This window comes from Lissotriton vulgaris, chromosome 2_1, assembly GCF_964263255.1.
Source record: "Lissotriton vulgaris chromosome 2_1, aLisVul1.2, whole genome shotgun sequence".
NCBI lineage: Eukaryota > Metazoa > Chordata > Amphibia > Caudata > Salamandridae > Lissotriton > Lissotriton vulgaris.
Genome location: NC_141687.1, coordinates 83,847,392 through 83,991,570, shown reverse-complemented (window position 1 = coordinate 83,991,570; position 144,179 = coordinate 83,847,392). Strand labels below are relative to the sequence as shown.

General features: G+C 47.1%; 1 protein-coding gene across 1 annotated transcript; it reads left to right on the top strand.

Moving 5' to 3' along the window:
* Positions 1-42,788: 42,788 nt before the first annotated feature.
* TMEM169 (transmembrane protein 169) lies at positions 42,789-118,323 on the top strand. The gene is made up of 3 exons (XM_086954494.1): positions 42,789-42,932; positions 84,436-84,848; positions 115,301-118,323. Exons 2-3 carry the CDS (start codon positions 84,554-84,556, stop codon positions 115,921-115,923), a joined length of 918 nt encoding a protein of 305 aa, XP_086810620.1. The 5' UTR covers positions 42,789-42,932; positions 84,436-84,553; the 3' UTR covers positions 115,924-118,323.
* Positions 118,324-144,179: the final 25,856 nt, after the last annotated feature.

The following is a 144,179-nucleotide window of genomic DNA, read 5'->3' as shown; positions in this document are numbered from 1 at the left end:
AAATAGCATGTGGATAAAAGGGTACTAGTCCCGCGACTGCTCTGTCACTTCTCCAGTCTCCCGATAGTCACTCCCCACTCCTTTTTCCAAGAGCTAAATATTCTCTTATGCACCTTAATTTGGGGCAATGGGCGTAGATGAGTAGCCTTGACCAAAAGGCAGCTGCCTGTGCACCAGAGAGTCCTTGGAGCCCCATAATTCGAGGCATACTTCCTAGCGGCCCAGAGTCAGTGGATTTTGCAATTGACAACAGGACACTCATTAGGGGAGACAAACACAGACACTGGACCAATATCAATCCCAGCGATTAGATGTATGCTAATGTCAGGATCCAGACCAATAGCAACCTAACCCATTGTTGGCGACAGTGGCACGCAACTGCATGCAACATATTCACCAAATGTCTGTGAGACTCTGCTTTATACCACATTGCTACCATTAGCACGTCTCCCCCGAGATTGTGAGCACTATACTGCATGAGCCCTCCAAATCTGGACAGACCATTCACTAAAGGAGATAGGATAAATGTTTGCAGATGGTCACCTGCTCTCTATTGATGTGCTACCACAAGAGATTGACCTCCCCATTGGCCAGGTCCTCCTTTATAGTCAACTGGTGGCAGACTTCTGCCAAACCTGGCAAATATTAGACAGGGAACCTGCAACTCGTTGGGTCCTCCCTGCTATTCTGCAAATGGGCTCCAGATACCATATAGTGAGGTGGCTCTCCAGGGCCATTCGAGATCTCAAAGCGGTGTCACTCACCCCTCTGCGGGAATAATGGGAAGAGGGGCTCCAGAGGCTACTTCATGACAAAGAGTGGGAACAAGCGTTAGAATACCCAAAGAATCAATATAGCCCTAGGCTTAACATTAGGTCCCCCAGTTCCACCCTGCAAATGAAATGGAAACCTATGTGCCCTCTGGAGCTCTATTTTCCACTTCCAGTGCTTGAGTTCGGGGAAGGCTTCTGAAAATAAATCAATAACAAACTGTCGTACGTCTTTGTCTTCTCTCCCTTCCGGAATCCCCAAAATACGTAAATTGTTCCTTCTGGAACGATTCTCCAAATCTATAAGTGGAGGGATGGAGGGATGTTATTGTCGCCTTTTGCTGAACAATCTCATCCTCAATCACGGAAATCCTTGCTTCCGCTTCCCCAATCCTTGTAGACATCTCTGTACAAGTTTTTGCCACTTGACGCACTGTATTTTGTAATTTGCGACCAGCACCCTGAGTACGAAGTCCCTCCGCCTTAGTCTCCTGCCATTATAACTTGATATATGGTACTGAGAGTGATCTCTCCTTCTACCCTGACACCAGTGCCATCATTTTCTCTGGGTTTCTCAGTATTATTGCCAGAGCCTCCATCGATTTCCCCAACCTGTGAGGAAAATGAATAGTCCCAAACTTGTGACCCAGCTTTGTCAGATGCTTCCTTCGATGCAGTTTTGGAAAGATCCCTTAATTTGCAAACAGTTCCTTTGACAATAGATGTATCCAAACTCATTTCCTCATCATCCTGCTGGACATAGCTGGTATCACTCTTGTCATCTGCCCAATCTCCTCCTACACTCTCATTCTCAGATGAGTTATAGGGTTCTGACATTAAATAGAACTTTCCCCCTGAGTTTCCTGAGTCAAGATCTTTAATTAAATATTTATCAGAGCTCTCCAGATTACCCATATCTCTCGTATCTGGTAATTTCTTGCGACAGTGTCCTTGGTTCTGGCTATCTATACTAAATTTTGTATGTTCATAAATCCAGGCATCCCCCTGAGAGTAAACGGGGAGCATTTCTGCTACCGGTATGGGCTGGGTCTGATTAAATGATTCATGTATCTCAAATGTTTCAGCCACCTCATTTGTTCTACTCACATTGTTATTACCCCCATGGGGCATTTCTTTCTGAGATGGGGTAGCTTGCTGAATGGTAGCCGCCTGTATACCAACGTCATTGCTCTGCACCTCATCCCCTATATCTCCTGAGACAAGCAATCTGGCGCCTTCTTCATTTACTATTAAAACTGCTGGCCCCCTTTGCGTTAAAGTTTTTTGTTTCAATTTCTGCTCTGATATTGCATTTGATACTTTGTTGCTGATTGGTATAATTACCGGAGTCCCCGGTGAAAAAGTGATGTCTGGGCTCTTACCTTTGCCCTGCTGTTTCTTGAAGATCCCGGGAACCATGAGCGATTTATGACCAGTGCTGTTTCCTTTCTGAGCGGATCCAGTAGAAGAGCCTGTTTTCTCAAGGCGGGCTCCAACCATGCCACCACGCCCAACAGTCTTGCTTCCATTTCGAGAGGGGAGGACGGGAGAAGTTGGAACTGCAGATGCAGCTGCCCGGGTCTTAGCGCCCTTACCGGCGTTCTTCGGGCCATTGTGATGCAAGCTGCCTGCCAGGAACGTCTCCACTGATAGCACACTCTAAAGCGCCACAGATATCGAATGGACCAATGCTGTCCGCCGCGATCAACCCGCGATGAATCCTCAAATAGACGGTGTCGCCACATCCACAACATGCCCCAGAAGGTATCACATATTAATCCACGGGAGGGTTAAACAGGGGGGGGAGTTCCACAGAGGAGCATCCACAGCCTGCTCACTCGATCACAACCGCCATCTTGCCAATTTTCTGCTTCGGGGATCTTTATACGATTTAGCAAGGCCTGACAGGAAGAGAGGAGGGAAGGGCTGTAAATTTTTTGTTCGCCCTGATTTCTGTCAGGCCACGGTTTAAAAGAGATGGCATTTGCGCCAAATGATTCCACTTTTTCAAGCGAAGGGTGCACAGGCCTTCCTTCTCAATCCTTCTATGCTAAAAATCGTGTATAAAGACAGAACACATTTGTTTGTTTCTGAAATAGTAGCGCAGGAATTTTTTAGCACAATATAGAGTGATTTTAGTCAAATATCCAGTAATTAAGAGAACACTGCATTCTTCAGCAATGTGGGTGTCCCCATTCTAATGGCGGTATCGCCCTATTGTGGGTTTGTTTTTCTTTTCTTTTTTTCCTCTGGTTTGGGGGTGGGAGGAGTGTACCTAATCCTCTCTCCATCACTAGAGGACTAACCTAGTCCTTAATGCCTCATTTGGGTGGGGGTTGGGGTGGGCGGGCAAGGGAGGAGGATGAGGATGAGGGAGGGGGCAAGGGAAGGCACGTTTGTGATATGGGGTTTGCTTGGCATCAAGGTTATGGTACTTATCATCATGATAAGAATAATGTTTTTTGTATTTCTGACACAGAGGTAAGGGTGTGGCCAGAGTAAACAAGAAAAGGTCGATTTAAATGTACAACAATGATCAATACATTTTCTGTTTCTTCATGGAATATATGTGGCCTAAATGATAAAAGGAAAAGGGGGGTAATGGCTCAAATTCTAACAACAATGCGGGTGGATCTACTCCGTGTACAAGAAACACATATTGTATGGAACAATAGAAAGCGGTTAACCGCATGCGCGCTAGCGGGTTTTCCCGCTGCGCGCTGAAAATTCGAAAATCGCGCGTTACGTGACAAAGCCAGCTCGTCATGCGCGGAGTGCAGGTAACGCCCATTACGAGCTGGCTTTGTCACCAGCATTGAAGGGGTTAAATGATCTGTGTATGGAGATACTCGGCTGTACTAGGCAGAGCTCGACCCCTAGAGGTGTGGCGATTTTAGGTTTAAAGCATTTTTATTAAGACAAAGGAATACGGGGATGGGGAGCAGGAGGGTAGGGTTACATACAATACAATACAAGAAAAAAGCGCAGTATCAGGAGCGTTGTTGAGGAACAGTTCGTCAGCCCAGAGGAGAAGCATTGGTAGATGAAAAGATAAAAAGCAACTTATATCTCCATTCCGAGCATGTCCAGCACCCCAAATCTGAGCAGAGAAAGCAATGAAAGTAACCCAGAAAAGCACAACCCAACCCCTCCCAGAACCCCTGCCCCAAGAAAAAGGAACAACTCCCCAACTCCCCCCAACCCCCCGTCCAATGGCCCACTACCAATATTACCCGCCCCAAAGCCGCACCCCCCTCCACCCAGAACCCGCCCCCCACTTATCCTATTCTGCCGGAGTAACCGGCGGCGTCAGCCTCAGAAGCCTGAGGTACCTCGGGCAGGTGAGCTCCCTGAACTCGGTGGTAAGTAGCGCAAGGAAGGGTTGCCACAGCTCATCAAATTGGTCTATCTCCCCCGCCACCGTGAGCGACAACTTCTCCATTCCCAACACGTGCCAGAGTCTATGTAACCAACCCGTAATGGAAGGGACAGTAGTGGTGCGCCAATGGATAAGGATATTCTGGACCGCAGACCCCAGTGCGATTGCGATCTGCCTGCCCCTGCGAGACTTCAGTGGGTACATCAGGCCATTGGGGAGGCCCAGTAAGACATACGCCGGGAAGCGTGGGAGCTCGATTTCAAAGTGCTTATCCACCTCATCCAGAACCTCCCTCCAATAGGCGGCCAGCAAGGGACAATCCCAAAGAATGTGTGAGAGGGTCCCCACCTGTCCGCAACCTCTCCAGCACCCCCTGTCAGTGTGCCTATGCATCTCACACAGTCTCTCTGGAGTGTAGTACCAGTACGTGGACACCTTGGTAAACGTCTCAGTAAGGCCGGTATGGTACGCAGAGTGTCGTGCCCGATGTGCAATCTGGTCCCATTCCTTGTGGCTAAGTGTTCTACCCAGCTCCCTGTGCCATCGTTCCCTCCCCGGGTTATAATAGTGGAACGGCGGGGGTTGTAGATGCTTGTAAAGATCAGAAATCAATTTAGCATCGGAGGTGCGGGTCACCAGCCACTGCTCATACGGTGTAATTTGACGATCGGAGGTGTCCCGCACCTGGGGCTGGAGGGCCCAATGCCGGACCTGCATGTAACGCAGCCTATCTAACTCCGTCAGGCCGAATTCTTGCCGCAGCTGCTGAAAGGGAACCACGCCGTCGGGCCCATAGACCTGGAAGAGCGCCCTACAGCCCGCCGTCCTCCAATGGGAAAAAGCGCCCGGCTCCATCCCTGGGGAGAAGTCGGGATTCCCCACTATGGGTGTAAACGGTGAAGGAAAAGTGGTAAGGCCCGTGCCTCGCAGACTGCATCCCACACCCTCAAGGGGACCCGTGTAACGAAAGAAGCGTACAGGTTGGGGGGTCGATGAGCACGGCGTAAGAATGGGACCTCCTGTAAGGTGCGGCCTGCCACCGCTTGGTCTTGAAAAAGCCAGTGTTTGTCGGACTCCCACCTGCTCCACTCTACAAGGTATCTTAGCTGCGCCGCCTAAAAGTACTTACGGAGGTCCGGGATACCGAGGCCCCCTGCTTCCGGGGCAAGCGTGGAGAGGACCCTCTTCATCCGCGGCTTGCGGCCTTGCCAGACAAAGCGGGAGATGTCGGCCTGCGTTTGTCGAATCCAGCCCACTGGAGGCTGGAGAGGCAGGGCACGAAAAAGATATAATATCTGAGGCAAGACCGTCATCTTAACAGCCGCGATCCTTCCCAGCCAGGACAGCAGGCTCTTACCCCAGCGGCCAAGCTCCTCCCTAATCTTCTTACTAAGAGAAGTGTAATTGGCCGCCACCATCGCTGGCAACGTAGGTGCCAGTAGGATCCCTAGGTATGGTACCAGGGACGAGGACCACTGCATAGGGAAGAGTCGCTGAAGGTCCCTCCTGGTGTCCGTAGCCAGAGACACATCTAGAGCCACCGATTTGCTCACGTTCATTTTAAAGCCGGCCACACGTGCAAAGGCATCCAACTCTTGGATGCAGGCGGGCAAGGACCTCCTAGGGTCGTCTAGGGTCAGCAGGACATCGTCAGCATAGAGGCTGACAGTGTGAACATACTGGCCCATCCTGATCCCAACAGCATCCGGGTTGTGGCGGATCCTTTGGACGAACGGCTTCATGTAGAGAGCGAACAGGAGTGGAGAGAGGGGGCAGCCCTGCCTCGTGCCGCGCGGGATCGCAAAACCACGGGAGCTGCACCCGTTGACCCGCACAGATGCCGAGGGATACTTATAGCAGTTGAAGACCATAGTGCGGAATTTATCACCAATTCCCAGTTTTCTGAGGACTAGCTCGAGATACGGCCAATGAACCCTGTCAAAGGCCTTCTCCGCATCAACCGCTAGCAACATCCGCTCCCCGGGGATCCGCGAGGCCTTCTCTAAAACGTGCGTCACCCGCTTGGTATTGTCGATCGTCTGCCTGCCGGGCACAAAACCAGCCTGGTCCGCCTCAACCAAACCGGGGAGGTGTAGGGCCAGCCTGGACGCCAGAATCCCCGTGTATAGCTTAAGGTCGACATTTAGGAGCGAGATAGGCCTATACGAGCCGCATAAAGCCCGGTCTTTCCCGGGTTTCGGGATCACCGATACCGTCGCCCTCAGGAGATCCGGTGGGATAGCTCCCGGGTCGGCGAAGGAATTAAATAGTTGAGTTAAGACAGGGGCCACAACCGGGCAAAAGGTCTTATAGAACAGGGACGTGTATCCGTCCGGGCCCGGGGCCTTCCCGTGCTTCAACCGAGCTATAGCGGAAATCACCTCCTCAACGCGAATATCCCGCTCCAGATATTCCGCCTGAGCGGGGTCCATCGCCGGAAGGGGCACCGACTCCAAATAGTCCTCGGCGTCCCGCGGCGAGGAGGGCTCCGCAGCGTACAGCGCCTCGTAGAAACTGCAGAAAGTTTCCGCCACCTCCGCGTCACCGGAAACGGCCACTCCGTCTGTACTCACAAGTTCCTTCACGACGTTACGCTGTTGCGCGACCCGAAGCCGGTGTGCCAGGAGTTTGCCGCACCTGTCCCCCCCAGTGTAGTAGGCATGTTTCAAGCGCAAGGCGGCGTATTCCGCTCTATCCAGGTCCAGCGCCGACAGGAGCTTCCTAGCTGCCTTCAGCTGCCTCCAAACCCTCGGAGCACCGGTACGGCGGTGGACCTGCTCAAGCTCCCGAACCTGAACAGTCAGTTCATCCCTCTTCCGTTGCCGCTCTCTATTTTCCGCCGAGGAGATGGAGATGAACTCCCCCCGAAGAACCGCCTTCAATGCAGCCCACTGTGTCGCTAGGGAAGTGTCGGTATTGCTATTGTGTGTCTGATAATCCTGTATGACCTCAATACGTTTCACCACCGTCTTCTTGTGTAAAAGGGTGTCCCTAAGGCGCCACACCCCCCGAGAGGGGGAGGCCACCGGCCATGCAAACGCGCCAGTAACTGGCGCATGGTCAGACAGTGTTAGGACCCCAATGTCCGCCGTCGTAGCGGCGGCACGCATCGGCCCACTAACTAGGAGATAATCCAACCGCGCGTAGGTTCGGTGCGCATTCGAAAAGTAGGAGTAGTCCCTATCGGTGGGGTGCATGGAGCGCCAAAGATCGTGTAGGTCCATGTCCGCAATTCGGGCCTTCACAGCCTGGGAAAGTTCTCCAGTCTGCAGAAACCGCTGAGCCGACCTATCCAGCACTGAATCAAAGACTATATTAAGGTCCCCCCCTAGAATAACATGTCGATCGGGAGAGGCAGTGACATCCACCAGTACCGAGTCCAAGAAACGTTCCTGGTGGTCATTCGGGCTATAGACGGAGCCAACCGTAAACGCTATGCCTCCCAGGCGGAGGCGATAAGCCAAAAGCCTCCCCTTCTGCTCAGCATATTTATATAGTACCTCCCCCCTAAAGGAGCTCGCTATGAGAATGGCGACCCCCGCGGTTTTGGTCGCCGCAGAAGAGAAAAACTGGGTGGGGAACTTAGCAGAGCGCAATCTGTGGCAGTCACGGGACAACAAGTGGGTCTCCTGCAAAAGGCATATGTCAGCCTGCGTCCCCTCAAGTAGAGACAAAATCGCCCTGCGCTTGACAGGATTATTCAGTCCCTTAACATTAAGGGTCACTACCTTCAGGGACGACATGTCTCCCAGGGACCAGGAACGCTATGCTGCGGGCAAGGAACCAGAGGGCGGGGGGGGCGCGGGGCGGCTGCGCAGGACAGGCCAGAGCAGGCCAGGCGTGGGCATGGACAGCATCGGACGGGACTTCCCCAACTTCAGAACAACACCGAACCCCACCCCAAACACACCCATGGCAACTAGCCAAATGCAAACTCAAACAACCCATTGTCTCAGTCAAGCCCCAAAACGGGCAAGTCCGTAGAAAGTAGAAAAGTGGACGTCCAGCCACTCACCTCGACCCGCTCCCTCCCATCCCCCCCAGCCCCGAACCTGGCATCGAAGAGGCTATGTTCATCTCCCCCCGGAGTGAGTCTAGGCCGTCAAGGCCACCCCGTTGGAGTCGGCCAAGTCCCTGGCCGCCGCCCTCAAGGCACCGGCCATGTCCGCCCTGATAGTTGGGGAATCAGGACGCCCAGCGCTCGCTGTCGATCGTCGCCTCGCTGATCTCCGTCGGCCCCTTCTCTCTGATGTGTGGCTCCGTCCTCATCTGTAGCCGTGAGCCCCAGGACACCACAGATGTCTTGCAAGGAGCGTAGTTGATGCAGCACTCCGTTCCAGCGGAAGATCAAGCGAAAGGGATGCCCCCAGGAGTACAGCGTCTCCTGTTCACGCAAGAAGTCGGTAGCAATCCTGAAGGACCTGCGTTTCTGCAGTGTGATGGCGGACAGGTCCTGGTAGAGCGCAACAGGCCGCTCCCGGAAAGTCAGTGGCTGTTTCCTACGGGCTTCAGACATGATGCGCTCCTTCAGCGGGAAGTCGGGCAGGAAAGCTAGGATGTCCGGCGGGGGCGCCGATGACTGGCGCTGTCGACCAACTCTGTGAGCTGTATCAATGCGGATAGGGAAGTCCGCGGCCTCCCCCAGGATCTCCCGGAACAAGTCCTGCAGATAGCCCACCAGATCAGTCCCTTCGTCTGCAGATGGCACGCCACGCACTCGAATGTTATTCCTCCTGGACCTGTTCTCAAGGTCCTCGGAGTGGGCCTGGAGCTCAACGCACTGCTCTCGGAGACGAAGAACGTCTTGTTGTAAGTGGACAATCTCATCGTCCCGGCGTTGGGCTGCCGTCTCCACCGTCTCAACCCGTTCACCGAGGCCCTCCACTTCTCTGCGGACCTCTCGGACCTCGCTAGCCACTTCCCGCTTCAGCGTCTGGAAGTCCTCTTTGAGGGAATTGAACAGCTCTTCCATGAAGGATCTCGTGACCGGGGGTTCTCCCCCAGACGCGTCCGCCGAGGCCCGGGAAGACCCCGGCGACGGCTGTGCTCTGTCCCGTAGCTGCTGGGCCCTGCCAAGCATATCCGGCAGGGTGCGATCCCCCTTCCTCGAACCACCTCTTCCAGTCATTTCAAGCGTTCAACTGAAAAGTGGGCACAGGCCCAACCGCTCCGAGGAATGCCCAACCACCAGCAAGCACTCGATGTGGGGAGCTCCCGTCAGGTCCGGGGGGCAGACAAAATGGCGGGTCAGTCCGGGCACCACCAGCCATGGGCGCCCCGTCGGGACGGCAGCTAGAATCTATACTAGGGGGCCTCAGCCAATACACTCCACAGGGAAATAGCCGTGCAGAAGCGGAGGGCGCAGAAATCCGCCGTCAAGGGGCTCCGTGGAAGGCCAACGACACCGACCCCTCGGGGACAAAATGGCAGCTGGGTGGGGCCAAGCAGATCGCCCGAGCCCGGCGACACCACCGGGGCACCCCAGAAACCAGGCAATCCGATAAGTTCCACAGCCGAGGCTGCACTGTTATTTAGAAAAGTCGGCAGATCCGTCCCTGGTCCCAAGCCGATCGCCCTCCAATCCCGGGACCGGGTCCCTCGCAAGCAGGGTGCCACCACCTCAAGTCCGAGCGCCAAAGCGCGCACATCCAAAGTCCTCTGCGTAGCGGGTCCTCTAGCCTGTAGCTCTCCTTCGGCTCCGTCAAGTGCCGGGACGGCCTCCGCCTAGATCGCCAACTTTCAGCACTAGGCCCAGCCGGGGCGCTCTGTCGTCCCTCGATCTTCGATCGGTTTTTTGAGACGCTTCCACCGGAGCGATTAGGGTCAAAGCGACATCACTGCGTGCCCCAGGTACTCCGCCACACTCCTCTCATCCGCTGAGCCTCAGCGGGGGGAGAAAAGCTGAAGAAAAGGGCTCGAGCCTAGTCGGGCTGGAGGAGCTGCGGGAGGAAGCGTCCGCTCACCCCGCCATCTTGGCCACGCCCCGGTGTGGCTATTTTGAAGAGATATGGCTTGGGGTTCTGCAAACGAGTAAAGGAGGATGTCTGGGGGCGCTGGGTAATTGTTGAATTATTGATTCATGGTTCTCCAATGACAATATGCTTAATATATGGTCCAAATCTGGATGATCCAGAGATGATGTACTTTTTAAGTATCGAATTAGTGGCATGGCCATCTCCCTTACTCCTTTGTGGAGATTTTAATCTTGATTTGGAGGGAGGATTTGATATTGTTAGTGATCAGCTATATGAGGTGAAAAAACTAAAGTTTTTAAAGCCACTAGAGGGTTAGTTAAAGAATTTGGATTGGTGGATGTATGGTATGCTAATGGTAATGGTGCCCTGGGGAGAATTTTTATTCTGCTCCCATAGAAAACATGTGCGCCTGGATTATTTTTTTATAATAGCTGAAAAAGTAGCAAGCGCTAAGATTGAGATGAAACCTAAAATCCTCTCAGATCACAATCTGGTCGTATTAGAATTGGATCTTAGTTCTAGACCTTTGCTAAAGGCATGGACATTTCAGCGTAAACTCATATTGGATCCTATATACTGTGAACATATGTCTAAGTGGATTGAGGATTTTTTTTTAAATAATCGTGATACCTCTTCAGACTCTATTGTCTGGGATACATTTAAGGCACGGGTCCGGGGGAAAACCTTATATTATTCTATTTCTAAGCAGCGCAACATTTGGGGAGAAATTCAGCATGGGATGAATAAGCTAAGGTTATTAGAGATAGAATTTATGGGGGCTGTAGTTAGAAATCAAAATATGTAAAAAAATTAAAAGACATAGCAGTTCAAAAAATGAAAATACATCAGTACTTTGCTGTTAAATTGGCCACAAAAATCGCTACACACAGATCCGAAATTTATGAAGCAGGTGAAAATTCTGGTAGGATCCTATCAAAAAGATTACATCAGAAGGAAATTGCAAATAGGATTAATCGTATTCAGGATCATCTTGGTCAGGTACAAGATACCCCAGGGGAAGTGCTCAATGTGTTTCACAAATTTGCTCTCAAATTATATTCAGATGACGAAATGATAGAGTCAGAAGACAAAATGAAGGAGTTTAGTTTGGATATGGAAATCAAAAAGCTTACACAAGATCAAAATGAGGAGCTAGCAGCATCTATAACCTGGGAAGAAGTGGAAGGGACAATGTCACTAGCAGCAGGTAAAGCTGTGGGTCCAGACGGTATCCCTCTTGAATTTTATAGGACCTTTTGTCAAGATTTAAGACCAGAACTTATGATGCTATTTTTGGCCGCTCAAGGGGGAATCACGCCAGAGTCATGGCGAAAAACCACTATTGTTATTTTTTTAAAGAAGGATAAGACCGATATACTTCCATCATCATATAGACCAATCTCACTAATTAACTTATAGCAAGATTTATTCTAAAATTATCGCTCAGCGTTTAGAATTAGTTATTTCTGCTTTAGTCTCTAACTTACAGCATGGGTTTATCCCAGGAAGGGGGGCGTGGCTTGAGCGCCGAGGGTAATGGCGGCGTGAGCCCGGAGCTCCGCGCCTCTTCCCCACAAGAATCCTGCTACAGGGGCTGTGGAGCCCGCGTGTGCCCCGGCGCCGACTGATGGCCCGGCGGTGACTGCTCGGGAGAGATTGGGGCAGCCGGCAGCGTCGCAGACCCGTGAACGGCCGCCGATCTCGGCGGCCTCTGGAGCGGCGGAGAGGAAGGCGCCGAGCAAGATGGCGACCGCGGCGATGCCTTGGGAGGCGGCGGACTGCCAGGAGAGCGCACTGCCGGCAGGCGAAGTGGAGGCGCGATCGCCGGCAGCGACTGACCCCACACGGCGAGGATAGCTCCCCGGCGACCGGCTGTGGTGTGCGGAACCATCGGATGTGGGCGGGGCGGACGAGGACTCACACCGGCCCCTTGCCGTGCACTCGAGAACCGGAGCCCGACCCGGCCCCAGGCACCGACCGACCCAGCAGGTGAGCGGGGGGCCGCCCAGAGACTAGTGGGGACCGGTGTACGTGACAGCGCATCCTGGGCCCCCCTCGCCCTCGCAGCGGCGGCACGCACAGCCTGTGGGGACGTGCGGGAGAGCCCCACGAGGCGGAGAGGAGCCTTTGGCGTCCGGCCCACCAGGCCGCCTCAGGGGGGAAGTGAACGGAACCCAGCAGCTCCCAGAGGCCGGACAACACGTAGGGCCGCCCAGTGAGGAGACTAGTGGGATCCGGAGCACGCGACAGCGCATCCAGGGCCCCCCTCGCCCCCGCAGCAGCGGCACACACATCCTGTGGGGACGAACGGAAGGGCCCCACGAGGCGGAGAAGGCCTTTGGCGTCCGGCCCACCAAGCCGTCTCAGGGGGGGAAGTGACCGGCACCCCACAGCTCCCAGGGCCGGACAGCACGGAGGAAGCACTCACTGAGGCGCAGGGGAAGGACAGCGAGGCCCCGAGGCGCTCAGGGGAGGTCCACGAGACGTGGAGAGCGAGAGCGACGAGCCGTCACCGGAGCAATCAGGGGTGATCCACGAGACGAGGAAAGCGTGAGCGACGGACTGACCACGATGGGGAAGCCGAGGACCAAGGCGGAGGAGGCGGCGACATCGAACGCAGCGGAGGGGGGCCCCGCGGAGCAGACAGATCTGCAGCGGCTGCAAGACCGAATACTGGACGCCATTACGGCCACCAGGGATGCGCTCCATAACGACATAGCGCAGGTGGCGTCGGGGCTGGGCCTACTCCGGGCGGATCATGACAAACTGAAAGACAGGGTTAAAGAGGCTGAGGTGGTGCTCGGGGGCATGGCGCCGGCCCACAAGGCGATGGAGAGCAAGCTGACGGAGGCCTTGGACCGCATAAGCACCCTAGAGAGGCGGGCGGAGGACGCCGAAAATAGAAATCGGCGCAGCAACATACGGGTCGTAGGAGTGCCGGAGACGGAGGGGACAGGTGATATGATTGCCTACATGGAGGAATGGCTGAAGACAGTGGTGGCGCCGGAAGGTCTTTCGCCGTTCTTCACGCTGGAGCGGGCCCATAGGGTCCCCTCAGGGCCACCCAAGCCCGGGCTCCCACCCAGACCGATCATAGCTAAGTTGCTACACCACAAGGACAGAGATCTGCTCCTGCGGAGGGCTCGTGAGGATGGCCCCTTCCAAATCGCAAACAGTAGAGTCACACTCTTTCCAGACTTCACCTTCGATACGCAGAAACATCGAGCCTCCTTCCTCACGATCAAAAGGGAATTGCGGACCGAAGGGATTCCCTACTCCTTGCTTTTCCCGACCAGGCTGCGAGTAGTAGTGGACGACAAGGCGATCTTCTTCGCGACTTCGGCGGAAGCTTGGGACTGGTGGGAGACCTACAAGGCCGGGACTGACGGCGCCAGGGTGAGAGAAGAGCGAGAGAAAGAGCGGGAACGTTCACCCAAGAGGCTACGAAAATCGAAGAGACTCTGGAAACGGGGTCGTGGGCAGATGGGCCCATCGGCCTCTCAAACTGAGGCGGAACGACAGGCGGCGCTGCTAGAGGTGGGGAAGCTCGCCCGGGCAGAAGGTCCCGGATCTAGAGGGGCCACAGACTCGGACACGCATGTATCGGCCTCTGGATCGGAGTCGGACTTGTCGGGGATGCACCGCACGGAGGGGCCGCTGGTGACACCGCAGACGGCGGACGAGATCCTCAACATATGAACTACTGTCGTTGTGGAATGGGTAATGTTTGCAGATACGGGGGGGGGGAGCGCTGCCTCCGCACATGGTAGGGGGCCGGGGCACATGGCGGAGCTCAGGGCACAAGGACCATGAGGAATTGGGGAGGGAGTGTGGAGATGGGCGGCGCAGCCTCCCTCTGGACGAGGCCGTGGTCCGTAGGCCCTTAAGGCACCCACAGCTACGGCTGTGTAGCTGAGACCTGGGTCATCAGGTGCGGGAGTTTGGATGGGATCTGGTATTTCGGTATTGGGGCCTGTTCTGGGGGAGGGGGGGGGATCCACAGTTGGGGATTGTTTGCATTTTTCTTTCTTTTCTTTGTTAGTGTTGACCCTGGGTACGCCATGGGCAGGACTGTTGGGGAATGTTGTTTCTTGCAGAGGGGGCACCATCACCGCCAACGGGCAAGACCTGGAGGGGGGGTTTCGACCAGATCACTGGGATAATGGCTAATGTAAATGGTTTGACGTGTATTACCTGGAATGTCCGGGGCCTGCACACTATGCAACGCAGACACAAAGTGCATGCCTATTTGGTACGGAGGGGGGTACACATAGCGCTGCTGCAGGAGACGCATCTCACAAAGCGGGAGGGGGAGGCCCTACACAAGAGATGGCGGGGACAGGTTTACCACACCACCTATTCGGCCTATGCGCGAGGGGTGCTCATATGGATTAGGGCAGGCACGCCTTTTCATCTCACACGACAATGGGTTGACCAGGAAGGGAGATATGTGGTGGTGGAGGGAAAGCTCGAAGGCAGGGATGTAGTACTGGCTAGCATCTATGCCCCAAACACGGACCAATTAGCTTTCCTAGCTTCACTATCGGGGACGCTGGCCCACTCCCTTGCGGGCCCGGTCCTGCTGGGGGGTGACTTTAACTCCATTGCCGACCCTTTGCTGGACAGGTCTCACCCCCCCCTTCGTGACTCCCCGGTTCACAGGCTCTCCAGGGGTAGGAGGGATTGGCAGGAGAGCTGGGGACTCGTAGACATTTGGAGAGGGCAACACCCGACTGATCGGGATTACTCATTCTTCTCAGGCCTCCATGACTTGCATGTCCGTTTGGACACCATACTTTGCTCCCGGGAAGTGCTACCAAGCGTCACGGGATCGGAGTACCTGTCGAGGACAATATCGGACCACAACCCGCTCCTGGTCCGACTGGCGTGGGTGGCGGGAAAACCCAGGGTTCCGCTCTGGAAACTGCGGCCTGAGACACTGGAGGACCCCCTCTTCGGGGAGGCCCTAGCGGAAGGCGTGACCTCGTACTTCGTGGAGAATGTAGGGACAGCAACATCAAGGGCAACGGAGTGGGATGCCTTCAAGGTAGTGGTGAGGGGTATCTGTATCAGAGATTATGTGGGAGTGCGGAGGGTACTGTTGAGCGATTTGGCGAAGGCGGATGCTGGACTGAGGGAGGCGGAGAGGAGGCGGCCTGGCCGGCCGGAACTGCAGGAATCTCTCTGTTTGGCCAGAGAGGCGGTGGCCATCGAGGTGGAGAGGCTGCGGGCCTTTGATTATAAGCGCTATGTGCTACGTTCCCACGTCGAGGGCGATAAGGTGGGCACCCTCCTGGCGTGGCTCTCGAACCCCTCCAGGCGGTGCGCTCCCATACTCCAGCTGCGAGATATGATGGGCGTGGTACAGCAAACCCAACTAGGCATAGTCAACGTTTTCCAGACATATTACGAGGACCTGTATAAGAGTGCCCCGGGAGACAGGGCGGGCCTAGTGGGCCCCTTCCTGGCTGATTTGCCCCTAGCCCGGATAGAGGATGAGCAGGCGAAGGACTTGGGGGCAGACATTGACGTGGGGGAGATACGGTCAGCGGTAAGGCGCATGGCGAGGAACAAATCACCGGGGATAGACGGACTCCCCATAGAATTCTATAACAGATATCTAGACATACTGGCTCCGCGACTCCTGATTGTATATAAGGAGGCCAAGGCGACGGGTCGGCTTCCGCAGTCGATGAGGGAGGCATTAGTGGTCCCGCTGCTGAAGCCCGGCAGAGAGAGTGACAACCCTGCGTCGTATAGACCGCTCTCTATGCTCACCGCAGACTATAAAATCCTGAGTTCCATTCTAGCGGCGAGACTCCTGCCTCACATGGCGGGGCTTGTGCATGACGACCAAAACGGTTTCATACCGAAACGTAACACCACGGCTAATATCAGACGGCTTATCCGTATTATGGACGGGCTGACCGAGGGGACGGGAACGGAGCTGGTCTTATCGGTCGATATCGAAAAGGCCTTCGACAGCCTCGAGTGGGACTACCTCTACGCTGTCATGGAGCGTTTCGGCCTAGGAGCTGGCTATATCCACTGGACTAAGGTCCTTTACGCGGAAGCAATTGCGAGAGTAAGAGTAGGGCCGGCGGTATCCCTCCGATACCCGGTGGAGCGGGGCACTCGACAGGGCTGTTCCCTATCACCACTCCTTTTTGCGCTAGCTATTGAGCCGCTAGCGGCTGCGGCCCGAACGGGACGGCACACCCGCGGAGTACGGACCCGTGATGGACACCATTTCATCTCGCTATATGCAGATGACCTGTTACTATTCCTCTGCGACGGCGGTGATGACCTGCGGAGGGCGGAAGCTCTACTTGAGGGCTTCGGAAAGATGTCAGGCCTGAGGGTCAACTGGCCCAAGACAAGCTTGTTCCCGCTGCTGGAGGGCGCCGCCCAGCCGCAACACCAATCGGAGGCGACTTGGAACCCTACCTGCATGAAATACCTGGGGGTCCACATCTACCATAAGCCGGAAGACCTACTTGAGGGCAACCTAGGACGATGTGTGCGCGGACTGAAGGGCTGTATGTCCTTCTGGTCCACACTACCAATATCGGTAGCGGGCCGGATTTCCCTGCTAAAGATGGTAGTCCTGCCGAGATTACTATACTATTTTAGGACGCTCCCAATCTGGATACCGGGCTCCTTCTTCAAGCTCCTTAAATCTCAGATCACATCGTTTATTTGGGGAGCTGGACGATGCAGAGTAGCGCTGGCCACGCTTACTCGCCCGAAAGACGAGGGGGGTTTAGCGGTACCAGACTTTGAGCTCTATTACCTAGCGGCCCAATTACAGGTCTTCACGCAGGAGGTAGCGAGGGTATTTCGGGGCCCCGAGGACGAAAGTTCACGGGGAACGCCCAGGCACGTCCTGGCGTACATAACCCTCCAGCAGCGGCTGGACAATCGGGACTTGTCGCTGGAACAGCGCACGTACCGGCAATGCTGGAACCGGACCCAGAGGAGAGCGGGTACCCAACGCCCTTACGCGCCTGAGATACCACTGGCCATGCTGACGGCACTGCCACACGGTGGCGACTGGTCGAGCCTGCAGGAATGGGAGGAAGCGGGGTTGCAGGTAGTTGGGGACCTCTTTGAAAGTGGGGTACTGCTCCCGTTCCAGGAGTTGATGGACCGCTTCGGTATCCCGAGAGGGGGATTTCTGCTGCACGCAGCGGTTACCAGGGCGATGCACACCCATTGGGGCACGGGGCTTGGGGAACCCGAGACGGCAGCGGCGTGCCAGTACACCATGATGGCGGCGGGCACGATTAAGGCAGTCACATGCTTGTACAGTCGAATGATTAGGGAGAATATCCCTCCTCTCACATCCCTGAAAACCAAATGGGAGGCGGATCTGAATAGGGACATTCCAGACACGACCTGGGCACAACTCGTCCGCAGGGCTCGCAACAGCACAAGGAACGCCAGGTTCCAGCTGATCCACTACTATGTATTGCACATGGCGTACATGACCCCAGGTAGGATCAGGCGGTATTTCGGCGATGACACAGCAACCTGCCCCCGGTGCCCGGAGGAGGGGGCTGGGTTAGTACACATGCTATGGGCGTGCCCGGCCCTACGGGACTTTTGGCAGGAAGTGGGGGAGGTACTGAATGAGGTGACTGAACGATCGATAGAGTACGGACCGGCAGAATGTCTTTTGCACTGGTTTCCCCATACCCCCAAAAATAAGCTCACGAGTAAGTTCATCGACATGGGGCTGATGGTAGCTAAGAGGGAAATCACCAAGAATTGGAAGGCGAGGACGGGGCCTACTCCACGGAGGTGGCGGCTGGAGTTTCTGAAATGGGCCACGGCTGATAGCACACATAGATACCAACTTGCGCGCAGGACCCCTAACCAGACAGCGGCTGACACTGCGACCGCATGGGAAGTAATGGTGCAGGCACTCAGGGACAGCGAGGCTGACGCAGAGGAGGAGATGCCCGGGGTGGGGGGCACGGAGGAAGCGAGTTGAGGCCCCAGGTACGGCGGGAACAGGGAGAGCATGAAGCTAGCAACCCAGTGATAGTATTAGCAGGGTCTCAGGCGGGTGATGGAATGCGGGGTGGGATGGGGGGGGGGAGTTCATGGTTTAGCGCAGGGGAGGGGAGTTGGGGACTAGCGCGTAGTTTGGTAGGAATGTAAAAGTAGGCACACACTTAATCCGGACACTAACCACTCCTCTATATGAAACGTCGGGCATGGACGGGCAGAGACTTTGACGCCGCCCGACCCCCGGGTTGTGGGCCGGACGGCTGTGTACTGATTGAAGGAATGTACTATATATCTGCTGATATTTATGGTGCTACTGCAATATGTGTATTGGCCTGTACAGGTGTGTCTACAATAAAAATTATTTAAAAAAAAAAAAAAATGGGTTTATCCCAGGAAGAGACACTGCAGATCACGTGAGGCGTGTAATATCTATCCCTAGGCGTAGTGGGCGAAGTGGGGCTACGCGAAGCACCACGAAGTGGGGGGGAATCTACGCGCACCCACACACTTTGCGTAGCCCCATTACGCGCCGCCCGCCTCCCTCCCACCCTCTTCGAAATGCCCTTAATATCATTTTAAAACATTCTAAAACTAGAAAACTACTTACCTGCAATGCGGCGTCACGGGGCTCCCTCTTCCTGGTATCTTGCCGACTTTTTCCTCAGAAATGCGCATGCGGGGATGCCCGGGCATGCGCATTTCTATATTAAGGGCATTTAGAAGAGGGCAGAAGGGAGGTGGGTGACAGGCAACTTCGCTCCTCCATGGCGTGTGCGTAGTGTTGCCTACTACGCCTACTTTGCGAATCGCGAAGTAGGCAACACTACGCACACTCCGTGGAAGGAGCAGAGTACTATGCCCACCCCTATATCCCTCCTTGACTGGGCCCAAGCAACCAAGTCTGCATTGGGGGTGATCCTGTTGGATGCAGAGAAGGCCTGCAACAGGGTTTCCTGGCCATGCATGTGGGAGGTGCTGCGATTGAAGGGATTTTGCCCCCATTTTTGTCAAGCAGTTAAGACACTTTGGTGCAGATTTACAATAACTGGCGCATCCCAGCATATCACTACTACACAGCTTCCACAACAAGGTAGAAGACTCTCCGGTGCACAGCGTTCAAGTGACTAAAAAGTCTAAATGTCTGTTAACAGTTTTCTTTTGCTTTAATCCAAAAACTCATTAGGTTCATGAGTACTTGATGTATGATATAGACATATTCCAACAATAAGTCATGCATTTCGGGCTGAAGACTAGCCCTTCCTCAGGGAAATGCTCTACAAAATAAAAAAAACTAAAAACCTGGCTGTTCACTAAACTCTGATTAGGTGGCCCTCTGTAGCTTCAGGTTAGGATGGTTTTGAACCTGGTAGCCCCCTCCCGTGATTACTTGTACTCTCAGTGCCGGGACACCCCCGTCGGGGGTAGCCGCGCGCTTTATAAGCTTCTTAAATAATAATAATAATAATAATAATCTGTCACTAGATGGTGTACCAAAATGCCAGGTTTCACAGTAACAACAGTGTTATGGAAGAACATATGCCATCATGTTAAGAACACAACCGCGTGTGCAAACTTAGAATACAAGTAAATCATTTGTGAATAATCGGTGAGGAGATGAGTAAATACCGCAAGAAGTGAAACTGTTAAAAGACACCAAAGTGTGGTGCAGTAATCATAACACGCCACCAAAATCAACAACTCATGCGGTTAGAGAAATGTAAAGAATAATGAACCGCGTGCCCCACGAACGTGAAATAAATGTGAGACTTACTCACGGAGACGAAATCATCCGAGTTACATTCAGGTTACAAGAACCTGAAAAAACATAAACGCGCGTTAAACTCCAAACTCCAGGATAAACCTAGATCAAGGCTCCAGTTCAGCAGTCCCTCATGCAGGTACTTACAGTTTAGACGCTGTGAGTTTTTCCCGGTAAGAAAACATGTTTGGACGGGGAGAACGCCCGTGTTAGTCAGTGTTATTTAAAAGAACGCGCTACGTGCGTGCTAAAAATAGACAAAGGACTATGAACCGAAAAGGAAAGTGTGAGCGCCATGTTAGAAGGGTGAAATCAAACAAAAGAACAGAGTGTAACATGGAGTAGGGAAAAACGAATAGAGCAAAGATAGACATTAAATAGCCACAATCGATAAAAATGAAAAGATGACACGCATAGTAATCAATGACATAATGCACATGATAATAATGGGAAAGGTGTCCCACTCATTAAATCAACAAAGGAGAATGAAGATCAGTTTATAGGTAACACAGGAATTCCATCCTGTCATTTAATCAGTGCGGCTGCAGCGTCGCCAAGTAGCGGATCCAAAAGTTCTCTCGATTTCAGTAATGTGTTTTTGTTGTTGTGTGTGATTTTGACTTGCTCCAATATGAGATATTTCAATTGGGCTACTGTGTGCTTTTGTTCAAGGAAGTGAGCAGCTACTGTAGATTTTAAGTTCCCAGTTCTTATGTTGCTTTTGTGTTCCAGTAACCGCACTCGTATTCTTCTCTCAGTGTGGCCAACATAACACTTCCCGCAAGGACATTTCAACATATATATGACATTGGAAGAATTACATGTGGCGTTGACTCACAGTTTGATTGGGTTGCCCTTCATGGGGTGATTGGTGACATTCCCTTGTATACAATTGTTGCAATTGCTACAGTTGTAGCAAGGTCTGAGGCCTTTGAAAGTTTCAGGTTGGTGTTGCTCTCTTGGTTTGGTTAGCATTTCCTTTAAGTTGCATCCCCTGGTATATGCAAACAGTGGAGGTTGAGTGAAGGCTCCCTGAAAATCAGGCTCTAGGCTGAGTAGGGACCAATGTTTACTGATGATGTTCCTGAATTGATTACTGATGACAGTATATTTAGAGACCACCACCATCCGGGAGTTTTCAATTTTGGGTTTGACTTGTAAGAGGTCTTCTCTTCTTATGTTTGTGCAATGGGCTAAAGCCTTATCCAGTGTCTGTTGTGGATACCCACATGCTTTGAACCTCTCCAACATGTTGGACATTTCTGTCTTACACATGTTGTCATCTGATACAATGCGTTTGACACGCAACAATTGTGAGAAAGGTACATTTTCTTTCAACCCAGGTTGATGAAAGCTCTGGTAATGTAAGATTGAGTTACGGTCAGTGGGCTTACGAAACATCGTTGTGGTTTTTTTTCCAGCGTGTCTCTCAATTTTCACATCTAGAAAGTGTATACATTGTCTATCAAGATTCCAGGTGAACTGTATTCGGTCATTGACCTCATTCCATGTTCTTAAGAAATCACTTAAGGCATTCTCAGTTCCTGCCCATAAGATAAAAATGTCATCGATGAATCTCAGGTAGAGTTTCCCAAAAGCTTGCCACACTGGTTGGTTCAAAATGTGTGATTCCTCAAAAGATTTCATAAATATATTTGCGTACGATGGCGCAGCGCAATTTCCCATGGCCATTCCGCATAGTTGGTGAAACCATTTCTCAAACACCGTAAAGTAACTGTGATATAAGGTAAATATCATCAGTTCCATCAATAGTACTTGCAAGTCTATATCAAGACTAGAATTTGAAAGTTTGTGTTCAACAGCTGTTATCCCTAGGTCATGTGGTATCGAAGTGTACAATGAACAAATGTCCACTGTGCACAATACCAGTTCCTGGTTCTCCAGCAAATCAGTAACTTGTTTCAATTTGACCAAGAAGTCCGTGGTGTCTCGAACGTGTTATCTGGTGTCTAAGACAAATGGCTGGAGATATCTATCCAAAAACTTGCCAATCGTTTCGTGGATGCTCCCTTTGGTTGAGACAATTGGTCTCATCGGGTGCTTGTGCACCTTGGGCACCATATATAGAATCGGTAATTTGGGATTGTTAGGTGTCAGGTAACGTCTTACTCGATCAGTGATGGTTCCATTATCAAACGCCTGGTTGATGATTTTAATCAGGATAGAGACGAATTCATTGGTGGGGTCTGTTTGTAAAGACGAGTAGGTGTTGATATCCATCGTGTGCATGTGCACTTGTTCCTCATAATAAGAGGCGTCCATGATGACAAGGGCGCCCCCCTTATCCGCAGTTTGACAAACTATGGAGGGATTGTTGGCGATCCTTTGCAGAATGTTTTTCTCCTTTTTTTGTGAGATTCTCATGTTTAATGGTAGATTGAAAGGGCAATGTGGCAATGTCTCTTTTAACCAAGTTTTCGAACATGTCAATGATCTTGTGGCTCACAGGTTCCGGGAAGGTACTGTGGGGACGAAGTCCTCGTAACATATCATCCTCTAGCATGGGTGTAGTCACTACATTTTGGAAATAGTGACGTAGACGGATGTTACGAATTAGCTTAAAGGCACTGACCTCCAGTTCCAAGGTGTTGGTGCAGGTAGTGGGTACAAAGAATTGGCCTTTCTGCAAAGTGCGTGTTTCCTCCTCATTCAACTGTGTAGAGGAAATATTGATTACTAAGTTTTCTTGCCCCATTATTTCCGACGGTTGCCTTTTTTGACTTTCGGTGGCTCTTTTTCTACCCCTGCGGGTTTTTCCCCGCCTGGGTCGGTGGTTTGCTCTGGGCTTTGCTTTAAAAAATGAACCGCAGCATTAGATGTGCTGGGTTGTTGTTGTTCAGCACGAGAAGACGGTCTCGTGGATGATTGTGCTCTGTAGTCACCATCAGACGAGGACGTTTCGTTTTCTGAATATGGGTTGTAGGGACGATTGGGGCGTCGGCGGGCGTACACTTCTGCCCAAGTGTACACCTCGCCGAGCTTATAATCGATGGTGCCCCTCTTAAACTTTCGGAATTTGCGTTCCTGTGTCTCACATGTGTGTTTTTCCAATTGGGCATTGACATCTTCCTACATTTTGGCCAGTTCGGGACCTTCCATGGCATTGTTCATCTCCGTACGTACGCACTTGAGTTCCTGGGATAGATCTTCGAGTGTTTTGAAAAGTTCCTCAATGATGAGGAGAATCAAGTCAAGTGAGCATTTGTTGAGGATCGCGAACCATCGCTCAACAAACCTCATGTTGTTTTTACACAATAAAGGTTTGAGGGGTACCCGTAGGCCCCTGGGGATCCGCTGGGCTCGGTGATACCGCACGAGTGTGCTGGCGTGCAGTTTCTGATTTGATTCCTTTTTTAGTAGGTAGAGCAATTGTTTGATGTTACTCTCCACACTGCGTGTGTTGGCAGAGGAAATGACTTCCTCCTGGATCATTCCATAGATTTTATCAGTGTCACCAGCCGTGAAGGCGAAAGTGTCAGCTTTGCGTTCGGTCATGTTGAATACCAAATCATAATTCATTTTGTTCAAGGTAGCGTGCCAAGTCCTATGGTCAGAAAATAGTGAAATGACAAAAAGTGAGGGGGAGGACTTGCACAGCTGGGTAAATCCCAAAGGTAACCAGTTCTAACGGTATATCAGCAGGGATGCTCCAGTTATTGTGCGCTACGGCTCCGCCACCATGGATGCGCCACATTTACAATGTGGCGCACCATGGGGCCAAAACAGCACTGATGCGTGACGCATCTGTGCCGTAAAGGCGGCGCATTGCTGGAGTTGAGTCGCAAGTGCGACGCAGCTCCAGCAATGCTCTGGGGGGCCCTATCTTTCCAATGCTGAGTCAATCCTTACGCCTGCTTCAAGCAGGAGCAGGGTTTTGATGCAGCATGGGCTCAAAAGTGACTGAATTAAATCGTGTAGATTTGTACTTTTAGGAGGCGTTCCTGCACCAGAAGCCCCCACCCCTGCGCAAGGAACGCCTGCTTCTGGTGCAGGGCTCTACAACGTGATGCATCTCCCAGATGCGTCACGTTGTGAATACCCCCCAGCATGGCGCATCTTTTGCGCCACCGCTGCATCATTATTATTATTATTTATTTTTGTAAAGCGCGATAGTCACCCGGAGGTATCCCAGCGCTGAAGAACCCTGAATTCACCAGGTCAAACGGAGCCAGAGACTAAGAAGGGCAAGGAACGAAGGGGGAAACTGAAGCAGCAAGAGGGGAGGGGGGGGTACAGAATTAGGGAAAAAGATGAGTTTTTAACAGTTTCCTGAAGCGCAGGTATTGGGGTTCAAGACGTAGGTTACGGGGGAGTGCGTTCCAAAGGCGGGAGGCTTGAACCGAGAAACGTCTTCCTCCTGCTCGGGTTTTTCTGAATCTAGGGATGTTCGTAAAGTTTTCTGCATTGGAGCGGAGGGGCCTAGAGTTCCTGTAGGGAGTGACCATTTTATTGAGAACAGGAGGGCCTTGGTTCTGCAGTGTTTTGTGGACGAGACATAAGGCTTTAAATTTGACTCTCTCCCTTATGGGGAGCCAATGGAGGAGTTTAAGAGCGGGCTTGGCAGATGATCTGGCCGGGGTGTTGGTGATGATCCGGGCGGCCGCATTCTGAATAATCTGTAGTTTAGTAAGGGTCGCTTCGGGAGCACCCAGATAAATCACATTACTATAGTCCAGTCTCGATATTATGAGACCTTGGACTAAAAGTTTTTGGGATTTAGGGGGGAGAAGAGGCAGGACTTTCCTCAGAGATTTTAAGAGGCCGAAGCAAGTCCCTGCCACCTTCTTGGCTTGTGAGGTGAAGGAGAGATCGGAATCGATCCACACCCCCAGGCTTTTCACCTCTTTCTTAGGGTCAGGGGGCGGGCCCAGACAGGCTGGCCAGCAGTCCAGGGGAAGTGAGGCTCCTTTCGGGCCCAGTATAAGGACCTCGGTTTTTGTCCCGTTGAGTTTTAGGGCTGATCTGTTCATCCAGTGATGGACCTGGGTAAGGCAGTTGAGCAGATCAGCTTTCTGTTGCTTGGGGTGGGACAGGGACACCACTAGTTGAGTGTCGTCGGCGTAGCTGACGACGCTCACTCCGAAAGGGATGATAACCTCCTCCAATGTGGACATATAGATATTAAATAAAGTGGGGCTCAGGGAGGAGCCCTGAGGAACACCACATTGGAGGGGCATTTCGGAGGAGCGGGCGTTCTTTTCCCAGATCTGGTACGAGCGTTGGGCCAAGAAAGATGAGAGCCAGGATAAGGCTGTTCCTTTCACTCCCACCCTAGCCAGTCTTTCGATAAGAAGTTGATGGTCAACTGTATCGAACGCTGCACTGAGGTCGAGGAGGATCACTGCCACTGATCCTCCCCCATCCAATAGTGCTCTTGCCTCCTCTACAGCAGCCAGAAGGGCGATATCCGTGCCCTGTCCAGGTCGAAAACCTGTCTGGGAGCTTTTTAATTTATTATTGGTCTCCAGGAACTGAGAGAGTCTCCTATTGACCAATTTTTCTGCGACCTTGCTTACTCCCGGCAGAAGGGAGATGGGTCGGTAGTTAGCCAGATTCTCGGGGTCCAGCGTAGGTTTCTTCAGCAGGGCTTTTACCACCGCCTTCTTCCAGCTTGGGGGTACAGCTCCTTGTTGGAGAGAGGTATTAATCAAGTGGGTCAGGGAAGGGATGATAGTGGGGGCTACCTCTTTAAGGATACAGATAGGAGCAGGGTCACTAGGGGAGCCGCTCTTCATAGAGTTGAGCACATTTGATACCTCATCCATCGTGACCTGGCCCCATGTGGACAGGTAGGTGGAGGTGTGTGGGCAAAGGATGTTTTCCTCGGGGCTGGAGGGGGGGATGGTTTCCAGAATAAGTCTGATTTTATCGTGGAAGAAATTGGCCAGTTCCTGGCATTTCTTCAGATCGGCTTCAGGGTCGGCAAAGGGTCTTATTCCTTGTCCTTGGGGTTTAGACAGCTCTTTAAGGATGGCGTAAGCTTCCTTACTGGAGCAACCTGCATTCTCTATTCTCTCCTGAAAAAACATGCTTTTGGTTTTATGAATAGTAGTTTTATAAGTCAGGAGAGAAGTAGAGTAGAGGATTTTGTTAGTTGCTGTTTTGTCGCGCCTCCATGCGCGTTCGGTTTTTTTACACTCTTGCCGCAGAGTTTTAAGCTCAGGAGTGTACCATAAAGCAGGTGGTATTCTTTTAGGTTGTTTAAGGGTGGTAGTTATCGGGAGCAACGTATCCAGTGAGGAAGTGATCCAGTCGCTGAACTGTTTGTCAGCTATATTGGGATCAAATGAGAGCGCAGGAGTGGACTCTGCAAGAGAGGCGGCCCAGGTCTCCGGAGATAGTTTGCGCCATTGTCGGTCGGTGACTTGGGTTTTTGGGATCGAGTAAGTGAGAGTGGAGATTTCCCAAAAAAAGGGTACCAAAAAGTGGTCCGTCCATGGTAAGGACAGCGGTGGGTCAGAGGTCATTGTTGCTATGTTGGTGAGGATCGGGTCTAATAGGTGGCCTTTATCATGAGTAGGCTCATTATTCACTAGACGGATGTCTAGAGATGTTAGATCGTTCCTGATGTCCGATGCTGCTCGGTCCATGGGGTCCAGAAAATGGACGTTCAGGTCACCTAGTATGAGGAAATTGGGGGCCGAAGAAGCTAGTTGTGAACTGGTTTCGACAATAGCGTTGGTGAAATTACCCGGGGCTCCTGGTGGGCGGTAGATTAGAAGTCCTGCCAGGGTAAGGGCTGGGGCGACTTGGATGGAGAATTGGCCGCTCTCACAGTCCTCAATACCAGCGTTGGTTATGCGGCAGGTAAATTGTTCCCTGTGGATAATGGCTATCCCGCCTCCTCTCCCTCTTGGTCTATTAAGAGTTTGACAGATGTACCCGGTGGGGAGGGCCGTGACAACATCTGAATCGGTATTGTCAGAGAGCCATGTTTCCGTTATGAACAGAAGGTCAAGCTCCTGGTTCTGAATCAGGAGGTTCATTTCGGTAGCATGTTTGGGGAGGGAGCGGCAATTAAGAAGTCCTAGTTTCAGAGCAGAAATGGGTGGTTTGGAGGTGGGAATCAGAGTGCATTGTGAACAAGTCGAGAAAGCCTTACCTGCAGTAAGCGAGTGGTGGCAGGCTAGGGTATTCTTAGGTCGTAGGTTGTATAAGGTGTCCGCTGTATACGTTACTCGATCCTGAGGGGTGCCAGGCATAGTGACGGGGCCTAGGGCCTTCTGGGCCCGGACGGGCCCAGACGGGCTTGCCTTTGGCGCGCTGACGGCGCGCCCGCTGCGCCCGTCCGCTGCGCGTCCGGTAGTTGCACATCCTATATGTACGAGAAAAAGGGGTGGGTGGGCGTGGCCTAAAGTGGGCGTGGCCTCTCTCCCTCGCCGAGAATGGCGGCAGGGAAGTTTGTTGGTCGCTTAGCGTTGCAGCGAAGGAGTCGCTGTTTTGGTGACTCAAAGCCCGCTTCAGGAGGAGAACGGGTGAGTGAAGTGAGATTAAAAAAAATACAGAGTATTTTCGGCGCTTTTGTGACACAGATACAATTTTTTTAAAAATGAGGGTTTCTTCTCCCGGCTTCCGCCTCAGGAGCTTTCAAGATTCTAAGCGAGTTGCGCTGAAGGCAGCGTTTAAGTACCAGGGGTGGCGGGTGGGCGTGGCCTAAAGTGGGCGTGGCCTCTCTCCCTCGCCGAGAATGGCGGCAGGGAAGTTTGTTGGTCGCTTAGCGTTGCAGCGAAGGAGTCGCTGTTTTGGTGACTCAAAGCCCGCTTCAGGAGGAGAACGGGTGAGTGAAGTGAGATTACAAAAGATCACAAAAGTGATGCAACGGCGGCGTAAAAGAGGCGCAAGGGGCTTGTAAATCTGCCCTAGAATATTTGCCCGGAAGTCACTATACGAATTTCCAGACAGTAGTCAGCTTCATTTAATATCAGCAGGGGCACAAGGCAAGGGTGCCGGTGCTCCTCTCTTTTATTTGCATTATATATTGATTTTTTTTGGGATAAACTTAACCAGCATACAGACATAAAACCAGTCCAATTTCGGCAGTTGAGGTATAGAGCGCTAGCCTATGCCGACGACATAGTTGTTATTACAAGGGATATTGTCACTGCGCTTCCCGCAATTAAGACTTTGGCTAGCCAGTTCGGGTGTTTGTCCGGCTATAAATTAAATATAGAAAAAACTCAAATACTTTATTCGGGTGCTGATCCTCCGGCAAATATTCCAATATTTCCAGAAGCCACATATATGGGAATTAAAATTACAGCGTCTATTGGAAATATTCCGGAATTGAATATCAACCCTGTAATGGAGAAGGTGAATGCAACACTGGAGAGGTTGGACCATCTTCACCTATCCCTTCACGGGAGATGTAATGTATTAAAAATGCTGGTTTTACCGAAATGTTTATATATGTTCAGAACAATCCCCCTAAAGTTCTCTGTGTCCTCTTTTAGTAAATTAGCGAGGATTTGCTCTAGATTTTTATGGGGTACCGTAGACTGAGAAGGGCATTCAAGAAGATGGTGCTACCAAGATATTGTGCGGGCTGGGGTATTCCACATTTTATGTTATATTATTGGGCTGCAATGATGTAATATATCAGCTCCTTGGTAGTCGGGGATGGGGCCAAACCCGAGCCATGTCACAGACCATCAATATATGAATTTGGGTTGGGGGACGAAACCAATGAGTACTTAGTTAAGGTAATTAAACCTAGTTATTTTAAAAACAAAATGTAAGATAATTAAGGCAGCGTATGCAGTCTGGAAACAAGTCAAACGTGAGATACAGATTCCAAATCTAAACACCTACACCCCATTTCCAGCTCCTAGGCTCCTACCTATAATTTGCTTGCATTTTTCTCTCTGAAAATAATTGGGATGAAGCTGATGAAGGTTTTATAATCATATACGCAGGTTTTTTTTAAAAATATTACTAAGGCAGCGCCTCTAATAAAATATTCCTAGTTACCCTTCTTTGCCCCTGAATATGTTTTAGTACCCTCTCAAACTTTTTTACTCCACTTAAAGTGCTAGATAGATTCATGTAGGCCCCATTGCTAAAGTGTTTCTGCGCTTGAAGAATATTTGCATGCACTTCCATTTCTACCCATGTCATATGTGCCAACATACCTGTCTCAGCAGGATGACTCATGATTTGTTAAACCACATACAACTTTATTTTTGCTGTCCCCTCCGTAAAATTGTCTTCAAATCAATGCAAGTAAACTAAATTCCTCTGAATTTTTTTTTTAATGTCCCTCTTTCTTGCTTCCAAATGTTGGCCTTATGCCGTGTATGGTGTTTTACTTTCCTAAGCTCAAGGAGAGAGCAGGCCTGTCTGTAAATGTGTGTATACTGAAATAAATGTGTTCTGGAAGTACCTATGGTTCAAGTACAAATGTCAATATTTAATTATACTTAGTGTGTTTAATAGACAGGACAACTGTACTTTCCTGATAACTTGCATTGGTGTAAAATGCGTTTGGAAAAAAATGAAACTATTAATGAGTCTAACGAAATAAATCAGGCATATTCCGCTTACTTTGGAAGCGTTGGAACGTGGGGATCCAGTGAAATATGGAGGTCATCACCCTCAACACGCCATCAATTAAGCACTAAGTTTACAGCTTTAGGCATGTCACTTACAAATCATCAACATCATGCATTTAAGTCTAATTAGATTTAACTGAGCCAACAGACCCTTCAACATTAAATGCAATAAAGTGTTTGGTGCACGGCTCCAGTGGCTAAGTTTGATGGCTCTCCAGATAGCCACGGTGCACAGTTTGGGAACCACTGCCCTAATGGGTGAGTGGTCGTAGTTTACAAGAACATGACTGATTGAATGTTTTAAAGTGATATTTATTGTTTTCAACAAAAAAAGTACATTCAGTACTTTAGATCATCAATTATTATTTCCCACAGAAAGAACAAATCACCACCTCATTGAACACTACGTAACACATTTTTGCACCTTGGCATCATATTGTAGCATGAAGGTACTCATTATTTCTAGTTGGGAATTCCTCTGGTCATTGTAGTAAGTCTTGTTCAAAGGTGTGCCAGTCTATTAAACCATCTGCCAACTTGTGTCTGTACAGGATGTATATATGTGTATGTATCCCGTCTGCCATGGCCCATCCAAGGGTGTCTCCGGGCAGTCCTTTATTTTAGGTGCCAGATCATACAGCCCAGGTATTCTTACCATTGTCAATAATTCAACAAGCTGTGCAGAGTTACCCTTAGTTATAGATGAGAATATTCCCTGCAGGCCACCCTCTAGCCCCCAATGTCAGACTTTTATTATGATGGTATCTCTCTGCCCCTAATGTTGTATGTTCTGCCATGGTGTTTCTTAACCCCTTCCATGCTGGTGACGTAAGCAGGTGTTTCTAGAGGGCCATAGCGCGACAACTGTGAGGAAATATAAATTTTATGGTCCAGTAATGTTCCCTAACGTGTACCCCACCGTCTCCATGTACCAGCTTAAAGTGCATGTAACTTCCCTCCTGTGCCAGCTATGACAACGCAAATACATTTGCGTCCAACGTTAACATGTCCTCTTTCAGACCCACCCTGAATGGGTTGAATGTTCCGTTCCTAAGTATGCCATGCCAACGTCTTTTTGTGGTGTACTTTACACGTTTTTCAGCTCTGGCGAAGTAGGCCCTGAATTCTGCCATCAAGCCTTTTCCTGCTTTCTGACTCTGAAAGCCTCAGCCTAGGCTGCCTCTGTACCCGTGACCTCTGCCTTACTCCCTGTGCGGCTAACGGCGCTTAGCTCAGCCTGCTGCCTGCCAAGACTGAATTCAACCTTCGAATTATCTGTTCCGCTCCTCGAAAATGCATTCCTACCTACTAGTTTAAGTAAACATCTCCCCAGCTGCAGAGCAAAGGGCCCGGCCTCACTGTCTCCGTGCAAGTAATTCATAGCTCCGTTACCATGGTAGGCCCATGCCCCCTCGCATCTCATGCAGACACTTAGACGCTTATACACGCACTCACAGTCAGTATAGAATAGCCTCTGCCCAAGAGACCTTTCCCTCTAGATAATATGGTTCCCAAACATCAGATATCAGATATGATATAGGTACGAGTTGATCTGACATGCCAGACTTCTGTCTCTTTCCGCTAGCGTAAATGTCAAGCCCCTGCACCCTCCAGTTCCACGTCAATCACACGTCATGCAGCTGCGCGTGCATCCAGGGCTCAGATTTCTGCTGACATTGCAAGATTCTGCTAAGTACCCACCTACTCGTGACACTTACCTGTGACGTTTCTAGCACACACCTCTATGTTCACGCCCAGTTCACGCCTCCTGATTACGTATTGCTAACACGTGTATGCTTTTATCTTGTTTCTCTCAGCTGTTACGCCTACTGTATTGGTATTCATTCTATGATTAAAGTATAAAAGTTATGTCTTGTCAATAAAGTATGCTCTATCCCTTCCTGCACCCCAGTGGTGGCAGGAACCCGATATCCGATCTGGTACCATGACCATTCCTTTTTAAGGAATAAAACCCCTAAGAACTCTAACACCACGGACTCTGCCTCTTTCTTTCCGATTGAGTTATTTTTGTTTAAGTACTTACCTGCATAGAAATTAAGACGGTAAATCAAATATTTACCACAATATTTTGGCGCCCGAATAGGGACCCTCCCCCACCCCACGCGCCGGTTGGTGCGTTGCAAGCTTTGCCCCCTGCCATCAGTCAAGACGGAACTACGCGTGCCCGCAGGATTTCCTGTATCTCCCTCTGGCCCACGGAGGTGACGGAGACTGCGATCAGCACCCAGACGAGGCGGTGAGGAGTGCGGAGGATCCCGACCAGAGCCTAGCCGAAAGAAGCAAGGTCCGAGGTGTCAAGAGGCCCACCAGTTTCCGAAGTATCCACGTGTCGAGTCGAGTCGAGTCCAGTCCGGTCCAGTCCAGTCGAGTTTTCCGAGGCCTTCCGATTCCGTGCTTCCCGGTGAGTACCATTGCTGGGACGTATCTAGACGGGTGCATTATTATGTATCCGGTAAAGACGGGTTTGGGTACACAAACACGGTCTGCACTGTTTTAGACAGTGTATCTGTACTGTTTAGCAGTATATCAGTTATTCAAGTTCTTGCACTGTCCTCGACAGTGTATCTGTGCTGTTTAGCAGTACATCCAGTATCTAGGGTAGAGATCTATGTTCAAAATGTCTTTCATGTGATTAATGTCGTGGTATGAGTGACTGTTTGATGTACATTATTGTGTTTTTGTGTAACTAGCTGTATTCAGAAGTAAGTAACAAATATCGAGTATCCAGTATTAAGCAACAAGATGCCGTTCTTCAATAAACTAAGACAGATAGGAACTAGGAAAGGGATGCTAGAGGAAGAAATTCCTATCCCCCCTAGGGACACGCCCGGAAATTTCATGTACCATAAGCATGGCATAGACGCCATATTGTATCTAGATTTATGGGCCGATTATACTAAGCACCTAGAAGAAAGACACAGATGGCCCGTTACAGGAACGTGGGATGCTGAGTGCATCCTGAGAGTAGAAGAAGCACTATGGAAAAAGAAAGCCAGACAATCTCAGAAAGACGCCATAGAATTTTGGCGTAAAGAATCACACAAACGCGCTGAAAAAGCGCTCCGTAGAGAAGATAGACATAGAGAAGAGTCAGATAGAGCCCGAGAAAACGAATTAGTTACTGAAGGGATCCGAGTAAAATCAGAACAAGTAGACCGCGCGCGAAACAATCTTGTAAATGGCATGTACTTAGTGGCCGAGGGTTCGCCTGAAGCCACTTCAGAAATACCAAAAAATCCGCTGTCACCATTGGTTCCAACTAAAGTAAATCACAGGACTACTAAGGACATATTTCTGAATTCCTATCTAGATGATGTAGCACCCGCTTACACCAATCCACGTGCCCACGTCCCGCCTACTGACGGTGACGGAAATGGCAACCCGCCTCCAGACCATATCCCGCCATTACCGCAACAAGGTTCCCCCGTCCGACAGCCTGTTCCTCCACCTCCACCACTTCCCGCACCTAAAATTAATATACCAAATCCGTTTTTACCTGATCCTATTAAGAGACAAGTTCAAGTACACATACAGACTCCACAGAAGGACAATGCTCAAGCCTCTGGCTCAGGAGGTGCGACAGGGGGTCTCCAGACCCCGCCAGCAACACACAGATTACACCTTAGGGACATGCAGAAGCACCCTATACTCCAATCACCCCGTCTCGACATACTCAAAGAACAACTTCCAGTCTGCAGATACGATCCAGTACCCGGCAAGGACGATAGAATGTTGATAGCATCACTACGCTTGCGACAAGCTACAGATTACCTAGTGTTATTCTCAGGGATGACTGACCACCTAGATAGAATATATCATTTTGTCCAGACTGGGGAAAATCCCGACAGTATTAAGGAGGCCCTGGCACACCAGAAAGTTGACACTCAAGCATATATATTACGTTTTTTCATAAATTGCTTAATAAGAGAACGAGACAGGCCTGAGACAGACCAGGATGAAATGGAAGCACTAACCAAGTGGGGTCAAAATATATCCGAAGGAAAACATTATAAAGTGAATTGTATAGCCAGTATGTACAAGAAAATAAGAAAAACAGTAATAGAAATACACGAAAAAGAAAAAGAAAATGCCTCCGAGGAGGAGGAGGAGGAAGGACCTGAAGAACAAGAAACGACTACAGATACGATAGCGTATGTAGGTAAAGGAACTTACCTTAGGAAAGGCATTCGTCCAGAAAGCAAGAGAGTTTTTCTCTCTGGCATATCAAAACCAAATTCTCCTGAATATCTGTTTCAAGACACTGATAAAATGCTTCGAGAACGAATGGGGTACCATGTACTCAATTCTATGGATGAACAAGAACTAGCCCGGTCAGCAGTACTATGGGCTGACAATCCTAATATATACAATGATGACACAGTAGCGCAGACATTTCTGAACCTATCCCCAGAGGAGCAGAAATTAGCAGGTGTATATATGATTCAGCACCTCCTCACGTTATACAGAAATAAACATTCTGATCCAGGTCCCTTACACGATACATTAGAAGCACTACTCATGGATAGATGGAGAGGCCTAAGCACTAAGTTAATACAAATAATTCTAGAACAACGGCACAGATACAACACTTTCTTAGGCCCACAATATGTTTCCGCTTCGCCCCCAGAAAGAAAAATGTATCATATGGAACGTCTTGAAAGGCAGAACCCATTACGAGAAGTACATCCAGTTATGGGCACCGATAATACCCTGAAACGTGTGTATGTATACACACCTCTGACCAAGTTAGAACTATTGGAGATGAAGAAACTAATACCTTGTCATGATAAAGACCCGGCAGGTTTTCACCGAGAACTTAAAGACATGTTACTGATGGGGGATTACACATATACTGATGTTATGAAATTATTAAAGGTATTGCTGCCTACCGGCATTTACGAGAAACTAAAGGAAAGAGAATGGGAGGTGGGAGACAAAAAGATTATATGGACAGAAATAGAAGACGAGGAAAAACTTCGTACTCCAGGGCAAGGCCTTGGGGAGAAAACTAAAGCATTACCAGGTTTAATAGTACAGGTCTTGCCAAGATTAGTGACCACTAAAAAGGAAGACTGGGACGCAATCTCAGCCTGTAAACAGAAACACGATGAAGATACCAGTGACTTCTATTCAAGATTCGAGAAATGTTTCATTATTAATAGTGGCCTAAAACCAGGTAGCGAGTCGTACCCCCATCTTTTTGTATCGAAGTTAGTAGAGAATTCCCTGACAGCAGTTAAGAACCGTGTATATAAGGTTGAGAGTACATGGCAAGCAAATACGCCATCCCAAATGTTACAGATGTTACAATACCACCAGAACAGAATCAGAGAAGAACAGGATCATGAACAGAGACGCATGAAAGACACGAAAATGAAAATGTTAGTGGCCCAGTCGGTTCCAGCCGACGGCCAGAGAAAGGGTACGACCCAGACAGGTAATGCCACAGCTCCCGTTAAAGGGACATGCAACTATTGTAAGCAGCCAGGTCACTACGTACATGAATGCCCAGTCCTGAAACACAATATAGCAACCGGTAAAACTAAAGAAAGACCGCATCCGCCTAGACAAGACCAGGGCCAGCAACAGACTTCACAGAATGCACAACCTATGCATGCTTCATCACATACAGGACAAACTGCAGCGGTATCACAGCCACAGCCACAGCCACAGCCCATTGCCGCGACACAGCAAGTTTCACGACAGATGTGCCAGTATGCCCAATCTGATTATCCCGATTATCAACGATACACATGAAACAGCCTAGAGAGGGAGGTTGGCTTGCCTCTTATTGAGGTTCCTGTAGATCAAGAGGGTCCTTATGTACACAGTCAAGTATTGGGAAAAGACAGAAAGTTTTTAATTGACACAGGGGCAAGCCACACAACAATTAGCCATGATGAAGTCCCAGGGGCACCCCTCTCAGGCTCACAGAATGTTTCCCTTGGTTTTTCAGGACAGCCTATTGTAAATGAGGTATCGAAACCCGTCCCCCTGGCTGTGGGTCCATTATCACGTGTTACAGACTTGTTACTTACGAAATCATGCCCAGAAAATCTGTTAGGTATTAAAACATTGAAGGCTCTAGGAGCTGTGATATGTTGTTCTCCGGAAGGAGTTAGACTTTTCTTGCGTGACTTTAAGGGTCACTATGTATTACGAGAGTTTGATGTCAGATTGAAAAATGTACCGAAACACCTGTGGGCTCAAGGCCCAACCGATGTAGGCTGTATGCACATTACACCATACCGTGTTACACTTAAACAAGGAGTTGTTTTACCGAGAATAAGACAATACAAGTTACCACCCGATGCTGTAGTGGCTTTACTGGAAATCATTGAAGAGCTCATTGCCCAAGGAGTGGTCGTAGAGACCGACTCCAATATCTGTAATTCCCCTATCATTCCGATTCTTAAACGTACTGACCGCAATGCACCGCCAGTATATCGGCTGGTGATTGATTTACGAGAATTGAATAAATGCATTGTTCCACAGTACCCTGTGGTTCCCGACATCTCATCCCTATTGACTGCTATTGATTCAGAAGCAACGTTCTTTACTGTAATTGACCTCAAGAACGCCTTCTTCAGTGTGCCCATTGATCCAGAGAGCCAATACCTCTTCGGATTCAGTTTAAATGGACGAAGTTTCAAATTTTCACGCGCACCTCAAGGATTCACAGAAAGCCCCAGCATCTATAGTCAAGCACTGAAAAGACAACTTGATTGTATCCAAATGCCAGTTAACACTGCTTTACTGCAGTACGTCGATGATCTGCTGATCACCCCACGAAGTGAACCCGAATGTGAACAAGCATCACTGACAGTTTTACATTTTCTGGCCGACAAGGGACACAAGGTGTCTCCTTCGAAGCTACAATTCTGTGTTCAGCAAGTTGTGTACTTGGGTCACTTGCTGTCCAAAGTGGGGAGACAGCTCACACCTGACCGTATCCAGTTAATTGTAAATATGCCACAACCCCAGACACAAAAGGAAGTGCGGGCCTTTATAGGCCTCACCTCGTACTGCAGACAATGGATTCCTCAGTATGCATTTCTAGCTAAACCACTCATTCAGTTGACAACACAGGAGGCAGCGACTTCGACTGTCCTTCCTTGGACTCAGGAACATACACAGGCCTTTGAGGAATTAAAGAAAGCTTTATGTCAAGCACCAGTTTTAGCAACACCATGTTACAGCAAACCTTTTACACTTTTTGTCACAGAACGTGATGGTACAGCGTTGTCTGTCCTCACTCAAGATCAAGCAGGTTCACATAAGCCTTGCGCTTATTTTTCAAGTACATTGGATTCAGTAGCCCAGGCACTCCCTGCGTGCTTAAAGTCAGTAGCAGCAACAGCCCTAGCAATCAGACAGAGCGATTCAATTGTCTTAGGACATCAATTAACAGTACAAGTTCCACATTCGGTAGAGGTTCTTTTAAATCGAACCCAGACTCAACACTTGACTATAGCACGACTGACAGGTTATGAATTGACGCTATTCCAGCCACACATAGAAATCAGACGCTGCAGCATTCTGAATCCCGCAACATTGTTACCTTCGATTATGACTAATTCAGCCCCGCATGATTGTATAGAGATTATTAATGCAGTAACAAAGCCCCGACGAGACTTAACAGATGTTCCATTGACAAATCCAGACCTGACACTTTATGTGGATGGTTCATGTATGAGAACAAACACAGGTGAATTAGTGGCCGCATATGCAGTGACCACCGAAACTGAAATTAAAGAAACATATCGTATTGATACACTGTCCGCTCAAGCAGCAGAGCTCATCGCTCTGACCCGAGCCTGTATATTAGCCAAGAACAGAAATGTTAACATATACACAGACTCTCGGTATGCTTTCGGAGTCGTACACGACTTCGGAGTGTTATGGCAAGAACGAGGTTTTTTGACCTCTCACGGTGCCAAGATCCAACACGGTCCTCTCATTCAAGCACTGTTAGATGCAATACATCTGCCTTCAGGTATATCCATCATGAAATGTAAAGCACATACTAAAGTTACAGATTCCGTTTCCCAGGGTAACGACCTGGCAGACCAAACAGCAAAACATACAGCATTGACTCACACCCAGACAACTGATGTGACAAAGACAATAGTGCCGACACAGTGTATGACAGTTAGGGATCCCACACTAGATGTAATCGATATTCAGACACATGCTACGCCAGATGAAATAAAGAAATGGACTGAACTAGGAGGGATCCAGACAGATCAGGGATGGATGACGAAGGGAAAATCTACATGGTTTCTCCCCGACTCTATGGTTCAAGTCATAATAAATACAGCACATAGTCCAGCACATCTAGGAGAAAAAGCTATGTTAGACAGTTTACAGAATCTCTGGTACAACAAACACTTACGAGCAGCAGCAAAACAGAAAGTGCGTACTTGCATGATCTGTTGTCAGTTCAATCCAGGTAAAAGCGTCCCTGTAGAGCAAGGTGGATTCCATCCTCCCGATCACCCTTTTGAAGTCCTCCAGATGGATTATATCCAGATGGACCGTTGTCGAGGATTCAAGTACGTCCTCGTAGTTGTTTGTGCACTTTCCCGTTGGACCGAAGCATATCCAGTCCCAGATTACACTGCTCCGACCACTGCCAGGCAGCTGGTTCGAGAATTCTTCCCCCGGTACGGCTTGCCTCGTGTCGTGTACTCAGATAACGGACAGCCATTCTCATCCGAACTCATGAAACAGGTTTCCCTTCTGCTAGGATATCAGTGGAGATTCCATTGCGTCCGACATCCCGAAGCCGCTGGCCTTGTAGAGAGGCATAACCAGACACTGAAAGCACGCCTCGCTAAAATATGTAAGGAGAAAGGGGTCGACTGGATAGTCGCCCTGCCAGTTGCACTGTTCTATATGAGAATGGTCCCCCATTCGAGATCAGGACTATCCCCGTATGAAGTGGTCTTTGGACGACCACCGAATATGTGGGGGACGCCCATGCCTAAGAAAATAACCGATGTTGATTGTAACATGCTGACAGATTACCTTGCCTCATTGATGTCTGCACTCCAATCATGTCGTTCACAGGTTGCTGCAGCCTTTCCCGATGTCCGTCCTGGAGATACGGTGGTAATTCGCAACTTCGACAGGAAAAGCCCGCTGGAGCCCCGCTGGAAGGAGCCGAAGATCGTCCTTCTTACCACGAGGACCGCAATCAAAGTGGAAGGCCGAAAGGGGTGGATCCACACGAGTCATATTAAAAAATGTAATGAACTGTTGCCAGAAACTGACTCGTCCACCCCCTCAAAGGACTGCCTCGATACTAAAGACTTCAAAGTTCCGAAAAGAGAGAAAACTCCCCAAGAGGAGTATCGAACAAAACTCCGATCTAGCAAGTCAGACAGTTTAATTGTTTAAGTCCTCCCCTAGGTGAATCGGTTAAATAGTTTCTGACATGTATCCCCTAGATCGAGATAGAGAGAGAGAGAGACAACTCAAGAAACGTACATATTGTAAATCACTCCGCAGTCACTGTATAGTGACATTATTGATTATGTTTTTTCTAAGCCTTCTGATTATTGTTGCTAGTATATTGCTTCCCATATACTACCCTATCTTCAAGCGTGAACAATCTGCTTACAATGTCACTGCCGAACATTCTTTTAGTGAATTACCTCCGCATGAACTATCTTACAGACTTGCGCTGCGCAACAATACATTCATTAGTATGTTACATCACTCCCATCAGACTAATAATGCTACAAACTGTTGGATATGTGGCCGACTCCCTCCCTATCAGAAATACAAGGGAGTTCTGCCTCTCTTTCCGTACCCGTTCACTCACAATGGCTCATGAGGAGCATGGTTTAGAATAATTAATTCCTTAGATCCTGATATTGCTGTTTTCAAAGGAAACTGGGTTTGGGGAAACTTGAACTTAGTTCTGCTTAACGCTTGTTATCCTGACAAAAAGGGACTCCCCATTAGAATAGGAACTGATCTAGAAAATGAAGTATATGGATTAGGTAATTATACAATTAACATTATGATTCTTACTGTCGAATCCGAAGCCGCACCAGTGCTCCCTGCTATGTCAGTATTACCAGTCACTGGTGATTTATGTGTCAGAAAGAAGGGTTCAGTACACTTAGGTCATAGCACATGTACTACTGTGGTCGAATTCAGTGATCAAGGCAAATCTTCCTTTAGAGCTACTCGACATTCTTACTTTGTTTGTGACCATACCGCATACATACGCTTACCTCTAGATTGGGATGGTACCTGTTACATTGCATTCCTTCTGCCACCTGTTTTTCTAGCCCCTCCTGATTATCACAGAAATTCAAATCTAGTAAAGAATAGACTCCGAAGAGATCTCCCGATTGTCGACTATACTGAAACGGCATGGGAGCAATACACAGATTTCAATAAAGGATTCTTTTTCTTCACAGGCCCCGTCCAAAATAGTAAACTAATACGCAGATTAACTAGAACACTCGAAGCAGTAGTGAATGAAACTGCCTCCGCTCTAGGCAACTTAACAGAGGAGCAATCTGCCATGCGGGTTGTTGTTCTCCAAAATCGTCTTGTTATTGACGTCATCCTAGCAGATAGAGGCGGAGCTTGTAAGGTCATCGGGTCAAGTTGCTGTGTTTTCATTCCAGAAAACGCGCCAACGGTATACCAAGCTATTACACGTCTTCATAAAATTGCAAGTTTAATACATCAGAATCCAGGCACCTGGACTTGGTCCGGTTGGTTCTGGACAACGTTGACCGCTTGGGGATGGAAGATCCTATCTTTCCTAGGCATTGCCCTTGTCATAGTATTCAGTTGCTGCCTGTGCCTACAGTGTGGGCCAGCGATTTGTGGTCTGTGCGCCACATCGTGCATTGCACATTCCAGTTTTCACTCAAAACGCGAAAAGAAGAAAGAAGAGCAAATGATGTTACAAGAACAGACTGATCGATTCATGAGGATCGATATATCATGAAGGGTCCGTAGGGAACAAGGAGGGAATGAGGAAATATAAATTTTATGGTCCAGTAATGTTCCCTAACGTGTACCCCACCGTCTCCATGTACCAGCTTAAAGTGCATGTAACTTCCCTCCTGTGCCAGCTATGACGACGCAAATACATTTGCGTCCAACGTTAACATGTCCTCTTTCAGACCCACCCTGAATGGGTTGAATGTTCCGTTCCTAAGTATGCCATGCCAACGTCTTTTTGTGGTGTACTTTACACGTTTTTCAGCTCTGGCGAAGTAGGCCCTGAATTCTGCCATCAAGCCTTTTCCTGCCTTCTGACTCTGAAAGCCTCAGCCTAGGCTGCCTCTGTACCCGTGACCTCTGCCTTACTCCCTGTGCGGCTAACGGCGCTTAGCTCAGCCTGCTGCCTGCCAAGACTGAATTCAACCTTCGAATTATCTGTTCCGCTCCTCGAAAATGCATTCCTACCTACTAGTTTAAGTAAACATCTCCCCAGCTGCAGAGCAAAGGGCCCGGCCTCACTGTCTCCGTGCAAGTAATTCATAGCTCCGTTACCATGGTAGGCCCATGCCCCCTCGCATCTCATGCAGACACTTAGACGCTTATACACGCACTCACAGTCAGTATAGAATAGCCTCTGCCCAAGAGACCTTTCCCTCTAGATAATATGGTTCCCAAACATCAGATATCAGATATGATATAGGTACGAGTTGATCTGACATGCCAGACTTCTGTCTCTTTCCGCTAGCGTAAATGTCAAGTCCCCTGCACCCTCCAGTTCCACGTCAATCACACGTCATGCAGCTGCGCGCGCATCCAGGCCTCAGATTTCTGCTGACATTGCAAGATTCTGCTAAGTACCCACCTACTCGTGACACTTACCTGTGACGTTTCTAGCACACACCTCTATGTTCACGCCCAGTTCACGCCTCCTGATTACGTATTGCTAACATGTGTATGCTTTTATCTTGTTTCTCTCAGCTGTTACGCCTACTGTATTGGTATTCATTCTATGATTAAAGTATAAAAGTTATGTCTTGTCAATAAAGTATGCTCTATCCCTTCCTGCACCCCAGTGGTGGCAGGAACCCGATATCCGATCTGGTACCATGACCATTCCTTTTTAAGGAATAAAACCCCTAAGAACTCTAACACCACGGACTCTGCCTCTTTCTTTCCGATTGAGTTATTTTTGTTTAAGTACTTACCTGCATAGAAATTAAGACGGTAAATCAAATATTTACCACAACTCGGTAAAATAAAAACTGAAGACCTTCTGAAACATAACTAGGAAACCCAGAATAAAAGCCTCACGCCTTTTAACACATACCTGGTGCGTGGATAGTCTTGTGTATTGCTAAGTGCAATATTGTGTTTTACACAAACTATTTTACTATGAGAATTAGTAGGAACAATATTGATAAAACGGGGTCCCTTTGATTCTACAGAGACAGACTAGCGAGAGAATGTGGTGCATAGTTTGCTTTTTCTTGCCGCATACTTTTATAAACCCTTCTGCATAAATTAGTTTTCTTATGTCCTGATTTTAGTTCACTTTTATTTTATTTTATAATAGTTTCATCTGACTTTGGATGTCTTTTTATCTGATGTAATATTTATTACCTTTATTTATTTTTTTTTACTATATTATCGATGTATATTTGGTTTTATGAATATTGTACATGTGGGCAGCAAAACCCCCGCTGATGGTGGTCTTGGGGTTAGGGCGTATGCTCATGTCTACAGTTTTTAGTTGATAGAGTCAGCACTTTATAAAAAGCTCTTGTCATGGATGGCCAGTGGGCTTGAGCGTGTGCATACTCTTCCCAGCTTTACATACTGCTCATATATTGCACATGCACTTTAATGAAGTTATTGGATTTAGGCTGATCGAAACATCGATTTCCTTTATGTTATACCTACGTGTTGCAGGTGCAGTGTCGTGAGGAGTATGGATTTGCTTTTATTGTTTTCATTTTTAATTGAATGAAATGTATTGTGCTGCATATATACTTTTATGGTCATATTGACCGAAATAAAGTTTCTGGAATGATGAGGACATTTGCATTTCACCTGTATAATTCACCTTGTCTTTTTCGGCTCGTGATAGGTCTGATTCTAAAGTGCGCCTGTCTGGAAGGAGACCCCAGGAATGTGCGCTTCTTCAGGCGCTTGATCAGCGCTGCCCCTCGCAGCGCTATCGGGCATCGAGGGCGGATCCGGCCCAGCCCTGTGCAGCGGGGAGCCTCGCTCTGAGCCGGGGCAGTGACGTCACGCCAGAGCCCTCTATCTCCGGGCGAGGGGCGGGGCCGTCCCGGGCTGGCTCTTTGTGCCGGAGATGAGCAGCCGAGCCGGGCAGGCAGGGATGGAGCCGGCGGCCGGAGGCGGCGGCCGCAGCCCGGGCAGGCAGGGCGCAGCAGCGGCGGCTCCCCACGGGCTCTAGCGCCCACCGATGGGCGTTACCTGCAGGTAGGCGCTGTGCATTCCAGGCAATATCCTATCCTCTTGATGCATCCTGTGCATTATTGACAGGTCAGGTGAAAATCCCCGATTGTCGCTCAAAGTGTGATCTTTAAAGGATAACGCGGGGCGTGGGAGCCGATTGTGCAAGTTTGCAGCGGGTTTTTATTTTTTGGGTCAATTCCTCTTTTTACATCTGGAATGTCCTTGATTAAAACCCGGCTGCGTCCGAAGCAGGCAGCGGCGAGGGAGGGATGCTGGTGGCTGGACGGGAGCCAGGCTGGGATATTTCCCAGCCGCGCTGCCTGGGAAATAGATTATTTTTGTTGTGTTTCCGGAAGCCGGTGATTTACTGCCTGCACGTTTGCATGTGTAATACAGCGATGGAGGTCTTATTCTCAGGCGAGGGGTAGATGCAATACTAAAAATATTCATTATAGAAAATGGAAAAAAATACAATTTCTCTGTCTTTTTTTGCCACCTATAACGTTTGTCGCAGTGGTGTTGCCAGTGTCTCATTCTGTTTGTTGCCCCCCCCCCCCATGCAGCCATCAGATGTCTCCTTTGATGGCTGAGCCTGGGGGCAGAATGCCTCTGTGAATGGTGAATGGTCATGCTTTGCGGCTATATTAATCAGGACCGCTCTGTCTTACACAGACCCACCCAGCAGCTGCCAGTAACAGGAAGGGGTCTTTTTTCGTACACACCCACCCACCCCCTCCGCTTCCTCCCTCCTGCTCTCCCCATGGCCTCGTCTATTTCTGGAGCCATTCTTCCCACTTTGAAGCAAGCTTGGATGCCTTCTGGATTCCCTGCAAGATGTGGCAGGCTTTGAAAAGAAGCCCTCGTTCTTCCATGTTATTTAGTGTGAAGTATACAAATTTCATTTTAATGGTGATTTTTTAAATTCCAATAGATACTGATTTTTCCGCTCTAAAGACTGTTATTCACCATACAGTAGAACATTTGTCTACCAATGATATTGCCCACTTAAAACTGGTACTCATTTCATCGCCTTCTGAATGATGAGAGGCGGAGCTACACTGCCGGGATTCGAAAGCGCAGCATTGAACGTGTAAATCACCAAGTTATTTTACGTGTTCATGGTTTTCAGATAAACCATGTGTAGGCACAGAATTTGAACAGTTGAATAGCTTCAAATGGAGAACTACCTGACATACAAGCAGGATTGTTGGGTCCTCTAATTCTCAAGAGTCTGGCTTTAGCGCCTGGAAACCCTCACGTGCGATTAGCTGCGCTCTACAAAGTCACATAACATAACATTTTGCTTCTCCTTGCTTCTTACAATTGCAATAATGTGCCGTAGTATTTCTGTAGCACTAACAGCACATACAAGCAATGTAAATTATACGTTTTCTAATATTTTAGCTGTGTTTGACTCATTTTATCAACATTTGAAGAATGAAACTCTTGGATTAGCTGAGGTTTAGAGCTATGTTTGGCTTTCAGATTGGACAGTTCGATTCATTAGGCGGTTGGCTCACTACGCTTTCTAGCGTATAATGTCATTTTGTGCTTTATGTAATGATGTGCCCTTATACTCTAAAGTAACGATAACGTACATTTGTACCCTATGTAATGATCCATTTCTAGTGCCCAACACTGACAAGCTGCATGGCTGTCTTCCTTCATTGTTTCCCTTGTATGGGCCTTGTTTCTGGTTAATCGTCACCTTCCACAAAGCCCTATTTTAATCGTAAGTCATTGGTAATAAACTTGACAACAAGTGCACAAGCTATCCCATTGACCTTTTACCTGTGAAGGAAAAAGGTCACATTAGTACAGTAAATAACTACATTTACTCCACCTATCTTCATCCGCCTTCTCCTCTCCCCTGTCACCGACCGGTTCCTGGGCATGGGGAAAATAGGACAATTAACATGTTAGTGGCCCCACTGGGGACACGATAAGGGCAGGGGGACCCCTTGGGTCCACAGCTGTCGTCACCTACTTTGTTGCCTGAACCTTCCAGGCCCCCGTGTGAGGGTACAAAGGAGACCACTTTGAGTCCTCAGGTTTCGTTGTCGCTGCCTTCATCTGATCCATCTAGTGCTGCGTAGTCACGCAGGAGGTTGTGGATCATCTTATGGCACGCCAGGGTCTCCCTCTTCCCTACTACCAGACGGTTTCTGGTAAACAGAAGAATATCTTTAAAACAACACTGGAGCCTTCAGCAGTTCTGGAGATCGCTCAGTGTGTGTGTCCCTGGGAACAAACGATACATCACAGATGCAGTGATGCAGAGCGTAGGTATCCAGTACCTAAGCTCTGTGCCTAGGGCTTTCAGCAGGTCCTGGGCGTACGTGCACTCCCAGAAGAGATGGTATGTCGCCTCATCCGTGGTGCACCCTCTCGGGCAGGACTTGTATCTGTTAAGTCCTCTTGCATGCATGAAGGCTCTCACTGGAAGTGCTCCTTGGATGAACATCCAGGCAATAGATTTGTGCTGGTTGGTCAGGCTCTTGGATGCAACGTTTCCACACATGTGGTCCACTGTGGCAGAGGGAAGGATGCAGATCGGTTCTCTGATGTCCTTTGCTCTTATCTGGCATTGGGCAAGCTTCGGGGTCCTAGTAGCGGGGGCGGCAGCCTCAAGCCCGAACTCTTTCACAAACTTCTCCACTTCCTTGTAGAACCACGGGGTCTCCCAGTTGTACGGGACGGTGCTCACCCACTCTGCCCATCCAAGGTGCCTCCACGTTGGCAACAGGAAGAATCATGCCATCAGAAAGCCGACGTGGCTCTCATCTTCGGTTCTCACGCAGTGGCTCATGAAGATTTCTCTCAGGATGGTGGCTAAGTCTGGTACTTCTTTGCCTCCCTTGTCGTGGATCTTGAACATCACCGCCCTCTTCACTATGTCCATCTTCGAGCTCCAGGTGAAGTACAAGATCATTCCCGGGATGGCCTTGGCCATGCAGTACTGCAAAGGCCACACTTGGGCGACGTACTGGAGCCCTGGCAGGGTCTCGTTCCGCAGGACCAATGACATCCCTCCGGTAGTCAGCTTCCGTAGGCTCCAGAGTCCCAGCTTCTGCCTAGTCTTCGCCAGCCTCTCTTCCCATGTCTTCTCTGCTGCACGTACTCCGCCGAACCAGACTCAACGGATCTTTAGGAAGTCCTGCTTGATGGGTAATGTCAATTGGTCTCGGGTGGAGGTTCAGTGTCCGAAGAGTAGGGTTTCTGACCTGGTGCCTATGATCTTTGCTCCCGACGCTTTTCCAAACTCTTGAGAAAGTCATGGTACTGATCAATAGGACTGACGAAACACGTGTCGGCTGTTTTTTGTCAACCCTACTTTTATAACGGATCTTCAAATAAAGAAAATGATAATATGAACTCTTTGCTCTTCTGTCCTGTCCGAATGTGAACATCACACAATATCTATAGCTTGACTGTCGTTTAATTACAGTGTGACCAATCAGTCATTTATTCTTATTTGTGCTTTAGGATTGTGCTCTTTGACCCCTCTTTCTGTAGCTATATAATTGCCAATCTCTGATTGGCAGTAGTCTCTCCTGGTAGTGAGTGACAGTGATCTATGTAGCACTCCGTCCTAAAATTTAAGATCCTATTACAAATCCAGTACAATTGTCTATTTGAAAATAATTTGTGTATGTGCGGTTTTTTTCCATTTTGGAAGCACCACTACCGATCTCCTTTGTTGCCTTTCCAAACTCTATACAAGTCCTCTCCAGTTCTCTCACGAATGGTCCGTCCGCGCAGAAGACTAAGACGTCGTCCATGTAGAGGGAGCACTTCACTTCGCGCTTTCCGGTGTCTTCCTGGGGCTGTCCCTCCTCTGATGTTCCTGTTCTGTCTGATGCATTCGGCGGGGAGCTCAATCACGCAGATGAACAGAAGAATGGAGAGCGGACAGCCTTGCCTGAAGCCTGACAGGATGGGGAAGTTGTCGGTTTTCCAGTTGTTACCCAACGCTGCGCTAGAGATATCTCTATACATTGTGGTCATCATGTCACAGAAGTCTCCCAGCCCCACTGCTCTGCTGCATGACTGTCACTACACTAGCAGCATTGCAAATCTCTATACTCCAATGCCTGTGACTTAATTTAACGGTGTAGTATGTATTTAATTAACACCGCTAACGTAGGGTTGAACATTGCTCATGGACATGCTCTTTAAGACCCTTACATGTCGAAGCCACTCCAGTGGGCGATATAGGAGGATTTGTTAGAATCTGCTGACATCAGCAACTAATCATTTCTATAGTGAAAGGGTTCATGGGATGCAATGCATATTAATGCCCAAGACACCGGCCGGAGGTTCTAAAAGCCTCGAAGGGCCGGCCTATGTCGGCAAGAGCAGAGGTTGCACTTGAAGCCTGATCATGGGATAAGGAGCCCTTTACGGCAGTATTTTGATGAATCGTTGCCCTAAATTTGAGGTAGAATGTAAACTCTGCTTGCTTAGTAGAGCCACATTAATTAAAATAATATAGAGTTAAAACACACCCTTCGGGCGCAGGTACTTTTACCATTCACTCTGCCACATCACATTGCATTTTGTGGATTTTGGAAGAGTCCCTGGCAATTTCGTTCTGTTCTGTTCCTGTGCCTACGTGCACCTCAAAATTGAGCTCACACCCACCAGGCCCCTAGTCTTAATCGATCCTTCAAATGTATTTCAGATTTCTCTCCAATCCAACCTTTTCTAGCCCGCCTCGTTTAATATTTCAGTACCCACACTACACCACTTTCCTTCTCTGAGCAAGTGTGCGGTGTTTCTACTGCACTATTTAAAGCACCCGGCGTTAAAACCACAGGGTATTCTAATGTTCACTTCTTTCTGCCACTCCATCCTTAGAGGAGTCATTCTGGTTTCATCGACCGTGGAGGGATTGAAGTCTGCATCAGCCGCAAGAGGCCTGGAAAGTTTGTCTGTTCTACTGGATCACTGAAATAATATCGAGGGACAAAATATCGACTTGCCAAAATATCGTGGACAAAATATCGACAGTCAAAATATCGAGTTTGTATCTACAAACAGGTAAGTACAAAAATATCGAATACAAAATATCGTTTACAATAATATAGATGTAAAAAATATCGACTTTATTAAAAACAGTGTTAAATTAAATTAATATTAAATTTTAATTACTAAAATATACTTAAAAATACTTAAATTAAATTATAATAATTAAATAATAAATGAAAATAATAAAAATAATTTTTTACAATCTTATTTGTTGACCCTGAACCCTAAAATATACCCTTTTACCCAAAAACCCAAAACTGACCCTGAACCCTAAAAATACCCCTTTACCCAAAAACTAAAAACTGACCCTGAACCCTAAAAATACACCTTTACCCAAAAACCCAAAACTGACCCTGAACCCTAAAAATACCCCTTTACCCTAAAACTGAAAACTGACCCTGAACCCTAAAAATGCCCCTTTACCCAGAAACTGAAAACTGACCCTGAACCCTAAAAATGCCCCTTTACCCAAAAACTGAAAACTGACCCTGAACCCTAAAAATACCCCTTTACCCAAAAACTGAAAACTGACCCTGAACCCTAAAAATGCCCCTTTACCCAAAAACTAAAAACTGACCCTGAACCCTAAAAATACCCCTTTACCCTAAAACTGAAAACTGACCCAAAACCCTAAAAATGCCCCTTTAGCCAAAAACTAAAAACTGACCCTGAACCCTAAAAATACTCCTTTACCCAAAAATTATCAATATTATTTAATTACCAAATAATAATTAATTAACAATAACAATAAAGTAAATATATTAGCATATTGGCTGTAATTATTTTAATAATTAATATTATTTTTTCACAATTAATTACTTAACAATAACACAAAATTATATATAATAAAATGTACTCTAATTAATGTAAATAACTAATTACAATTAATTAATTACCATTTAATTACTAATACAAAATATGTAAAAAATTATATTAATTAATTAACTAATTATTATTAATTAATTATCAATTAATTATTAATTATAAATATTTACAAATATATATTTATTAATTAATTATTATTAAATTACTTCCCACCCTATTCCCCTGTAAACCCACAACCCGCTACAGAATTACATTACGCAATTATTATAAAAACAAAATTCATTTAATAAAATATTTTATAACATTAGTACACACTTTTCACACATATTATTACATAAAAATACACTATAAAATATTATATATTATTAAAAATTCGATATTTTTGCTATCTATATTTTATACAGTCGATATTACTTCACTTACCTGAAAAACGATATTTTTGTAGTCGATATTATGTCCAGTCGATATTTTGTCCAGTCTATATTTAAAACTCGATATTATGTCCAGTCGATATTTTGGAGTCGATATTTTGTCTGTGCACCGTTCTACTGTGATGTGTTACCGGCTAACCAGATGGAAACGGTGGACTGAAGGACAGGGCTTTAAGTGGGCCGGATCTCACCGGGTCTGAGCACCTACAGTTTTTTAAAAGTGGGCCTGGAAACATCTCTATCGGGCTCTGTTTTGTGCCCTGGCACAGACGGTCCGTTTTTTCCGGACTGCAGTGACAGCAGGCTCTTCATGTGCGCTGCTCACACTGCTCACTTCTCACTAGTGGAGTAGTTACGGCATGACGTCATGCCAGGGGAGCATTGTAGGGGAAGGGAAATCCCTTAAAGAGTCATTTTTTCTCTGGATTTCCCTTCTCTCTTTGAAACTCAGGAGCAGCAACATCGTCGTGGCCAGGGTTTTAAGTGGAAGCTTTTTCAATATTATATACAAGCCATAGTTGCTGAAGCATTTATCTTATGCAACTAATATCCATTGCCAAAGCCAATAGTCCTGACTTGTAAGTATGATGTTACTTGTATCATATATCTGGTTGCAGTGACAGAACCAGCAAAATACAAGTCAGGCGGCACACTATGCTAAGCACAGATTTCTGGCCTATGTGTTTTAAGCCACGCTTTTAATTGCATTGGCCACGACCCTTTGAGAGACCTCCAGTTTTTTTTTTATCCCACTTATAGCACCGCAGAAGGAGACAGCAAGTGTGAATGTAAAATAGTTGGCCTTTGGGTAACCACCTGTCACCGACTCAAGTTCGCTACAATGACTGGAAAAATGTCTGGAAAAAAGAGCAATTTCACTTAGACAACTGAAGAAAAAAAAAAATTCCACAAAGGCGACAGTGACGGTGACACACTCAGCTGAATAGTTTTTACCTGGCCTCCGTCAGCACCACAATTTGTTCTGTGGCACTTTAAGTATTTTGATCCGTACAACTTAATACTCATTAAAATACAACCACAGCAGGTGCTGCACTATATGTGGCCGGGGGGGGGGGATAGTGTTTGCCTACAGTCACTCCAGCCACGACCCCTAGTGCAAGGTTTGCCACTGTTGTCGTAGGAAAGGCTGGGGGTTGATGAACGAACACCCATTCACAAACTAGAACTTGAGTTTGCACAGCTGCACAATTGCGGTCACAAACCACTGGTACACATTTCTCCTTTCACCCCCTCTTGTTTGCGATCCCGAAAAGGTCGTAGAAGACTTTTTACGAATTAGAAGTGCTATTCAGATTCGTGACTGAGCATTTGTACATTGTAAAAAGCCCTTGTGTGGTGCAAATCCTGTGATTTTGCAAATTGAAGGGTGTGTGACTACAAAAGTGTTTCCATCAGGCCCTTACTTTGCAGTTCCACATCCTCACGTTTTATGTTGTTAAATTTGGGCCAAGAGTGACACGTCCACATAAAAATAAGAAAATAGTAGGATGAAGTGTCTTTTTAAAAATTTCAAAATGAAGTCTGCCATTGAAATGGGCAGGTACTGTCGGGTACTGCGTACCTGTACTTCTTAGAAGATGGGTAGGTAGTCCTTGTAATAGGGAAGAGCCGACACTTCTCAACAGCAAACTGGTACTCTGGTATAGGGAGTGTCTGCACTTCCATATTGTAATTTCAAGCATTGACCGACTAACTCCCACTTTGGCTACAAGATGTTGTCAAACGAAATTGTTGGTGTGCAAAATACGGAATCCCTGCTCAGCTCTGGAAAAAAGTGGTCGCCATTGTAATAACCAACGAGCACAAACCTTTGACTATCTGCAGCAAAATAAATGTAGAGCCTACAAAATATTAGAAAAGCGAAACGAATGGAAGAGTGGGGGAAACCAAAGTGGAATTAAATACTGTTAAATCAATATCTCGCTGTCACTGGGACAGAGGGGGGAGTGGGGGGTACAGGATTGAAGCCATATCTAGATTTTGACCTCATTAATGAGTCTGCTTTCCACCTTGACCAGGGCACAAGTCCTAAAAAAAGAAGTGGGGGGACTAACCTAATTAGGTAGTATGCAAGTGACATCAGGACGCGCGACATCACAGCGCATGACATCACAGGAATTGACGTCATAGGAAGTGGAATCACAAGCCACAACTACAGGAAGTGGATCACAAGAAGTGCCTTCAGATCTTAAGCCCTCACATAGATGTTTATCAGGTCGATCATGAGTACATTTTAGCGCAATCTGAGTATACATGCAAACCCTCCTGATGACGGGAGAAGATTCACACTTTTGTAAGCTACACAAAGAACGATGTTGCCTTATGTCAGCGTAAAGCTTCATTTACCCAAGGATTGAAAAAACGAACTCTACCGCCAGCCCACTCAACCAGGCATAATAATGCAGCACATTTCCATGCAGATGTGATTGCTTTAGCTGCCTGCGCTCTCCAGAGGTGAACCCACTCTCCTATGCAAAGTATTCTTACGCAGCCTTACCCACCTGCACTCATTTTAGGAGACTGGGGCTCATTTTTCACCAGCAGACCATGACCCAAAGCAAGAGAGAAAGACAGAAAGGGAAGCTAGGAGAGAGAAGAAAACAATGATGAATGCATAAAAGGGGCTGAAAAGAGAACCTGCAAGAATAAGCAATGTTAGGGTAGTGAAAGATAAAGGTTATTGCAACCTTGACATTCATCAATAGGACCTTAAGAAAAAGTTTGCGTATTTTTTTTCTTCCCAAAGCCACGCAAAAACTATTCTATGAGGCAATTTCTTCTTTGGATGCGAGCTGCAGGATGCTCCTAAGATGCAAAAAGGAAATAACGAGGAGAAATGGATGTACCGCAGTGCACAAAGTGCATCTCTGTCTTGCTGTTTGGCTGCTAGCTTCCTGTGCCTGCCAGTCTCCATGGTTCACTGACTCCATGGTCCTCCTTTCGCCTCTTCAGGGCTCACTCCTTGCTTTCTACCCCCTAATCCATCCCCTCTGCCATCTCTCACCCCTCACTCGCCACATTGTTCTCTTCAATACATGCTCTTCCAGCCATGTTTGCTCTCTCAGCCCTTCTTATTCCTCAGGTTCCTCCTTTATGCCACCCTCATCTCCTTTCCTTCCATCTCCTCACATTTCCCGCCTGCCCCTTCACCCCAACCCCTGCCAGTGGGGATGCCCTATGTGTAATTATTCTTGGAGACTCTTACGTCCCTATCAACCCCTGTATACTGGGACAGAAATGAGGAAAAGGGTTACACAGACATAGGGCCAGGGGACACAGACGTGAACATTTGGAAAGCTAGACATGAGCATACACTTTGTTACAGAAAAACACTGACACACACTAGGACAAGGAGAGGATCACAGACACATCTGACACAGAGACACAGACAGTGTGACACATTACCCTCAAATAACCATAACATGTACTTCTCCTTCACCAGAGCAGTAGCTCCTACAGCACCTTCTTAACTCAACGACAACAGGACGCACTTTGCCGTACACGTGTTCTAAGGATGACAGTGCACTTCCTGACACCTCCCTTTCCAAGACAAAATCACCATTTGGGTTGTGATCTGAAGACAGACCCCATCAGGAGAGTACTGGAGGCGGTCCCCCAGGAAAAGCATTCCATATTCATCTGGCTGCTCACAAATCACCAAGTAAATAGCATCTTGGAAAAGAAACAGCATGTGCCTAGCAGACAGACTATTCCACATTGGGTATACTCTTTCCTCTTCATTATTATGTTCATCATCTGGCGTCTTCCCGTTGTATCCTCTTGCGGACACGCCAACGACTCTCTCTCGGCCTGCCTCCCTCCTTACCTAGAATTTTTGTCTTCTTCAAGCAGTTGCGTCCGGCATTAATCGCCTGTTGTAAGGGGGGCGCAAGGGGTCGGACGAGGGGGGGGGGGGGGTCGGGTGGTAGAATAATACATTTAAAAAACGTACCTGTCCGCCGGCTGGCCAGATCCCGTGTTTTCTCGGCTTCGGCTCCTGCTTCTGTTCTCCTGCCTCCGCCAGAAACAGGAAGCAGGTAGCCTCCCTCCCCTCTCCTAAGCCAATCACAATGCTACAATGGCAGCATTGTGAATGGTCGGGACGATGCCCAGCCAGGCGCCGATGGGGAGGCCACTTTCTCCATGAAGTCTGCATTGCAGCCTGCATGGAGAAAGGGCAGAGAGTGCATGACTGGTTTGTGTAGCCCCAGAGGGCCGACCAAACCAGTCCTGCTCACTCAGGAGTGGGCACACCACACCACTCCTCCCCTGCTCAGCCCTGCTCCTATAGCAGCCCCGCCCACCCGCAACCAAACACTTCTGCTTCCACGCAGTGCGAGATGCAGAAACATAACATGGCAGTGCGAGAAAGCAGTGGGTGACGCTCCTCGGCCCTAGTGGAGAAGCCGCCCTTGTCTTCAAACCTCCATCAAGTCTCCTACTTTTACTTCCAGCTCCAGAATTATGCTGGTTCGCAGAGTCCCAGAAGGTGAACCCTCCTAACCGTAGGGTAGAAGTACATCCAATTCCAATTTCAAAAAGCTTTATTCGACAGCATTGTCATAAAAGCATTGACACCCTAACCTATACATCAGTAAATACTATTCTAAAATACAATCATCTTACGGGTGATTTGGTTGGATGCTCCTCTTAATGAAAGCACTCTACATTCGATTTGAGGTCTTTGCTACAGGAGGTCACGCAGGTGGTTTTTGTATTATGTAATGTGTTATATTGTGTATTGTGTTATGTATTGTAGCATAGCTTGTTCTTGACCTGTTAGCCAAGATCGCTCTCTTTACTCTTGTGAGCTCCGTACGTTCCAGAGTGGAATGATTGCTGGTGTCCAGTTGGAGTCTTTTGTCACTTACAGCTGGTGCATCTGGTGATCGGTTCCTCTCTGGTCGTGACCTGGTTTGTGACCTTTTTAATGAAGCTTATTTTAACCACTTTGTCTCAAGCTTGGTTACCACAGTAGTCCAGCTAGCCACTGCAAACTAGGTACTTGACACAACTGGGAACATGGCCAAATAACCATACCAGTGACTAGTCAGTGCTCCTTCTAAGCCAAACCCTTTCCACATGAAACAGACTTGACATCACAGCAGGAGGTTGCCACCCCCACTGCTTTTCTTGTAATCAAAAATAAAAGTGAAACCTAGCTTGGGTTCGAGAAAATTGACAATCCTTATTGTTGCGAAGTTAGAAGAAGGTGCAGATATTGGCTTTCATACGCAAACCCTGAAGGCTAAAGTAACCCGTTCAATATTTTCTTATAAATTATATCATTCATGTTCAATATTATTTTTGTTCCAAGCAAATTGTAAGTAAGATCATTTTGGCAGTAGTAGACCGGCTGCATTTCCATAGTGCCCGACTGTATTCCAAATTATTTTCGCCAATTTTTCAAATTCAAATTTCTCTTGATTACCCGGCTCTCAGCAATATCCACCATAAAGCCCCCATTGCGTCCAGCGATTGTCGTTTCACACTATACACTGCTTACATGTATACAAAAAATGCAATATAATTTATAGTCATAGATGCAGTGATTGCAGCCAGAGCAGGCATGCCATATATGGAATCAAATGACATCAAATCTCTGAAAATGTATGAGCCATATTGTTTAAAGTAGGGGTGTACAGCTTAGGTCCAGAGTGGCTTGATCCGCTCCAGATTGCCGCGTTAGGCCAACACTATACAGATTCATTGTATGTATGTTTATTCTCTGTGAATATCATGAATGTATGGCATTGATCCAGTCCTTTTGGAGTACACCGGGGATATTGGACAAGCGCCAATGCGAGACAAGATATTTCCACGTTGGATCTGTTTTGGACAAGTGGGGAAATATCGCCAAAATAATTTTCCACCTGGAAAAAAACAATTCTATCATTCGCAAAAATTAGAGATTTTAAACTGCACAGGCAAAAATGGGAAATGGCCTTAAATTGGGTGTGGATGGAGGGTGAATGCACATTCAGAATGTATCAAGAGGTTGCCAGCGGTCTTTCTGCCTACCAAGCGATAATCAAGTATCGCAGTTTTTTAGATACTTTTCCCTGTTATCTTCTATTTCCATTTCTCTGTCTCTTCTTTCAATTTTTCCTGAAGCAGAGTAAAAGAGCAGCTGCTTCTGAGTCAGCCCCATATTTGCCAACAGATTAGGTCAGTAACAATAGTCTTAATTAAACCATTGATTTACTTAGCTTCAGAAGCTGCTGTTTAACTCCCACTCTCCTTTCTGCCTCTTAAGTTGTCACCATTCCAATCACTGAGCTGATAAAGGGTATTGCAAAGCTCCTTCTTTTACACATATTCTCAGTCTTATTTGGTGGCTCATTTATATTTATTTTATTTCCACCTTTTACGATCTTTCTTTCCTTCTTCCAATCCTACTATTTTTTTCTATTTTACATCTTTCTGCTTTTTTGTTCCTTTGTTTGTTGGCCCATTTTCTTTTTTCTTTTTGCCTTCTTTCTTTCACATTCTTCGGTCCTTGCCTTCTTTCACTGCTTCTTTTTTCTCAATCCATATTTATTATAAATATATTTGCTTATTACCATGTTTCCTTCCATCTTTCCTTCTGTTCCTCTCAATTTTTTTTGTTTTCCCCTTTCTATTCAGATTTAGTTTATTTCTGTACTCTTCACTCCAGCACAAAGTTGCGTTACAGAACCAATAGGTCCCACCCCTTAGTTCTGCGTGCCATTTTACTTCACGTTGCATATTTATGAGCTTCTGTGCAGAGATCCTTAGAGCTTCTATCAATGTCAAGAAGGCCTTAAATAACAATTATATCACTTAATTTGACAGAACACCAAGGACACCACCTCCCTCCTGCCCCCTCCCCCCCTTTTTACCCCACCCCCTGCAGCTGCTGAAGTGGGTGGTTCACAAAGCCCTTGAATTGATACTCTTCCTTGTGGCAAAGGCGTGTGGCTGCATAAAACATGTTCATCACTGTGGTTAACAGAGATGACTATTTCTGGTCAAAAGGCCCACCTGCATCACATCATAGACAGCTGGTGATTTGTGTCCTCTTCTTCCCAGTACATGTTAATTCCTGCTCATTGCTGCGTTATGTGTACCCAGTTTTTCTTTCCGGCTTGCATTTCTAACGCTTGCAATGCAGATTTTTGCTCTCTTACTGGGCATTATTACCCGGGTTCTTTATCTGGGGATGTATGAGCCTCGTTCCATTGTTGATGGGTTTGTGGGAATCTCTGCCCTTCCTTAGTTGCTCCACCTTGGTTATTTTTTATTGTCCGTATGTTCATGTATACTGTGGATAAAAAGATACCATGGTCAACTGTCCCCTCACTAGATCTTCCAATGCAAAATTCTGAAGCTATTCCTACCTGGTTTCATGCGTGTTCTGTTTAGGGGTATGTTGAAATGTTTTTCTTTAGTCCAAATTCTCCCTTTAGGTCTAAAATCAGGGTAGTTTAGAAATTGGGTGTCTGGTTTGCAGTGGTATGCACCACAATCCTAGTCGGGGTACGTCAGATACACACTTTAAATGAACCTGTACTCACCTTCTGGTAGCTTAGCACAGAGCAGGCAGGCTTAACTTAAGAGGCAAAGTGTAATGTTTTTGTGCAATACAACACAAAGTAACAGTGTGAAAACACCACAAAAGACTCCACACCAGGTTAGAAGATAGATTGTGTAAAACAAGACCAACACAACAAAAATCCAATGAGTAAAAGTTGAGCAATGAATTCTTAAAGATTAAATGTAAAAATAGTACTGAGAAGCAATAAACGCCTAGGGGATTATCTGGTTGCGCTGGACCGGGGTAAAGAAAAGAGTTTGGGCCTACCAGGATGGAGCATGGGCCCGATACAGGAGCCACGCAATGCCCACTGAATGAAGTACCCTGATCCTGGTCGCAACAGCCATATGCATGGTGCAGCAGGGTGATGCGTTGGTGTCGATTCCACAGACGAGGTGATGCGTCGATTTTCTTCATGCTGTCGTAGGAATGCACCAGTTCCTAAGATGTTGCGTCAAACCGAGAGGTGTTAGTTCCGTAGATGATGACCAAGGTTTCTCCACGCATTCGAGGCTATGTGTCGAACTTCCCACACTACAGTAACGGTGGTGCTTAGGATCTTTGGGCGAAGCACTGGTTGTGAGTGGATGTGACGATTCTGCTCATGCAACAGGGTTGAAGCTCCGGTTCTGCAACATGCAGACTGGAGATGCTTTGGTTTTACAGGAGCAAGCACCTAGGTCCACCTCAATGAGCCAGGCACATGAGTAGGTGGTGAGACTTTGATATCCCTGAGTCTCACGAGAACACTCTAGGTACAAGGAAGAGTCCAACTTTCCCTCAGCAGGTTCAGAGAGCAGCCGGGCAGCAGAGCAGAAAAGCAATTATTCCAGAGCAGCAGTCCAGCAGAGTGACAGTCCTTGTAGCAGCACAACAGTTCTTCTCACAGAGGTTCTTTACAGCTCCAGAAGTATCGAATTTAGTGGGGTAATTGACCCAGTACTTATACCCAGCTGTGCCTATGATGTGGGCTTGACTTCAAAGAAGGGTCTTTGAAGTGCACAGGGGTCCTTTCTTCCCAGCACTGGAGAGAGACTCCCTACATAGGGGTAATCAGCCCTTTGTGTGGGTGCAGGACACTGCCCATTCAGATGTGTCAGCTCCTCCCTCCCATTTTGCTTAGTATGAGCTATTAGAATGCAGATGGGCACTCAGACACACCTATCCTTCGTTTGTGTGGGGCTGTCTAGTGGAATAGCACAAAGTCATGCTGTCACTAAAGCCAGACGTGTGATGGAGACAGGCAACATGCACTCAGATCTTTAAGAGCAGAGTAATGCCAACTTTAAAAAAGTGGCATTTCTATAGCAGTAATGTTAAATCAAACATTACCAGTAAAGAGGATGTATCATTTCAATTCCAATTAAAAGAAACATAACCAATCTACTTATTCTTAATCAGGAATTAAATCTTGAACGTGTAATAAGCAAATCCCAATGTTAACCTAAGAGAGGAGTAGGCCTCACTGTAGTGAAAAACGAATTTAGGTGTTCATCACTACCAGGTCATGCAAAACGTAAAAGTACATGTCCCACCTGGGTGGCACAATAAGTGCTGCAGGCCCACTAGTAGCATGTAAATTACAGGCCCTGGGCACAGACTGTGCTCTCTACTAGAAAGTTACAGATACATTAAATATCCAAATTGTGAATCAACCAATGTAGCCATGTTTAGAGGTGAAGCACGTGAACTTTAGCAGTGGCAAGAATCCTAAAGCCAACAAAAAGAATCAGCTAAAAGAGGCGGTAAGCAAGCAGAAGTTTGGGGGAAGACCACCCAAAGGCTGACAGTTCAAACATTATGCCTTTTGTCATTTGTGCTTTGATTTTTCTCCATTCCTGTTGTGTGACCTCTGTTAGTCATCCCCTGGGTGATCCCTTAAGAGCTGTCTGTGTTCCTATGAATCATTCTTCAGTTGTGTCCTTCTTTGGATGTTCTGTGTTGTTGACAATTGAAAGTTTGTTCTGCCACAATTTTAATGAGGCTGAAAATGAGATTTGGAAGAGGATACTTACCAGTGGAATTAAGCTGTTATTTACTGTTTTAATTGGTTTTTAAAGCTTCCTCATTGTACTTTTGCTATATTGTAATACCTACTGATTAACCCATGTAAAGCGCTCTGATACCCTTGGGTCCAGCCAGCGCAATATAAAACCTTTTTAAATAAAATAAATAAATAAAATGTTATCGAAACAGAAGTAGCACAAAACAGTACAAGACTAGGTATTTTTAAACCTGGGAACCAATGTTGATGAACCTGATACAAAGAAGAGAATAAATGTATCAATGCATTTTTAAAGTATGTTACAAAACTCTGTGCTGATTTAGGGCAAGCAAAACAAAAGCACGAAAAGAAGACACAAAGGCTACTAAAATAACTCAGGAGGCTGGAGATACGCTGCTAAAACCCATAACAGATTGAAATTACAAACTACAATATTGGAGAATAAAGAAGTGGGTATGGACAGAATTACACCAGAGTTCTATTAGAAATTAGACCAAAACTACCATAAATAAGCTATGAGTATGTCAACAAGGGAGAAGTTACTGGTGGAAAGCATTACAGTGCCGCGAGCCCTGAATCGGAAATATGCCCTAGTTCAGGCTGATGTCATTACTAAATTATAACTTAGAGAATAGGATGATAAGAGTGGTATCATAACAGAATAGTACCACTTAATAGGTAAGGTAGAGGCAAGGGATGTAATTGTAACGGCATCAAATGGTGCAGAATAATACTCTGATGAACTGGAGGAAGACGTCTGCGGTAGCACTCAAATTCAGGGAATAAACGACCACCCCATACACAGACATCATGGCCGCCACCCTGTAAAGCAAAAGCACATGAATTCGAGCTGTAGGAAGGGACCAGGCCGAGGTGCCCACCAACCCACACTGTCATTATGATCAGCCATAGAACTGTTGGCGGAAGTGCAGGCATTGAGATGAGAGAGCAGACCAGAACGAATGTTAATATAACTTACAGATTCAGAAACGTCAGTGTGCCAACAGTGACAGGGAAATGTGACTCAAAGTTGAGCTAAAAAGAATGGAACAAATCACCTTTGTCAATGGTTGACCATATACAGATAAATGAATTAGACACTAAAAATATCAAGATATCTGTGGGTTACCAATGATATACAATGACACTGAAAATAAAAAGAAATAGTTCTAACCCTGGGAAGGATCAGAGAAGCATTTAAACAGATCTTCCCACAAGAAAAACAGCACTTTCTTCAATAGCAGGGAAAGTGATCATGGTTCATGCACGTAAATCCCAGCACTTATTACAACAACCATTTAACCTGTGTAAGTGAGAGACCAAGACACAATTAAGGGCATCAATAAGGAACACAACCAAACGCAGAATGAGCCAGGAAACGCAAGAGCTGCCCGAGAGGACAGAAGTAATGTACGCAGACATGAAAAAGCACTACTAGGCTGAACAGATCACACACACACAATTGTTTGAGTATTTTTGAGTAGGGACATTGTCCTTGCAAGCACACCATAAAAGAATGCAGTGTTTCCCATGCAACAATGAATGCTGAATGCATGAGACACAAGGCATTTTCATACCAATCTTAATTACACAATCAGTTGGGATGTGCATAATGATCGGTAGAATTTAATTGGATCCAGTGACCGATCATACATAAGGGCGTTTTTTTCACTAGAAACAATACTTACCTACTATATTCAGAAATACATCAAAATAACTGCCATATTAAGTCCTGAGGAAGGCATAATGCTCCGTCTTCCTGACGAAACGCGTGTTGGCTAGTCCAAGACAACCTGTGAAGAACATAATAAAAATTTGTGTTTGACAAATGGAAGGGTAGAACATTCTTAAGTCTCCTTTGGTGGGCTTGCAAGGTCATTTTTTATGCTTTGGGATCCTACGTTCCAACCATGGGGAGAATTAGTATGGCTACACTTGCACCCTACTGAGCACCCGATGTGCACTGTATCTCACATCACTGCCTGAAAATAAGTACTGTTTGGATGAGGAGCCCACCAACATAACATTGGAGATGATGTATTGTACCCCTAAAAACAATTGCCAAAGTCAATTGGTCCCAAAGATGAGACCGGTTGTATTTGCCAAGGACTGGTTTATGTCCAGGCCTAAGTACCCTCAGACTAATGCCTACTTTTTTTTCTAAGCATGTTGGTCATGCCTCTATCATGCATTTGGATTCATGTGTGCTTCTTGTGTCTGGCTGCTTGTGTATTGTCTTGTGTAGAGTGATCCGATATTCCTCTGGCTAGTATCTGATATCGCGCCCCATATGTATGTCTGTGAATTTCATGAGCATCTGGTCTAATGTGGAATATTTGCTGTGTCTTGGTAAGTAGGATGGATATTCTCTGCCTCTTGAGTTCTATACATACTTACACTATACATATCTTTTTGCTACTTTTGTGACATCACTGCCAATAGCATAAACACAGTCAGCTGGATTTTCAAAAATTCTCTTCTAAGAGATTATTCCTGTGTTTAGAGCAAATGTTCAACTTTTCAGGGATACACGAAGAATTACTGGAGTTCCAAGTGGAAAGCCACCATTGTCATTGACAAGAGTACATTTGCAGACGCTTCTGGGGTGTGAAACTGCCCGCTGGAAGTATGTGAACATCACAAACATGTAATCTTGTGAGTGTAGGACCACACAGGAACGCCCAAACCCACCCCTAAGCTTAAATTTGTGAGTTAAAAATTCTGCCAACATACCTGCTGCGAAGGACTCTCCTCGTGTGAGTGGATTTATTTGGGCAAATGTCCTGGTGAATGAGGCTCTTAAAAGTGGAAGGAATGGTGATTGGGTGCCAGGTGCATGTCACCCACACCTTTTAAAAGGCAGTCGATAGGCCCTGACATACTGAGTCATTGTGTGATCCTAGGCGATTCTCTCTCACCTCCATGTCTTCAGATTTGTAAGTACAATTTCTGCAGCAACGTTCCCTCAGCAGACATGGACCTGTGAGGATCCGAGTGGGCTGTGAGGGTCACGTATTTGAACAGCAATGGCCAAGGTTAGCAGTTCTGCTGAAATGCATCCAGCTCGGTTAATATAAGAAAAAAGCATTTGCAATGCAATAGGTCTCGCATTAGGAAAGTTTGAGCTATTGGTATTGTAAATGGCAAAGTTTTTATTTATGTTTCTTTTTTTTTAAATAGCTAAATTAATAGCTTCGTCATTTACAATGCCAATAGTTATAACTTTCGCAAATGTGATACCTATAGCATTTGTAATGCAATATGTTTTGTATTTACAAACCGCGAGAGGACAAAAAAAAGCTCTGGACCACTGCCTCTTCCCAGGCCTTCAAAAGGGACCTCAAAGTTCTCCTCCTCCAGAGACACCTCCAAAAGTAATTCACGTCCTCGCGCTATTTGTGAGTAAGAGGATTATGGTTCGATCCCCGGGCTAGGCGGCAGGGGTCTGCCCAGCACCATGTGATTCTGGGCAATAGCTTGCTTAATCTTCCCAATGGCCCCCAGCGCCGGGATGCCTCCGGGTAGCTGTGCGCTTTACAAATACTGGATTCACATTTACATATTATTTGGAAATAAGACATTTGAATAAAGTCAAAAGAGAAAGAGGCACAGCATTGGGTGGGATAGAGAAGCTTCAGGACAATGGTATGTGTGCTGTAACAAACTCAAGTTGGCTAAAATAATTGAGATGTTGACAGTGTGATGAATAGACATGGAGGTGGGACAATCATGAACTGTCCTGTGATCACGTTGCCTTGCACAAAGGTAAAGGGTCAGCTGCGGATATTAAAGCTGACAAAGACGGAAGGAAGGGAGAAACCCAGTTCATCTTCAAAAACAGTATGTACAGAAAAGTGCCTTTCCAGAAACTCTCATTGATTTTTAAAGAAGAAAACAATTTTCCTCCCACACATTGATTTTTAAATAACGTGAGTACCTTTTCAAAATTCTCACCTGTATATTGTTAACAGTTGTCTTACCAGTAAGATGTAGCTTAGACCTCAAAAATGCCAATGGGAGTTGGCCCAGACCAGGCTGGGAGGAGCGGGCGGGAGCTGGCAGGGCTGTCTCATGATCTCCTCTGCCCCTGACACACACTGAGCAGAGGAGGCTGGAAAGGGCGAGAAGAGCAGAAAACAGCACTCTGCACCCCCGAATTTTCAAAAGCAGCCCCAGTGGGGGCGGGATCTGAAGGAGGGGACCACCAGGCGTTCAAGGTGGAGTGAGGAGCCGGCCGGCGGGGGTGTTGGACTGGAGGCACCGGGCCGCTCTCTCCTGCAGCAGCCAGCCATGCAGCTTTGGTGGAGAGAGGGCGAGCAGGACTGCAGCTGAGCAGGGGCGGCAGCCCCCGGAGCTGCGGCGTGACCGGGCTGGCCTGAAGCCCCCCCCCACCCCTTCAAACCCTGAACCCCGTGTGCACTGGACCCGGCCACCGACAGCCCCTCTGGGACAGAGCAGGTAAGGACACGGCCCGTGAACCCGCATGACTTGGTGAGCAGGAGGCGGGGCAATGAAGGGTTAATGTTTATGTTGCGGGGGTGGCAGGGGCGTGGCACGTGCGCCTAGGAGCTGTCCCTTAGTAGCTCAGAGGGGGCGGACGTGTGTGTGTGTGTGTGTCTGGGGGGCGGCGGTGGTTTCACAGCTTTGGGGTGTCTGACAGCAAGGGGAGACGCGTCTGGCCACTCGTGAGTGTTTCTGACAGTCCTGGGGAGGGTGTGTGTGTCATCTTTTGGGGGCCTGAGCTGCATTTGGGGTGTTAAAGTTCTAAGAGTCATTTCCGATAACTCTGAGCGGGGCCAGGCTGATGTGGGAGGTTTGACACTTTTAGAAAGGAGGCCGCTCCAGAGGGTGCCTTGCTAGTGTGTTTTTTTTTTTAAAATAGTTTTTATCTGACATCTCGGAGCGGGGGTCTTGTGTCTGTAGGATGGGGTCTCAGCTACGGACTGAGGGCGTGCGCGGTCCTGGACTCTAGCACAGGGGAGCTGACATAAATGACGGGGCAGGGGGAATGGGAATTGAGTGACAGGGAGTCTGACATTCATGAGAAGGGTCTGGCATGCTGGTTGGGGAGGGGGCTTACGGCGAAGGGGTTGAGGGTTCTGGAGGCACTGGCGGGGAAATCAGGGCCCTTGAGATCCCTGGAAAAAGACAGCTCCGGGTAGGGGTGGTCTGGCAGATCTGTGGCGCGTCTCCCAGCTCTGCCCACGGTGCAGTGTGCGGCAGCTCCTAGAAGCGGCTGACAGCTCCTGGAAAGAGCGAGGGGAGGGGGTGGCGGCGGCAGGCGCGATAGAAGTCTGACAGCTGTAGAAGAATTAAAGTGCGACCGCTCTGTGGGGGTCGGACAGATCAGGACGAGGTCTCTTTAAACCATTTCGGATCAGGCGTAGGCATGGCCAGGCGGCTCCAAGAGGGTGGAAGGGGAAGCCATTCTCGTGCGTACTGTACTCTGCACTGTTTACAGAGCAGCCCTCCTCGGTTTCCCCACCCCGCCCCAGACTGCCAATGCTTGGTAAAAGTCCGAGCTCTGGTGTAGGTAGTTTAGCCTTACCCCCGAGTCAGCATCGCGATTTCATTGCGGTGATTTAAATGACCACCCCAGTGCAGTATGGGTGTTGTAGTTCTTTACTTTGGCTTTAGAATGTTTTCTAAAAAGCCGAGGACTTGTAAGCGGTATTCCGTGGGTAGCAGCGAGTTGGCGCCCTTGGTGTAAGGGCGAGCACATGGCGTGCTTGGTGTAAGCCCCGTATATAGCATGTGTACATTGATGCCTCGTGTCACGCATATAACCGGGGCATGGAGTGTGTGTGGGTTCGGTGAACGGTTGTGGCAGGGGGCTACAATCCCCAAGTGGCCGATTTAAATGAACTGGACACACACATGATGTTTCAGATGGATCGGACACCCACATGACTCCAGGGGGGAGACCGGGATACGTGGAGCGCGAGAAAGGGCTCGGACACATATAGATTAGACATACTAGACAGGACCACCGTTCGGGGCGAACACACGAGGCACAGTAGAGGAACTGAACACAAAATAGGTGTAAAGGGATTAAACACGTTCACAGAAACACAACTCGAACCCACGGAGGCTGTGCAGCAGGATACCACGCACAAAGCAGGAGTTGGGGCAGGTTTCCCTCTCTGGACTGTGCTGCACAAAAGTTCACGCTCGCCTGTTTGTGCCCCTGTATATCTCTGTCAGAGCATGGCCCGCTGTCTCTTTTAAGTTTGATTTATTAAGAAATAGAAACAAGTCCCGCGGCGACCCGGAAGCTCTTGGCCGGCCGGCCAATCCGGTCGCGGCCGACCGGAAGTCCCGCCTCCCGAGCTGCCGGCGCATGGAGCGCCCTGCCTGTCCGAATCAGCCCGGGTCCCCAGGAGGGGGCCGGGGAGAAGGAGGAGTGTGGCGCCTGTTGCGGGGCCGGCGCGACAACAGGAAACAGCGCCCCGGTGCCGAAGGAGGGAAGAAGAGTCCTGCTGCCGGGCCCTGCAGCTGAGGAGAGCCGCCGCATGAAGGAAGCCGGTGAGTGGGTTGCTGAGCGGGGGGAAGCATGTGCGCGAGTGCGGGGGGGGGGAAGCATGTTCGCGAGTGCGGGGGGGGGCGGGCTTTGTATGTGTGTGTGCGTGCGTGTGTGTGACTGTGGGGGAGGGGGAGGGGGGGGGTGTGAGCGAGTGTCTGTGTGCCTGTATGTGTGTGCCTGCGCTCGCCTGTGTGTGCGTGCGTGCATGCAGAGGGGTGGGGGCTGCCTGCCTGCGTCTGTGTGAGCAAGGGCTGAGTTACTCTGCGCATGCGCGGGTCAGACGCGCGCTCCCGCAGTGAAAACTGCGAAGGAAGACGCTCGTCACAGTTTGGTGTCCACATTCCTAAATACGGGCCACAATAGGTCTGAAGCAGACACCCTCAATGCTCACGCATTGAGCGTTAGGTCTGCTCGACCTAAAAAGAAACCCTTTTCAGTACAGAAAACACCGCGTTTAATAGCAGCACAATGTTCCCGAGCAGAGAACAGCACAACAATGTTTCATTCAGCACAGCCAGTTTACTGTTGTTGCTCTGAACCTGTGGTCTCGTGCAAGGCAAGCAAAATATCTGGAGATAGAAATGGGACCGGTGTCTGTGTGCGTTATGGTGGTAGCAATACGTGTGTACATAGATATGGTATCCGACGGCTGGATTTGTATGCCTGGCCCTATTTATTTATTTATTTAATGCGATTTTCTATAGCTCGGACATTACCCGAAGGTGTCAGAGCGCTTTACAAAGAAACCAGTTGCGATACATAAGGATTTAGGATTACATGAGTTACATAAAAGATACAAACAGGAAATTGTAAATGTACAAGTTGTAAAGTCACACAGGGAAGAGATACAAACAGAGAAAATTGCAAATGTACAAGTTGTAAAGTCACTCAAGGAAGAGATACAAATGGATAAACTCTAAGAATCACATAGGAATGATAGTGAGTACAAGGGTCCACTCCAAATACTAGTGGTTAGAGTTATCTCTATATACATATAAATACAAATAGTAGATTTGCTCAGGATTCCATTTTACCAGCGATTCGGCTTGGACAAGTAGTGGCTTGGAGAGTCTCGCGAGTATTTTGTAATCTAAAAAATCAAGTATTTGGGTGTTAAAACCTCGGCAGTATCAAGATGTGGCCCATGCAAGTCTTCAGCAGCAGGGTGGCTGTGGAAGGGGCCCCTTCTCTTCTTGGAACAAGGAGTGAGCTTGAGAGGGGTTGAAGTCGTGCTGGGCATTTGTGGGGGTGTCTAGGCTACTGTGGTTTGCTCTGTGATGGGTGACTTACTGCCTCATGGATGCGCCTTAACACCTGGTAGCTTCATAAACAAGCCTCTGCCTCAGCAGCTTCTAGTGTTTGTCAGTCTGCTCTTCTCGCTTAACATTGCACTGTTGTCATTGATTTCGCCTGCTGTGATGTTAAAGGTCAAATGTCATGTGATGCCACTTCCAATATTGTCAATGCACATGAAAGGGCTAGTAATGTCACATTCGCTACCCCCTGGCGTTTGGTTGAATCGACGCCCAAGAGCAAAGGTCACAATGAAATGCTGCCTAGTTTAGATTTATTGACCTCTCTCTTTTCACTCAGTTCTCGAGTTTTGAAAACTAGTGTACATATGTCATGATATCACAGGAGGCGTTGTCATACAGATGTTCACATCAATGAAAAAGACTACTAAAAGGATGCTAAAATAAAAATATATCTAACATACAAACACACTACATAAGGTAGTAAGTAGCTCTTAATTGTGCGACTGGACAGCGCTCCATACAGCCTCTGGGCGCTATGAGCGTTCCGCTTCACATACTATCTCAACACTCCATTCGAGGATGGAATCTTGGGTCAAATTACTAGACTTACAAGGAACGACTCCTGACTTCAGTGTATAGTGGAGCAGTGCTGCAATGTATCCAAATGGGCCCTTCCTGTCATCTTGAGCGATCTATAGCTGGGCTTCTTTTGTGCTTCCTGCACCCCAGAGATCTCATTAGCAGCGCAGCGCTCGACAGAGTCCTTAGTAGAGTCACATTTAAAGTTTAGGTTAGCCATTCCCATCAAATATGATATTTACTCTGTTATACGCAGGGGTGGCTGGGGACATTTGAAAGTAGTGGATCATAAATTTATTGCCGTACTGCACTGCGGCGAGCAAACAGCGAAAAAAGAGTGGATAAATGGTGCATTTTCAAGCAAATTTGAGGAAGCAGGAAATTAATAAAGCAATACGATTTAATTATTTATCATTTAAGAAATTGCCGATTTTTATGTGCTATGGAGGACAATCTTTGTGTATGCTGAGGTTATCATTTGTCCCTATTAATTTTTTAACACACTGATACACTTGTAATAGTTTTAACTATACAATAAATACATTCATTGACTGTGCAGTGCTGTACATCAATATGTTGACACTATTTCCTTAAATAATTTTTCTGTTTTCATGCAAGAAATTCCATTTAAAAAGAAAGTGCAACAGTGACGTCACTACAACATTCTGAATGAGAGAGGCAAGGGGAGTTGTGTGAGGGAGTTAAACCAAGGGGAGCTGTGTGAGGGAGAGGAACAACATACATATTTCGAACAGATTGCCTTCTAAACAACCAGGAATGCTGTAAGTAAATAAACAAATGCAAGTCTAGGTTAGTCGCCATTTCCTGTGCAAATCTTATTAAGCGGAAATGGGATAAAAAGCTGAATTCTTCAGTCTAATTTTATTTTTAATAAATAGAACATAGGCCTGGCTTCTTAGACCTCCTTCTTTAGCAAAGTGTCCAACAGGCAAGACGTTTTGGGGTTGGTATCTCGTACAGTGCAATAAAATTGTGAATAATGTCCTGACTGGCCTCTTACGTACATTAAAAGAGCCAATGCAAATACAACTGTAACAATGCATCATTCTAAGTCAAAAACCAATTGACTCAATTATTCATTTGTCCCTTAAAACTAGCGCCAATATGGCTTGCCTTGCTGATATTTGCCTTTGTGCACTCATTTCCATCAGAAAACGGAAGAAGTTGTTTCCCTTCTTACCACTAAAACTGCAAATCTGCAATTTCAAAGCACAGGAAATAAATAACAGATGACAATCTTTGGTGCTCAAATGACCATGCTTGAAAAGACTGGGAGGCTGAGCCTGCCTTGCCTGAATCCAGAATTAAAGATAATTTCAGATGGAAAGGGAGTGAGAGGAAATGGCACTTCTTAATCTTAGGCCTGGAAATAAATAATCACACCGGAGAACACCAACTGCATTTGAAAGCTATTTCTTACACTGAATGCAACAGTCCATAGCGCAAACGCTTAAACTTTGCACTGTGTGTCTGCCCCCTCACCCCCAACCCTGCCGACATCCATGCCATCCATGGTACGACAAGGCTGTGGTGTCGCGCACTAGTTGTTGCATGTAACGCCGTGACGTGCGGGCAGCCATATTGGCGGCTGCGCGCGCATCTAGGATTAGAGGCGCGAAAGCCGGCACTGACGGCAGATCGGCTCAGCGCTCTTTAGGGCAACAAGTTTGAATAAATAGAGTTACAACCCCTCAACGCTGCAGAGTCTTTATTTGAGTATTTCACCACATTACAATGGCGACGAGGACGGGATCCTGAACCCCTGCACTCTCAAAAAAAAAAAAAATACACAAGAAAATACACCGAGGGGGACAGCAGCATACCGGTGAACTGAACATCCAGAGCAGGAAGCAGAACAGTGGTGCCAGGCAGCCAAGAGAAGCACGCAGTCGAGGAGGGGCAAACAAGCTACCACACAAGGTACCCTACCCTAAAGAGCGCGGCAGACCCCAACCCCACCCCGCAGGGAAGACAACCACGCAGGGGGGAGAGAAAGGACCCAGGCGAAGTCAGGAGTGAGCGCGCCAAACTACACAGCGAACCAAAAGAAGGGAAACCGCGCTGGCTACCGTAAAAGAGGGCGAGGGGGCTGACACAGAATGTCCCCAGTTACAAGCTGGAAAACAGGAGCCAGACAGTACTCCAGGCAGTCCCAGAAGCCAAGGGAGCACACCACCCCCGGTCAAAAGTGAAAAGATGAGCGCGCAAGCGGGATACGCAACGGCGCCAGTGCAATTCCTGCCCAAACCAGGAGAACCACTCATGAAGTGGAAAGATTGGAGGGAGTATATAGACAACTTCATAGAAGTCCTAGAAGACAAAAATGAGGAAAAAATCAACCCCAAGAGGAAAAAGCGCATCCTACTACTTAATTTAGGCCCGGAAGGACTCAGAATCTACAAGAGCCTGGTGCCCAAACCAAGAGGACGCACAGACGACGATGTGTATGCCCATGCCATTGATGACTTGAACGAACACTGCCGGCTGGCAGTGTGTGTATCAGTAGACAGATTTAATTTCCAACAAAGGAAACAACGTCCAGGAGAGTCGGTAGAGGAGTATGTGGCCGCCCTGAAGAAACTGGCGGCCACATGTAAATATGACACATGGGAAGATGAATTCATCAAAGATCAAATAGTGATGCACACTACGAGCACGACCGTACAAGACAAGTTGTGGGCCAGTGGGGATACCACACTGAAGGAGGTGATGGTCATTGTAAAAAGGGCAGAATTGGCGCGCAGGTGCGCAAACGCAGCAAAGAAGGAAACGACACCCAGTCCCATGGTGAACAAAGTAGACGACGAGGAGCCTCGCAGAGACTACAAATACAAAAGTTCCTCCTCAAAAGGACCAAATAAATGGCAAGGCAACCCTAGACCACCAGGAAAACAAAATGGGAACAACAAGAAAGTGTGCTACAGATGCGGAAGTTGGTCCCACGAAGCGCACAACAGGAAGTGCCCAGTGTTCCGGGCCAAATGTATGTACTGTGGCATAATAGGCCATTATGAGAAGGTGTGCCGGAGAAAATCTTCCAAGAGCATGGTAAAATATATTGACCAGGATCGTGAAGACCAAGAGGGAAGCACAGAGGAAGAAGTTGCCACTGTACTGTGTATATATGACTAGGTGTTGAGCGTGGACGGCAAAAGGACAACCAAACCAGTATTGGAAATGACGATCGGTGGAGTACCGATAAGCGTATTGGCGGACACCGGCTCTCCATACACCATCGTCCAGAGAGCGGTGTGGAATGAAACTTTCAGGCCACACTTAGGCTCGGAACTGGAGAAACTGGACATCCGACCAGTCACATACAACGGGGACCGCATACCGATGGCTGGATTCCGACCTTTAAAGTTCGAGTTCAGAGGCCGATCCGCATTTTGCAAGCTGTACATATCAGAGAAGGGACCGTCAGTGTTGGGATGGCTGGACCAAGGTGACCTGGGTATCAAACTAGATCCAGGCGGGAAAGAGCAGATACTTCTCACAGAACCAGAGGCAAGGCCAGACCTGGTCAGATGGAAAGAAGAATATCCCAAAGTATTCGGAGGCACAGTGGGGAAGCTGGAGAAATTCATACACAAAATAGTACTGAAGGATGGAGCTGTGCCAGTTGCCCACAAAGTGAGAAACGTGCCCCTAGCAGTGAGAGAAGCTGTTCAAGAAGAACTACAGGGCTTAGAAAAAAAAGTAATCATCGAACCGATCAAGTGCGCGGAGTGGCTCGCGCCATTAGTGGTGGTCATGAAACCCAGTGGTAAGGTCAGGTTATGTGTTGACCTGAGGGAATTGAACAAGAATATCGTGGTGGAGAAGTTCCCTCTACCAAGAATCGAAGAAATGTTGGCCAAAACCAGAGGTGTCAAGTGGTACTCCACCATCGATTTGACCTCGGCATACCATCAAATCGTCTTACACCCTGAAAGCAGGAAATTAACATCATTCATCACCCCGTTTGGATGCTATCAGTTCTGCCGCATGCCGTTTGGACTGGCCTCAGCGGCTGCAGTGTTTCAGAAACTGATGCACCAGTTGTTTAGGAATATGGACGGCATCCAGTACTTCCAGGACGACATCCTGGTAATGGGGTGAGACAAAATGGACCATGATGCAAAGCTCAACAAGGTGCTGCAGACCCTGGATGTCAAAGGCCTCACAGCAGAATGGGCCAAGTGCCGGTTGGGCATGGAGTCGGTGACCTACCTAGGCCACGAGATAGGGGCGTGAGGGATCACTCCAAAAACAGAGAACGTAAAAGCTGTTTATGAGGCACCGCCACCCACCAAGAAGGAGGAGGTCAGGTCATTTTTGGGCATGGCGGAATACTACAGTAAATTTGTGCAGCACTTCGCCTCAAAGACACACCACATGAGGATGCTAACGAGGGAAAGCACTGCGTTCCAGTGGACGGAAGAGGCTCAGAGTGAATTTGAAACCATCAAGAAGGATGTTGCCGGAGCTGTACCACTCCAGGGATATGACCCCCAGGGCATAACGGTGCTCACAACCGACGCCAGCGACAAGGGGCTGGGTGCAGTACTGATGCAAGACCGGGGACAAGGAAAAATGAAGACAATCAGCTTTGCATCCTGCACATTGAGCGACACTGAAAAGAAATACAGTGTTATTGAAAAAGAGATGCTGGCCGTTGTGTGGGCAATGACAAGGTTCAGGCAATTTCTGTGGGGCACACGATTCCAGTTGAAGACAGATCACAAGCCCTTACTGAAGGTGCTAACATCCAGCGGACATGCCAGTGCCACGCCCAGGATCTCGAAGATGACCTTGAAATTGCTTGAATTCAGATACGATGTAGAGTACATTCCAGGAAATCGGAACAGAGTAGAAGACTACCTAAGCAGAGCGGCGGCCATGGAGCCAGGAGAAGAAGACCAAGAAGGAAAGGAGGAGATGGTAGCACTCACGGAGGACCAAGAGAGAGTCATCTGTAATCAGGAGTGGAGAGAAGCGTACGAAGAAGACCGCACCGTACAAGAAGTGAAATTATACATTGTCAAGGGTTGGCCGGACAAAAGACAAACTAACGAGAACCTGAAACCATACCATGTCAAGTCAAGTCATAGAATTTATATAGCGCACTACATACCCAGAGGGTTTCAAGGCGCTTAGGAAGGGGAGGAGGATTACTTGTCAAATATCCATGTTTTAAGTTGCTTTCTGAATGCTAGGTGGTTCTGGGTAAGGCGAAGGTAAGCGGGGAGTGAGTTCCAAGTTTTAGCAGCCAGGTATGAAAAGGATCTGCCTCCCATGGTGGTCTTGTTGATGCGAGGTACTGTGGCGAGGGCTTGGCTGGAAGAACGTAGTTGGCGGGAGGGGGTGTAGAAGGACAGTCGTGAGTTGAGGCATTCTGGACCGATGTCGTAGAGTGATTTGTGTGCGTGGGTAAGTAGTCGGAAAGTGATCCTCTTATTGACGGGTAGCCAGTAGAGGTCTTTAAGGTGACCAGAGATGTGTTCGTTGGTAAACAGTCAAAATATCGAGTTTTTAATTTCGACCTACACTTATATCGAGTTGCTAATATCGATGGGACAGAATATCGATGTCCAGAATATCGATGGCCAGAATATCGACCCTAAGGTAAGTAATATCGAAATTACTAATATCGATAGCATATATATCGATGTAAGTAATTTCGATTTACTAATATGTGTTAGAAATATAAGTTAAGTATTTAAATTAATTGTTATAATATGTGTTTAATATGTTTTTATAATTTAAAAATATATAAGAGTAAATAATATGTTTTACTACCACAGCGGGTTGTGGGTTTATAGGGGAATAGGGTGGGAAGTAATTTATTTGTAATTAAATAATTAATTTTTCAATGATTAATTTATTTTGCAATTAAATATTAATTGGCAATTATTTATTTAAATTGATTAATTGATTAATTAATTGATAATTTATGTATATTTTTAACTAAATTATGTTTTACTACCACAGCGGGTTGTGGGTTTATAGGGGAATAGGGTGGGAAGTAATTTATTTGTAATTAAATAATTATTTTTCAATTATTAATTTATTTTGCAATTAAATATTAATTGGCAATGATTTAATTTAATTGATTAATTGATTAATTAATTGATAATTTATGTGTATTTTTAACTAAATTATATGTTTTACTACTGGAGCGGGTTGTGGGTTTATAGGGGAATAGGGTGGGAAGTAATTTATTTGTAATATTAATTAATTTTAGGTAAAGGGGTATTTTTAGGGTTCAGGGTCAGTTTTCAGTTTTTGGGTAAAGGGGTATTTTTAGGGTTCAGGGTCAGTTTTCAGTTCTTGGGTAAAGGGGTATTTTTAGGGTTCAGGGTCAGTTTTCAGTTTTTGGGTAAAGGGGTATTTTTAGGGTTCAGGGTCAGTTTTCAGTGTATGGGTAAAGGGGTATTTTTAGGGTTCAGGGTCAGTTTTCAGTTTTTGGGTAAAGGGGTATTTTTAGGGTTCAGGGTCAGTTTTCAGTTTTTGGGTAAAGGGGTATTTTTAGGGTTCAGGGTCAGTTTTCAGTTTTTTGGGTAAAGGGGTATTTTTAGGGTTCAGGGTCAGTTTTCAGTTTTTGGGTAAAGGGGTATTTTTAGGGTTCAGGGTCAGTTTTCAGTTTTTGGGTAAGGGGGTATTTTTAGGGTTCAGGGTCAGTTTTCAATTTATGGGTAAAGGGGTATTTTTAGGGTTCAGGGTCAGTTTTAGGTTTTTGGGTAAAGGGGTATTTTTAGTGTTCAGGGTCAGTTTGCCCTACTGTTACACCCACTGGAGTGGGAATAGTAATTATTGTTAAGTAATTATATATTATATATGATTTATTATTTTATTTCTTTTATTAAATATGTATTATTATTTTTTTAACAATTATTACATATATTTAAATATGTTTAAGTAATTATTATGTATTTTTTAATGTTATTTTAAATAAATAAAAAATCGATATATTTAACAACGATATTTTTTACATCGATATTAAATTTTCGATATTTTGGTACTTACCATGTTGTACATAGGGCGTCGATATTTTTGCTATCGATATAATTACGCCGATATTTGTGTAGGTCGAAATTCTGTCTGTCGAAATTCTGTCATAGATCCGTGTTCGTTGCGTGGGATGTCTAATATGAGTCTGGCTGAGGCGTTTTGGATTCGTTGGAGTTTCTTCTGGAGTATTGCGGTAGTACCTGCGTAGAGGGTGTTTCCGTAGTCCAGTCGGCTCGTGACCAGAGCATGGGTGACCGTTTTCCTTGTTTCGGAGGGGATCCAGCGAAATGTTTTTCTGAGCATGCGAAGAATGTTGAAGCAGGAAGAGGATACGGCGCTGACCTGTCTGTTCATTGAGAGTGAAGAATCCAGGATGACGCCCAGGTTCCGTGCGTGGTCTGTCGGGATGGGTGCTTTTCCGAGGGCTTCCGGCCACCAGGAGTCGTCCCATGCAGAGGGGGATGTACCTAGGATGAGGACTTCTGTTTTGTCCGAGTTCAGTTTCAGACGGCTTTGTTTCATCCATTCTGCAACTTCTTTCATTCCTTCGTGTAGGTTAGTTTTGGCGGTGCTGGGGTCATTGGTGAGAGAAAGGATCAGCTGAGTGTCATCCGCGTACGAGATGATGTTGAGGTTGTGTTGGCGTGCGATGGCCGCGAGGGCGCTCATGTAAACGTTGAAGAGGGTGGGACTGAGTGAGGATCCTTGTGGTACGCCGCAGATGACTTCAGAGGCCTCGGACTTGAATGGTGGAAGGCGGACTCTCTGGGTTCTTCCGGTGAGGAACGAGGTGATCCATTCAAGTGCTTTTCCTTGGATTCCGATGTTATTGAGGCGTTGTAAAAGGGTGCTGTGGCAGACTGTGTCGAATGCTGCAGAGAGGTCCAGGAGGATGAGGGCGACTGTGTCTCCATTGTCCAGTAGAGTTCGAATGTCGTCTGTTGCTGCGATGAGGGCGGTCTCAGTGCTGTGTTTTGCTCGGAAGCCAGATTGTGAGGGGTCGAGGGATTTGTTGGCTTCGAGGAAGGCGGCGAGCTGGTTGTTGACAGCTTTCTCGATGACTTTGGCGGGGAATGGAAGAAGCGAGATGGGGCGGTAATTTTTGAGTTCGGTGGGGTCCGCTGTGGGTTTTTTCAGAAGGGCGGTGAGTTCAGCGTGTTTCCAGTCTTCCGGGAAGGTGGCGGAGTTGAAGGAGCAGTTGATGACGTCTCGGAGGTGCGGTGCTATGACGGAGTCTGCTTTGTTGAAGATGTGGTGAGGACATGGGTCTGTGGGGGATCCTGAGTGGATGGAATTCATCAGGCGGATGGTGTCCTCAGTGGAGATTGGGTTCCAGTCGTTAAGGGTGTTCACGGGGGGAAGATGATCAGCAAATGGTAGGGTGGGTTGGTTTCCGGGTTGGTTGTCAAAGCTGTTGTGGATGTCTGCAATCTTGTTGTGGAAAAATGAGGCTAGGGAGTCGCAGAGGGTTTGAGAGGGGGTGATGTCGTTGGAGTTGGCCGAGGGATTGGAAAATTCCTTGACGATGTTGAAAAGTTCCTTGCTGTTGTGAGCGTTGTTTTCAAGTCGATCCTTGAATGCTGTTTTCTTGGCTTTTCGGATTAGTTGGTGGTGAGTGCGGGTGGCGTTTTTGAAGGCGTCCTTGGTGCTGGTGGTTGTGTCTTTTTTCCAGGCCTTTTCAAGGGAGCGGCAGAGTTTCTTGGACTTCTTGAGATCATCGTTGAACCATGAGGCCTTCTTGCTGCCAAGTTTGTTTTGACGTTTTTTCAGTGGTGCTAAGGTGTCAGCGGAGTTGGATAACCATAGGGTGAGGTTGGCGGCGGCTTCGTTAGCATTAGAAGAGAGGGCTGGGGTGTTTTGAAGGAGCAATGCGGAGATTTGGTCCGTGGTGATTTTGTTCCAGTTTCTTTGCAGGGTAGGTTGGAGGTGGATGTTGGGTTTTGGTTTGTTGTAGGTGAAGTGAACGCAGCTGTGGTCAGTCCAGAGGAGGTCCGTGGTGTGGCTGAAGGAGACATGGTTGCTGGATGTGAAGATGGGGTCGAGTGTGTGACCTGCGATGTGGGTGGGGGAAGTGACTAGTTGTTTAAGTCCGAGGTTGGCGAGGTTGTCCACGAGGGTGGCGGTGTTGCGGTCGTTGATCTTTTCGAGGTGAAAGTTGAGGTCTCCCAGAAGGATGTAGTCTTTGGAGGGGAGCGCGTGTGGGGTGATGAAGTCCGTGATGTCTTCGCTGAATTTTGCGCGGGGTCCTGGTGGTCTGTAGAGGAGGGTGCCTCTGAGTGTGGTCTTGGGGTCGATGTGGATCTGGAAGTGAAGGTGTTCGGAGTTGGCGAGGTTGGCGTCAGAGCTGGTTGATATGCGGATTGATTTCTTATGGACGATAGCGATTCCTCCTCCTGTGTGGCTGGTACGGTCTTTGCGAGTGATCTTATAGTCTTCAGGGATGGCAGTGGTGATGTCTGGTGCGGAGGAAGCATTCATCCATGTTTCCGTAAGGAAGGCGATGTCCGGAGAAATGGTGTCTAGTAGATTCCATAGGTCAATGGCGTGCCTGTGGACTGATCGGGTGTTGAGAAGGATGCATTGTAGGTGGTTGGGGTCGGGAGTCTGTGGTGTGGTCGTAGTGGCGATGTTGTCGGTGCCGCTGAATTTGCAGGAGAAGCAGGAGAAATGTCCATGGGTTTGTCCAGGGGCGGCTTGGACGCAGTTGGGAGCGCGACCGGGGTTAAGGGCTAGGAGGGTGGCGGCATCGTAGGTAATGCGGGGGGGCTTGGAGGGACGGGGGCCAGGGGGTCTGGCGCTGGGCGCGGTCCAGGCGCGGACGGGCGTAGACGGGCTTACCTTTGGCGCACCTTCAGCGCGAATTGGGCGCGGTCGCTGCGCGTAGACGCTGCACATGGATATTCCTGTCATAAAAGGTGGTGAGGGGGGAGGGGCGAGGGCGGGTCAGCTGGGAAGGCGGGAGCGGGGTGGAGACTAGGGCAGGGCGATAAACAACAACACAACAACAAAATGGCCGGCGGCCTTACGGGATCGATCAGCTGGACTAAGCCTGCCGAAATCGACCGCGTCCTCTGTGACACACAGCGCAGCAAAGCGGCAAATGAAATGCGATGCCAGGCAGGTAGCAGCGGCCATGAGGTCAGGGAAGAGTTGTCGATGGATGACCAAGGAGTGTTCGTGTACAGAGGAGATAAAGTCATCCCCCCGGACAGCATCCTTCCCAAGTTACTGAACATACTACTTGAAGGCCATTTGGGAATTGGAAAAATGAAATTAAGGACCAAGCAAAATTACTGGTGGCCAGGTATGGACCTACGGGCTGAGAGACATGTCAGAGATTGTCCACAGTACCAGGGAGCAGACAAAACGCTCAAACCCTTGCGTCCAGCATTAGGAAAATTCGACCCTCCACAAAATCCGTGGGAAGAGTTGTCGATAGACATTTTGGGCCCGATTCTCGACGGCCAAGGTATTCAAAAATACGTATGCGTCCTCATAGACAGATACTCAAAATGGCCAGAGGTAAAAGTGGATGAGGCGATGGATGCCGAGAACATTTTAAAGTTTCTGTCGGACACTTTCGTGAGAGAGGGCATCCCCAAGTCTATCCTGAGTGATAATGGCCCCCAATTTACTTCCGATAAGTGTAACAACTTCATGCCGAGGAATGGCATCCTTACCAAACACACGTCGGTCTACCATCTGGCCGGTAACGGGATGGTGGAACGATTCAAAAGAGTTGTGATGGGGGCAGTGCAGGCAGCGATCTCCAGCAACAAGGACTGGGAAAAAGAAATCTGGCACATGGTGTGGGCGTACAGGATTACCCCCACTAGGGACTGGGTATAGCCCCTTCCAGATATTGAGAGGTCGCGAATCATTCACTCGTGATAACCACGTATGGAAGGAAAAAACCATAACGAGCGAGTGGTCCCCTGCGGTGGTACAAGCCAACTTGGAAAGGGCACAGGCCATATATGCCATACACTACAACAAACGCAGAAACGTGAAGAATACAGAACTGGAAGAAGGCGAGTGGGTGCGAGTAAAGTTGGCAACGTTGCAGAGAAAGAGGGACAGCAAGTACAGTAAACCTATTCAGGTCAAGGAGGTGTACGACAGAGCAGCCTTGCTGAGCGATGGGAATGTGTGGTCCCAAGATCGCATGGCCAGATGCAACAAAGTCTTACAATGGCATCAAGGTGGAGCAGAGCTGGAAGACAGGGAGGAACCCAACGTGGAGCAGGAACAACCCGGCGTAGAGTTGCACGAGAGGAGAGGCGAGCAGCACAAGGAGAGAAACCATGACGGCAGCCAAGAAGCTGCGATGGAAATGGAAGTGAGGAGAACCGATGGAAGTGCGGCTGCGCTGAGAGAGGGAAGGATTGGCACAGAGACCCAGGAGAGGGGGACGCCGTCCACCCCGGCAAAGGTAACCCGGAGAGGAAGAGCCGTGGTGAGACCGGCAAGGTTTCGAGACTTTGACATGGACAGCGGACTGTAAGTTATATGTTCTTTGTTTGGAAAAAAGGGAGATATGTGGTGTCGCACACTAGTTGTTGCAGGTCACCGCGTGACGTGACGTGCGGACGGCCATATTGGCGGCTGCGCGCGCATCTAGGATTAGAGGCGCGAAAGCCGGCACTGACGGCAGATCGGCTCGGAGCTCTTTAGGGCAACAAGTTTGAATAAATAGAGTTACAACCCCTCAACGCTGCAGAGTCTTTATTTGAGTATTTCACCACATTACAAAGGCATCCATAGCTCAAAAAATTCAAAGAACCGAAAGCTTAATTTTAATTAATACCAACAAAAGTGAACTCTTAGGATCCATAGCTCAAGCCTTCCAGTCTTTTTAACTTTTATAGGCCCGTTTAGGTAGTGAACATCAAACAAATACTTAAATCATCAGATGTTTTATTTCATCCATAGCTCGAATCTATTGCTCAATCCATAAAAATGGCACTTCTTAATCCAGCGCCTGAAAAAAACCAATCACACCGGAGAACACAAACTGCAGTTGAAAGCTTTACACCGAATGCAACAGACACAGCCCATGGTGCAAACACTTAAACTTTGCACTGTGTGTCTGCCCCCTCACCCCCCCTGGATGACATCCATGATATCCATGCGACGACAAGGCCCTAAACGGGCATATAGAAGTTAAAAAATGCCTACCTGGGCCTTACCTGGCCTGGTGAACTGACCGAGTTCACAACGTCAGACGTCTGACAGCAACAACCAGCAGTAGACAGTGCTGCTGCGGGCAGTTATGATGATAAATTCAGACTGGACATACTGCCTCTGCTCAAACGCAGTCCGTCTAGTGACGCAGTAAAAAAGGGCTTCCACCACTCCGACCGCCACAGTGCCACTGCAGAGTCATGTGCGGGAAGCCCTCTGAGGTCGAGTCTGCTCAGACTCAATTCCTTGGCTTCCCGCGTACCACACCCTTTTCCAACTTGTCACAGGGTGGGTCTCACCACGCCCTGTAATGGGTTGGGAAAGGGTGGGGTGACAAGCTCTCCACTCTCTCTGATTGACGTGGAGGGTTAGAAATCCCGGCTTGTATTTAAAACGCCGGGGGCTAACTTTACCTCCACACCATCAGGGGGTGGAGACTACGCCTTGCAGCTAGGTCTTTGCCGAGCTGATGACTTCACAGCCTTCAGGGCTGTGACGTTTTCAGCCCGGTAAACACGTAGGTTTCTTGAGCAAACAACAGGGTAGGGGAGAGACTAGAGAGTCAGTCACGTGACAACCAACAGCTACGATATGGGTGAGTGGGGCATACAGTGCCCTGCAGCCCCGTGTTCAAGTTCTAGCAGTAAACGTGTTAATGACAGCTGATTAATGGGTATTTTTTGTCTTAAATGACTATGAGCTGAGCATTGTTGAACGTAACAGGGGCAGAGCCCCGACGCCCTCATAGAGAAACTGCAGCTGGTTATAAGTAAGAGCTCAGCCCATGTGTCAAATCAATCAATCAATCAGGCGTTTGTTAAGCGCGACTACTCACCTGTGTGGGTCTCAAGGCGCTGGGGGGGGGGAGGGGTTCAGGTTCCAATCCATCAAGGAGGAGGTCTGTTGAAGAGCCAGGTTTTGAGGTTTCTTTTGCGAAGATGGGGAATGATGTTATCTGTCTGAGGTGGAGCGGAAAGGTGTTCCAGGCTCTGGCCGAGAGGAAGGTGAAGGAGAGGCCTCCCAATCTGGTCTTTCTGGTGCGGGGGAACACAGCGTAGGAGAGCTGAGCTGATCGTAGGGTCCTTTGGGGTGTGTGGAATTTGAGTCGGCCGTTCAGGTATGCTGGTCCTGTGTCATGGAGGGCCTTGTGTGCATGGGTGAGCATCTTGAAGGTGACTCTAGCCTCAATGGGGAGCCAGTGGAGTGTGCGCTGGTGCTGGGAGATGTGGCAGTGTCTTGGAAGGTTGAGGACCATTCTTGCGGCGTCGTTCTGGATGCTCAGTAGCTTGCGGATGAGGTTTTTGTTTATTCTGGCGTAGAGTGCGTTGCCGTAGTCGAGTTTGCTGGTGAACAGGCCGTGAGTGACAGTCTTTCTGTGTTCGAGGGGGATCCATTTGAAGGTCTTACATAGGAGGCGGAGGTTGTGGAAGCAGGAGGACGAGACAGAGTTGATCTGGCGGTCCATTTTTAGCTCGGAGTCCAGGATGATTCCCAGGTTGCGTGCCTGGTCCATTGGAGTGGGCGGGTTTCCGAGGGCGGGGGGCCACCAGGTGTCATTCCAGGCATCAGAGTTTGGGCCCATGATGAGTACTTCTGTCTTGTTGGTGTTTAGTTGTAGGCAGCTGGTTTTCATCCATTTGGCGACGGCTTCCATGCTTTCTCGAAAGTTGTGTCTGGCAGTGTTGGGTTTGTTGGAAATTGAGAAGATGAGTTGGGTGTCGTCTGCGTATGACACAATGTTGAGTGCGTAGGTTCTGACGATGGGGGCGAGCGGAGCCATGTAGACGTTGAAGAGCGTAGGGCTGAGGGAGGACCCCTGGGGGACTCCGCAGGTGGTTGGTGTAGGGTCCGAGAGGAAAGGGTGGAGTCTGACCCGTGGCGTTCTGCTGGAGAGGAAGGAGCGGATTCAGTCAAGGGCCTTGTCCTGGATCCCTGGATCCCTGCTTCATGGAGTCTGCGTATTAGGGTGCAGTGAGAGACTGCGTCAAACGCCGTTGAGAGGTCGAGGAGGATGAGGGCTACTGTTTCTCCTTTGTCCAGTAGGGTGCAGATTTCCTCTGTTGCGGCGAGGAGGGCTGTTCCGTACTGTGGTTTTTTTCTGAAGACGGATTGGGAGGAGTCGAGGATGTTGTGCTCTTCGATTAAAGTAGCGAGTTGTCTGTTGATGGCTTTCTCGATGACTTTCAATGGGAATGAAAGCAGGGAGATGGGTCTGTAGTTTTTGAGGTTGATGTGGTCCGTCGAGGCTTTCTTCCGGAGGGAGATTGACCTTGGCGTGTTTCCAGTTGTCGGGGAACCAGGCGATCGCCAGGGAGTGTTTGATGGAGTGGCGGAGCATGGGTGCGATGGTGTCGGCGGCTCTGTTGAAGATGTGGTGGGGGCAGGGGTCCGTGGGGGCCCCGGAGTGAATTGACTTTATTGTCTTCAGTGTGTCTTCGGTGGTGAGGGGTGTCCAGTTGTCAATTGCTGGCTTCAGGGTGGTTGGTGGGGTTCAGTGTGTTGGTTGTCTTCGTCGAAGTAAAAGAAGGTGCTCAGTTTGTCGCAGAGGTCTAGTGAGGGAGGGATGTCAGTTGACTCGTTGGTGGGTTGGGCGAAATCCTTGATGATGTTGAAGAGTTCTTTGCTGTTGTGTGCATTGGTGGAGATTCTGTCTTCAATCACTTTTTTCCTCGTTTTTCTGATGAGATGGTGGTGGGCGTTGGTAGCGGCTCTGAAGTTGTGTGCTTCTGTGGATTTGGTGCTCCTCCAGGCCTTTTCGAGGTGGCAGCAGGTGCGTCTGGACCCTCGAAGTTCGGTGGTAAACCATCTTGCTTTCTTGGCGTGGGTGTTTTTGTATTTCTTGAGGGGGGCTATGGTGTTGATGCTGTTGGCGATCCATCTGTGCAGGGTTTGGGCTGCGGTATTGGGGTCGTCGTTTTCCATGATGGTTGGGGTGGAGTTGCTGAGTGAGGAGGTGAGCTGGTCGTCGGTGATTCTAGTCAGTTTCTTCATCGTGGGAGCAGGTGCTGGTGTCTGTGGATGGTGGGTGTTCTAAAGGTGAAGTGGATGTATCGGTGGTCAGTCCATAGGAGTTCGGTGGTGTGGCTGAAGGTGATGGCGTTTCCTGTTGTGAAGAGGGGGTCGAGGGTGTGTCCTGCTGAGTGCGTGGGTTCAATCACGATTTGGCAGAGTCCAATGTTGTGGAGGTTGTCCAGGAGGGATGTGGTGTTGGGGTCCAGTTGGTTGTCGAGGTGGAAGTTGAGATCTCCCAGCAGGGTATAGTTGGTGAATGCGATGGCATGCGGGGAGATAATTTCCGTGATGGAGTTGGCTAACGGTCTTCGGGGGTCCAGGGGATCAGTAGATGAGGGTCCCTCTGAGGGTGGTAGGACTGGCCAGGATCTTGAAGTGTTGGTATTCCATCATGTCTGTGGGCTTGTCGGGGAGTGTGCTCAGGCAGAGGGTGGATTTGTGGACAATGGTGATTCCTCCTTCGGGCGGGTGTGGCGGTCCTTCCTGGAGATCTTGTATCCTTGGAGAATGGCGATGGCGATATCATGTTCTTAGGTGTGTTGGTCCAGGTTTCGGTGAAGAACGCTATGTCCGGGGTGGTGCTGTTGAGGAGGACCCAGATTTCGGTGGCATGTTTGTGGAGGGATTGGACGTTGAGGAGGATGCATTGCAGGGTCTTCGGTTCAGGTGTGTTCTTATGGGCTGGTTGTGCTGGGTCCGTGTTCTTGGCAGTGCTGTAGGTGTGCCGGCAGCGGTGACAGCTGAAGGGTGCGTGGGTGTCGGCCAGTGACGATAGCTTACAGTTGTTGTTGCGGCCTGTGTTGAGTGAGGAAAGCGGAGCGAGAGAAAGGAGACAGAGGTCCACTGGACCACCAGGGATGAGGCGCAGGAAAATCCTGCGGGTGGAGGAGGGCCTCGAACACCAACACTCGAGAGTTCAGGGTCTCGGGAGAAGGCCTCACTTAATGGTGGAGCTGCGAGGGAGGGAGAGCAATTTCACTGGCAATGAGTCAGTGAGTTTTGCTGTGTCAAATGTGTGTGGCTCACTCGCAATGAGTGTGACTTCAAACCTCTGTATTCATACATCTTTGGCAGTTTTGCTTAAAACATAAATTGAGTAATTATGATGTAAGAAGTTTAAAGCTTGCTAACCTGCTCTTTAAGCCCACCATAACTTTCAGATTGCTTGATGTGGGCTGCAAAATATTGTGTCAGCTTGGAGAAAGTGCCACAGGCACCAAACGATAACCCCATGAATGCTGATGACGGCCCCCATCCGTCATGCACTACGGCGCTCGTGTGCTGATGACGGCTCTAGGCTTCTTGCACTATACATGTAAACAAATCATTCTGTTTAGGTCTTTTCTTATTTTTCAAGTGAAAAAGACACTGGGCTAGGGATCCAGTACTTTTCAATGAGTGCTGCATATATTTTCATTTGCAAGTTGCTTTCTTTTAGAGATGACGGGAGGAAGGTTTAGTCAGCTAGGTGGGACGCCTAACCTCATCCATCCCCATAGTTGACCACCTCAGAATATCACCACATTGCTTCAACCCATAATCACTTCTCCATAAACTCACTTTAGCAAAGTGCTAAGAATTTTGTAAGTGATGTTGCTGATTTTTGTAGCCGTTTTCTAACCACCTTGAACTTAAGTTTCCTTATTTGAGTGGTAAATACAACTATATTTGCATATGATGGTGTTAACAATAATTTTGCATGCTTTATGTGTAAATGCACTGTGTTGAAAATCCGAGCATTAGTTGATGACTAAAAACATGCATATTTCAACACTTAGCATCTTTTTTATGAACCCCTGGTTTTCTAAATGTATTTGAATAACAATTTTAAACATGCTTATGTTACTCATTATATATTTTTACATACATTATGTTTTCCTAGAGCTGTTTTATAAGGTGGCATCTCTCCAAATATACTTCATTTTGATTGATCAAAGATTAAATCAAATGTCATTTTGCCCTAAGACACTGAATATTCACCACATTCACATGTGTGCTATTTTTAGTGAATTTTAGTATGTGTTTAAAGTGCTATTTGTCGCACATAGGTGTGTAACTAGATTCTTGTATTCTTGTTTTTCACGGTAGGTTAAAAGTGGATCATTTGAAGACTTCAGGGCTCAGAGTTATTCAGCGATAACAAGTTGTAAATTTCCATGTGTATGGCGTCAGAGCCCAGAGTCTAAAATAGAAATACCGTGGACAGATGCAGGGCGACCACAGCGGGATGGAGGAACCTGCGCCTAAGGGGAACAGGAGCGCTCCTCAGAGCCCTCACCGCGGGTCCCTGCGCCGGGCCGCTGCGGCCTCCGCAGCAGCAAATTTTGATGGCGAGGCCACTGTGGAGAGAAAGAAGAGGAAAAAGAAGGAGCCCAGGCCGGAGTCCATAATAGTCTACCGGACGGAGAGTGACAGGGTGGAGGAGGAGCCCGTGGACCAGGAAGGGGTGGAAAAAAGTGCAGAGGAAGGATCAAGGTTCCTGGGCACCCCGGTAGGAGATGGTGGGTATCCTTTCGTGATGTTAAACCTGAAACCTGTAATTCTTATGGTCGGTGGCCATTGGTATGGTGTTCTGACAAAGGGTGATGGAAACCCAAAAGCCAGTGTAGCCACATGGCCTTAGATCTGGAGCAAGGCTATATGTAAAATATATTTATAATAATAATGAATAAGAAACCACTGGACCATTTGTTGAATATGATCCAATGGCACAGAACCTCACCTTTAAATAAACAACCATTGAAAGGTCTTTACTGATTTAAGTTTTGTCTGGAGGTCCCTCAAATTGATTTTTTCACAAGGTCACCAGTAGTGATCAGTCCTTTCTAGTTCCGCTTTTACTTGTTTCAAGAGCTGGTGGAAGCGGAAGGTTTTGAGGGGCTTCCTAGAGAAGGTGAGGCTGGAATCTCATGTGAAAGGTTATCGCAGAGTGTGTGAACCTGGAGGAAGATGTAAGAGTTAAAAACCTCTACGGTAATTTTCCACTTAGGTGCCTTGCCAGATTAATAAGATTACAATAATTCCTGAATTGGGAGGATCCCTGCTGAAGAAGGACCTGTCTCCTCAGGTAACACGGTTGGATGACAGTGGTTTTTATTATACAGTATTTCATGTTTAGATAAACCACATACGCTATATATAAACCAAAGGCTTCTGCCATGTACATATATTTCCGTATAGCAATAGATTACATAGTGCCTTTATCATCGGTACTCTCAGTTACTATACACCAGTGGTTCTTAACCTTTTGACTTCTGTGGACCCTACATAACCATTACTAGAAGCGGGGGACCCCCACTGAATCCTTATTAGAGTCTGAGGTTCCCCAGTGAATCATTACTGGAAACCGGAGACCCAAGCATTATCGATTATTCGTACTGCAAAATAAAACACATTGGCCGTTCTCAGCCTATTGTGATTGGCCTCCAGCATTATGGACCTCCTTCCTGGCATAATTCTGGTTTTAGCATAAAGGTGGATATTGAAAGAATATTATGGGGATGTTCTGGCATTAAGGGACATATAAATATGCCCAATCTCTGCATATTGTGGGCAGATCTTTGCCTTGTAGAGCTCATTCCTAGAGTAATGTTGTTTCTGATTTTATGGAGACTATTCTCAGCACATTTTGGGTATCCTTTGGTTTTATAAAACTAATTCCAGGCATATTGGTAGCCACTCTCAGAATATTGTGGGCCTCTTTTGGCCTTTATATTGCTGGTGCTGGCATAATAGTGCCTTTTTTGTGTATATTGTGGGCATGCATTGCATTATGGGCTCAGCCATGGGTTTGCAGGCACTATTAATACTGTTGCAGAGATTCTGCTGAGTCACAGAACTATGCTTGGGATCATAGTACCTTAGTAGGCAGGGACTGACTCATCCTACCACCTGAGTACCCATTGATCCGGGACCGACTAGCTATAGTGTCTCACTTGCCCTCCTACTCACTCACAGAGGAAAAAGTGAATAGACACCCCAGAACACAACACTCCCGACCCCCTCAGGAATCGTGATTGCAGGACACACCCTTTCACTCTCACACTCGTACTAGTCCACAATAAGTTCTGACAGAGACATGAGGAAAGTTAAAAAAAGTTTATTTCAACTATCGTGCTCTATCATGTAGTATACATGTCACAACAAGTACGAAAATGTCAACATAAATATGGTCAGCATAGCAAGCAGTTCGTAAATCATAAAAGGAGCTCTCATTATATACGACAGTGTAGCCTAACCTTCCTCCCCTGCTACAGAAGCAACATGATTACATACCAGAATATCTCTGGGTGTTAGCAGCAGACCCCACCCCTTTGCATACACAGATACAAGTTCTACATGTCAGGTGCTGTTACGATCTTTTTCCTGGAAAGGTCCTTCTCCAAGTGTGTGTGTTACCTATCTGTGCATACCTATGTGACAAAAAGTACATGTTCCCAAACAGCTGCTTCATCTGCGTGTTTTGTCTAGATGCTTAGAGCCAGACGAGAACACAATAACAAGGGGCATTGTTGTTTGACCTTGCCTGCGGTGTTCAGACAAAATCCTATGAAAGAACAGAGCACAAAAACAACAGCATGTTCTGTGTGAAAGTACAGTGTGGCACAAAGCAAAATGAGTTTGTGTAGTAATATGCGCACAGCAGAGGACAGTCTGCAACGTGCTCATGCTAACATAGGCAAAACTACAATGGCCTGCCCGGGACATATTCTACTCGTACTATGTTGAATCTCTCCGCTTTTTATGTTAGATGTTGGGAATGGTAAAAAGGTGTTCTTAGATGCTAAATGTGCCACTTACTTAAATACACTTTCATGGCAACTGAGATAAATGAACCTCATTGTCATCAAGCAAATCATCAGGTACTCCTTCCCTTGCAAAAACATCTTGGAAAATTCTTATGCTATAGTCTGTGGTAGGTTCTATAACACTTCTACCCAACTTGATAAAGGATAGATCAAAATGATCAAGTAACGTATATGTCCGAATAAATACACTCATTGCCACACCCCATTTGCAGCGTTATAGGGCAGGCAGGGGCTACTAGACATGGGCCCATCTGCCTCTGATGCCATGGCACCTGTCCTGCTAGGGCTCCTGAAACTGGTCCAAGTGCAGACCCTTCTGCACGCGCCTCTCAGCATCAGTATTGGTGAGCAGCGATACCCTTCTCAGGGAGGTTAGTGTGGTGGTGCAGTAACCTCAGCACTCAACAAAATCCCAACAGTGTAATAACTTGATTGTCCAGCCCTGTGCTTATCTTTGTAAAAGAGAAGAATTTTAATGCACAATAAAACCCATTACTACATACTACAAAATATTTCATGTACTCAGAGATTCTGGTGTAGGACAACTGTTTTCTGGTGAGGATACTTTTTTGCCCCCTTGCTCCCAAATCACCCTGGTCTGAATATTAGGCAGTGCTCTCCCCATCTGGTAGGCAATAGGAGGCCTTCAGTTTCTTTCTTCGGTCAGTGCCCTGTTCTGGGCTGTAAACTGTAGTTTGCAGCAAGGTCCCCTTCCACATGGACTGTCCAGTGAGTCAGCTATTCCGCAGTCATCCACCTAGGGTCAAAGGCGGTCTTCATTGTGCGGTCAACTCCAATTGAGTCACTTTAAGGTGCTTCAAGTTTCAGCAGCAGCAAGTTAGTCCGATTGGGTGCAGTTCGGGTCAAAGCCCCATTCAGCTGCACAGTCACTCAGGCATAAAGTGGGTAAGTGCCTTGATACACCAACTCTACCTATTGTGGCATAGTCCACTCGGGCACACGCTGGGCCAGTGGTAGGGGCTTGATACAAAACTCTTCACCACTTAGGCACACTTGAGGCAATTATCATGATGGTGGCAGCAGACTTGGTTCAGGCACACTTGGCGAGTGCCATTGCTTGCCAATCTTCTTTAGTCTTTCTTCTTGCTCGTGCGCTCTTGTCACGCATGGGTCCTTCTCAGGCAGTCTTACAGACTCTGCATTTGTCTAGAGCAGAGGTCTTCAAACTTTTGGATGCCGAGACCCCCCTGTCAACATTTTCAAGCGTAAGGACCCCCTCCTGACAAAAATTTCTAAACGTCTAGGTTATGAGGATGGTGAGGACCAAATTATGCGACAGGCTTGACTAAATTGTGTGAGTAGAAAATGTAAATAATGTTCTGTGATGCTGCATATTTTGGGGTAGCATTGCTTTATTTAGAATTTTTTTAAACACAGTAATACTGAGGAAAGATTTCACCCCACCAGTACCAGTTTATAACCAAAATACAGCAATTAACATCAGAAAGATGTCTAGTCAACCTCTGTGAAGGGCCTCCCAATCCGCAGGAATACGCGCTGCCACATTAGAAGCTCACCTGGCCATGGCCGGGAGCAGCAAGGGTGCATTCAAACCGTGGCGGTCTTGTGCAGAGTTAAGCAGTTTACCCATGCCCCTTTCCTCTCACCCCCTTCCTTCCACTTCCTTCCATCCCTCTCTTCTCTCCTCTCCCGGCCCCGGATCCCTCTCTCACATTGCAGGCAGATGGTTATTAGCCCCAGAACACCTTTTGGTAACAGTAGCGCACTACAATGTAAATAATAAGCAGAAGCAGGGTATCCACTAGACCCGAAATTCAGGGGGGGGGGCTTAACACTCCCAGCCAGGGCTTGTCCAAGCACTGTTAGCATACGGTGCAACAGTCTTTCCACCTTCTCCATGAATTCCCTCACTACCACTCACCAACAATACACCTCATCTCTCTATAGCACCTGTCTGACAAACATTTCATTTTTTATAGCGCTACTCATAGTTTACTCGCACTCAGTTCTGTGATGTGCATGGTACATCTTCTTTGTACCAGGCACTTTAACCTTCTGCGCTGTGTGGGTGACAAGAGTGCCCATGTGACTGCACGGTGAGCAATGTAACAGTGTGAGAGTAGGGTAAAAGGAGTGACTGCAGGGTGAGTGAGGTGACCATATGAATTTGGGTTCAGCGGTAAGTGCAGAGTGGGACAAATTAGTGCATGGTTAGTGATGGCCTTGTTTGAGTTAGCTACAGATTGAGCAGTAAGCGGGGGGACAGGTGAGTGGAGTGTCACATGAGTGCAGGGTAAGAAGTGTGCTCGTGTGACTGCAGGGTGAGGTACAGAGTGAACAATGCAAGCAAATTTTTAGTGCAGTGATCACTGTGAGAGCAGGGTGAGCGGGTGATTGGTGTGAGTGCATGGTGATTGGTGTGAGTGCAGGGTGAGCGAGTGAATGATGTGAGTGCATGGCGATCAGTGTGAGTGCATTGTGATCAGTGTGAGTGTATTGTGATCGCTGGGAGTGCAGGGTGAACTTGAAAGTGAAGGCGAGAATGGAAGTGAGTAGTCTAAAAGCAGGGTGCATTCCCAGAAACTTGAAGCGTAGGGTTTCAGATATAAGTTAAACTATTGCTATAATGGCATTAATCAGGGTTCGAGGGTGGAGGAAATAAAGAATGTGCTGATCCTGCAACAAACTTCCAGTCTAATGATTAGGGTTACCAGCTCATTATTTTGATGGCCCAGAAGTAAACAGTCACCTACAGCTGTATTTTTTTCACTTATCTGTGAATACTTAGAACAGCAAATATAAATAGAAAGCACTTTTAATTGTGTTCTAGGGATGCCTCAATGATCCATGACTAATAATTAAAGAGAATAAAGACAGAAAAGTCACATAACTAATTAATACATACTTTTTTATTTATAACTCAATTTAGTGTCAAGAGCAGGTCTCTGCAGGATCTTTAAACAACACATAGCAGGGATGTTTCTTTTGGCAACCCAACTTTATATTTCTTTTCATTAAATGCATTCTCACACTACAGCAGTAAGTGTAAAAATACAAATGTAAGGAATAGGCAGAGTGGGGGACCAGGGGGATCACATTTAATGAGTGTCTGCCGTCTTAAAAGGGATCATGATATAACTTAATTCCCAATGCAGGTGAGGCACTTTTCAGCTCTCAGATAACAGCGGTCGCCGCACAGCTGGAGTCAATGTGTGCCACTCATTTATTAACACTTCGCCCCCACGCATGCAGGCTGTGGATGGCTCCAATGCAGGATTCAATCAACAAGCATTAGTGGTACATAAACAGACTGTGATACCACTTCCTGAGTTTCCACTCATAGATCATGTGCACTTTTGTTTCACCCCAAACTCGATCTTCATTTAGAATGCAGAAATACATGCAGTCATTTCTTCTTTAAAAAACTATCCCCCGAAATTGCATTTCTTTGTCTGCTCCTAGCCATCCCCTCACCACCACTTCCTGCTGGTCAATTTAACTCCATCTCCCCTAAAGCATAGTTTAATGTGAGCGTGTTTAGCTTCGGCGCCTCGCTATGCCTTCCCCACCCATCACTGCTTGTAAGGTGGCTGTTCTGTGTTTAAAAAAAAAGAAAGGCGCTGCTCTTCAAACGCTTCAGCAGGTCTTTAAAGACCATTAGCATATTTACATGCCTTTGTTAACTGATTACCAAAGCTTAGTTTTTTTATGGTTCCAGTACCCCCTGGGTCCTGGAACCATAAAAAAACTAACCTTTGGTAATCAGTTAACAAAGGCATGTAAATATGCTAATGGTCTTTAAAGACCTGTGAAAAACTCGGGATGGAGATAAGACTCCAGACACTGCCCAGCCGAGGCCCCAGGAGCGCGAGCTGCACTGCAGCAGCCCGGGCTGAGACACAGGATGGGGGAGGAGGGGGGCTGAAGCCCTGGAGGCCAGGGCAGAAGTGACACTGTGAAGGCGCGACCCCCTTTGCATCGCTCCACGGCCCCCCTGGGGGTCGCGCCCCACAGTTTGAAGACCCCTGGTCTAGAGTGAGGCTTCTCACAAGAGAGTCGTCTTCAAGTTGGAGCACCCACAACAGATGTAGAAAGAGGTGTGATCAGGCTGCACCTGCCCTCAATAGTCAAACTTGACAGTGATCAGGAAGGAAGACAAAAATCTGACACTTTCTGAACGACATTTCACACTCTCAAGGACCATAACTAATCAGTAGCCATGTGCAGCAAAAATACTTTATTGACTTTCCAAAGGGATTCAGTCTCCATTTTCCCCATTTCAGTCTCATGGCCCGCTCCCTCGAGTCTCTGGAATGTCAGTAATACGCTTCCACTGTTTGGGAAGGTGAGCTCACCTCCTTGTTGTACACATGAACAGGGCAGGAATTTCCAAAATGAAACACACAGGCATATTCTCACTGAGGGTTCAATCAGACAAGGACAACGTGTGAAACATCCATACCACACATATACATACACACATGCACTCACCATATTAGCACAAGGATCCAGGTTCATCTGTTGCAGCGTAACTTTAAATGAGTGGACTGGTAGGCTACTAGTTTGGTGCCACAGATAAAAAGATCGGGTCACACTAGGAATGCTAAAACACGGAATGCTGCCACCACCGTGCATGCTTGTACCTGTGACAGCAATCTCTTGTCACCACAAACACTGCTGTTTGTGCACTCACATCAAGGGGCGGGAATAGTCCTTTGCACAGAATCTAGATTATCATGATGCTGGAGGCAAAATCCCCAAAACCAGGATACAAGGTACTTTCACTTGGGCAGTAAGGGGAGAGGACACAACTATACACCATGCAGGGGACTCTCCTATACCAACTTCCATGTATCACTCTCCCTATATTCACTTATAACCATAAACACTAAAAGTTTTTTCCAATTTTTTTGTGAAAAGCATGTCAATGTGACCATAATGAAATGAATACATTCTTTGTCTAAAACAAGCTGGGGAAATTATCTTATCAACCCTCATAAGCAATCCATTCTCAAGAGCTAATTTGCAGGCTCCTTTCCAAATGAATTGATGATCAACTCTTTAAATTTTTTCTGTGGGACATTCTTCAGACCCAAGCCTCATCGCCTACCTTAAAGTCATATTCTTACCTGACTCAGTGGACTATACTTTCACATAATTACAAACCACAACAAGCATTTGCTATGCAATAGGTCTCGTATTAGTGAGCTATTGGTATGGTAAATGACAATTTTTTTTAATATTTGTTGGCTTTGAAAATATATAAATTAATAGCATTGTTATTCACAAAGCCAATAGCTCACACTTTCCTAATGCGAGTACTATTGGCTATGGCAATGCTTATTGGTAGCAAGCAAGGGCAGTGCTGTTGTGGTGCTGAGATGTGGTTGGGCTGAGTGATGTGGTGGTGTATTAGAGTGATGTGGTTGTTTATTAGAGTGATGTGGTGGTGTATTAGAGTGATGTGGTTGTGTCCCAGAGTGATGTGGTGGTGCCCCTGAGTGATGTGGTGGTGCCCCTGAGTGATGTGGTGGTGTCCCCGAGTGATGTGGTGGTGTCCCGAGTCATGTGGTGGTGCCTGTGAGTGGTGCCCCTGAGTGATGTGGTGGTGTCCCTGAGTGATGTTGTGGTGTCCCTGAGTGATGTGATGGTGCCCCTGAGTGGTGTGGTGGTGTCCCTGAGTGATGTGGTGCAGCAGCACAGAGGCTGAAGCTAAGAAGATGCAGGGTTGAGTGCTACAAAGAGCGTTCAGTTTCAAAGCACAGAATGATGGAGCCGGGAAAAAGCAAGGGGAAACAGGAAAACACAGGGAGAGTGTATACTGATAGAGGCAGCGAGGGCCGGGGCTTGGACAGCAATCAAGTACGGGGTCGAGAAGGCACTGAATGGGAGAACACGAAAAACACACAGGGCCAAGGAAGGAAAATGCAAGCACACAAGCAAAACAAGCTCTCGGCATTGCTGTGGAGGGGGGCGGGGGAGCTGGAGCGCATTCCTTTGAAGTCTGATGCGGGGGCGGGGGAGCGACAGCCTTTGAAGTCTGATTGGCAGGGGAGCGGCAGCCTTTGAAGTCTGATGCGAGGCACAGACAAATGGTTGTGTGTGACGTGGCTGGTTTGTGCACGGGCATAGATCACATGAACTGTGTCTAATCCGCTGTTTTGTTAGACTATTCTTTTCCCCTTACTATAATCTTACCGGAGCAATGCACAAGCGCATTGGCTCAGGAGAGACCTAAAAAGGCCAAAAAAGGACAACAGGTAATGACTTGAGTTTTGGTGTTCATCTATCTGTATATAAAAACATAAAACATGTGGCTTGTTTTTATTGCACAAAATGCAGTAGTATAAAAACACATATTTCACAATTATGTTGATGAAAACCATATTTCACATGAAAATGAAATTTGTCAGTTAGTGTTAGCGATCGACACAACACATGCCGTATTTGTTCTGTGAATTTCATTTTTTTTTTTTATTATTTACTTAATTTGCAACCCTTCAAGCCTTTGGCTGTTTGCAGAGGGGCCTGTGGCCAGACCTTGCTCCTAATTCGCCATGGCCACTCAACTCATGCTACACATGGTCTTTGCTATGCGCTGTTGGAGTAGGCTGCAGGGCCAGTCCCTGTGCCTCACAAGCAGTGGCTCCAAAAAATACATTGCCCACGGTCTGCTATATACCCATCTTGTTCTTTGCGCATCCTTCAGCTAGACCTGGTGCCCAATCCCCTTTGGCTTTGAGCAGCAGAGGTTGGTTGAAGGGCTTACCTGGCTTTGCACTGGGCTCAATTTGCTATCTGTGATAGTCCATGCAAATTAATTGAACAGCAGCAAAGTTGTTAGTGAATGAAACTCTAATTGCACCCCACTTCCCAGTTTACATTTGGACCGCAACAGATCTGCCCAAAACTTGAGAAAACCAAGAGATGGCTAAACAAGCTAAGTCTTAGCCAAATTCCGTGTTATGTCAGTTTCTCTGTCTTTAGACACCTAGGGCTGTATTACTGAATGTGCCCAGGGGCGAAACGGGCATGTATGCAACTTTGCGCACCCCGGGGCACTTTGGTATTACAGAAAAGGCCACAGACGTTTGTGCATCCCCTTCCGTAATACAGATAGCGGTGGCGCACATGTAGCGCCAGCACCATCTCCAGAGGGTGTTCCCTCACTTGCATGGACACAAGGCCCCAAGCAAATGAGAGAATCCCTTTGCTTCTGTACCATATTATAGAAGCTGTCAGTAGCACACTGACAGTGCACCACTTTGTGGTGGACTGATGGCAGCCCTCTGGAGGAGGTAAAGGGGGTCCTATGGACACCCCCAGACATTCCCTTGCAGGAAGGTGCAGTCACTCTCTGCATCCACCTTCATGGGGATCTCAAATCCCTTAAATGCAGGTGGATTGCCGTCTGCACAGAGAAACATGGTTCTGCTCTTTAACAGCTGCTCCATATGTCTCTTGAATGCGCTACCCCTGCTGCCCTGAACACATTCTATTTGATAGGGCATACTTTTCCTGTTTACACCTGGTGCATCTTCTTAATGGTGTGCCATGGCATTAGCTCTCCAAACCCTCCACTGGCTCCCTGTGGAGAAGAGGGTGGAGTTCAAAGCCCTCTCCACATGCCACCGCATTCTGAGCGGTAAAGCCCCTGCTCCGCTCCAGAGTCTGGTGACCTGCTATGAGCCCACACGCAATCTACGGTCCTCGCATACTGGACTGCTAAAGGTTCCCAGAGTAAGGAAGGCGCGTATGGGAGGAAGATCTTTTAGATACCTCGCTCCCAGATGCTGGAATGCCCTGCCTTTAGAACTGCGACTAGAACCATCTGAAGTCCTGTTCAGGAAGAAGCTTAAAACCCACCTTTTTAGCAGGTAGCCTTCTGTGGGAGGGGGGGGGGGGCAGCCACTCCACTTCTCATAGCGCGGGGACACGCCAGTGGCGTAACCAGGCGCTCTATAAATGCCCAAATAAATAAATGGTGCAAACAGGAAACCTGCACCCCATCTATATTAGGGACCTGTTGGCCCTCTTGAGAAAGCACTGGTGCTGCACGTGCACCAGCGCTTTCATTATTATATATTGTCCCAGCTATTCAAAGGCTTTAGAAAAGAAAAAAGACTGGACAGATATCATGCTGCACACATCTAAAAGAACCAATAACATAGATGGGATAGAAGATTGCTTTAAAATATTGCACAGATAGCACTAATCCACAGTTAAATGGGCGAGAGAGGAACTATATCTTATATCTTGCAGCAAAGGTTTCTAGCTAGAAGTTTTAGATGATGTAACGCTCACGGTGAATGTTGAGGTCCCCAAGGATGCCTCCAAAATGTTCCAGATAGTCGAGGTTTCTGCTATCTACTGTAAATGTGTGTACATTTGTGCCTGGAGAGCATGATTGGCCAGTGTGATTCAAAGTCCTGAGCAAGGGGGAGACAGTAAAGGGGAGGATAGGCTAGTGGGATTTCAAAGCAGACTCACTGTACTGTTGCCACAGTGAAAAGAAGTACTGTCAAAATGTTGCATCATTTTGTCACAAATTCGATTTATGTACTCGAAGGGGTGTTTCACTTCAGAAGGTGGGTTGTGGAGGATAAAAGTATATGGAATCATTAGTGGGTTAGGAGTGGCCAAAAGAAGAGGGATATATAACGGGGCGGGCTGGTGAGAGTCAGGGATGAGACTGATGTGAAGGGTATTGTCATAGGATTGAGACAGGAATAGAAGACGCAGTAGGTCATTTAGTTTGAATGTAGCAAAGCTCTGGAATTCCCTTCCACTGGCCATTGGGGCTACAGAGAATGAGCTACATTTTTGAAAAGCCATTAAAATCCAGCTTTTTAAATAATTCAGTGCTCTTGTGCTCTTTCTGCTTTGGTGGTGCCACCTCTGATCCAGCGCTGGGATGCGCTTGAGTGACCATGTCCTTTACAGGTTGTACACATGAAAATAGAATATAGACGTGTTGGATAGTGAGTGGTGGCACAGGAGTTTATTGAAAAGAGTGAATTATGTTACTTTATGTTAACATTTCTGAGGACTCCGGGGTGACGTGGATGGTGGAGCAACTTCTTGCATGGAATCAAGGTTCTTAAAAGAATTTATTAGTGGTGTTTGTGTGGCTCTGGTTGCTATGGTTTTGCTTTAAGGGAAGTAAATCAAAACTGAGTGGTGTAAAGGGCTGGAGAGGAATGTATTTTTAAAAATTCGCAAACGACCAGCTTAAAACAAATTCTAGTTGTGTGGAGAAAGAAGGCATGGCCAGAGTGTACAGCAGGAAAAGATCCCAGTATCATTTTATTCAATTCATGTTGTGGAAATGGTAATGAAGCTAAAATGGAGTTAGAATTGACCATGTGTGCTGTGAAGCCAACTTGCTACTCGGTATTCTATTATACACTGTCTCTCATGTTTGTAAACAAGCGTGTCTACAGATGAGAAAACATCACCCAATACTGTGTCTAAAATTACAACGCCATGTGAAGGACAACTACAATGAATGTTCTCTTTCATTGAAGTAAAAGACAACTTTACCAGATGATTTCCTAAATGTGTTTAGCCAAAAAGAAAGAGGTTTCTTCGAACGGAAGCAGAATTAGAAACAGACAGGCTGATGGATGGCACGATAATTTGGATATGTATTTGAAGGAGGAATTAAATCATAGCATCTATTAAGAACACTTGGAAATCGATGTCATGCTAAAAATACTTTGCAGTTTCTACTGAGTGGTACCACCTACATAGACAATATTCCTAACCAAAGTTTCAATGTACTGCCCACGACTGTACCAGGTAGTCTGATGTTTTTCCCATTGTATTTGTAATTGTTTCGGCTAATGAGCCATACAAATTAAATTACTATATAAAAATATAGCAACCACGATGATTAAATACAAGTTCCTGAGTTAGGTTCAATAAAGAAATTACAGTTTAAATGTTTTAATTCTCAATCGGATAAGATACAATTTATGTTTAGAATATAGGTTACGGTATATTTAGTTGCGTTAGTACAATGGAGACACAAAAGGGCAATCCACTGCCTATTTTTCACAATTCTGCGAGAGAGAAAGGAAATATATATATATATATAGAGAGAGAGAGAGAGAGAGAGACCTGTGTGCTTGTTTGTCACATCACAACCAAAAGCTGTATTCCTGACTTTATTTCCCCTTAGAGGTGCCAGGCAGGGGAGCTGATACAACACCTAACTATTGTTTTTGATTCCTAAAACTGGAGGAGGGGTGGGGCTCCAAGAAGTCACGAAAAGTTGCAGCCTTGGCCTCTTAGCTGGAGCTTTAAAAGCCCTGCACTGCATGATAACAGCTTTCTTAAAAGTGTTTCCCCACAACGTCCCTGAAACACACAAACATTGCAACCAACAGACTCGCCTTTTTTAACTGATAAAAATGACTGAAGGAAAAAAGTTGTGACTTGGTTTTCAAATGAAAGAGCTCCTAGCAAACATTGAAAAAAAAACCCTGATAAAGGAAGTGAGGTGAAAAAGGGGAAGGAAAAAGGAGAAGAAAATAAACTATAAATATGCCCCTCACACCCGTCGCGTTGTTCAAGCCCCGTAGTGGGAGTTTCAAAAGAGAGAGAAAAAAAAGCCCCGGTCCTTTAAAAGAAAGCGAAAAGAAAACCTGAGCTTTGGCTGGGGGAGGATGGGGCGAAGCGAGAAAACAAAAGAGAGAGATAAAAGCCTGCTCCGGGGAGGCGATTGTCCTCTGTGTGTTCCTCTCTCTCTCTCGTGGGCTGGGGGAGGGGGGCTGCTTTGCATTGCTTCACGTCAGCTCTGCCTCATTCCCTTCTTCCTTCCTGCTACAGAGAGGGGGGTTCGGGGGAGATAGGGTGGCTGGAGATGGGGTAGAGAGATAAACATTACAAAGGGAAGGTGGAGACTGTGACACACAGAAGGAAGGGCAGGCAGGAACGGGGGAAGGGAGAGACGGGCAGAGGGAGGGGAAAGACAGTGGGGGAGATGGAGAGACTGAAAACGAGAGGCTGGTAGACACTGAGGAGAGGACATCACAGGGGAGGGGGAAGGGCTGCAGAGTGGGAGAGTGTGAGAGATAGGTGGAGAGAAGAGGGTTGAGGCAGAGGGAGGGACATGACTGAAAGATAAGAGGGAGGAGTAGGAAGACAGTGGGTGAGGGGGAGGGGTAGGAGCGCTGCAGGGGGCGAGAGGAGGCTGCGGGTGAGAGAAAAGGGTCACTTTGCATAGAAGAATGTAGAAAGACGCTAGGAGAGGGGTAGAGAGGATGAGGCGGACTGGGATAGATATGACAGCAGGAAGCGAAGAAAGGGGAGGAGAAGTACAGATAAACAGGCAGTGAAACAAGCAACAAATGGCTTTCATGTGGTGATGCGAGGCAGGCGGATAGAAGCGCGTTCACGAGACCACATGCACTTCTGGAAACCCGCTTTTTTCAGAGATTAGTTTAGCTCTTAGTTTACCCCAATAGTCTCGTCCTATTCAATCCTTGCGGAATGGATAGGATGAGACCTAAAAACCATCAACTTTGGCAATTATGCGTTCTTCAATGTCCTCTTCACCCCGATGAACATCCACTTCCTTTTCACCACTCAGAATATCAGCTCAGGCTCGGCGGTCAGTCCTAGGTACAAAAGGTCTCTCTACAGATAACATTTGAATGTTCCGAAGGGCATGCAAGATTTCATTTCCAATAACTAATGGCCCGATTTACAGAATGAATTTAAGACTAAATCCTAAACTTACTACTATTTGGTATTCACAGAATGCACTTACTACTTTTGGGATTCACAGAATGAACTTACTACTTTCGGGATTCACAGAATGCACTTACTACTTTCGGGATTCACAGAAGAGACTTACGACTACTAACTTTACGTCCGCCGGCGGGCCGTAATTTCCGCCACCGGGCCGGATTTTACAGCACTTTGGCGGAATTGAGGGCACATCATCGCAAAATCCGATTGCTGGCCGTAATTTACGATTACGGGCCGTAATTTACGATTACGGGCCGTTGGTCATGTTAGCCAAGGGTAAACACCTGGCCAAGGTCCACCATCCCCCAACATGGATCAGCTGACACAGCAGCCAATCCCAGCCCTGCAGCATGTATGAATGCAGAGCAGACACAAACTATCCCTTTTCAGGATGTCACTGAACGTGTTTGTAGCACTACCCCTTGCCATGCATCAAAACTACTTGAGGAGGAGGAGGAGAGCAGAGAGGATCTTCAGGCAGAGGATCAACCTATTTGGAATGTCCAGCCAGGTTGTAAGGGCCAGGTACCGTTTCCCTCCTGATGTCATCTTGGATATGGTATGTGAGTGGGAGCAGGAACTTGACTCTGTGACCTGCTGCTCACATGCAATACCAGCATACCTCAAGATCCTTTCTGCCCTCCACTTCTTTGCTACTGGCTCCTTCCAAAGGGTCACCAGTGACCATGTGGGCATTTCCCAGGCGAGCCAGTCGCGGTGCCTGCATCAGGTACTGAGATGCATCACTGATAGAGCCCCCAACTACATTCAAATGCCACATACACTGGCCATGAGACAAAGGGCAGCAAGAGATTTGTATCTCCTTGCACAATTCCCACGTGTGCTGGATGCAATTGATTGCACCCGTGTGGCCCTTCAGCCACCCCACCACATTGCACACATCTTCTGCAACAGACACAGATGGTATTCCATCAATGTTCAAGCAGTCTGTGATGCCAGTGGAAGGTTCGTCAATGTGCATGCAGTGTTCCCAGGCAGTACACATGACAGCTTCATATTCTGCATGTCACCTCTTGCTCGGCGTATGGCTGCTGGAGAATTTGGTAACCTGTTGCTACTGGGTAAGTACCAAGCACTGAAAATGAGTGATATGCGTCATTGAAATGTCTGAATGCCCCCCAATAGTAACGATTGTACAATAAGAAACATGGCCCAACAGACACTGCTTGTACGAACGTATAGATCGTGTTCTGTGAAAGTCAAAGAGTGAAATGTTAACAACTGCCCTTTCTTCCCTCCTCAGGCGACGCTGGGTATGCACTCTCTCCACATCTCCTCACCCCTTACAGGCGTGCTAACACTGTACCTCAGCGTAGGTACAATAGGGCACACATACGTACTCGAGCCATCATCGAGCGCACTTTTGGTCTGTTGAAGTCCCGATTCAGATGTCTCGACCGTACAGGGGGTGTGCTTCTGTACTCCCCAGTAGTCGTGTGCAAGATCATACTAGCCTGTTGTGTTTTGCACAACAGTGCTCTAATGCATGGCTTACACATGCCTCTCGAACCTCGACTAGCTCTGAATGTGGGAGACCGGGCTATTGCACATGACTGACGTCAGGGCATGCAAGTCTGTGATCAGCTCGTTGCCACGTATTTCGCATGAGCAACCTGTAGTGTCACGGACAACATGTGGTTTGCTGTCTGTTGTGCAAACCACACTAAGTGCATGCAAATCACAGCTGCTGACAGAAGTCAAAAGGTGGATTGTGCCTCAGGTCATGTGCCCATGTCAGCGAGCAGCGTAGTGGACATCCCTTAAACAAACTATTCACGCTGATGACAAACAATACATGTCCTGAGAGACATACCTGGACCTCATAAGGATGGGTCACCAAATCACAAAAGGTTGCATACTCAGGCCTATGACCACAACAGAATTGACTCCCCCACAAATGATGGGCCCAGAATGTGAGTGATGATGTCATGGGAGAATCATGCACCATGGGTCCGATTTACAATAAGAGTTGCATCTCTGCATATCAGCAGGGATGCCCCAGTAATTGTGCCTCACAGCAGACATCCCTTGCGCCATCATGGAAGTGCCGCATTTACAAAGCTGTGCACTGTGGGCCAAGTATAGACAGAAGCGTAAAGCATATGCTGTCATAAAGGTGAAGCACCACTGGAGTTGGGTCGCAAGCGCAACGCAGCTCCAGCAAGGCAAGCGGCGAGCCGATGCCTAACATGCTGCATCAATCCTTAGGCCTCCTACAAGCAGGCGCAGGGTTGTGACGCAGCATGGCCATGAAAATGACTGAGTGAAATCTTGTACATTTCACGCTGCCACTGTTCGGAGGCGTTTGTGTGCTGGAACGCCCCCCCCCCTGTGCAGGAACGCACAACTGCGGTGCAGGGCATTACAATATGACACATTTCACAGATGCTTCACGTTGAAGATACCCCACAGCATGGAGGTGGCGTAGCTGCGCCACAAAAGTGACGCTACTGTTGCGCAATTGGGGCACACAGGGCTCGTATAGCTGCCCCCATATGTATCTGACATATCGATACTCCTTAACACCAATGTTAGATAACACTTCATTCAACTCTGATACTGAGCACTCAATATGAACTACATATCCTATAATGCAAAGTATGAGAATAGGAAAGTGGGATGGATGTTGTGTCAGCCCCCTACCCCCTGTCAGTGCAGAAATGACATGAAATGATCTGTTCCCCCTTTTGATACATATTCATGAATCACACCTGCGTTGTCATTTCACTTTCCCCTACATCAAAACAACAGGATGGCAGTGGATTTGTTTACTGAATGTGGATGGCCCAGGATGAATACAAAATGGCTGCAAAATACTTCCTGTGATGTATTTCCTGTCTCCCACTACCTGTATAACATTTCCTGTATGATATAATGCGTTCCGGGTCATTTTCGGAAATTACGGCGCAAAATCGTAATTTACGGTGTCGCATCGTAATGCGCATGAGCGTAAACGACGCCCCGGAAACTACGATTTTGGGCCGTAAATTACGAAAATAAACTAGAACACATCATTTCATACAGGCAAGGTAATACATGAAGTGGGAGACAGGAAATACATCATAAGAAGTAGTTGGCAGCCATTTTGTGGTCATTCTGGGTCATCCTCTATCACTGATCAGATCCTAAGGCATCCTGCTGCTCTAATCTAACCTATTTCCCCATAATGGCTGAGGACTATGAGGAGAGAGCCCCCCCCCCCCTTTCTCAGACAGGGAATTGAACATCTTGGTGGAGGGGGTGCTGGAGAAATTCCCTCAGCTATATGGGGACCCTGAGCACCAGCTGAGCACTGCAGCCCGGGGCAGGCTATGGGCCAACATCGCCGAGCGCTGCAGTGCATTGGGAGTGTCCACCAGTAGGGCTAGGGCGTGCCGCAAGCGCTGGGAGGACCTGAAGGGGTGGGCCCGTCACAAGGCTACGCCTGTCCTTCCAGCACCATGTACATCGTCCTCGCCTCTCACCACTGTACAGGAGGGTCCTGCGAGCAGCTTGTCCGACCCTCCATGCTCAGCTGGAGGAGCATGAGCAGCATGGACCTAGTAAGTGCATCATATGCAAAATGAGTCTGGAAGTATGATGTGAATGAAACAGTGCTGTACCATTATGTGTCCCATGCCTCCATTAGCCAATTCCATGTCCAAGCAGCAGTCACCAAGTTTCAAGAGGCACACTGTAGCATATGGACTATACAGGCCAGAGTGCATTTTGGGAGTTGTAGTTTTCTCATGACAACTGGGTAAATGAGCCACACTCATGCATTCATATTGAATTCTGCTCTGCCAGCACCACTACAATTGAACCAAGTCTATCATAACATTGGATGAGCGATGGTACAGAGACTGTCCAGTCTGCACATGGCAGGCCATAGGGGATTGGATGTTGTGATTAGCATTGCGCCTGTAGAGTTGTGTTCCAATTGAGACAGATCATCATGTGCCCTGGAGTCAAGACAGATTTTGAGATCCTTGCATCACTCACAAGTTTTCATAGGTTTGCAAGGTGTGTCCACTGACAGACATCTCACCCTCAGTGGCCTGTATGACATCTTACATGTACAGGTAGCTGTCACAACCGCCCACCACTGTTCAGCCGTGTACTGCACTACCTTGTAAGTCAAGTAAGCCACTATGTGGCACTGGATTGTCCGAAGATGTGTGGGGACATCAAAAGGCTAGACACACAATGTAGCTAGAGGAGTACTCCAGACCCCACGTGGATGTGTGACCCACTTTTGTCTTGTCCCATACAATGCTACAAAGCAGATGACACTTGTCCAGACGTTAAATAGCTGCAAATCCATATCAATGGCCAATATCTATTATATCTGGACTCTTCATGTTCTCCTCTGGTGGACTTGTAGTTGAACAGGCACATGCAGCAGTGACATGACACACAGATCACAACAATGCCAAGGTTGAGGTTTGGATAATGCAGTTGCGCAAGCCACAATAATACACATGAGATGTCCATGTCAAACTCAAATCAGTATATGACAGTGTGCATACATGTAATGTAAATGCATGGACAGAATGGGGGTTGGGAGCACACTGCCTCACAGTCCCAGCACGGTTTGTCCCTTTGCATCCTGGTAAATGCAGTACACAGTTCAAACTTACTTTGGAATAATCTGGAGTCATACACCAAATTTGCTGCTGACTTTGCTCTATATCTCTAGACAAGTGTTCCTGGAATGAGCGCTTCATCAGTAGAGAGCAGCAGTTTCAGAGAGCAAAGTAAATCATCTGGGTTTGCTGTGTGCCTGTAGTGTTACTGTGACCTGAGAGGAACTTGGCAGCATTCACAGCAAACCCAGATGATTCAGGAGTCAGTTGGTACTATAAACAGCATTTACCCGGATGCAAAGGGGCAAACTGTGCTGGGACTGTGAGGCGGTGTGCTCCCAACCACCATTAAGTCCATAAGGACTGATGGGCAGATCAACAAGGCACTTGCGCCTCTTTGCACTGCCATTGGGTCACTTTAGTGACGCAGCGGCGGAGCACACAAAGTGCCATGCTGCTTGATTATCACAACGTGACGCGTACGGTGCAGGATCGCATCCTAAAAGTGGCTGAGTGAAACTACAAGATTTCACTCAGTCACTTATAGGGCCAAGCGGAGTCAAATCTACGCACCTGATTGAAGCAGGTGTAAGGATTGCCGCAGCATGTTAGCGATCGTGCACCCCGAGCCTTGCTGGAGGCGGGTTCGCACTTGCCACGCCACTCCAGCAAAGCCAAGCTATTCCACCGTGGATGCATCACACATCTGCCCACCCAAGCGCCACAGTGTTCCGTTTTGTACATAGGGTGCATCAGGGGTGACGCACGGGTGGGCAACTCATCAGACACACCTCTGCTGATTAGCGGAGATGCACCAGAAGTTGTAAATCGGCCCCTGATAACTGTACAGTGTGATCAGAGGCAAACAAAATCGGACCTAGGCTATTCTATGTATGTGTAGCGTAATGCATGGAACAACCACCACATCAGGATTTTGCTTACACTTCTGCAGGCACGGTTGGTGAGACAGGAGATCCGCAGGAACAATTCCGGAGAAGGAGACCATCAGTTCGGCGGCGGCTAAACCCTCTTTCCACCAGCGATGAAGGAGAGGATGAGGAGGGGGAGGAGGAGGGGCCCTCAACATCTGCAAGCCAGGGGGTTTCACCCACCCGGGATGCAGAAAAACATGACACTGGTACTATGTCCCGCGTGGAGGCTGTGGACATTGAAGGGGGGGGTGAAGGGCCGAACACCTCGGACCATGATGTGGGGGATAGCCACTCACCCACACATACATCACCAGTGGGTCACGAAGGGGTGTCCCCGGGGCAGGCCAACGTTCAATCTGGGCCTGCCATCTGCCCCTCCCTACCTCTAGAGTCCCCCATGCCATCGGGGTCTCCAGCTCGATCCCCTGATACCTGTTCCCCTCCTCGTAGCTGCCAAGCCGAACCTGTCCGCTCCGGACCTGAGGCACCACATCCCTTCTGTTTCCCCCCACCCAGTGCCGGTGCTGTTCCTCCTGTGGCTGTGCCAGGGGACTTGAGTTGGATGGTCGAGGGTCAACCTGACATGTCCGCTCGCATCTTGCTACAGGTGTGTCTGGAGATACGCTCGATGCAAGCGGACCTAGTCCGATCTATGGACAACCTTGGCACCCAAGTCCAGTCCCTGAACACAGCCATTACGTCTTTCATCTCCCAAGTGCCTTCCCATACCACCGTCAATGTGTCCCCCTCTCCGTTGCCCCACACTGTTTCCCCCCATACTCCTCGTGTGTCACGTTCCCGTGTGGTGCCTGTTCCTGCATCAGCCAGCCGTGTGGATGTGTCCGACCCTGAGGATCTAGACATTGTGGTCCTGGAGGATGACCAGAAAGACACTTGACTGTTGGACTGAGACATTGTTTTGGACGAAGATTTATTTTTCCCCTTGTGAATAGACTGGTTCCCATGACGCTACCTGACGTATTATATTTGTTTTGCCTCACCCAAATCCAAGTTCCCTTCTCCTTCTGCATTAAGATCATCATTTGTTTTCTTTTCTCCCTTCCAAACGGGCTGTTTGTTTGTGTTCCTACATAAAAAACTTTGCTGAATTATACTTTGTCTGACTAGTTTGACTTCATTTTGAATGTCTGTTCCCAAATATAGACACATATTTGGTTGGTAGTGTTTGGGCAGGTAGTGGGGGTGATGGGAGTGACAGTCCAGTGGTTGGTAGTGTTTGGGCAGGTAGTGGGGGTGGTGGGAGTGACAGTCCAGAGGTTGGTGGTGTTTGGGCAGGTAGTGAGGGTGGGGGTGGGGGGAGTGACAATCCAGAGGTTTGTGGTGTTTGGCCAGGTAGTGGGGGTGTTTGTGTACCTTGGCTGTGGTGCTGTGCAGTTGGTGTTACAGGTGTGGGGATGTACTGTCCTACAGGCCGACATGATTGTTTCCCTCCCTGCGTTGGCCGTGAAGGTAGACTTTGGATCACTCTCACCATGCCTTCCATCATCTTCATGGCCAAGGCATGGCGTCTTGCACTCTCTTCCCTTTGGATGGATATCAGGTCAGTCATATTTCTAGACATTTCCTGCAAAGTGCTATCCATCCTATCCAAAGCTTGGCCCACCCTGTCCACCACCTGAGGGAATTGGGCCATGTCCTGAAGGGACCCAGAAATGGCTGACAGGGTAGCCCCTATGGCCCAAATGTCCTGCCTCACATCTGCCTCCTGTCGGAAGAAGTCCTGCACCCACTGTCCACCATCGTCATGTGCAGGCCCCCTCTGCTGGTGTCTGCCAGGGATGAGATGAGCAGGTCCAACAACAGGGGGTGTGGCATGTAGAAGTCTGTGGGCAGGAAAAGGGTGCCCAGGGGATACCTGGTCCACAACAGGGCTGATGGAGAGGGTAGCAGGGATACACTGCATAGGGAAGAGTGGTTAGGGGAACCACCATGTCGGTCCCGGACGTGAGGGCTGTGAGTGAGTGATGTCTGTGAGTGGAGGTGTGGGAGCCGTGGCTGGTTTGATTTATGCCGTGGTATTGATGGTTTGAGAAGAGGCAGACGGGCGTTGCTTGTCAGGGGATGTGAGGCCGTGACGTCAGTATCATCATCCCCGGAGTCTATTGATATGTACTCATCATCCTCCTCAAAGTCAACTTACTCTTGACCTTGATCCTCCTCCTCTTGGGCATGAGTTGCAGCCGACATTGCTGCCTGGAGGATCAGGGGATTCTCCCCTTGGATTGCCCGTCGGCCAGCACTGGTTGTCGGTCTGTCAGCCTCTCCCTCAGCATCAGCTGAAACACAGAGGTTGCAACTGTATTGGTGATTGACCAGGTATTACATGTGCAGCAACACCAGGGTTGTATTTACTGCACTTTGCATCAGCAGATGAGGATCATGTGATCAGGTTAGGGTACCACCACAAATTGCCGCTCACACCATAGCACTGAGGTGTTACACGGAGATCTACATAATACTAGCAGACTCACCAGCTCTATCCACAACTCTCTGTCCCTTCGCGTTCCCCCCTGGTGTATCCTGCTGCACCTGTCTCCTCATAGTTGTTGTAGACATAGCTGTAGAGGGTAGAAACATCATTCTCAACGAACTGCCTCACTAAATGACAGACATGGATATGTGTCACTCCTGGTCTGTATTTCACTTTGTAATCAACAACAGTTGATTCCATGTAGAAGGGGATCTCGATCTCTGTCATGGCTTTGTAATCTAAGCTGTTGACACTCCTAATGCCCGATTTACCTGAGGGACAGGTGCGCGACGGTTTCACAGCTGCAGCCAGGATGTCATGCATCCCCCGGGATGGTGTCCGCTGTATGGGTCTCATCCTGTCAGCACCTTTGATGAGAAATACATGTCCATATTTTAGTACAACAGATTGTAGCTATGAGATCAAATTACATTCTAATTAGCCATTTGTGGATAATCAAGGACGATGTGCAGCATGTGTAGCTCATTGACATAACATGTGGGCACCTGCTCACAAGCAGCATTTGCAAGCTTAAGCCATGCAGCACTGACATCAATAAGATGACACATCAACTGACGGACTTGTATGAGAAGGTTACTGATTTCACCCTTACCATTGTGACTGACTTTTTTCATGGGTGTAATGTTGTCTGTTGACAAGTCAGAAAGGAGTTCATGTGTGAGATGTGAAGTTGTCAGGGGCCTGATGTTGCCCATTTGTGCTTCCCTACCCATGAGGTCACACAGCTCATTTTTGTATGAGACAACACAGATTACTATGAGGTGCCGGGTTTTTAGGAACCCGGTGGTGCCAGGGGATCACACCCAAAGACCTCTGAGTTCTCCCTGTTCCGGACCACAGAAACACAGAGTCTTCTAGGTGAAGTCAGAGATCGAGTTTTATTGGCTGCAACCAAGTAACATGTGTCCTAGAAGTACAACAGCACAGGTCGTAAGTTCTCAGGAGACAGTTCGTTTTTACAGAACCAGCCTTCTCCTTTTATACAGAAATAACAGCTGCAGGCAAGAATTCTTTGGTTTACAATACGGTCATAGACATATTTTCACAATAGAGCAAAAGCACAGTCATGTCGGCCAACCCATATTTTAGATGTCCAGTTTGTGATAGATGGCCCAGCCCAGCCCGGAATTACAATCAGATATCGATGAAACCCCAATAAAACAGGGCAACTCCTCGTCAGAAAACTGGCCATAAACAAGGAACATGGACAGGTGTATGTGTGTATAAAACATGGTCTGTATGTGGTGAATGGTTTATGGCATATTGTGCTTTGATATCTTACTCGGCCACTGGGCGAGGAGCTGCCCAAACAGGCTTGGCTGGAGGCGGTGGAGTCAGTTCGGCCAGGTCAGGGGGAAGTCAGCTAAGGTGGACGTGTCCTTTCAGATCAAGCTCGACCTTAATCGATTGACTTATATGAGGGCAAGGCATAAGATGGATGCCGTTCACAAAATGGAGTCCGAGGGTTCAGAACGGAAACCACGATTTGAGGGTGTTGGCATCGCGCAATCACGACGCAAATGCACAGGGATAATGTCCTAATCATTACCGGTCTGCCGATACCAAACTCGTCATGGTACGACGATATTTTGTGACACGAGTGTTGGACCTCGGTACCAGTATTACAGCAGGGTCCAGAATTTCAGAAGCACAACTAATGTCCATCCTTTGAGTGTTCTCTGTTCCCATGCTCCATTTCCAACATCATGGTACAACTTACATGACAACAGATAGTGTCTTGTGCAGCAGACATCCAAACCTCGTATTTCATACACTCACCTATACATGTGAATATGGTAGAAGGGAGGCAAGCAGTAGACCACATTTGGTTTAGATCACACATTGCAGATGAGGTGAGAAGCTTTGAATCTTCCTACCTGCACTGGATTATCCTGTTGCTCTTCAGCCAAATCATTTTGCAGGTGTAACTGCATGAAGATTCACCTTAGCAGCCCCTACACCCATCTCACAGGTACACAACTGGCACCAGTGTGTGCCTCAGCCATACCAATTTCATATTGATTTGACCATGTTAATTTTGCTAGGGATTTAGCATATCATTGAATTGCAAGCCTATTGTGTTCTGGACGTTTCATATGACACATTGTTCTATTGTATGTCCATTGTGCACACACTTGGCATACATTTAGTGTCAGCATCCCATTTGCCACCAGGGTCTGATCGGTCATGTGTTCAAATGCCCTATGTGAGCATATTGTGATGCAGGATAACAGTGTTGTACATACAACGGTAGAGGTGAAAGGCACAAATAATAAGCATTCAGCAAGCTTGACTTACCGCGGCCCAGCACCAGAGCAGTATGTGGTCCCTGGACAGATGCCAAGTCCAACCTAGTAGCAGAAGTCAGTGGGCGTCTTGGGTTCTGGGAGGACCGCATTGTACCTACAATGATAAGTTTGTTTAGCAACTTTACATTCCTGCTGCCACATGTTATGCATAAAATTTCTGGCACAGGACGGGCACAAGCATTCATGGTCACCACCGTTGCAGAAGTGTGTCATACATTATGTAATGAGTGATCCCACATATAACTTAGATTGGGCCCACTACCTTGATGCTACCCATATCACAATGACATTCCTACGAATCCAGAGGTAAAGTCCACTATCGTGTTTTGTGGATGTCCGGAAATTATCCATCCAATGTACGCAGTACATGATCAGCTGTGTGGACTGTGCTGAATAAAGTATGTATGAAAGATTAGAAGTTGGACAGTGTATGCATTGTCAATACTACAGAGACTGGTATCTCACTGTTTGGTCTTCATTTCCGTATCGGTGCAAATGCTATTTCTTGATTAGGTCTACAAACACTATTACAATATGGTGTGTACACCCTTTTGACATGTTGTGGCCCTCGGTTACAGGATTGCTTTCCCCGTTCTGGGTCTGTTGGTGTAATAAATGTTGTGTACCACATTTACAAAGGTATGATGAGCCAAGACATTTTATAATTTGTCTTTCGCTGTTCACAAATATCATATGTTAAAGGTGAATGTCCATTGACAACGCCAATTGTGATGCAGCAAATGTAGCATAAATGGTTGTCTTACATAGCTGGGCACTATTTGTCCCTCTGTCATCTTCTGACGATGTATGCATTTTGACCATCTCCTGTCCACTTTTACTTACCAGTTAGTGTGGTTGACATGCCTTCCTCCGTACGTTGCCGATTCCTCATATGCGATGTGGTGACCTCTGCTACTGCAGTTGACTGAGCTCTGGCTGTATGTGTCAATGGGTGAGAAGAGAGAAAAGTAGACAAATGGGAAATGTGCTTGTGTAACGTTTCAGGGATTTGCCCATATCTTCTGTGTGATAACAGTATTACGCGGAACTGCCGCAGACGGGGCAGGTAGGTGCAGTGGTGTGTTGGGGATGTAATGGCGGCATAGTGGAAATTGGACAACAGGATATGTGTTGGACATATTTACATCAGAGGATGCTCTCACCATCTGCTTAGTGATTTAGGCTGGCACAGGGTGATGTACTTTTTGGAGATTTGGTGGCAGGTTTACAACCCCCTAGAAAATGAATTTACACTGTTGTTGCATCACTTCTGTGACACAACGGTGGTGTATAACAGACAACACATTTAGGATTATTCGCAACGTGACGCTACTATGTTGAATCGTCATGTTGTGAGGCCCTGCGCAACGTCAACTTGGAGGTAGGCACTGTGTGCACTCCTTTGGGATATGCCGCGTCCAAGTGAGTCAGTGTAATCTACATGATTTCACAGTATCACTTATCAGAGGCCGCTGCAAAGCAACCTTAAGCCTGCTTGAAGGAGTGGCGCAGCACGTTAGGTATGGGCAGTGCATGGACATTGTTGGAGTTGCAACGCTCTTGCGACACAACTTCAGCAAAGCCCCCCTAGACACCATCAGATTCAACACACATCTGTCTATCCCTGCACCACAGTGCACCACCATATGTACACGGCACATCCGTGTTTGCGCAAGGGTTGAGTTGCATGTCACATTGGTACTGGTGCTTCCCTGCTAATGTTTGTCTTTAGCTAATTTATTTTTTTAACTTAATTTTAAATTTCCATTTGTCATTGCACATTTTCAGTCAATATGTACAGTTGTTGAATTAGCTGGGTTGTGTATGTATGGCATCAGTACTGTGCACATGTTTTTAATAGGGTGGGGGGTATTGGCCTTTTCTGATGCAAAGGATTCTGGGACTTGTGGTGCTACGTAGTGGGTGACCCATGAGTCTCTGACTAACCATATATTTATATACACTTTGGACAATTTCCATGATCACTATGACAGTGTAACACAGACAATCTCTTCATGCACTTTTTCTTTCCGTTCCACTTACCTGGTACCACGTAGCGGACATCACTGACAGGCAGCCCATGGACCAAGTGGGGGTGTATAGTTGTGAGGATATCCTCCTCCAGCGTAGTGAGCTGCAGGCGGGGTGCAGGGCATGCAGCAGGGAGGATTCTGCTCAGTTCTATCCTGGAGTATTTCTCCTTGACCCTCTGCCTTTCGTCCTGCCACTTTTTTTTTATGTCCTGCACTGTGCGCCTGCCTCCCCAGGGCTGAGACAGCAGTGGCTATCTGCTGCCATAGTTCTTGCTTCTGTGCCCCACTGGTGCAGTATGGTGGTAGCCCATATAGGCGCTTGTGGTGCCTGACTATGTATTCCACAAGCATGGTGGTCTCCTCTGCTGTGAAGTTTCTTTTTCTTCTCATCTCCATGTTCTGTGGCACTGGAAGCGTTGTAGTAACAGTCTCTCTGTGGCCAAACCTGTTTCTTCACTGTGTGCTGCTTTTATGTGTTTTGTGGTACTGGTCAATTAGTGTTAATTGGCTTCAGCTGGAGCGTGGTGGGGGATGGTAGGCAGTGGCAGCATACACCATGGCAAAATGGAGCTGTTGGCTGGGATTGGCTGCTGTGTGTCAGCTGATCCATGTTGGGGGATGGGTGGACCTTGGCCAGGTGTTTACCCTTGGCTAACATGACTAACGGCCAGTAATCGTAAATTGTGGCCCGTAATCGTAAATTGCGGCCCGTAATCGTAAATTACGGCCCGTAATCGGATTGTACGATCAGTCGCCGTAAAGTCCGCCAAAGTGCCGTAAAATCCGGCCCGGTGGCGGAAATTACGGCCCGGCGGCGGACGTAAAGTTAGTAGTCGTAAATCTATTCTGTGAATCCCGAAAGTAGTAAGTGCATTCTGTGAATCCCGAAAGTAGTAAGTTCATTCTGTGAATCCCGAAAGTAGTAAGTGCATTCTGTGAATACCAAATAGTAGTGAGTGCATTCTGTGAATACCAAATAGTGGTAAGTTTAGGATTTAGTTTAAGTTCATTCTGTGAATCGGGCCCTCTGAGAGTATCTTCTTTCAAATTATGTCAAGGTTCTTAATGCAAAACCCACGGTTACTTTAGTTACACCATCATTTTTGCAGAGTACAGCACCTAAGCCACACAAACTTGCATCCACAGTAGTAAACGTGACCTTCCACACACAGTTGTAGTGCAAGTGCTGCGCAAACACCTTTTGTCCAAAATTGGGTTGGCCTTTTTTCCTTTTTAAGTAGCATTTGAAACTTTGATTTACTTTCGCAAAATATTTTAACGTTTTTTAATAGAAATTTTAGATTCATAAAAATGAATGCAGTTGATCCCTTATCATTGGGAAGGGGAACCTTGATAATGCTGTTGATTAAACAATAGTACATGATCCGGGTACCCAGCTTTATGTGTTTTGAAAATGCATACGTTTTTTCGGAAGGTTATCCCCCTGTTTTCTAAAATAGACAAAAGTTATTCAACAGCAGTATCATTCTTTCTTGTTAACAATCAAAATGTTACCAGGGAAGGTCAGTCAGTAATTAAAAATGCTTTATTTGGTTTCAGTACCATAAATATTTGTTATCATATTAAAATATGTATTACAGAATCATGAAACCATCAAGCATCCGTACAACAGGTTATAGATATATTGAGATATATCAAGCATCCGTACAACAGGTTATAGATATATTGAGATAAAATGTATTCAATAAAACCATATTACATATATAGGAGACAGTTTGACCATAGGAAATTTGAAGGCTTGTCCGTAATGGCTTGCAAACCCCCTCACAGAGTGCAACTATGTTTAACAGACCCCTGAATATAATTGGCTACATCCCAGCAAATACAAGGTGACGAGAGCATTTGAGGATATAGCAGTGCTGACCTACATTGTCTGATATTGGCAGAATTCAGAATAGGATTCAAGAAATGTATTCTACGTACATTATAGTCATCGCAAAAAAAACACAAAAGGGAAAGTAGACAGAGGTGAACCCAGAGTTAGGAGGACCCGGTGCTCTAACATGTTTGCGATGGAGTACTCTGACCACCAATAAAAAAGCTGCTTAGTCTGTATCTGAAACAGTTGTGTATACACTGTACAAGTTACTTAAGGTACCCATGTAAGAGAGTGAGCTCTGGGTCTGACGAAAGTGCTTGTAGCAGTGGCTCTGATTGGCTCGGTGAAGATTTTTCAGGGTGGGGTCTGTTGATGTTAAGGAAGACATGGAGGACATTTTTAGTCCAATTAAAGTTGAGGATCTTTAGAAGAGAATGGCAGCAGAGGTGACGGTCACGCAAGTGACCCCACGCTCGTATATTGAAGGTTTGGGTGAAGAGGGGTGAGAGCAGTTGGTCAATCACAGTGGTTTTGTTCCTCTGGTAAAATGGCTGTGTCTGTTGAAGCTAATGCTACAATATGAGGGGTTGATTGACCTAGATGAAGGCAGAAGGTTGCACTAAGGTACATTAGTGCTGAACACATGAGGTAGCTTCAGGGTAGGGGAGGCCAGAGAGGCGGCAAATGGCTGGTCTCTACCAAGCAAAGTGAGGGGCAACGAGGGAGAAACTCTATGGTTGCTCCAGGGTGGCAGCTGTCACTAAGGCTCAGTCTTAGTGGCAATTAAGTTAGAGCCTAATAGACCGAACATGTAGTGTGTGCTGTGCTTTTTGGAGGCAAAATCCCAAAAATCCGTTTTTATAAATGACTGAATTCAATTTAAATGAATGAATAAGGTTTTCTTGGATCTTATGTCCAATCAGCATGATATGATTCAGAAGAAAAGAGAAATGTGAAAAATACAAAGAAACAATGTCATACTTAAACTGAGAAATAATATATACAAATGTCAAACATTAGCACATGCTCGGACAAAATATTCAATTACTAAACTGTAAATACTAAAAGCGGGCTATTAATTTTAAATAATGGAGAAGATTCAAGAGGCTCTGCGGCAACCTACAGGCTCCCAAAGGAATTATATATATATATTTTCCTTTGATCATCGGAATCCGAGGCTTTGGCAAACAACATATAAATTACATTTTAGCCTATTAATGCTAAAGTTGCTGCAGGATAAAGTCTTTTAGAGGGCCGGATGTGGTGCTTAATCCATAGATGGTCTACATTGCGAGAGGAGGTCTTCACTGATTTAAATGTCTTGTGCTGATTAGTATTGGCCATGTCAAGAGGCAACTAGCTTAGGGACTCGACTCTGGGCCACTGAAAGATGTGCCACTTTTGAGAGGGTTTGCTTGCTGCATATGTGCATCATGCAGTTTGCACAGGACCTTTAAACTTGAGCAAGAGATGTTTAAAATCAGAAGATACTGTGACTTTTTTTGTCTTTCCTAGGTTTCAGGAAATAGGGCATGTGGGCACTGAACCAAGTAGGCTTTCAAAGTGTTTGGCCAGTTGGGGGGCAGTGTGAGCCCTCCCTGGCCAGCTTGTGGTTCCTTTGTTCCACAACTTTGCTGGGTGCAGGTGAGAGCAGCACTCCAATCGCCATCTAGTAGTCCTGGGCAGCCATGAGCAGGGGTTGCAAAGTTCAGCCTCATAATGTGGTGCCTTTATTTTTACATAATGTACAGAGGGAGAAATCGAATCATTATAGGCACTAGAATATCAAAACAGACTACTTGGGTGATACATGAGGATAGATAAAGGAGCCTACAGTGTTTAGCAAGAGAACGAGCAGGAAGTGTCATAATGATAAACACAAATGTAGTTGCAGCAGAGCTTTACACTGGCTGGAAGATTATGGCAGGAAGGGTGGAACTTTACAGTCTAAGATGGAAATGCAGGCAGCCATATTGTAAGATGAACCTTCCTTTATGTATTGATTTACAGTGGTGGTGCAATGTAAGCAAAAGGTATCTTCTGCGCATGATTACTATATGTAAGTACTGCAAATAAAGTAGTGTGTGGTATACGTTCAGCATAACTTACATAAACGTACCTTGTTATCTCCTTTAGTTCAGAAATTGACAACGACGTAGAATGCTAACAAATAATCCAGTGTCTTCCTTTACAGGTGGATGGAACATGCCGTTGGACAGTAGGTACGTGACCCTGACTGGCACCATTACCCGGGGCAAAAAGAAGGGCCAGATGGTGGACATCCATGTGACACTTACTGACAAGGAACTCCAGGAGTTGACCAGGTCCAAGGAGCCTCTGAAGGATGACGCACAAGATGGGAAGAAGAGGTGCGCTGTTGGCTTGGACAAGGGTCCCCAGATCCTCCTGTGGAGTATCGCCTGCCTCCCAGTCATCTTCGTGCTCTCCTTCGTCTTATCGTTCTACTATGGCACCATCACATGGTACAACATCTTCTTAGTTTACAATGAAGAGAGGACATTTTGGCACAAGATTACCATCTGCCCCTTCCTGATGATCTTTTACCCCTTCATTATTGTGTCTGTGTCTTTCTCCCTGGGCCTCTACACCGCCATCACACAAATCTCCTGGTCATTCAGCGAGTGGTGGCGCGCGGTGAGGGATATGGAGAAGGGGTTCTGCGGCTGGCTCTGCAGTAAGCTGGGCCTGGAAGACTGCTCCCCTTACAGCATTGTAGAGTTACTAGACTCGGATAACGTCTCAGGCAGCCTATCTGGGAAAGGCTCGGCTCAGGGAGTGGATACCTCTGCAGTCTGAGGATTTGAGTCAGTCTAACTCAGATTTAAGGTCAGATTAAGGTCACTGGTAATTTTCCTGGTTTTAGGCACTTTACAGCAGGCGCAAATTGAAAACAGTAGTCCTCTGCACAATATTTGGGCCTTTCACGACATTACTACTTACGTTCATATATTATTTTATGTACTATGACATATTAGCTACTGATCATTTTTAACAGTGTTGCGTTTTAGCAAGACTGCACTGCTGGTGTGTGAACCACCATAACCATGTGCAGGGAAGATACAAAACTGTTCCTTGCAATATGCGTGTGCCAAAAAACAGATTTGTGGATCCCTTCGGCTGCTTTGAAAACTACTTTAGGATTATGTGCAATGAGACATTTTTATGTTTATTTTTATCTTCGCTCTAAATATTTTTTTTGCCCTTTAGTGTTTGTGTCAGTCAAGGCATTTTTAAGTGCATTTGATAACAACAGTACTTTGGAAAATCTTGAGTAAATCAAATTGTTGCTTTGATGTTTTGGGTCAGTCTGAGTTCCTCTTTCAGGCCTAGCTTTAATTTTGGTTTCATGCGTAACCTGGGCTATTCTTCCTCTTTCAGTCCTAGTTTGGGTTCCTGTTTCAAGCTCAGCCCTAGTTCCCGCTCGATTGTCCCCCTCATGTATTTTGTTGAAAAAGAAAACATCTTTATTTCTTGGCCACGCCCTTTGTACCTTTGAATCTTCCAGAGGTTAATTATATTGGTGGTCAAGCATCGTTCACCCTTCGGTGAGACCGGCACACCTCCAATGGGGACCAGCACAGCAACCCTATGATGTAACTTAGTCTGGACTGTCTGGAGCACCAGGAGCAACTTCCAAATATTTTAGGATCCCTTCATGCATAGAAATGCCATTTGAAAATGGGCATAGTCATGTTTGCTAGGAACGTATGGTATGTATTTTCCAAATGTAAAGCTCCCTCGTTACTAAGCCATTTTAAGACACACTCAGTCCCATAGTGTCTCACTTCAGTCTGTAATGGTGCCTGGTGCTAATACTATTAATGCTGTTAATGGGACTGATTTTTAGAGCTTGTAGTTAAACAGAATATCTGAAACAGAAATATCATGGACCAAAATTTCATGCTAAGAATATCCAGGACACAAATATGGTGACTGTTAGTTTCTATAGGTATGCAAAGTTTTACTATAGATACTTCCTCATATATGTACCTTGACAATATATACATCTTCAAGGTATGTAGATATAGAGTTAAGAATAGTAAATCAATCCTTATCTATTTGCACTGCCCGTCTCAATATTTTAGCCCTTGAAATTTGTGACACGATATTATGTCCAGATGATATTTCTGTTTTCGATACTCTGTCAGTGATCCGTATAGCACACACTGCATTGCCTTTTGTCGCATAAACTATTTCTGACTTAATAGCATTCATTTTTATCAAACTGAGAATAGTTTGAAGGCTGAGCAGGCCTCTCCCTGCACGACTTTAAGCCTGGAGACGTACAATGATTTGACAGCAGATGTGCACCTGACTAAGTGACCGTGCCAATTTATGTTTCAACTTGTACATTTCTCACCACTATTTACAGGCGCTTCTCCTTTATCAGATTCTTTCACTGTCTATTTGTTTTTCAATATCTAAGGACCTTTCATCTTTGTCCTGTTTTTCACACATATTTTGTTCTCATTTTAGCAACTTTTTTACATTTTATGATTTAAACATGTAACCAATCATCAAGGACCGAAATAATTTCTGAAACTCTTGTACTCAGTCAGGTGCATCACCATGGATTATAATTAATCTATTAGCTGCCAAGTCTACGGATTCCGCCAAAGCTTGCTAATCTGTGGCCCTATCCAGGTAATTCTGCCTTCCAAGTCAGTGATCAGGTGTTTAGCACATTAAGAGATGTTTGTGCTGGCAAGTCTTGTAACGGTGGAAGTTAAGAATATTGTAGCTTGGTTTCCAGCACATTGTTTGTGTAGTGAATAAGTCAATAGCTCATCAGTTTGGCTTTGCTACTCAGCACACCTCGTGAATTTGTCACCACGATCAATGCATGGATTGTGTTATTTTCCATCTCTGACAAGCATCCTCTGTTGTTTAGCAGACAAAGTGCACCGTACTATGTTTGTAACGTTTGATTTCATAAAAAAGACCATGTTCTTTGTTGCAGGGAGGAAGACATGGGTGGGATGCCAGTCATTGCGTGATATTTGAATCTTACACCTGGTGGGCATCGGACTGCTTGTTTGCACTTGTAAATAGAGGAATGTCTGCACATCTGACTCGGTTGCACTGTTTTCTTCGAGGGTTGCAAATGTCGGGGTAAGCACGATGCCAGCCTGCATGACATTGGAAAAGCATGTTCGGCTGGTTTTGTATGGCACTGATTAAATATGTGTAAGAGAGTACAAGGCTGTGTGTTGTTATTCTTCAGAGTCTAAAAAAAGTGCACTTTGGTGTCTAGAGGAGTCAGAGGAATGGGGACACTTTTCATCATCTCCTTTATATTACCAAGGTGTTGCTGAGCCCAAATATTGCTTTCTTGTTTGTGTTAAATATATCTTCTAGTTCCCAAAAGCCATGATCTCTCATGCATGATCAAACAATATTAGCATCCAAATAAACCAAGGATGACATGAGGAGCTAGTCAATTCAATGTTATTTGCAGCAAGCCAGTTTATGACATTTAATTTACAAAGATTTAAATTTAGGGGGGCTTCATTCTAATGCTGTGTTTCAAGATCAAAGACATTTCAGCTCCCACAGTATTTTTACTTACCATTCAGCTTTTCTGCCTCTAGCACCATAAGGCCTCATAACACCCACAGGCGGGTTCTACTTTTGCTTTAGTATACCCACTGTACATTGTAACAAGGAAAGAATTTTGCATTGGACCTCTTAAGGTACCTTTGGAGTGTTGACTAGTAAAATATTCCCATGAAATTTTAATTGGGCATTGGGCACTTATTACACTGCAAATTTCTCCAACACTGTGTGCACCTCTTTATGAGGAGAAGTGTGGCTCAATGGTTAGAGTGGCAGACCCTGATGCAGAGGTCTAGCCCGGGACCAGGGTTCAATTCCCTGCCTCGGCGGGTCTTGGGCTCAAAATTCCACGGACCTGATAATTCTCGCCTCGGTGCCTATTTCAATCATGGAGTCCCACTCTGCAACTCTGGGCAATAGCTTGCTTAATCTCCACAACAGCCCCCACAACGATAAGGATGCCTGGCCTCCACCTCGGGGGTGCCCAGGAGTGGACCCCTCACAGGGAAAGCCAGGATGGGTTCCACAGCGGTATTCGTACAAGTGCCTTGAGACCCTTGCGGGTGAGTAGTGCGCTATACAAGTATCAATTTACATTTACATTTATCCGTTTTATCTGTCTTTACCTGTAAACAACTCAGGTGTTGTGTAGTTCCTACTAATCTGTAGTATTTGCGTGTTTGTTGGACAACATAAACTTTGGGCGAGGTGCCTAGACTGAAACCTGGCAGCCCACAGGAAATGTTGGCCCAGAGACCAGCTAGCTCCCAGTGCCACCATAAGCCCCCCTAATCCTACCAGGGAGTGAATGGTTTCTGGCAACCACTGAACATGACAACGCTGACCCCGAAACAGATGAGCATCTTTCTCCCAGTCACTTGTGCTTCCTTGTACTCCGAGAAATATACAGAATACACAGTGGGGCGTTTTCAATACATGTATCGAACCAATGTTATTCTTGTATAGAATACATGTGCTGCAATAATCAATAGAGAGAAGCAGACGAAACATGCACCACAAGAGTGAATAGTAAATATAGTTCTACCATGGTGCTAAAACAGTGTATATATGCAGGCATATAAACAAGGAAGTAATCAGGCGTACTCCTCCTACGATGCAAACTGTACTCTGAGTGTACCTAGAGTGTGTGTAAGTGTGCAGCCAAGAATCCAACCGAAGGACAATCCAACCCCATTACCTGCGGGAGAGAATGCAGAAGCCAGAAGAATCTTTTTTATTGAGTAAACAAAACTCAAATACAGTGCAGTATCATTAACTTCAAACAAGCACAGTGCATTAGTACGGTATCAATCAGCAGAATGCATTAGACCAGATCCCTTGCATCATTTCTTGTTGCTCCCTTCGCCTTTGGACATCACTCTCCCAAGTGGTCTCTTAGCAGTGGGGAAGTATCATTGAATGGTGTGCATATCATCCCTCTACTTTCGTTCCATGCTCCCCAGATTCTAGACTAATTTTGTGGACATCCTCTTCCCTCGTATACCACCCTTTCCGCCTGCATGCACCAATCCATATCTGTCTCCCAATCCCTGAATTTGAGCCTAGCAGCACCTTTTCAGGATCTCACTATGTTACGTTTTGCTACCATACACCAGGGTAGACCCACGTTCTCTCTGCTCTTGAAAGGTCTGTTGTGTCCCATATGTTCAGAAGGCACCATCGGGTTGAGACCTCCATTGTTTTCTGACAGGTTAATAACAGTGCCGATGTTACCTTCCCCCAATATGTTTGGAGAATTGGGCATTCCCACCATTGGTGCATGTATGTTCCTAAGTGGAGAAGTGTGGCTCAGGGGTTAGAGGCGGCAGACCCGGAAGATGAGATCGGTCCTGGACCAGTGTTCAATTCTCTGCCTCGGCGGGTCTTGGGCTCAAAAATTCCACGGACTCGATAATTCTCGTTCCGGTGCCTACTCGACTCACGGGTTCACACTCTGCGACTCTGGGCAATAGCTTGCTTAATCTCCACTACGGCCCCTTGCGGCGGGATGCCTGGCTTTCACCTTGTGGATACCCTGCTGGGGTTATCTCACAGGGGAATACCAGGACGGGTTCCCAAGGCAAGCGCCTTGATGCCTTCGGGTGATACGTGCGCTATATAAATCGCAATACATTTACATTTACGTCTGTCCACAGCCCCTGGGACATGCCTTGGGATTCAGGGTACCATTTTGACCAATGCTGAACTTGTATAGTATGCTCTGTGTAGGATTTTGAGGCAGAAGCCAGTCTTGGCCACAACCTGGATACCCCCTCATGGAGATGTCAGAACGCTGCGTGGTGAATTCTCAGCATGCAGGGACCATCGGTGTCAGCGAAAGTGCCTCCTCTGCTGATCTTTTTGGATGCTCATTATTTATATTAGAAAGCATCCTTGTGATGTACTCAAAGATTAGCAATGGTATGGATATGTAGGTAGATCTGTCGCCACGTGGATGAAGAAATGTGTACTTTGTGCGTAAATAGGCCTTGTACATGGTGTTCAAGGCATCGTGATAATGTTATCGAAACTAGATGTGTAAACAGCCATATTTACAAAGAAAATAATCCAACATCCTCACGCATGCGAATATGTGCAAAAGATCACAGCAGAAATATTATTGTGCAAAATTAGGACAATGTTAGAAAATTAACAACTTTGTTATTTGGACCTAACCCCGGCACATAACACAGGGGTATCCTAGTGCTTGATGACATGTGGTTGAGCAGGTGACAATGTCCAATAGAATCTGTCCGAATTCGCACAGCAAGGAACGTATGTTCAGGTTCTTCGTTTAATTCCAAACAGGATAACATGAGGATGATGATGGCAGAGGCTTGAGGGTTTATGCTCTTTTTTCCACCATTGTTCTTTTATCCATGCTGGTAGTGTTTTAGCTTGCTTTTAGGATGCACGTTTCATGGTGGTTCCCAACTGGCAATGCATGATCACAAAGGTTTATGATTATTGCCGTTAAGTGATTTATGAGCAAGCATAATAATCGGATTTGTTCTCTTTATGCCAATGGTTGCAAATATGTATTTTTAAGTATGGGTCTTCTAATCACAAATCATAGGCTATCTTTATATAGATTGGAGCCATAACGGCTGGACAAATACATGTCCTCTCTATTTTACAAACCACATCTAATGTACTAATCAGTTGTGTCAATATCTTACAGTTCATGACACCACATAAAAACATAGGCCCCTTCTCTGCAGATAACGTTTTCAAAAGAGTAGTTTACTCACACTATGAAAATTCCTGTAGTCCGTCCAAATTACAAGTAGAGTGAGTTTCACCCAAATGTATTCATTATAAATGTCCCATTGAGATCTTCTTTAAAGTTCACTTGTTTGAACCAAAACTTGTTTTGTCCTTGGGAATATTGAGTCCTTTTTCAAGGTTAAGAAGCTTACTTTGCCTCACCAAACCCAATCAGAGGGCACGTCTCACTTCCTATTGAGTCAAAACAAAGCCCTCAGTCTATCCCACATCCTGGATTTTGTTCCTAATTTCCAATATAAAAGCATCCAGTCTGATAACCACGCTAACACTAGAATACGATGGGTTACTTCACCAATATCAATCAAATTAATGTGTGCTTCGTCAAGGTTTTTTCTGACTGCATAGCTTTGATATGCATATGTATTTCTAGAGTGCATGAATTAGATGGTATCAGCCCCTAATTCTGAGGCCACTCAGCGCATTATGGGGCACTTCTATGCCTTTCTCACACATACTGTTTAGGGTATGCAATGAGAGTTCTTTTGGTATGTGGTTTGTGGAATAGGCCACATCTGGCCCTACTAAGGCATATGCTACAGTGGAATTTGATGCATTGCAAATCCCTTTTTTCCACAACCGTATGAAGCGAAAAATCCTGGAAAAGACCAAAGGCACAGTTGTTAAGTGCACTTCAGATATTTTATCCTATATATATATATATATATATATATATTGATCAACAAAAGTCCGCCAGTCTCCCAGCCACACACGGCGGCGGGCTCGAGTGAGGAGGCGACCCTCGTATTATTTCCACAAAACAACTTCACCTTCAAAGAAGTTGACTCGAGCCCAGATCCTTTTTGCGTGAAGCTTTATTTCAACACAGAATGTCAAACAACACCCGACGCGTTTCGGTGCAGCCGCACCTTGGTCACAGGTAACAGTGTTTTCTCCCATCACAATTTTAAAGTAAAGTTACATCAAACAACATAAACGTAGGACTACTCGTCCTCACACCAGTGTTTGTTATACCACAGTTTGGCGGCCATATTTGAATGTGTTTTTGATCACAAGCGTAATATACACCGTATATATACAAAAATTATAAGGACAACTTAAATCCTGAGGACCATAGCCAAAGTACTGAAACTATGATGACAATTTGAAAACTTATTGCGTTTAAATGTCAAAAAAGCATACAATTCTGATAAGCCAAGTATCTGATTGTCTGTTTTGCCCCAGTGGGCAAGTATACCTGGCTCAGATATCTTTCACATTAGAATTCGGCCCCAGTGGGCATTGGTTCGCTAAGCTGAGTATAGCCCCAGTGGGCATAAAAGCTTCCAAATAGTTCCATCAAAGTGTCCTTAAACTCAAAAAAGTGCTTTTCTTGGGTAGACTAGATGCATTATCTTGTGCTTCCATCCTATTAAATCGGCAGCAACCAGTGGTTTCACATCCTCACTGTGCGGCGACATGTGTGTCTCCTACAAACATAAAAAAGTATAATCACTTTAAAGTATACACAAATATTTAAAAACAACTTCGAAGACAGCTTCAAGTTAGTGATTTTTAAGGGATTCATTTGTTAGAGTATCTCAGTATGGTGAATGCATTAAATGGGCTCCTAAGTTAAATGGACAGATAGCTCCTCATCCTTATTCAACCCCAGAGGGTAAGCAGTGTCATATTTGATTATGAACCCCGACTCAAGTTGTCGTAATTGTCTGAGTCTATCACCACCTCGCTCCGATAGTGAGACCCTGTCCAGGACACAAAACTTGAATAAACTTAGATTTTTACCATGAAAATCTTTGAAGTGTTTTGCAATGGGATAATTTTTATCCTCATTAGTTATGGCCCTCGTGTTCTAGTACACGTTTTTTGCATGGATGTTTTGTGCTTCCAATGTACGTCAAGGGGCATGGACATTGCAATGCAAACACACAGTGGTCAGATTTACAAGTCAGGTGATTTTGAATCCTGAAAGGTATGTTATTTTTAGATAGGGTTATTTCTTTCCTATTGACACTGTTTTTACAGGCTTTGCACGAGAGACAGGTAAAGAAGCCTTTGACTCCCTTGGTATCTTCTTTATCCTTTACCATGTTGCTACAAAGCACATCTTTCAGGGCCGGACATTTTCTGAAGGTAATCATTGGTTGATTCCCTACAGCACTTTTTAATGTCCCATCCAACTGAAGTAGGTGCCAAAATTTCTTAAGACTTTTTCTGACCTGCCATGTTTGGTCCGAATATGTGGTAATGTATCTAAGTGGTCCTTCTTCACTGTCACCTGATGGTTTAAGGATGAGAAGATCTTTCCTGTTTACGTTTCTGACCTTATTGCAGGCTTGTTCGACCACTCTGGCCGAGTAGCCCCTTTCCCTGAATCTCTCTTTCATTACACTCATTTCTCTGTTAAAGTCTGCATTGGTTGCACAGTTCCTTTTTGCACGCAGCAATTCGCCAAAAGGTATACTACAGATCAAGTTTTTCGGATGACAGCTCGACGCATGTAGTATACTGTTGCCTGCTGTAGGCTTGCGATACAGTTTACTAATGAGTCGTCCTTTATCCACTGACACCAAAACATCCAGAAATTCAATAGACTGTTTGTCTATAGTGCTGGTAAATTGTAAATTGCATTCATTTTGGTTCAGTTCCCTGACAAATTGCAAAGCTGCTTCTTTACTGCCTCTCCACAGACAAAACACGTCGTCTATGTACCTGGCCCAGAGGACTACGTTCTGGGTAAAGGCCAAGATGTTACTGGCCACCTGCTCCTCCCACCAGCCCAGGTACAATCCCGCGTAACTGGGGGCGCCCCCAGTTACGCAGGATTGTACCTGGGCTGGTGGGCCTGCAGCAGGCAACAGTATACTACATGCGTCGAGCTGTCATCCGAAAAACTTGATCTGTAGTATACCTTTTGGCGAATTACCACATATTCGGACCAAACATGGCAGGTCAGAAAAAGTCTTAAGAAATTTTGGCACCTACTTCAGTTGGATGGGACATTAAAAAGTGCTGTAGGGAATCAACCAATGATTACCTTCAGAAAATGTCCGGCCCTGAAAGATGTGCTTTGTAGCAACATGGTAAAGGATAAAGAAGATACCAAGGGAGTCAAAGGCTTCTTTACCTGTCGCTCGTGCATTTGCCTCGCTGCGCTCCGCTCCTTCCCTGAAAGTTTGGGGGGGGATTCGTCAAGCGGGGGCCGAGATAAAAGGGGGGCCCCAAAACGTGTTTTCCCCATGTTAATTTTTTGAAAATGTTAGTTTCTATTTTTGAATATGTGTTTCAAGGGTTACATTACACTGAAAGGAGGTCTGTCACTCTGTCACAAGGATGGTGTCATCAGTGATGTCATGAGTGATGTCACTGACCATGTCATGAGTGATGCAATATGTGACGTCATCAGCAGTGCATTGCAGGCGCGCAAGTTATAGTGAGTCCAACTAACTATAACGTGGGAATTTCAATGGTTTTATGTCAGTAAAATTTCCAGCTAACTATAACTGGTGTCAAACCTATGGTTTTTTCAGTGAATTTAATAGGTTTTTTAAATGCTAATTCCTAACTATAACTGGTGTGAAACCTATGGTTTTTTCAGTGAATATATATATATATATATGGAACAAGGAAGCTTGACTTCCGAAACGCGTTGATGTAACTCGTCATATATAATAAACTGAGTGTCTTTTAAAACCCTACCTTGGAGTGCCGGATGATGGTCTACTGTGTCTCTGGATGATCATATATATATATATATATATATATATCGAACCAACAGCTCTGGTAACGGAATTTCGTCGAGCCTGCTCGTGGGCGATCCGAGGTGGGGATACCGGTCGCCCATAAATCCAAAAAACGCCACCTTGTTCCTGCAAACAAAACGTACTCGGACTCCTTATTTTGCTTGTGTGCATAAATTTATTCGGCAGGAAACAATGCGTTTCACTTTGCGGCTTGATCACGTTTCGGCCGTTTCGATGTGTAGACCCATTTTATCCCAAATCAGTCATAGAGATGGGACTACCACCCATACGTGCAGTAACAGTGTCTTCAAAATGGCCACCATTTTGTTATAGTTCATCTATTATTCATGTTAGAACTAGAAACCTGGGCGCCATGACTTCACTACAGCTACCACAATGCACTGCAGGATAGGGGAGTGGTGTGCTGTCTCATACTGACGTAGGCTGATCATGTGATACCTTGTGAGGTCCTTAAGCCTCTCAGTCCAAAATGGAGGTGCTTGGCTTTGTTTAGCTAATTCTCCCTGAGTTTTCGAATTCAGAATACCTTGCTGCGATTCCTGTGAGACACGTTGTCTCTTCTGTACCGGCTTCCGAGCGCTGTGTGCGCTGTTCCCAGACCTTGGATTATTTTCGTTTATTTCATGTAGTTTATTCATGACCTTTCCTGTTCTTGGTTACTCGAGGCATTTATTGAAGTATCCGTGACACAGTCCGTGCCCTGCCTGCCTGTCTAAACGCGAGGACGTGTTTATTCACTGTGCAACCTTTGAACTTCAGCCTGACTGCCTAAACGCGAGGACGCGTTTATTTCATTTAATGCCCTTTGAACTTGCAGCCTCGAGACTCGCGGAGACGCGCTGCCTTTGTTACTGTCTCATTTAAGCTTTTTTCTTTATTTCCTGCTTTAAGCTCTTCAAACGCGAGGACGCGTTTATTTTTTGTTTCCTTCCTAAAAGGCACCAGCTGGTTACCAATTCCGCCCCACCTATCATTGCGTTATTACACTCAAAAACTCATTTCTTTATTGTTTCAAACCTCCTTGAAGCTGCCACGAGAGGACGTGACCTCTGATTGTGGTACGAACAGTACTTGATGGAAATATTGATCTCTGCACCCGTTTGCTGCTCGACAACGGAGAAACAGCGGCCCTCATCCTCCTCGACCTCTCCGCGGCCTTCGACACTGTCTGCCATCGTACCCTAGTACAACGCCTCAGCAACGTCGGAGTCCAGGAGAAGGCACTGGAGTGAATCATCTCCTTCCTCGCCGGAAGGACACAGAGAGTCCGCCTCCCTCCGTTCAGATCAGAAGCCACCGAAGTCATCTGCGGCGTCCCTCAAGGCTCCTCGCTCAGTCCAACCCTCTTCAACATCTACATGAGCCCCCTCGCAGACATCGCACGCCAGCACAACCTCAACATCATCTCCTACGCCGACGACACCCAGCTGATCCTCTCCCTTACCAACGACCCCGCCACCGCCAGAGCCAACCTTCACGAAGGGGTAGCCGAATGGATGAAGAACAGCCGCCTGAAACTGAACTCCGATAAGACAGAAGTCCTCATCCTGGGATCATCGCCCTCGGCCTGGGACGACTCCTGGTGGCCCCCTGCCCTAGGCAGCGCACCCAAACCAACAGACCACGCACGCAACCTGGGCTTCATCCTGGACTCCTCCCTCTCCATGACCAGACAAGTCAACGCCGTCTCCTCGTCGTGCTTCAACATCCTGCGCATGCTACGTAAGATCTTCCGGTGGATCCCCACCGAGACCAGGAAGACGGTCACCCAGGCCCTCGTCACCAGCCATCTGGACTACGGCAACACCCTCTACGCCGGAACCATCGCCAAACTCCAGAAGAGACTCCAGCGGATCCAGAACGCCTCTGCACGACTCATCCTAGACATCCCCCGTCGCAGCCACATCTCGGGACACCTGAGAGATCTGCACTGGCTCCCGGTCAGCAAGAGAATCACCTTCCGTCTCCTCACCCACGCACACAAAGCCCTACACAGCCAAGGCCCAGGATACCTCAACAGGCGCCTCAACTTCTACGCTCCCAAACGCCAACTTCGATCGACCAGCCTCGCCCTCGCCGCCGTCCCCCGCATCCGTAGAGCCACCACAGGGGGACGGTCCTTCTCCTACCTCGCCGCCAAGACATGGAACTCCCTCCCCACCCACCTCCGCCTGACCCAGGACCACCTCGCCTTCAGGAAGCAACTCAAGACCTGGTTGTTCGAGCAGTAGCAGATCCCCCCCCCTACCCCCCCAGCGCCTTGAGACCCTCTGGATAAGTAGTGCGCTATATAAATGCGATGATTGATTGATTGATTGATTGAAAAGGACTTTTCAATATTCAAGTGCAGATGAACTTTATTGGGGTATAAGATTGTGAACTTAACAAGATTTCTCCGCCCCTGTTTTCCTTTTGTTTTCTGAGACCAATCATTGCCCTGTATTTAAATCCTCTTCAGCTAACGCTACAGGTGAGTGTGAGACAGCACATCCATAATAGTTTACTTTTTAGTGATAGCATATATATAGAAAAACTTTATTGACATTTTGTTTATGTTCCATGTCACCCTACAGTTATCCAGATGATCATCTGGTCATCTCCACAGCTGGCTGAAAGGTCATTCTTGGTCTCTTCATTTTCCGGGGTACTCACCTTCTTTGTTGGGTTTATGTTAAGATACCGGGAAGGTGGTGCTTTGGGAAAGGTTTAGACATTGGCTTCGCTCCCGGGGAATTGGACTTCTGCCTGAATCTACCTGAAAGCCAGACAATTAAAATTATGCAGGGTAATCACCACAATAGACACAAGTCAAAATATAATTCCCTTTGGGCGAATTACCATAGAAACACAGATGCTTACAAACATACACATATGGACTCACCAATATCAAATCAAAACATGGAAGCAATATGAAATATATCTAAAAAAAGCAGTGAAAACACTATAATAAAAGTAAATCTGCACAGTTTATTAGCATACACTATACTTTGTTAAAAATGGGAAACATATACAAGACGGAACACTATAAAAGATATAAATCCAACATTCCTATAAAAAAGGAGGTACAAGTGAAGGACTAAATTCCAACAAAAACTCAGAATTTTCCTTAGTTTGTCTTTCTCGTATTACTCCTTTCCTTGTGCATCGATGCGTTTCAGCGGTCGTTTAATATTTAACCACCTTCATCAGGACAATTACAATAAGTGTTTCCCAATGGTTCTGAAATTCAAACAAAACCAGTCTTAGTTATATTTAGTTCTATCTTTTTTAGAAATACATAATGTATACAATTCTCTACAATCCTGTGCAAATACAATACAATATCATTTACATTGCTTCCAGTACATTATATTATAGCATCACAGTAAGTACTCTCTCATATATATATATATAACAGTCAAAGCATAGACAGTGTATTCATTGATTTTGGTCACATAAATCTATTCCTCATCACTACAATGTCTCATATGATCTCTGCATGTTGGTCATCTCTTTTTAAGTACCATACATAGTGCTCCAGTCACTGAACCTCCAACATTGACACCATAGCTTTACACTTATTTTAAACAGTGTAACCCACTTACAACTTTTAGTTAGGTTTATTTTGGACAAGAGAGGCAGCTTCAAAGAGAGCTTGATACATCACCTACCTCAATTGTTCTATATCACTCAGTAAAAGATCAGGGGTACTCTGCCTCCTTCTCAGTCTCAATAGATATTCGTCCAGCAAAATATCTCTTTAAAATTAAAATCGTGTTCTCCTATATAAGGTAAATAGACAACTTATTTTAGTATCAACAATCCCCGTTATATATGGGGGGTGATTGTTCTTATCACAATGCAATATTCTCTAAAGGTATTTGGGTTCTAAAAATAACCGTGCCCGATTGATAGAGGCCCCACTAAATCCCTATGCTCAGCTCATGGCATGGTGAGCGGTTAACTTGGCAATCCACACATCGGCCGGAGAGCAACAGATATCAGTATATCTCTCTTGCACCCGCGACTCCTAAAACTAACAAACGCTGGCAAGGAGTTGAAATTTCCAATCGCCACAAGAATGCTCACCTCCTAATATGTCTTGATAGTAATAAGAGGGCTGCAACACCTGTAATCTGCGTCGTTAGAAGCTTCATAACTGGCAAAATGTGCTTACATAAATCTGTGGACATATAGAAAACGCCATTATGAACTGCTAAAGATGCATTGTCCAAGCAGCTCTTCCTATTCCCTATTATACTTACATCAATAAAAAGTTATAGAGCCACGCACGCGGTATCAGTGTGGTCGTTCACACACACTCTCTCAAATCTTGTATTTAAATATCCACTGAAAAAAGAGCAGATAGATGAAGAAATCCGTATCTTACTCCCTCACTTTTACTTAAAAAAATGTTGCTAATAAAAAGCACTTACTTGGATGCTTTGACAACTGGCTAAGTATAAGCAATCCAGTCAGAACACTCATTCATATGGGCCTTCCTTCGTTAAAACCCCCGCACTGTCAAAAAGGAGGAGGCCCATAAACATTCATTCTAGCACTATTTTTTACAGATTCCAAAGTCTCTATAACGATTACGAGATGGTGTGGCTTACTTGCTGATTGGCAACACCAGGATCAGGGAACCAAAGGTGACACGTGATTTTTCCAGCGTGCACTCCCTGGAAGAAATGTAGGCAAACAAGACACGCTATCAGTGACTAATTCAAAATTAATAGCGTTTGCTAAAGCACAGCCCCGCCAGTTCCTTACCTATCGGTGCTCAGGTAAAACCGTCCCGCGTGCTGGCAGACGAAGCTGGAAACGGCAAACAACACCGCCGTTTCAAACGCCGGTTTAAATACCCGGTCTCTCCGAAGTGCTTCTCAGTAGTTCCTGTCACATGACCTAATCAGTAACAAGGTTAAAAATACTCACTGCCTACCAAATGTCAACAAATCATCGTAAACCGCAAATCGATGCTATGACTGCTTGTCATTAGTTGCTTGTCATTTGTGCATCGCGCTATATTCAAGAACGATTTTCAATCAACACAGAATTTTTTTTTTTTTGTAAAAACCTTTATTGAAAAAGACATGAAAATACAAAAGCAATTATATGGCATCTGTGGGTCTGCCAGCCTGAGCACAATACAATACCGGATAAAAAGATACACAGCCCTTCAGCCGACAACCCATAGGGCCCGGCGGCAAACATAAACCCATGTCCAGCTATATGTACCTATAAAGGAAAAGAGAAGGTTTCGATTTTATCTTCTTTTTTTTTTTTTGTAAACACCCCCCCCCCCAACCAACAAACATAAGAAAACTACTGCAAGGGCTCAAAATAAAGGAACAAATGCATTATCAACAAACTGGATGTCCGGAATGGAACGAATGAGGGAACAGGCAGAAGGCAATCATACGCACATAGAACCCGGAGAAGAGGAAAAGTCATGCTAAGGGGACTGGAGACGCTCCGGTGGTGGCTCAAAGGGAGGGGTGCAGATCTCTCCACGGTACTGATTCAACTGACCCCATATTCTACCCCACTTCTTGGGCCTGCCCCTAGCGACATATACTGTTTTTTCTCGGAACATGCACCAATCCATATTCTTAGACCAGGCAGACAGTCTCGGAGGCGTTGCCGACCCCCACAATTGCGCAATATCACGTTTCACAATCATATTGCCCAAGGTGGTCCATTGCATTTGGGCAACATTATAATCATTGGGCTCCCATACATTAAGTAAACATCAAACATCTCCGAGCCTCAGGCAGAAGAGAAACACCCGTCACTTCAGACATGACACCATGCACACGGGTCCAGAAGGAGGCAACCGCCGGACATTCCCATATAATATGGAGGTATGTACCCACCATACCGCAGCCACGCTTGCACACGCCATCCGAAACTAACCCCATCTGCAACAATCGAGGACCCGTCATATACACTCGGTGTAGGATTTTTAATTGCACCAGTCTCAGACGGGCCTGGATCGCCACCTCCTTTGGAGAGGATATCGCCGCCTGCCAGTCCTCATCGTCAAGCTCCACTCTATCGCCGGTCCAAGCCGTGCGGAGCTGCACAAGAAGGTCCACCCGATGGTTAATTAACTTCTTATATATTAACGAGATCGTACTATCCGGGATATGCCCGTCTAATACCCTATCCTCAAGGGGCGAGGAGTCCGGGACGGGTGTCCCAGGCAACATCACAGAGGAAAGGGCATGCCGAACTTGCAGGTAACGAAAGTGTTCGCGGGGGCCGAGTTGAAATTCCTGCTGCAGCTCCTCAAAAGACTTGATCTCGTCCTTCCTCAATAGGTCACCAACCACACTGATTCCAATAAGGTCCCACTTATCGAACCCCTTAGTTTGCCATAATTTACCCAACTTTTCCGAAGCATAGAGTGGAGTCGCCCGAGTGATGGTGTCCGACCAACCAGTGGCAGCGGTGGCGTTGTGCCAAACCCTCACTGCAACCTTCGTAGGTCCGGTGAGGGCCACATCAGGCCGCTTCGAGTAAAGCGCCCTATTGTAGTCTCCACCCGGAAGCAGCCATTTATCCATGGCAAAGGCCGGATTAGATGCTGGACCGTACATAGCGTGGTTGACCGGGCTCAGTTGTGAGGCCCAGTAATACCGACGAATATCTGGTAGCGCAATCCCGCCATTGTACCATGGAAGCGTAAGCTTAGCCAGGGCAATCCGGGGACGGCCAGCCCAGACCAGTTTCCTTTGCAAGCTCTCCACCTCACGGAAATAGCTGGAGGGCATGAGGTCTAACGTGTTCTGGAGAGCATACAGAAACCTGGGAAGGGACATCATTTTGAATAAGGCTGCTCTACCCACCTGGGACAGAGGCAGCCTATTCCAAGCCTTCACATCTGCTCAGAGCCGAGCGAGCGGGGGAAGCAAATTAAGCCGGTACCTCGTCGTCGGGTCTCGTGAGATATGGATGCCAAGGTACTTAAATCCCGTGGACGAGATCTGTATCGGACAAGTACGTGGCAAAGACGGGACATCCTCCGCAAGTGAGTATACACAGGACTTAGTCCAATTAATGACTAGTCCCGAGTTTCTGCCAAAGGAGCTAAGGACATCAAATAGTACCCCCAAGGATTTCCGCGGAGAAGTTAAATAATGAAGAATATCATCCGCATAAAGCGAGATGCGATCCTCAAAACCGGGGGCCCACCTGATGCCTTTGAGAGAAGGCTCCCATCTCAACCAAGCTGCCAAAGGCTCCAGCGCCAGAGCAAAAAGCAATGGGGAAAGGGGACATCCCTGTCGTGTAACCCGACCCAGAGCAAAGGGAGGGGGCACTCTACCATTAACAACCACCTGGGCAAGGGGCTCCTCGTACAGCAAATGGACCCAACCAATGAACACCGGCCCAAAGCCGAACTTAGCCAAAGCCGCCCATAAGTACGGCCATTCCACAGTATCAAATGCCATAGTGGCATCTAACGAGGCTAAAATGGCCAGCTCACGCAACGTGTCCGCTCTCGCCAGCACGCCATGAAGGCGACGTAAATTGAGTGCGGTGTTACGAGCAGGAATAAAACCGGATTGGGCCGGATGCACCAAATCACTTATAACGGTTATCAATCTGTTGGCCAACACCTTTGCCAAGACCTTGGGTTCGACATTTAGGAGAGAAATAGGCCTATACGAGGTACAAAACTCACGTGGCTTGCCCGCCTTAGGAAGCACCACAATGGAGGCGAGTCGTTGGTCTCGGGGAAGTCGGCCCTTCCCTTTCGATTCCAAAAACATCGCACGAAGATACAACGCCATTTTGTCTGGGCACAATTTGTACAGCTCGATAGGCAGACCGTTTGGTCCCGTAGCTTTGCCCGAGCGAATGGAGCGAATAGCGAGCGCTACCTCATCTGTGGAAAAATCTGCCTCCATCCGCTCCCTATCAGATTAAGACAAACAGGGCAAGGCGATATCTCGAAGCAAAAGATGGGAATCCTCCTCAGGCCGATCCGAGACCGGAGCATACACCTTACGAAAGTGCGAGGCAAACTCTTCTACTATCTCCAGCGGCTCCGTCACACGTACCCCATCCTCACGCTCGATCACAGGCACCACACGACTCACTCTCCCGCTTGTCCAACCACGCTATCAACTTCCCAGCTTTATCACCCACATCATACAAACGGCCCATTTGCTCTCGACTCATGGCTTTCGCAGCATTCGTGACCAGGGCCTTATAAGCAGACTGTTTTAACTGCAAAATATGTAACTTCTCCTGCGTGACACCAGTTTCAAGTTCTCTCTCTAGGGTGGTCACCTCAGCCTCCAGCCGTTCAGCCTCCTCATTGTGCCGCCTCTTCGCACCAGCAATAAGCGAGAGTGCCTTGCCCCGTATCACAGGTTTAAAAGCTTCCCAGATGGACACTGAAGACGAAACTGAGCCCACATTCTCGGCAAAATAAAAGTCCACAGCTTTAACCAATCCCGCTTTAGTCTCTGGAGTCCGGAGATGCCAGGGGTTGATTGGGGCGATTCGGCCTCCAGCATTCAAATGAAGGTCAATAAGAACCCACAGCGGGGAGTGATCCGAAATGCCTCTGGGCAAATGTCGGATCTCTCGCACCGTTGTGGCCTGGGCAGCAGGCACACGTAGATAATCAAGCCTAGCCAGACTCCCATGCGCCTCAGAGTGAAAGGTATATTGGGCCTGACCTGGATGCAGCATCCGCCAACAGTCTACCATACCAAAGGTATACAGCAACCCACCAAGACCCGATTGAGATGGTGTGAGCGTCCTGGGAGGGTGTCGATCCAGCAAACCATCCACGACCGAGTTAAAGTCACCTCCCATCACTAGAAGCCCTTCGGGGAGCCCAAGCAACAATTTACCCAAGTCAACAAACGTGGTATCCTGCAGGCCAGGGGGAACATAAACCGAAAGGACAATAACAGTTCTTCCCTCCCACCTCCCAACAATTGCAGAGTATCGACCCCTGTCATCCAAAATCGTGTCATCTATCTCGATGGGAAGGGAATTACGGAGCATAATACCAGCTCCTCTGGAGCCTGATGTAAACCCCGAGTGCGCCACCAACCTGTAGCCCCTCCGATTCATGGCATGAAACGTATTTCCAACCAGATGTGTTTCCTGCAGGAGTATGATGTCGGGAGAGTGACGTTTTACATATTGAAGTACAATGCCCCGCTTTATCTTGTCCCCCAAGCCATTAACATTCCAGCTCAAGACCCGTAGCCCTCTACCCCCCATCACGGAAGCTAGAAATCAGGTACACCCAACCCCACAAAGGAAGCACAGAAATAGCAACAATAAGGAGCCTCGAATGCAGTATAAACAGATTAAAGAAAACCCAACCCTCATCGCCCCCAAACCCCACAACAACAACCCCCCACCCTGCACCCCTGCGAGGAACCAAAAAACCACCCCATTCAGCAGTGTGCCTGTCGCCCTACCCCAATAACTAGAACTACAGATGAAAAGGAAAAAACACCCCCGGAGGAGGAGAAGTCCCGAACCCCCCCGCCGCCCCAGGGTCCAAGTATAAAAGTCATCGACCCCAAAAAAGGAAGAAAAAAAACATCGAATCACAGTACAATGGAGCATATGCCGGTGCCTCTACTCCTCCTGGTCCCGTTGGCCTCCCTCAGCACCACCAGTGTTGTCATCATTGTCTCGAGGCGTGGATAAAGTGTCCAACCAGTCACTAGCTACCTCAGGCAGATCGAAAAAGAGCACCCGCTCATTGTGTTCAATACGCAGACGAGCGGGAAACAGCATGGCATACTTCATACCCAAATCCCGTAGTCTACGTTTCACCCCGGAGAACGCAAGTCTCTGCTTCTGCACCAGGGGAGTAAAGTCAGGGTAAAAGTTGACAGAGGTGTTCTCAAACCTGGTGGGGCCATTAGTCCTCGATGCCTGCAAGATGGCGTCTCTATCTCTATAGTTGAAGAGCCGCGCGATGATGGGCTGCGGTGCCGTCCCCTGGGTTCGTCTGCCGCCCGGAATCCTATGGGCGCGTTCCACAGCAAAAAGCTTGCTCAGGCCATTAGGGGCTAGATGGTTGACGATCAAATCTTCAACAAGAAGGTCTGTCGATTGATCCGCCGATGCCTCCGGAACTCCGATAATGCAAATGTTGTTTCGCCTAGCACGACCTTCAAAATCCTCGAGGCGGCGGGCAAACCGTTCGCTAGTGGATCGAAGGGTGCGGACTTCAGTCTGGAGCTCAGAGACATCCGAAGTTAGACTGGCAGCCTTAATGTCCAACGACTTCACCCTCTCGTTGGTTTTCCCCAGATCCGCCCTGATCAGGCCCACATCCACCGCCACTGTGTTGATCTTGGCCGCAAAGGTCTCATATTGTTGGCCAATCGACGACTGTATGCTGGCGATCGCTCCCATTATGTCTCGAAGAGTCGGTTCTTCTGACTCCTGGGTACCACTACCCATGCCCTCCGAAGTTTTCCCAGTCCAACTCGGCGAGCCTTTGTTCGGAGCAAATCTTTCCATAATGGAGGCTTGGGTCCCGCCACCACGAGTTGTAGTCTTGAGAGACCGTTTGTCACCCTCCGACTTAGCCGCCATGGTGGGTAATCCGCCCCGCCGGGGTTTCTGAGTTCTGGTGGAAATGGCTCCCACGAAGGAAAACTCCACAAGGTGTTAAAACACAGGGCACAGCAGGGATTAAGCAGGGAGCTGCAGCAGCCAGCTGGTTCGAGGACAGCGATCTCCAATCTTTGCGGCCAGAGAAAAGCGAAACTGAAAGTAGTGCCCGGGCATCCGTCCCACACCACAGGCTGTTGTTGTTCAACTACTTTCGGGGTGCTCCCAATGCCCAAGGTCCGGGATCAGCCACAATGTAGGCCTCAGGGCTCCAGAAGGAGCAAGTCAGGCATCCGGTGTCCAAATCGAATTCTGAAAAGGGTCTTCCAGATCAGGAGAGTCACGGCAAGAAGAACCCATCGTCCAAACCAGGATTAGTGCCAGGATAGTCGGTGGAGGCAGCAAGAGTCTCGGGAGTTCACAGCTCACGCGACCATTTTGGATGCGCGCTAAGCCCCTCCTCCACAGAATGTATTTTTAAGTAAGATTGCCTAACTCTTCTGGGAATGTCGTGCTATGTTCAAAAGCGGTTTTTATTCGACACAGATGGAATTTACAAGTAGCTTTGACAAACACTCGGACAATTCAAATTATGCAGGGTAATCACCACTATACATAAAGTGGGACATTGCAGCTAATGAAAATTAAATACAATAATTATCATATCATTTCTGAAAATATCAGCGTTTTCAATAGTACGTCAGTTTTTGCCGAAATTCACGATTGCAAATGCCTGTTATATACACACATACAAAGTCCAACCATTTATCTATAGCGGAATGTTAAACAAACTTACACCCAAGAGATTTAATACTCATATGGAAGTCAATAGTGTCAATTCAATAAAGTTGTAATTGAATGTCCGCGTGGCGACCATGCGCCTAAAATTTTAAGTACAATCGCGCTATAGAATTAAGTCCCAGCCCCAGTGGGAGGTTAGTTCATATGGTCATATACGCCTATATTCATTTAAGCCCAAGTGGGCTAATGCATCAATGTGATCTTGATTCGATACCCGCATGTTTGCAAAATCCAAGTTCCATGATCCACTGTTACCATAAATATCAGAAAATTAAAAACATAAAATCAAAAACTGGAAATAGGCTGCAGAAAACTCATATAATCTACTAGCAGCCCATCCCGACCTTGTCCGGGTAGGCTTGAGGTACTCACAGCATCAGGCTCCCCTGGGCATGTAGATGTCAACGCTCCTCCCCGCGCTCCTGGCCGCTCCTACCCCATGTGAATTGGACCTGGCAGGGTGTTGCTTCCGCGCCCCGGACCTCGCAGGGTGTCGCTTCCTTTCTCCTGGGCGCTCCTCGCGCTCCCCTGGGCATGACGATGTCTACGCTCCTCTCCGCGCTGCTGGCCGCTCCTACCCCATGTGAATTGGACCTCGCAGGGTGTCTCTTCCTTTCTCCTGGGCGCTCCTCGCAGGGTGTGGCTTCCACGCTCCCAACCTTGCAGGGTGTCGCTTCCGCGCTCCTGTCCGCTCCTCGCAGGGTGTCACTTCCGCGCTCCGGCCCTCACAGGGTGTTGCTTCCATGCTCCTGGCGGCTCCTCCCCGCGCTCCTGTCCGCCGACCCGTGATGTCAGCACGCACGTCGTTAGCTGGTGCTACTTCGAAGGGACTACTTTTCCCAAAAAGTTACTTTGCCCTTATAACATATTTTTTTGAGATATATAGCCTATGTCCATCTGCTTACCCTGACAATTCCAATGATGTATTGGATGTTTGGATTGGTGCTGTGGTTCCCGAGTTTACCCGCTTCAAAAGTTCCCAGTTCTCACTTTATAATAGTAGTATAGATTTTAAAGAGAGAACTGTTAAAGTTTGTGGTCCAAAGAAGCTTGATGTTTTTTAAATGTTGCAAGGGAAGTTTAATTTGAGGTGTTATTGTTTGTACTGTGTGCCTCTATGTCTGCCTTTTCAATTAGGGAGTGCAATTAATGTTTTGTTTTGCTTTTTGCGCTGTGTTTTGGTACTCAATTTTTATTGTTGTTTTGAGTGATCAGTGGTATTAGGGAAAGGTCCGTGAAAGCTCATACATGTTGTGTGTTTCTTCAAGTGTAATGAGCCTTCTTTATCTTGGCATGTTTTCATTTCACTTGCAGCCCCCTTGTAGAACCTTTGAAGTAGTGCAAATTGTGGAAGTGTGTCTGCCTTTGTGGAGCAATTACAGCGAGGCCTCCGAGTCTGCCTTTTTTCAGCCCCCAGCGAGAACCTTTCAATTATGTGTAAGTGTGAGACGTTTTTTGTTGGTTTATGCTGCACTGTCACATATGTGTGCGTGAAGGTTTTATTGTTAGTTGTTGAAATGATGTGTGCATTTAGAGAAGCTCTGATTGTGGTTTGAAAATGAATTTAGAGGTTTGTTGCGAGGCAATGAAAAGCGGTGTCAATTACCAGCCATCATGCCTCGGCATTGTAAATGAGGCTTAGTCAATTAGTCTTCTTTTTGTTTTCTTGGCCGCCCCCTATGCGAACGTTTAATGTCATGGAAATTGTGAAATTGTGTCCGCGTTGTTGGCTGAATGTAATTGAGCCCTCTGTGAAAGTGTTTTTTTCGTGACGACGTTGATAATGTGCTCCGTGCATTCAAGTTTGTTCTACTGCTAAGTGTGAAAGTGTGTCCGCTTTTGCGCATGTAATCGAGTGCTGAAAATTGTTAATTTGTGTCTGCGTTGTTGCCTGAATTTAATTGAGCCCTCCGTGAAGGGGTTTGTCCTTTTGACATTAATAATGTGGTCCGTGGTTGAAAGTTTGTTGTACCGCTAAGTCTAAAAGTATCTCCGCTTTTGCGCAGGTAATACAGTGCTCCTTTCCTCGAACACGTTTGTCTGTACGACAGGAATAATGTGCCGCGTGCATCAACCAATCCTTGTTCTTTTTTTTTAGTAGTCACATGCGTGTTGGACCAATGTGTGAAAGTGTAGGAAAGTTTTCTTGGCAAGTACTGTGGAACTTTTATGTAATGTAGCGTGATAGGTAGTTTGGACAGGGCGCGCCCCTTTGGTGTGGTGTCACTTGACTGACACTGATCGGATTGTGTAGTGGGCTGTGACTTGTAGTACCGTGCCCCTATCTCGGCGACACTTTTTCTTACGAAGAGGCGCCCCGGATCCAAACCCTGGTGAATTCGCTGAATGTGTGAGCGATGTTTGAAGTGAGTACCCAGCCCATGCCACACAGCGAACTTGTAAAGTTTGGAGGCATGCCCCTATCACAATGTCGGTCCTCAGTAACGTTCCCAAAACGCTGTTTTGGTCACCATTGAAAGCTGTATAAATGCTTAAAGGTTTGTATTTGAAATCGCTGTCTACAAATTGGTGTGTATGTCTCCAGTGATTGTTCATGAAGTCGCTGTGTTTTGTGAAGGGGCTGTTGTTCATGAAGTCGCTGTGTTTTGTGAAGGGGCTGTGTTTTTCCTGTGTCTTTGGCCCCTGAAGGGGCTGTGTTTTGTGTGTGGTTGGCACCTGTAAGCGAGTGAAGTGTCCTGCATTTTGGGACATGCCCTTCTGTCAATGTTACCGCCCACATTAGTTTGACACGCCCATGCTACTCCCTAACAGCAGAACAACGCCCACAAGGAACTACTTTAGCTCGAATGTTCTTTGCCCTTTATAATGTATATGTTGTACAAATGTATAGCCTATGTGCATCTCCTGGACCTCCCCTTTCCAACGTTATATTGGGTGTTGTGATTGGTGGTGTACTTCTGGAGTTTACCCGTCTCAAAGGTTCCAAGTTCTCGCTTTATAATAGTAGTATAAATATACATGTTCATTCAGCAAGATGTACTGCAAGTTCTTCATTGGAATTTAAACCATTCGGAGTCCTGCATTCGGAGTCAATTATATATCAAGATATATAATTGACTTCGAAAGCATGAGCCCTATGGTATCATTATTTATAAGGTGCAATAAATACCACCTATTCTTGTAATTAGACCATCAATATGCTTACCTTGCCAAGATAGTGATAGTTGATATATGTGCAGACCAGACCTCAATATTGTGACGTACAGCTGTGCAAGAAAAGCTGACACTAATATGATTTTGGCCATTTGTTGGGTCTCTGTCTCGAGCACTTGCACGAGACAGTGTTGAAGGGGTTCAGGAATGGGGAGTTGGACGGTTGGTAAAGAGAAGAAGGAGACGGAGGCTGTGTCGTTCCTGTTGGCGAATAAAAGAAGTTTATTCCTACCTTTGTGGTCACTTCTTTTCAGTGGCGATGAGTGCCGGCAGGAGTCGTGGACCATGTATATGCTGCTTTCGGACAATTCTGAAGACGAACCTTTGTCCTGTTGCTCAGCTTCAGCTCCTTCAAGGCGAGGTGAGGTTCCGCCGATTGATTTAGCCGCAGATTCCTCTTCGCACAACCCCGTGATTTCCTTGGCACCTGTGTATGTGCCACCCGCTCCTACCGCAAGTTTCCTCCAGTGTGGCGGCCATTGCCTGACTTGCCTGACCTACGACGCGTGCACACGCACGCTACGTGAGTTGTGTGCGGTGGCCATTTTCACCCCAATAATACATTGGCCTGGCTTGCCTGATCTAGGGCGTGCACGCACGTTACGCGAATTGCATGCTGTGGCCATTTTGAATCCAGGCAATCTTCTACAAGCGCTGCCAGTGATACGCACATTCAATTTAAAACATGTATCACTCGTGTGTCATCCCTAAGGCAATCGGTGACACACACACCTATTTCTATTTACTTCAGTGATACACACACTTATACAATAACTAGTTTCTACCACAACAAAGGAAACAAACATAGCATAACATTTTAAGAACGTATTCAACCTCAGTGCAATTTTAAAAATAGTTAACCATTGCTCTTCAGTACGCCAAATTTATTTTACATATATTTAATTCTGTGCTCCACTTTAAATGTGCAACAATCTATAATTCCACTTGCTCCTTTCATTCCCAACCCAGTATCCCCTGAAACAGATTGGGAAAGATGGAAGGAAGGCATTGAGGCATATCTTGATGCCATCGATGGTGATTCTTTTACACAGAAAAAGAAATGTACAAACTTAAGACATTGTTTGGGCTCAGAAGGTCGCAATATTCTCAAACACATTCCTAAGGTACTTGTTTTAATAATTCAAGGTGAAGGTGATAGTATTGAAGACGATTATGCCACAGCCATCAGGTCTTTGGACCCAAGATTTAAAGCTTGCATGAGAGACATACATTTTCCAAAAGAGCACAGTTGCCTGATGAATCTGCAGCTACTTATGTTGGTGCACTACGAATTTTGGCTGTCTCTTGTACTAAAACACATTTGAAGAAGAGATGATTAGGGATCAATTGGTGTAAAAAACTAACAGCAAAAAGGTTCAAGAAGCTTTATTATCCAAGCCAGATCTTACTCTTCAAAAAGCTCTGGAGATAGCTACAAGGATAGAAAACACAACATCATTTTTGGAACAAATGACAATTTCCGATTCCAAAGTTTGTTCTGATGCTGTTTCGTCTGTCAAACGTAAGTACAAGAAACCAAAATAACTACATCAAGAAAGAACAAAGAAAGCAACAAATACTTTTCAAAACCTACATACAAACATTGGGAGTGTTACCGTTGTGGTAGTTAATTTCATCTTGGCAATGCCAAGACATGTCCTGCTATTTATTTTAAAGGTTTTATATAGGGCTGGCTACACCCGGAGGTATCAGAGCGCTTTACATGAGTAACAGATCATAAATGCAGGTTACATCGTTACAAAGGTTATACAGTTATTTGAGCCTGGCAACATAGTGACAAATAAAGTCAATACAGACTAAAGGGACATATACATAAGGGGAAAAAAGCAGGCCAGGGAAGAGATTCAGGGGAAGGGTAGGGGTAGGTGAGAGCAGGGGAAGTAGACAGAGAATGGAGGTGGGAAAGAGGAGGGGAGGGTGAGAGACATAGCATGGAAAGAGGAGGGGGAGGGTGACGTGGACACACACACCGGTAGACGAGTCAGAGCTGCGTCCAAAGTCCAGTAAGCTGTGATCCTAGGGGAAGTGGTATTATTTCCCCATCTCTGTTGCGAGAGGCTCCCTAAACACAGTGGACTCTCTCAGAGGGGTCTCTTAGACTCCAAGGCCTACAAGCTGGATCCTTCCCCAAAAAGGGGAGACGGAGTGCTTTGGCAAGGGATGCCATACCATACCTCAACTATCCGTGGCTCCCAAGGCGCTAGGGACTCTCTCAGCGGGTTCGCTGAGACTCCAGAGTGTAAATATTGGATCTTTCCCCAACAAGGCGAGATGGAGTGCTTAGTCAAAGGGCACAAAAGGATAGGGGGCTAGGCGGTCTAGCGGGCAAGGGGACAGATTCAGGTGAGAGGGGATAGGAGCAAAGGAAGTAAGACAAAAGAAAGAAAGAGTGCTAAGTGGGAACAGATAGATCGATAGGAAACAAGGAAAAAGCTGCATTACAGAAATATGATGAGGCAAGGAAAAAGCAGAATCACAGAAATATGATAAGGGGGATTGGGCAAGACGGGGAGAGAAAGCCCTGCTGGGTAGGTGACGATCAGGGGAAGAACCATGGCGATCTTCTCAATAACAGAACAAAGCAGCTCCCCCGGGCGTCAGACATAGTGCTCGGACTCCGCTGTCAAAGGCTGTTCAGCAATTGTTATATAAGAAACCAGGATATGGCTAATAGCAACACCCCCCTGTTCATCAGAAGCATGAACCTGGTTTAGCATACAGCCCCTCCCTTATTTTACTGGCTGGTCCAGGAAAGGTACAAGCCCCATTCTCTCTCCAATTGCTGGCGCAGAATTTCAAGCAATAAACCCACCAGCTGTTAGATCACATCGTAATGTACATACATGATGGGCTAGAATGTACCTTATCCAGAAGAGGCAATAGACAGCCTTGCTGTAGTGAAACCTGCTGGACTACGCCCCCTAGAAGCAATCCAGAAAGAAGAGATCAGCGCTCCAAATCAGCACGCCATGCCAATATCATTTATTACCAATAATTGTGGGCTCTGCAATCAGAAGTCATTATGTCCAGTGCCTCCATGCACAGTCCTAACTTCTCCTTGACTCCCCACCGGCTGCGCTCAGTCTCGTGATCACACATTAGCCTGCACTTCACCTGAAGCTCCTCGCTGGTGTAGGGGGAACAATCAAACTGCTGTCTCAGCAGGAAGCCATCACAAAAGGCTGAGGATGGGGTCGGGCAGAAAACAAATGCAGTTTGGTAGCGGAAACGCTGTCATCCCATTCCCGCTACACTGCTATATTGCTCCTTTCTGCCCTCCGTTGCTGGGGAACAAATCCTATTGCCGGGTACAACAAGGCGCCATTTTAAAATCAGGCTCGGTAGCGCGTACAATCGTAATTAACCCATTGGCATGAAAACAAATAGTGGGTATGTCCACCGGACCTCACTAAAAGTTGTGGCGAAGTAAAGCTGATCTTCGTTAGGGTTCAACGTGTCCTTATCTGTCCACAATGCCTTCCGTTTGGTTTGAGGAGCTGCCCCGTCTGCCATTTTGGGTCACCGCACCGGGAATCAAAAGCACAGCTAGATGTCGTGAATATGCTGCATTTAGGGCTGCAAAAAGGCAGTATTAAGTGCCGGGATTTCTCCGATCCCGGATACCATCGTCACCTGGTCTGGAACCCCTCGCCACGTGAGTAATCAGGCGCTGAAGCTCCGCACTCGGCAGAGCGACTGGAACAGGCAGCCATCGGCTGGTGCCCCGCCCCTCTTCTCCTGACAAAATTCCCCAGAGAAAGAGGGCCTTGTGCCCGGCGCCCACCGTTAAATACCCCTTCCTCCCTACCAAATTCCAAACCTTAGATTTACAGCTGAGCTGGCCCAGCCCTATTACCTTGTGGTCTCGATCTTTCCTTGTCTCTCTCCATTTCACTAGAG

Bases quoted from the DNA above. Each gene is read 5' to 3' on its own strand.
- TMEM169 (XM_086954494.1), top strand. From the start codon at position 84,554: ATGCAGGGCGACCACAGCGGGATGGAGGAACCTGCGCCTAAGGGGAAC. The intron at 84,849-115,300 runs GTGGGTATCCTT...CTTCCTTTACAG, and splicing joins GGGCACCCCGGTAGGAGATG to GTGGATGGAACATGCCGTTG.